The 144,179-nt window shown below is 40.3% G+C and overlaps 1 protein-coding gene across 2 annotated transcripts; it reads right to left on the bottom strand.

Moving 5' to 3' along the window:
* Positions 1-24,139: 24,139 nt before the first annotated feature.
* PRRX1 (paired related homeobox 1) lies at positions 24,140-90,910 on the bottom strand. Of its 2 annotated transcripts, XM_080917362.1 has the most exons (5): positions 89,668-90,910; positions 40,473-40,648; positions 36,533-36,714; positions 32,829-32,900; positions 27,221-27,356 (listed from the first exon to the last, which is right to left on the bottom strand). In XM_080917362.1, the coding sequence occupies exons 1-4, from the start codon at positions 89,906-89,908 to the stop codon at positions 32,846-32,848; spliced, it is 654 nt and encodes a 217-aa protein (XP_080773488.1). In that variant the 5' UTR covers positions 89,909-90,910; the 3' UTR covers positions 27,221-27,356; positions 32,829-32,845. The 2 variants fall into 2 exon arrangements, with proteins under 2 accessions (XP_080773487.1, XP_080773488.1); XM_080917361.1 differs by lacking the exon at positions 32,829-32,900 and having other exon boundaries at positions 24,140-27,356.
* Positions 90,911-144,179: the final 53,269 nt, after the last annotated feature.

Raw genomic sequence — 144,179 nt, 5'->3', positions numbered from 1 at the left:
CCTTAGCCATCAGGGAAATGCAAATCAAAACAACCCTGAGATTCCACCTCACACCAGTCAAATTGGCCAAGATCCTAGATGCTTTAATATAGCACTCTCCTATATCCCTGCCATTGGCTTGCTTGTCCCTGAGCTCGTTGTCTTCCACCTGCTTCCAATTCCGCATCTGCTCTAATGTTGACTTCTCTCTATCTAAACATTTTCCCTTCAAAAATTTATTTTCTAAATATCCTCTCCTTTTATAATTTTACTTTCCATTTAATATATTAATTATTGTCAAAATATTTTTCTCTACTTCTTGATCAAAACAGACACCCAGACTACCCCTGGCACATTTCCATCTTTTATTCCAAAGATGCTTCCAAGCCATTATCTTCCAAACTAAATCCTTAAATTTCTTAAAATTTCAATCCATCTTCTTAAAAATGTCTGACAATGATTTATCACCAACCATTGCATTAGCCAACCTAGAAATCTACTTTCTTGCTCCTGGTTTCCTTATGCTTACCCTACCATGATATCTGATGACAGTATTATCATTATCATTTCCTTAGTTCAAGTCTTATCATTTCACAGTATTCTCTCTTCCTGAGCATCATCACGAAGATCTTTCCTACAGCCCATCAACAATTTCTATAGTAGTCAGGGGAAATATATTAAACTGTAACAATTATTTTTTTCCTAACTTAATTGAATGACTCATCATCTGCTTAGGAGAAAATCTAAATTCTTTGACATGGCTTTCAAAGTCTTAGTCCACGGTTTATCTCCTCTCTACTAACTTGGGTCTTGCCTCACTAGCCTTCTACCTCAGAATCCACATTGGTTCTACTGAGTCTTATACAGAGTTTATAGTCAACCTCAGATCTTTATTCATATTGTTCATCTTTTTCATCATTGAAGTCATCTATGGTTCTTTTCTGTTTAAGAATAAAGGTAGGGGCATGCCTCCTTGGTTCCATGATGCTTGGCACTTATCTCTCACAAGAGGTATAGGTCTATGAAATTGTATTGACATGGGAATTGTAATTTTTGTTTACAAGTATTTATTCTCTGTTATAGTAGATACTTGAGAGAGATGTCTTCATTAACATATCATAAACCTGACATTAAACAAGTACTTACTGAACAACTATCAGACTAAGTCCACAAGTATAAATGGTAATGAATGGCATACATTACATACTTACCCTCAGTAATAAAATTTTTATTAATAATTATTTTGTAGAATTAACATATTTCCAGATGGTATGATTCTAGGGCTCAAAAAGGCTTATCTTTATTATTTTAGGATGTTTTGTAAGACCTCTTAAAGTAACAAACATATTATTTTTTTTAAAATCGCCATTTCTTCCTTTTGTGGGGTAGAATAGTCAGTCATGATTATTGCTCCATCACTTTGTGCCCAACAGTGTGCTGAGAACTTTCTGGGTAATGTTATAGGGTCTTCATAGCAGCAAGGGGGATTGCTGGTATCCATTTGTAATAAGACTTAGTGGCTTCCTTGGAGCCACATGACAGTTGTAGAATCAGCTCTAGTGGTAGAACTTTTCTGACTGCTATGGTCCACTGCCCTTCAGTTGTCTTAACTTGAGAGATCCTTGATCCATACGTGGTTTTGCTATTATTCTTTGATTTAACTCTCATTCTTTATTGCATTTACATGTAAGCATGGAATCAAGTCCATTTGTACTCTACAGAACAAATCAGAGTCAACTGTATCTAATGAAGCAAATCCCCAAAATGCTTGCACCTATTTTGTCATGAAGTATGGGCAGTTTCTTTTCTATAAAATTGAGCAAGAATTCAACTTCTTTCTAAATCTCAGGACTAATTAAGTGATTATCAGGGTCCAGTGGAAAATGGAAAGCCAAAGTGCTTGGTCTCAAAAGTAAGGTAGAGATCAATTTTAAAAGATACCTGAGATTATTTTCTGGTCTCAACATTCATGCAAGTGTATCAAAACACATATATGTACACAAGGAAACACACACATGAGAGAGAGAGAGAGAGAGAGAGAGAGAGAGAGAGAGAGAGAGAGAGAGGACATTTGTGTGTGTTAGGCACTGCAATCACAGTAACTGATTCTATTTTACCAAGGGATAAACAGATGGAGAACTATTAAGTGACTTCCGTAAAACCACCTAGCCAGTAAGTCAAGGCGCTACTTGTAAAGCCCAGAGCCACCTGCTGCCAAACACCATGGTTTTTCCATTACGCCACATCACCCGTTTTATAGAAATGGAAAAAACACAATCAGTCACGGACCGATACATAGAATTGTAAGACATTTAATTTTGGCTTTAAAGAATTTAAAGCTTGCCCTTGCTTCTTCTGTGTCTTCCCTGTGAATCTCTGATTCTCCAACCTGGGCACAGTGTTGGAGATGCAAAGGATGATTCATGATGACTTTTGTAGAAAAGGAATGGAGCATCATCTGAGGCTGGGTGAGCTCCCTACTGGGAATGCTGTCATGGTCATTCTCAAATATCAGGGCAGATGCAATCTATTAGGCATTACAACGCCAGCTGTTGTTTTATATCATTAGACTTGTAACCAACTGGGAAAATCTACTTCTGCCAAGAAGTGAGTCTCCAAGCTCTGCAACAAATATCAGTTCTAATTTGGTTGAAGTGATGCAGGGTCACTTTTTTTCCCTCTCTTTTTCATGGTTTCAGAAGTGATCTTCTGTACACTGGTTGGAGCCCAACCTGAACTATGTCACATTTTCCATTTAGACTTAAGAAGATGTACACTTACATGGACTCCTAAAACAGAGTTGGATACTTATTTTCCACCAGGACTGAAGACTCTGGTCATTGCCCAGAGTCTTCTCTGCCCTCGCCCTCTAATGTGGATCTGAGCATAAAACTTGCCTGAGACAGCTAAGAGTAGAACGTGATTTGCAGAACCAATCATCTTGGCTTGGAAAGGGAAAAGAATTACAATTTGCTGCTCTCTCTGGTGAATAGTTATAGTATCCCGCCAATATTATTACCAAACCAGAAACTCACAAGTGGCTCTCCTTGGCAACTTGATCTTGAGTCTGACAGCCATTTGATGATTTCATAGCATTTTAGAATCATGAGGTGTTAGCCTTGGAAGGGACCTTAGATCATGTCATCTCAATGCTTCGTTTCACATAGATATTCAGGGATGTTTGAGGTGGCATAAGTCATTAAGCCAGCAAACAAGCTGGCCCTGGGTCTGGGTTGCTGCTCACCATCTGCTTCTCTTTCCATCACTCCACACCTGTCTTCTTTGCTTGGTCCATGCCAAATTCCACTTGTTCTTGCCCTGCACACAGTTTCATTTCAACAGGGAAGCTCTCCGAACGGGAAAACTTAAATGAATGCGGTTTTGATTGACATATATTTACCTTTTAAAATATTCAGATAAACATTTAGCATACTTTTGTCTGCATAGGAACCCTTAAGTCCTTGCAACCACAGACTAAGCCAATGAAGGTTTGTTGACTGCTGTTAAAACAATAACAGGTTTTATGAGGATGAGATTCACTGCTTATTTCTACTAGAATATAATCCCTAACCTGAAGGAGTTTAAACTCTGGAGACATAGTTATGAGGTAATAAATGTTCAATTTTATATTTTATCCGTGAATGTATTTGTTCATCCACTTCATATCTGGATGAAAGCTCTCCTCTCCTTCCAGCCCCCCCCCCCCATTGCACAGCATCTCTCTCTTCTCAGAAGGGGGAGGGGGTGTCCCTGGGTACCAACCTACCCTGGTACATCAAGTCACTGCAGGATCATATATATCCCTTCCCACTGTGGTCAGACAGGATAGCAAAGTTAGGGGAACAGGATCCACAGGCAGGCGACAGATCCAAGGACAGCCCCCACTCCAGTTTTTGGGGAACCAATTTGAAGACTGAGTTGCACAACTTCTACATATGTGGGGTAAGGGGTTGGGTCCAGGCCAGTTTGGGCTGATGGTTCAGTCTCTGGGAGCCTCTAATGGTTCAGGTTAATGGACTCTGTTTTCCTATGATTTTTTTTTATCCCCTCCAGGCCCCTCAATTCTTTTCTCAGCTTCAATTTATATTTGTATGTGTATATGATGAAAGTGAATTTTTAGCTTGAGAAGGTCTAGAATGATCTAGGAAAGAAACTTTTGGGCATGTCTGTGACAGAGATTTTAGAATGGACTGAGGTGTGAAGACCTACTTTAAATGTGAGCAACTCCATCCCAGGGCTGGGGTTTCAAACTGCATCAAGATAAAGCAAGCTGGACACCAGCGTCCATTTCTTTCTGCTTCTTGATCATTGATGAAATGTGACCAGTTACCTCTTATTCTTGCTGCCATGCCTTCAATCCCATTTTGCACTGTTTCCTCAAACTGGGAGCCACAGTGAGTCCTCCCATCCTGAGGTTACTTTCTCAAATGTTTATCATATCAGTGAGAAGAGTAACCAGCATCTATAGACAATGTAAACTCTGTACAGGAATCTGAACAGAGTTCGGCAAAATGCTTTATCAAATAAGTTGCATGTACAGTTAAGCAGGTTTTTATGGAGGTATTATTTTTTTACATTGACTCTATTGTGAGAGACAGCATCCCAGACTGCGACAGGAACCAGAGCTCACAAGAACGCAGTGGTTGTGGTCTCTTCTGAATTCTCTGAGGGTGGTTTTCACAGCAGTTAAGGGAGATGTAGAGGTTGCAGGACAAAACAGTATGTCTGGCCACAGAGGTTACCAAGTAGGAAAATGTCATCGTGTAAATAACCAGAATATCTGGGATGAGTCAACCCGTATGCCCTAAGATGCTGTACAAATTATACTGGGGAGTCAAGAGAACAATGACAATGAGTGGGCATAAAGCCAGCTCTGGTAGGAGACTTGGTTCAGACATTAAGAGTACTTCCTGATCTTCCAGAAGACCTGGGATTAATTCCCAGAATCCATGTGCTGGCTCATTCACAACCATCTGTTACTCCAGTCCTGGGGGATCCAGTGCCCTCTTCTGACCTCTGCAGGTACCAGGTACACACATGATACATGCATACATACAGACAGACACAGACAGACAGAAAGAAAGACAGACAGACACAGCATGCAGGCAAAATGCCCATACACATAATAGAATAAAATTTTAATTTAAAATAAATATTTTCACCCATGCCAATGAGGTAATCCTATTTATTTCATTTGATCACTTTCAACTCCAAGCTCAAGCTGTATCAAATTAACTTTTAACTTATTTTTTAATTTTGTAGTGTTGCTTGAATAAGAACTGGCACCATATGCTCATGAATTTCAATGCTTGGAATCTGTTGGGATGCTGTTTGGTGAACCTTTAGGAGATATAGCCTTGTTAGAGAAGTAGGTTGCTGGGGGCGGGTGAGTCTTGAGACTTGATAGCCTCACTCTGTTTCCTGCTTGCTCTCTCTGCTTTCTGTGTGTGGATAAAAATGTGAAGGTCTAGCCTATTATATGTGGTTCCACCCCTGGGCAGGTAGTCTTGGTTGTAAAAGAAAACAAGCAAAGCAAGCCTTGAGGAGCAAATCAGTCACCGGCGTTCTTCTATGCCTCTCCTCAGTTCTTGCCTCCAGGTGCCTGTCCTGAGTTCCATAGATGATAAACTGACAAAAGGCTGTGAGGAGAAGTAACTCCTCTCTTCCTCAAATTATTTTTGGTCATAATATTTGATCTCAGCTGTAGAAACCCAAACTAAGATAACAGCTTTAAAATTTTTTTTCATTGTTTTATGTGCACTACATTTTCCCTCTCTATTCTCTGTGGATGGACATGGAAGCTGATTTCTTGTGTTCGCTACTGTGAACAGCACTATAACAAATTTGAGTACAATTTGATGTCTCCCATATTTACTAGCTATGTCTCTTGCCTCTTATTGGAGTGGGTAGTTCTGTTTATATTAAAATAGCTACATTTTTTGGTTAAGATTTTTCCTTCAATAAACCATCAATATTCAATCAAAATTTTTGTTAAGCCCGTAACTATGTGGACACAGTACTCAGAGAAATCGTTGAACCTCATGTCTGCAATATGTTGACTTGGGGTCCTTTACATATATAATCAAGTGATACAGACAGGCCATAAGGTAGATATATACACTGAAATTTTTAAAAGAAAAAAAAAAAGGAGACAGAGACAGGGGGCTGATACTTGTGAAGTAGAAGCAAAGAAGAGATATTAAGAAGTTGGGGAAAGAAAATAATAGAATATTTGTTACATGGAAGTAGAATCCAGGGATACAGACAAGGGCAGTGGGGGAAGGAAGCATAATAATAAAGTATAATGACACATCTGTATGAAATGTAATGCAATTCACTACCTTCTATGCTAACTTAATGACTGAAAATATTTCATTGCTGCCAGGCAAGGCCATCCTCGGCTACACATGTATCTAAACCATGGATCCCTCCAAGTGCACTCACTCTTTGGTTGGTGGTCAAGGAGGCTTGATGCCCCCGTGTAGGGGGTTGCTGGAGTGGTGTGACAGGAAAGTGTGAGAAGGTTGGGAGCACTCTCATACAGACAAAGGGAAGGGGGGAGGATGGGTGGAGAATGGAGGTTGGTGGAGGGAGTAAGCAGGAAGTGGGACATCACAGGATGGCGGGATGGCGGAAGGGTAACTGGGAAGTGAGATATTATTTGAGATGTGAACAAATGAAATAATAAATAAAAATGTAAAAGGGAAAGAAAGAAAATAGAAAAGACAATTTCAAATGTGAAAAATTACTAATTCTGGACCCAATCCTGTTAGAGCACATCAGAGGTTATCAACTGTCCTCCCACACACTGTATTCCTCACCTCCTTTGCTACTCCTTGCACAAGGTGACTCAGATGTCATTGGAGGACTGTACTCTAATCAGCCACTCAGGATTGGGTGTGCCACCCTCCAATATCCATTCCCTTAAGTTTCTTGACTAATTGCAATCTTGTCTGCTCTTTTTTTACAGAGAATTAGAAATTGTCCAACTATGCTTTTGACTCTCCTTGGTCTGTTTTCTGTCTTCCCAAGTCGTTATTAACTTCTATTACACACGAAAATCCTCTTGATTTGGTAGACTACTTCCCTATCTCTTTCTCCATGAGGCCTGGATGCTACATGGTGACTGTCAATCTGAGTACTGTACCCACATAGGTACAGACTTAACAAGTATTTTCACTGAATAATGATGGCTTATTAAAAGCAAAATCCTTACAGAAAAAAAAATAGATATTTTAATATAAACAGAACTGGCCATTCTAATAAGAAGTAAGTGTATGCTGACCCCTGTTGTCAGATGAAGAATTTAAAGATTCTTATTTAAAGACTGTAGCTGGTAAATATGGAGGCAAAACTAACAGGCAGCAAACATATGGCTAAACAAGGGCAGTAAAATTCTGATCTCAAAGAACATAGACAAGGAGAGTAAAAAGAAATGTCTACCATTTAAAGAAAACCACAAAGCTGCCACTGGTAATGATCAAAAGCTGCTTTTGTCTATCCCAACTCAATCTCTATCTTATTTTTCCTAACAAATTTCCATAGTAATTCTTTCAGTATTCGTCTGTATATATTTGCTGTCTGTTTTCAATCATTCAGACAGAACTTCTTGTAGATCAGCTTGGCCTTGAAGGCAATTCAGAACCAAAGACAGTCTTGAACTCCAGGCAGTCCTATTTCAAGCTTCCCAAGTGCTGGGATAACAAGCCTGTGGTACCATCAGTCTAGTTTTAATTTATCTTGCATAGGTTTTCCTTCAACAGCTGATGGTAAGATCTTTCGGGTCACAATAGGATTCCAGTGAACTTTGTGTCTCAGATAACAGTAATATAAATGGTAAGTCTTAATGTGAGTATAGCACTTCACAGCTTTTGGAAATTTTCTATACTTTATACCTGGCTTTACTCTCACAGTTCTGCAAAGTATGTGTATTTAGAGAGGAAAATCTAAAGTGTTTTTGGAGATATGCATTTGGTACAATAGACCCAATATCCCATGGCTCTGACTGAAAACTTAAAACTCGTTCCTTCCAATGTTTAAAAGAACAAAAAAAAAGCAATATTTTTAAAGTTCCTGAATTTTGATGATTATGAATGTAAGGTGCAGAAGAGCTTCGAAAGATAGACCCTGTAACGAGAATTATAAAGCTCTGTACACATTCTCATAAAAAAGGGATAAGGAAGAAGTAAGTATTTGGGAAGTAAAGCAGAGGAAGACCGAAGAATGACATGATGAAGTGACACATGGGAGAAATCATTTTTGTATTACAATGCTAGGGACCTGGTTATTGATCTATACAGTAATGCAGTAGAGGAGGCTTCAGGGGTAGGCTAGTTTTAATAATGTGAATGCATATAGTTTTAACAATGCTGAAAGCATAGGAATTGATCTATGTAGCAATGCAGTCAGGGAGGTCTAATAGATAGGCTAGAAAAAATGTGCAGTAAAATGCAAGGAGTGTCTCCCTAAAGAGTTACAGAAAATAAATTAAAACAAAGGACATTGTAAGGTATTAAAAGATAAAGTGATTTTAATATTTTTAAAATATACTGCAGATCTAGCAAAATTGAAGTACATAGAAAATTGTTTCCTAAGATCTGTGACCTCAGTAAACTCAGAAGCTGGCTAGGTTCCAAGTTCCAGGCTATTTTTCCTCCTGTTATGTGAGCCTCAAGTCCAATCAGACAGCTGTTGGTAGCCAGTTACATGTGAGTGCCACTTTTATACATATCTTACCATGAAAAGTGTCATAGCTTATGGGTTCTGTAGCTGTGTGGACTGTGGAGGACTGTTTAATTCCTTCTCTCCCTCAGCAGCTTGCATGGTATTTTCTGGAATAATGGAAGCTAGTGAACAGGAAAGAGACTTTCAGGTTAGATGCAGCCTGAGTCATGAGTTATGTGTCCCAAGTGTGTAGTATCTTAGCAATTGAGCCTCATCTCCAGCTTCCAAGAGGCAACCAAGGGCTGAATTGATAATTTATATTGTTTAGGAATAACATGGACTACCCAGGTCAACCCTTGCAAAGTAGGCTTTTGTGTCAAAGCAGGGCTTTTGTTAGCCTATGGTTCTTGTAGGGAGTATTGCTAACTTAAGGGGCTTCACTTCTTTCAATGTCTATACTATGAGGATAGTCCCTCCTGCTTCTGTATGAATCTCCCTCCTCCCCAGCTGGAGTCCTCTTTCTCATTATTTCTTCTGCAAGTTCTGTTTCATTTGTATCCTGCCTTCCCCTTCACTATACCCCCTTTACCCTGTGACACAGGTATGATCCTTTTATACATTCCTGGTTTCTGTATTTAGTTCATGATGTATACTCACAACTGAGGGTGTGGATCTGAGAACCACAGATGGGAGAGAATAGGCAGCATCTGTCCTTCTGTGTCTGGGTTACTCTACTCAAAATAATCTTTCTTGGGTCCATCTACTTCCCTTCAAATTTCATGATTTCATTTTTCTCTACATCAAAATAGGGTCACATTGTGTTTGTGTTCTATACATTCACTATCCACATGGTTGTTGAGGGGCAGTTAAGTTGTTTCCATTTCCTAGTTAGTATTAATAAGGCAGCTATGAATATTGCTGGTCAAGCATCTCTACAGTAGGATGTTTAGTCCTTTGGACATATGTCAAGGAGTGCTATAGCTTGGTATGTTAAATTTGGTTTTAATGTGGTTTTTCTTTTCTTGAGGACTCTGGGTTCCGATTTCCAGAGTTTCTGCACTAGTTTGCATTGCCAACAATAATGAATAAGGGCTTCTTTTTCTCCACAACCTTCCCATCATTTGTTTTAAGTCATTTTGTTAATCATGGCTATTCTTGTCTACTCTTGGCTATACTTGACTGGGGTGAGATGAAACATTGAGCTTGTTTTAATTTGCGTTTCCAAATTGCTAAAGGTAATTAATACTTTGGGGGTATCTCAAAGCTATTTTTTTTTTTATTGAAAACTTTCTGCTTAGCATTATGTCATTTCTTTCCTTGATTATTCATTTTTAATTCCTTATATTCTGGATATTAATTCTTTGTCATTTGTATAACTGGCAAAGATTATCTCACTTTCAGTGTGTTTCTTCCTTACTTAATTGATTGTTTTCTTAGCTATAATCTTTATATTAGTATAGAATTTATATGATACAAATTTACGGTTTTTGTTGGTATAATTTCTTATTGATTTAAAATTGAGATTAATATCTTACTTTTATATAGGCACTGTGGATTTTAAAATATTTATATACAACACATTAAAAAATACAAGTCTTGGACACAGTTCTTTAACTTTTTTATAAACTAATCTGAGATGATTAAACATGTGAATTAAGGGCCAGATTGCAAATTCATGGCTTTGAGTTTACTGCTAGAGTGTTTTCAGGATATTTTCATCAAAAATAACTGAGAGTAGTTAACAGACAACAGTCCATATTACTTTATATAAATATATGGTTTTCAAAATGTCAGAAATCCACGAAAATGTGACATTTAATGTTATTTATTGTTTGTTGAGACATAGCTGCTTCTAACAGCTCCCCTTTGGTAGATTCAAAGAAAAAGATGAATGTCTCTACTTCCAGGAGAGGTAATGCATTGTGCTAGGTAAGCACAGGGCAGAAATTACATATGTCATCCACAAACAAAATACTGGCCAGAAAATAACACATTGTGCAGAATAGTAAACTGATGATTTCTGCTGAGCCGTAGTGATTAGCTCTTCAAAATTCTGCATTTAAAAGTCTGTCAGGTGATCCTGAGCCAGAAGACTATAGACTGATGCTCTCATGTGTTTCTAACAGGAGACTCTGCAGGTAGACAGTTATCTCTACAAAGGGTCTCAGTTCTAGAAGCTGTGTAAGTATGTGTATATATTTACAAATAGTATTGGTCATTACCAGATTTCTGATGGGGTTGAAGACTAATTATAGTCTCATAGCCTATCCAGGTTGTTTAACTTTGAGAGTACTTATTTAATTAGATGGTTTTCAGAGAGTATACAAGCTAGCCAGGACATAACATATAGACTTTAATCTAGATTAAATAAGTCTTTATGTTTTCTTAAGATGAAATAGATAACCTATGTTATTCTGTTTATTTGATAAAATGTTGAACTGGGTATTAGGTTTATTTTATGCTTTATAAATTAAAAAATGGTAATAGCCATGTTCAGCTTATATTTGAGAGAAAAGTACCTTTTTTTAAGTGGACAGAAAAGTTGAAGTGTGGTTGAAATTAAAAGAGGGCAGGCACAAGGCCCTTCATTGGATGAGAAGGAAAGGTAGGCAGAAATAAAGTTTTAGAAATAGTAAGAGGGGACAAGCAAGAAGGAGGATGAAAGATGGAAGAAGAAGAAGATAACCCTCTGCATGTCTCTGCATAGCTACATGTTGTTATGAATACTTTATAAGGGATAGACTTGTATAAGATAATTTGTCTTGTCTAAGTGGGCAAATTATATCGTGTCATTTAGATCAAAGATTATTGTGTGGTGTTTTCCTTCATGTGGTGACTCAATTGAGTTCAAGAGAAGGTACAGTAGCAGCAGGACACACCAAGCCTGCCATGGAATTAAGATGTGTGGGCCTGGTGTGGTAGCAACCAACCAAGGGATGTGTGAGAGAGTAGCCACTGCTGGGAGTATGAGTGGAGTTCCCAGCTAGCAGAGAGGCAACTTGGAGAGAAACTAACCAGAGGGCAGCCACAGATAACTAATGTGGTTGAGACCGCCTGGGTCAGACAGTACCTGGGGACAGTATGGAGTGGTGACATGCTAGAATCAGTCATCTTTGTAATATTTACTGCAACACAGAAGCTTTTTAGTTTTATGAAACCACAGTTTTCAATTGTTGGCCTTAGTTCCTGGGAATCCTGTTCAGAAAGTGTCTTCCTACATCTCTATATTGTAGAGTATTCTACCTATGTTTTCTTCTAGCAGTTTTTAGGTTTTAGGATTCAAATTAAGGTCTTTAATCCATTTGGATCTAATTTTTATGTAGGGTGATGTGTGTGTGTGTGTGTGTGTGTGTGTGTGTGTGTGTGTGTGTAGTCATATTCTTCTGTGGTATGCAGTTTTTCTAGCAACACTTGTTGAAGATACTGTCTTTTCTCTAGTGTTTTTTTTCTTGTGTGTTTCTGCATGCACCCACAACAAATTTTAAAAGAACACTATAGCTCTAAGCTTTAAAATGAAATTTATAAACAAGAGCATGTCATATCTATCTATACAACACTAAGGTGTAAGTGCCTACTGGGCTGTACTTGGTGTTCTTCAACCATGAGCTGCTTTTAGCTTAGGAAAATAAGTCTAAAAAATAAATTCTGAAAAATTATCAATCCTGAATGAGTGAGTGTAGAGAATCAAATCTACATCGACTGGGCAGCTGACCCTGGCTCACTTTTCCAAGAGGGAAATCATATTTCTGACCTCAGGAAATGTAACTTCTCTGATTTGAGGCAAATAGGGAACAAGCATCTGAGAGATTATTAGTGCTCCAACCTCTTGTCTGCTTGAAGAATCATGAGAAATTGTTTTTTCATAAAACATCGTTTCAAACGCTTCTCTGAAACACTTAAGTTGTCTCTAATATTCGGAAAACACTCTGTTGCTAACATTGCCTGCATCTGTGAAATGCACGCACTGCCTCAGTAAAAGGAGCTACAGGAGGAAGCAGTCTCTCCTTAGGAGGTTCAGGTTTCATGCAATTCTTTCCAGATCCACCGTGTGGTATTGTTGTGCAATTAAAATAACTGCTTCCTTTAGCAATCTGGCCTTAACCAGTTCTGATCTAAAGACAGTCTTTTCTGACTCATATTGCGTTGATTCCATAGTTGTTGCTTACCTACCCACCTGCAAGTGGGTCCTTTTCTGCATCTTAAATTTCTATAAAAGCTGAGAGAAATGGCTGGCCAAACACATTTATTTAGAAAAGCCAGTAAAGTACACTTTCCTGTGATTCGTGGAAGAGAAATAATTTTGTATTTGTTGGCTGGCTACCTGCCATCACTGACTACTACATGGGGGGGGGGAACTGAGTCACAGACACACTTCAGGACAGACAAGATGCCCTGCATACAGGATATTACCCAAGCAGTTCTTTCATGCTCCCCAGCTCTTCAACATGAAAGCCACATAACAGCACATAAAAAAATTTTGTCTCGCTTCCTAAGAAAAACCTATGGTAAGGGAGGCCAATTGCCAGAGAAGAAGCACTCAGAATGTTGGAATTTGCATAGGAGTGCTGGAATCTTCTATCATACCTCTGGAAAGTTCCAGCCCTTAGATATTTATTTTGTTTATGCTTTAAACCTTTGTCTTTGCCATCATCCAAAGGAATTATTAAGCTTTTATTGGTTTTTTTTTATACTTTTAAACTTGTATCTGGGCACCCTATATGACAGTCCTCAGATACCATCTATAATTGAGGCAACCACTCAAATCAAATATAAAGACATAATTAGACAAATAGAAGTAACCCTGAGCATTTTTCTGTTCAGGCATTTTCAGAGCACTCTTTTCTACATTATCTGATTCATGCTCGAAATTCTGAAAGTTGTGTGTAATAGGACAAGACAGTGCAGAAGTTCTTCCATCTTGTATTCTTACTGAACCCATTTCAAGTTTGACTATAATTAGATCTTGATGAAGAATTCCGTGGAAATTACCAAACTCTAGTCTAGTCTAGAAACCCAAGGTCAAGATGCCCTAGGTAACTTAGCTTCTGTTATAGTGTTTAATTGTGTGAAGACCTTCCCCCCAAAGCTACCCAGCAAGTTGCCAGGAAGTGGTTTCTGCTCTGGACACTGTGCTACTTGAGGGAAGTCCCAGCCAGCTGGAATAGAGACTTTCAATTGTCTATCAAATGTATCTGAATGGTCATCTCTTGTGGGCTTCCCCTAACACATGTACTGGTAACTATGAATCAAGCTAAGCATTGCTGAGGAAAAATGGTTTTCCCCCTTTTGAATTGTGGGGTTTTGATTCTCAATGTCCTCAGTTTCTACTGTATCTCAGTTAGCCGAGCTGAGTGTCAAAATATCACAACTGAATCCATGCCCAGTAAATGCAGTTTGGGATGAATGGCAATGGTAGAGTAGGGTAATAAGGGAAGAAATGGCTTCCATGAAGTGAGTGGAATTTCCATGATCAGCACGTGGCACTCGCTTTGAACTCTCCTTAGGTAGAATTCTTATAAAGCAGCTTAGCATGTTGCCAGGAAGTTGATTCCATGGCTTAAAATAAAAGCACCTCTCATCAGCTAATGTTTGTCATGGTGTCTTTCACTTGAAAATGTGCTTTGCACATGTGAATGCTTAATAAATTCGAGTTGATAATGACAATGAGGACCAAGGAACTGAAATCGCCTTTGGCATTGAAGTTGTCCGCTTTCCCGTGAGTAGCACATGATGAAGAATTCTGTGTCCCATTAGCAGCTTTCCGAGCACTTAAGTTTATGAAAGTAACTCTTTGAACCGACAGTGATGGGGGTCCAAGGGTTGATAGCACAAGGCCATGCACACACAATGTCAATCATGCCAATGAAAGCTGAAAAATTCAGTCAATCATCTGGGGGATTTATCTGCATGACACCAAACATCTGGATGACTGATGGTTCGCAGTTCTCACTAGAGTAGTGTCATGTAGAGTCATACAGGATCAGCCATATTACAAGGCCCACTTTTACATAGCATGCTGCAAAAGGGAACGCAAGAGCATATTTCATTTATTTCTTCTCTGGGTAGCATTTATGAAAAGAAGCACCTGTGCCCAGTCACAAGAACAAACTTTTTATACACAAGAACAAACATATACAGAGAACTCACAGTGGTAAAATTTAAGAAAGTTATGATGGAAGCCCAATCAAGAGGACAAAGGAATTCGATGCAAAGATGAACTTGGAGAGTTTGCAAAGCTTCAAAAATGGTGTCACATTTGATGAAGATGCCATACTTAAGTGGGGTAAGAGTAGATGTTTTCTGTGGGAAAGAAAGCCTGTGAGTGTGGTTTATTTAAAAACAAAGGGGCTCTCAGTGACACTCCAAAAGAGAAAGGGAATGAAACACAAACACACTGGGGGCATCTCTGTGGCCTGGTGAGTTAGAAAGTTAGACTTCCCACTCTCTTAGCTGCAGACTCTCCAAGGAACAAAAACATCATAAGTAAAAATGATAGCCTGGGCCCAAACCTGCTCCTGCCTTTGCAAACTGCAGCCTGATTTCCCAGGATCCAGCATTTTCTTATCACGATGCCCTACTTTAGTAGTTGTGGAAGCCATTTTCCAAAGTCTCTGCTCCCAAAGCTGATGTACATAGCCTTATACCAAGTGGCAGCTCTTTGTGGGCTGTCAGGATAGGTGCTTGCAGTCCCTCAAACTGCAAACTGAAGGAGAGAAGGGGGCAAGCATATAACAGGACAGGTATTAGGAACCAGACACCTGCACCCCACTCCTGGAACCCATGATTTCTAAACAGGAACCTAGCCTTACAGGTTGTTATAAAGAAAGAATAATCATCACAGAGTGAGATGGTCCGTTTATTTCATATTTCTTTTGAATTTTCCTTGACCATTTCCTTTGTTCAAAATCTATTCCTCCTCAGGAGTCGGCTTGGCCCCCTTCTTGCAGCCTGGGGCAGGGCACAGTGGTACCCGTGCCACTGCCAGTGCGGTGTGCTGTCATCAAGCACAATGCAGTTCTTCACCAGGGTCTTGGTTCCGACCAGCTCATTACTGGATACATTGTAGACAACATCAACGATCCTTGTTTTTGAGTACAACACTCAGAGCCCCAGGCAACGCTCCGCACTTCCAATCTCAGTGCACTGACTCATTGCCTCGAACTCGGATTGTGTTTTTCGGCGAGGACCAATCGTAGCGTTGGCAGCAGGCCGTCCCAACTCATACGTCCACTTCTTTTCTCTTACCCCCGTCTTACAGCGCTTGTGCCAGTTGTCCTGGGAGATATCCATCGCTAGGCGCTGGCTGGAAAGAGGAAGCGCAAAGCTTCAATGGTCCGGTTTCTAAAACGCCTCTGACGGATTTTTAAAGATTCATTGCAAAGGGGCTCTTGAAATAAAGAATTCCTCAGTGTCGCCATTGAACTATCCCAGCTGCCAGCCTTTCATAGTGCTGTACCCCCTCAGGATTGGCTACACAGTTTGCAAACCCTGGTGAAAACGGAAAATATGGAACCACTTGTTTAAAACGTATTCCGAATTTCAAGAAGGTGACAGCTGAGCATTAAAGGCAGCCTGGGGTCCTCGGAGCATGGGGCCACGTTTGGCTGCACAGGTCTGCTTGCCTTACTCATCTAGACAAGATGCTTGCCCTCCAGCCTTAGTTAGAGAATTTGGTGCAACGGCTTTTTACAATTTCCAAAAAGTGTAGTCCAGCAGTTAAAGATGCGAGGTGGCGCGCAGACAGACATTTGTTTAGTGTCGTTCTTGTGTACCAATGTGTTATGATATGTGTAATGGTTATGTAAATGTGCCTTGGGGACATAAAATCTGCACATCAATCAATAATTTCATGTTTATTATTGTTTGGGACAAGGCTAAGTAACAAAATAAGCCAAATTAAAGAAAATATTAAGTAAATAAAAGTCCAGGTGGTCGGCAGATGTTGCACAAAGTTCAAGATGGTACTTGAATGACTTGAGGATTGGAAACACTGAGGGTACCGGGTGTCCTGATGACCTTGACTGTTGGGTAGGATCCTCGGGCACACTGCCCTCTCGTTTTCTGTCCTAGCTGACCCATTTCCATGTTTTCCCCATTTAGTAAGTAGGAGTTTGACTTGAAGGAAGGAAGAAGGCCCAGTTTAAAACAAACCTGGAAAGTCTGTTAAGTCTAAAACTTTACCCTCTCTCCGTAGCATACACTCCTGGTCCTGTTCTGTAGACTAGAGAGACTTGTCGGCCTAGGCAGAGCGCTTGTAATGGGCATAGAGCTGTTCGTAGGCACCTTGGTGGACTTCAACATTCTGTGTGATAATTATCGATGCAGGTATTTAACGTTGCTTGTTTGATAAATACTATTTACCGATTAACCCCAGTTACTATTCTTCCCAAAATTACACATGGGCACATAAAATTTAGTAGATATTATTCATGGTTATTCTTTGCATTGGTATGTTGTATTTATTAAGAGTGTATTGAATGGTGTAAGTAGTATAAAGATGGACCTTTGTCTATCGGCACTTTTGTTAAATATTCGTATTTTCCACTTTGTAATAGTCTCAGGAGCCTCAGTGGCCTAGTCTAACTCCCCTGATTTCTAAGCTCAAAATATTTTCATCCTCCTTTGCTTGTTCACTGAACACGAGGGTTTGGGTGTCTAGAATGGTGATTCTCCCTAAATTCTCCCAGGACTAACTAGTGTGGCTTCATAGAGAAAGATGTTAATCTTAGGGATTTAGACAACAAGACATCAGAACTTCTGGGAACTCTTAAGAATTTTATATCTTAGGTTACCCTTAGTGTACTTTTGACCTTCTGCATACTCTCGGCTCATTATTATAGGTGTCCAAATGGTGTAAGTGTTATAAAATATTTGTTTAATAAATTCATGAATAATAATGTAAGTAGTAAATATGGCTCGGTATCACTAAAAGAACTATAGCCTTTAACTAATGTACAGACACTGGAAAACACCAGAGAACATTATTTAGTTTACTGAAAGACTCCAGTAGTCATATCATCTAATATGGATAGCAACAGAACAGATAATCACATGCTGCTGTGAACGATTTAAGGGTAACTTTTGCTTCCAAACTCTGATATTTCTTGAGACACTACCCAGAGAACATGACACAGTGTCTGATTACGCTTACTAGGATTGAATCTATTTACAAGAATGACTCAGTATGAGCTGCACACAGGGCCATGGACACACATCGGGACCATGGTAGCAGCTACGGGCAGGGCTGGCATTATGATCCTTTCTCGCTGTGTTTCTTCTCATCCTCCTGCCCAGGTAGCTAAAGTGCCAGTCTCAAACTCTTACATAATTATTTCCTGAGAATCCTCTAACTTGGCAATGTCTCTTTGTTAAGTTTAATTTTCTCCGGAGAATTTGTTTGGGATTCAGAAGTGGAAAAAAAATCAGATTCTTTTTTTTTTAAGTGTTGGAAAGAAAAACCCACAGGGATACATTATCTAAAACAGACAGCACTGTGGGCTCATGGGCATTTGGGTGGAGCAGTTAGGTCAAATGATTTGTTTTCCAAGAAAGAGGAAGGCAACAATTAAATAAGGTTTTGAAGAGCACCCTCTTCTTTTAAACTAAAGAGCACTTGAAAGCTCATAGTAGATAATGAGCATTTTACATCGAATTAAAATGCGTCCGGACCCTAGAAGGAATTCTTACCAGGAGATAATTGCAAGTTGCACATTCAGAGTGTCTGTGGCTGTCAGGTTATTGCTGAATGCAGGCCCTCACAAACAAGCAGGAAGCTGCCCGACGTGTCCTCTCCGGACCAAACGGACATGTGTTTCTCATTTAAACATTGCATTGCCCCAACTGAAAACAAATCAGCTGTGTCCTTGGGATCTTAAGGATCCCAAGGTTGGGATTTATTCCTGGACAAGCCTGAGGAAAACATTACCCTAATGGATGAAATATGTTTATACGAAAGACTTCTGAAACGTGTTGAACTAGCTTTGCCTAACTCAAGTTCCCCTACCGTGGAAAGAGTGAAAATACAGAGAAGACTGGCATCTGCCTAGCTTTGTCTTCATGTGAGGGGTGATGTGTAAACCTTACTTTGGTTTAGATAAGCATCAAAAGTAGTCACTGTCTCTAAGATTCACACACAACCCGCATCTACCTTCACCAGAGTGGTCTACCAATGCTAACCTGGGCTATATATAGCAACTGAACACCATTTCCGGTTACCACGGGTCAAAGGCCTCAATCAGTTCAGTATTATTTCCTTAAGATAGCTTTCCTGATTTTTCAATGCTCTCCATGGCCAGCGAGAACATTGGTTCTAGGAAGATTATTGGCCTTTCTATGTTTAAAATAATGGTCTCCTCAGGTCGGTGAGCCTGCTATGGAGGAATTTTGGCTTCTTTTTGACGGTTTTTAACCCTGATAGAGCACAGGAAATAAGGAAAAGAGATTTATTTTCCTTGGCAAAATGGGAGGATGCTTGGTTTAGCAATCTGAAGGCTTTTGAAGAGTTCAAGCTGAGCGGCACACTGTAAAGCCACTGTAAGAGCTCTGTGGGTCAGATGCTCTAGTATAATTAGGGACCAGCATCACTGCTGATATTCTTGGTTCTGTGTGCTAGGACAGCCCAGCGAGCAGAATAGTTAACTTCTCCTTTTCCCTTTTCCTTTCCTTTTTGCTCTTCTGTTTGTTTTTTTTTTTTTTTAATTAAAAAATTTAAAAATTCAAAGAAGTTTGCAAAGGCAAAGTCTATGGTGTACCCACAGGACAGCACTGTTAGGGTGACCAAAAGCTGGTGACTTGTTCATGCTGGTGTGCCGTCTCCCTGGCTGTGAGACTAGTGTGAAGGGGAGATTAGATGGATTTAAATTCAGAACAAAATGTAGACATTATCACATTGTCTGTCACATTTGTGAGATTCCATCTACCCGGAGAGGAGCCAATAAGTGATTCCTATCTTGGGCTTTGTCCCTACTAACAAGCAGCCTTGTATCTGTCAGTAGAGTGATTTTAGTAGAATAACTTGAGAGGTTAATCTGTGGTTTTATCTTCTGGATTTCATATTTCATAGTATGAGGTCTCTCTTTTAACTTTTTAATCTTGTGAGCAAGTTCAGCTTTTCTCATAATCATCATTTTGGAACACAGCACGAGATCTTATTTGACTAGATAAATTCACAGTGGTATGAAATTTAAGCAAATTGTATCATATTGGGTAGTTATTGCTGTTTGCAATTTATACCAGCATTATCGGCCTCCAATAAGAGATTGTGTTTAGCTTTCAAGAAATACCAAAATGAACTTATGAACAAATTCACCAAGATAGACATAAGTACCTATCAATGATCACCATTACCTATATTCAGACCTTAGTCAATATCCTTCAGCCTTGAAGTAAAGTTACTTATATGTTAATCGCTGAAGACAGACAAATTTTACTTTTGGTAAGACTTTCCAGTTGTTTGGATTAACCAATGTATGCCCAGAGCTAATATTTAAAAGATAACTTTCCATTAGCAAAATTTATAAGGATAATATTCTTATTTGTCTAACTTTTTTTAAACAAAAATTAAATTTCTCATTTGGTGCTTCACTTTACCATTAATCGAGTTACTTATGTTATTAACAATTCCTAGCCATTGTGGCTTTTCAAAAGCCTGAAGTGATACCAGACACCAGGCTTTTGGACAGAAAAATTAGCATATTTAATCTTTATTGTCTATTTTATTGCATTTAGAATCACCTAAAAGATGAACATCTGGACACACCTGTCAGTGTATTTTCAGAGAGGTTTAACTGAGGAGAGTAGATACACCTGAATATGGGCTGCACCATTCCATGAGCTAGAGTCCTGACTCGAGTAGTGGTGGGAAGAATAGAGAAGAGAGGAGAGAGGAGAGGAGAGAGAAGGAGAGAGGAGAGGAGAGGGAAGGGGAGGGGAGGGGAAGGGAGGAGAGGAGAGGAGAGGAGAGGAGAGGAGAGGAGAGGAGAGGGAAGGGGAGGGCAGGGGAGGGGAGGGGAGGGGAGGGCAGGGGAGGGGAGGGGAGGGGAAGGGAGGAGAGGAGAGGGGAGGAGAGGAGAGGGGAGGAAAGGAGAGAAAAGAGAAGAGAAGGGGACTCATTTCTCTCTTGTTCATGACTGTGGATACAATGTGTCAAACCTCTTCAGTCCCCCTTCACTGTGCCTTTCTCACTATAATGGGATGTACCTTTTAACTGTGAAACAGAGAAAAATCTTTCTCAGAGTCTTATAGGTTTTTGTTTTAGAAAGACACTCTAATACAGGAAGTGCAAAACTGCATGGTCTGCCTTTCATCTGTGCCCCTGCTTTTACCCAAAGTGAGCCTGGGCATGCATGACTGACATGTGACCTTCCTAGCAACCCATCAATCAAGCAAAACTGGAGAAGCCTATGCTAGTCCTGAAAAGTGGGATCTAGACCTAGGCTCAGACTCCCTGTGAGCAACCTCAGCTAGCCCTGAAAAATATTTGCATGTTCATGTCTCCCCAGGAATAGTGTGATGCAACCACAATATTGTTAAATTTTGGTTCTACATATGAAAGGAGATGCGTAATATTTGTGTTTGTTCTTTCTCCTTACCGACTCTTGTACTCCCTTTCTTTTTCTACTATTCCCCCTTTTATAACATTATGCCATATGTACATATATACACATATAATATATATGTAGATTAAATATACACATCTCTATATAGATATATATGTAGACATATATCTATATACATGCATAATTATGTATATGTATATATACATATATATGTGTACACACATACATATGAGTCTAGACTCCAGATTGCTGGAATATAGACCAGAAAGGGAGACACCTTTGGAGACTTTTAAGTGCTTGTGAAAACACTCCAAGAAAATAAGAGTCCTGTCACCTCAGTTTCTCCAAAATGCAAAATTGTTCTTAGAATGAATCTTTGTGTTACTCCCAGGCATAGCAGATAGAAATGAGTTTACTTCAGATTACCCATTATTGCTTGGTGTTGGTATTCAATTAAATGTTAAATTATCTTTTATGTGCCTTTCTGTAAATACATGATTTTTGCCACAAGAAATTTTCCTTGTGACTGTAGATACCTTAAACTTTACTCATGGGACCTTTCTTAACCCTCAGAGTGTAAATTGCCTGGAATTCTGAATAAAGTTGATTATTGCATGAGACTTGGTCCAGTTCATTCTCCCAAGTCCTATGCCTCTAGAGTGGTGACACATGTTAGAAGAGAAAGCATGCATCTTCCTAAAAATGACATTCATCCTTCATTGAAGTTAGGTAAAACTCCAATCTGTACATTTTGTATCTTTAAAACACGCTCAACTATTGGAGCCCAGGCTGACTCCTTGTCTTGGTTACTGTAAATTCTATGTTACTATAGTTTACAGGGACGTTCTTTTAGTTTTCTTCAGAGCCTCCATATTGATCTCCGTCCTCTCCACCAAGGATTTTCATCAGCAATTGTCACCCTTCTTTTTTTCTTTGTCACTGAGAGAAAATGGTACTTCCATGTGATTTCTATGTGTTTTCCTGATGGTCACGAACTAAGACCTCAGATAATAAGTAGGCTTGATTTTTGGAACAGATTCTTAGAATTAGAGCTCCATAGACCTCTTCCTGAATGTAGCAATTGAAATTCTTCAAAGCACAAAATTCACCCACATGTTGAAACTACTTCCAAAAGTCATTTATTAAAATTAATTATTTGCTCCAGGGCATTTTCTCATCTTGAAGAAAAGCATTCACATTTGTATGCCAAATTGTCATTTTAAACTACCGATTGTGCCCCTGACCTTGATGCTCAGACCTACTTTTGTGTATTTGCTTACTGAGAGCCTCCCTTTGGAATGGCAGGTTCAACTATATAGCAAAAACTGCAGCCATCTTTCCCTGTGACTGGACCTCACTTTTGTCGACTTAGAGGAGTTTTATAAATGATTTTCTCTCTGAATCACCAGGATTCAGTTTATGTTGTCTTCAGCTTCCACCCTAGTGATTGTTTCCTGGAGGATGCTCCCTGGCTACCATTCGTTTTTAAATCCTCATAGGTCTGCTCTACGATCCTGTGTTCACACTGCACTATGTCTGCTCTACTTTCCTGTGTTCACACTGCTCTATGTCTGCTCTACCTTCCTGTGTTCACACTGCTCTATGTCTGCTCTACCTTCCTGTGTTTACACTGCTCTATGTCTGCTCTACCTTCCTGTGTTCACACTGCTCTATGTCTTCTCTACCTTCCTGTTTTTACACTGCTCTAAGTCTTCTCTACCTTCCTGTGTTCACACTGCTCTATGTCTTCTCTACCTTCCTGTGTTCACACTGCTCTATATCTGATCTACCTTCCTGTGCTCACACTGTTCTATGTCTTCTCTACCTTCCTGTGCTCACACTGCTTTATGTCAGTTCTACCTTCCTGTGTTCACACTGCTCTATGTCTGCTCTACCTTCCTGTGTTCACACTGCTCTATGTCTGCTCTACCTTTCTGTGTTCACACTGTTATATATCTGATCTACTTTCCTGAGTTCACACTAATCTATGTCTGCTATATCTTTCTGTGTTCACACTGCTCTATGTCAGTTCTACCTTCCTGTGTTCATACTGCTCTATGTCTTCTCTACCTTCCTGTGTTTATACTGCTCTATGTCTGCTCTACCTTCCTGTGTTCACACTGCTCATGTCAGTTCTAACTTCCTGTGTTCACACTGCTCTATGTCTGCTCTACCTTCCTGTGTTCACACTGTTCTATGTCTGCTCTACTTTCCTGTGTTCACACTGCTCTTTGTCTTCTCTACCTTCCTGTGTTCACACTGCTCTATGTCTACTCTACCTTCCTGTGTTCACACTGCTCTGTCTTCTCTACCTTCCTGTGTTCACACTGCTTTATGTCAGTTCTACCTTCCTGTGTTCACACTGCTCTATATCTGATCTACAATGTGTTTCATGATGTTTTTATTCTCTTTTGTCACCCACCCACACTGTACAATGGTTACTTAAAGTGCCTCCTTTAGATGTCATTAAAACAAAGGGTTGTGTCTTATATACAGACTATTTGTCAACATGAAACTAGAACTGTAGATGCTAAAAGCATTGGTAAATTGTTGAATTTTCATCAGAAGTTCCGTCCTGACCTTCACATTATACAAACAGAAATTCCTTCTTCCTCCCACTATTTTTGATTTTGAAGAAAAAATAGATTATTTTCCTCTTATTAAAAAACTTGTTTCTCACAATGTGGCTTTTCTAATCTTTTTACTCTTACCCACCCATACTGTGCACAATGATTGTTTAAAATGCTTCATTTTTATATTAAAACCAAGAGTTGTATATTGCACTTGGATAAATTACATTGCTTATAAGTCTTCTTACTATCATGTTTCTCAATGTCATCTTCAATTTAAGCAGCTCTGCCTTTTGGAAGTTGAAAGTGAAAATAACTGTCTGAGTCCAACATATCATAACAAAAGACATTGTATTATTAGTCTTTCATTTTATTGAAAAGAAATCATTTCTATTCTAACACAGACAATGTATATTTTACATCATAAAGCAAGATATAATTTACATATTACATTTTTATGAGATCTTTATTACCATTTATCATTCCCTTTCTTTGTAATTGGGTCATTACTTCTGGTTTAATTTAACCTGCCAAATACTCTACTAATTGGCCTCTTGTTCAGGAAGGGGTTGTGGACATTAATAGCCCTAATGCCTTCATCTGGATGTATTGACAGAGAGCAGTCTTGAGTCTGGCACTGAAACATTCCTCTGGTAACAAACTTACAAGGTAGATATCTAATCCTCCTCCAAATTCCTGGTTAAATATATATTCTTTTAAAAGTGTATCATAAGTGAACAAAACTGAGTGTTAGTGTTTCAGGTACATCCCCCGGGTAAGTGCTCAGGTAAAGATGTTGTGCTATGGGTCTACCAGCTGCAGGCATTCTTATGACCAATTAACAAGGATTATTATACAAAATTCCAAGAAACTGCTTGTACAAAGCATCAGATACAACCTCCCACTTCCTCATTTGAGTTTATGGGTTTAGGTTGGGTTGATGTCCACTGGAAATGGATGTCAGGATGAAGGTTTCAAATGACTTCAAACAACTGTCTTCCAAGATTCTGCTTTTCTTATAAAAACCTTTTCATTCATAATTTCTTTTCCTTGCCTATAATCCAAATCTTTTAGCTATTCTCTGCAAACTCTACATTCCCAAAGTTTACCAGTCTCTTGAACCTGTACTCACAAATCAAAGAAAGTTTTTACAATAAGTATGTATTATTCTTTTGCAACTTGATAACACACAGCATCAATGGGACAAATACATGAATAGAGAGACACCTTATAAACAAGTAATGTGCATTAAGCCAGACCACATTAACTATTCTGAAAGAAATGTTTTAATAGTACTTGTTGAGACGGAATAACTTCATGAGATTAAAATACGCAAGATGATCTTTCTTCTTATTATTGAACAAAGTACAATAGAACTTGAAATATATTTTCAGATGAATGTCCATTATACTGAAGAAAAAAATCACCATTAGCTCAACCAGATATGCCAAGAGAAGTACAAGTGTGTGCTAAAAGTGAATATTATATCCCAAATACTTTGCCTGTCATTCATATTGCAAATTTGACATATTTGGCCAAAATCAGTCTGAAGGCTTTTATTCACTGAGAACTATGATTATTAAAACCAAGCTTTTGATGAAAATATAAGTTAAAAAACATCTCTATACTTTGTACCTTAAATTATTCTTTGGTCAAATGATGTGATTGTTGAGATATTTGAAAATATAAACCTATTTATTATTTCCAAATACAAGGTTATATTTATGTACAGCCAGATACCCTTTCCTTACTAGAAAATGAAACTTCCAGATACCTTGTTAGTCCATGAATACTGTATGCTCTTAATGTCCCTTTCCTTCCACGGCTACAAAGTGCTGGACAAAGAACAAGAAAGGAAGGAAGAAAAGAAGAAAGAAAGGAAGGAAGGAAGGAAGGAAGAAGGAGGAGGAAGGAAAGGAGAGAGGGAGGAAGGGGGATAACAAATGAATGTAGCCTCACAAAAATCCTGTGAGGTAGGAATTATTAAACCATTTTTAAACAGGTAAACTAGACACAGCATTGTAACATGGTTTGGTCAAGTCCACCAGGAAAGTTGCCAAAGCATAGCTGGGAACAAAGAGAAACAAAGAAATACCAGCTCTGCCTCCCACCCTATGTACGAAACCTCATTTCAAAACCACTAAAATGTAAAAATATAATTGTACTATTTTTTAAATTTAGACAAAGCTTTAAGTATTTTACTTAAACATATTACTTGTCTTTCCTATTCCTATGGAGAGAAGAAAGGTACTTCCCCCTCCCCCTATCTTCCTGTGATACGTCAGAGGATACAGACTTTCCACTAGAGTTCAGGGTCCAAACTCAAGGTCAATTTTATAACATCAAGTGATTCCTAATTCCATTAAAGCCCTATTCTAAAAATGAAAGTGCTTCTCAAACAGCTTCCTAGCCAATTTCTCTTTGATCTTAATGAGAATTTTGTATGGGACATGAAAAACAGCATGATGCCTCTTTAATGTATCATTACTGTGTAAATAAGGACCATGGTTATGGTGGAGAGTTTGCCTTTATAGTGTTTGAGAAACTGCAAATCCAAGCTTTCAGTATTTTATATATAATATATATAAATATGTACAGCATATATATGTATATTTTAAAGTGTGCATCTGACCACCCCTAAGGCACCAAAGAGATATAGACTATGCCTTTCATAATCCAGGATTTTTTCCCTACAAAATTATTTTGCCATCTTTAAAGCTGGAAGTATTTCTTATATCAAAAAACGAGTGGCAGCAATTGTTCAAAACCACGAGGACCTTTAGCTTAGGATGGTTTATTACTTGGGTTGGGTGAGGAGTGAGGTTGATGGTGACATCATAACCTAAAGCTTAGAGCTTAGAGTTCACCAGGCATGGTCAACCACATTGATCAGACAATTCAGTGACCAGTACATGTGTACATTTATTTTTTCTGTAGCTGATAGAAAAACCTTACCATGACTAACATAGGCACAATAATACAGATTCTTCAGAAAGGCTTTGGATTTTCAGAATCTCCTAGAGAGACTTGAAAGGAGACAAAATAAGGCACTGAAGTCAAACAAGTTACTGAGAAGTGTTCTTTCATATATATATATATATATATGAATCTTTGGCTGCTGCATATTTTTTTATTCTCACAAAATTATAGGAATGGGTGGGATGAGCCTAACAGAAGAAGCCTGGAGTATACTTAGCAAAGCATGAATAGAAGGAAAAAAAATACACACACAAAAGCAAATGGTGATGGTATCCAAGAGGAAGAAGAAACATTTGTTAACTAATTTTCACTTTGTTCCTCTCCTGCTTTCCTCCGCCATGGTCCCAATATTTTAGTTCTGGCTTTGTTTGTTTGCTTTAATTTTTCCGGCGGATGAAGAAATGACAGAACAGGACAGGAGTCTTATGGTATTTGACTTCTTCTTAGGCCTGTTTAATTTTTTTTTCCTCAGTTGACTGTTGGCACCTGGTTCCTCTGTAAACTATATTCCTTGGCCTTCAGTCTCAGGTTGGCAATGCTGTTGGCCATGTTGATGCCCTGTGCAGGGCTATTGTTGGCACATGTGGCAGAATAAGAAGCCATGGCGCTGTAGGGACAAAGGAGAGAGCAGGGAGAACCAGACATTAGTTTCACAAAGCTGCAAGACCATGCCCTGGGTGGATGTAATCTCAGGACAGGGGCAGGCAGGGCAGTGGGTGGAGAGAGGACCTCTGGGGTCGCTTACAGCCCCCCTGTTTTCAATTAGTTTAAGGTCCTTAAAAAGGGTGGTCATCTTTTTGCAGGGCATGGGGAAGCAGAGGAGACTGAGATAGGGTAGGGGAAGGTATTTGCTGTGTCAGATACAGTGAGTAATGATTTCTTTCAGGAGTAAGAGGAGACTGCTTGTGTCAAACAGCAGAAGTATCATCAGCTCAAACACAGTCTAATCTTTCCTACCAATACCAGACAGCGAGTGAAACCAGCGGAGGAGAACAGAAGCATTCAACAGAAGGGAAAAAGAATTCTGCTTCTTCATTTTAGGAAGCTGACCTGGACTCCAATGCATTTTAAACAATCAATAATACTGTAAGAAATGATGTGCTTTTAGAATCGCTTAAACAATCCACCCTATTCCTCTGGCATGGTGATTCATTGGATGATAAGAACAAGCATTGCCAAGTCAAGGTTTTCCTACTAAGGGGTTTCGACTTTTATAAAGTCTCAAAGGTATTTGACTAGCACACATCACCTTTGGGTAGAGCCACTTTGGAAATGTTTAAAATTTCAAAATAGACTTCCCAAGTTACAGTTTTACCATTCTTGATCTGAGATGTAACTGTTTCTCGCTGTTGTGTTGTTGAGAGAAACATGAAGCTAAATTTTATTGTCATAAACTATAATTAAGACATATGCAAGAAAACTCATTACTACTGGGGTTCCATTTATTGTATTCATGAATCTCCTTTAAAGGAAAAATGGTGTGTAGGTGTGGGTTAAATAATCCCTATATATGAAATAGTTAAAAGAAAACTTTTGAAGTATATAGAATGCTTCTAGCTGTTTCTAAGATTAGTAAAATTTCTTTCAACAGAGAGCCAGGATGGGACTTATAAATGGAATGGCATATGTGTTTCTGCTGCCTGCATTCCAATGGGATTCTGTCAGTCACGCTGGTGTTTGTGGTTCTGGGATCAGATGACAAGATCAGAAAGAAGAATAATTAACACTAGAGAGACTAGATTCTTAATATTTATCTGGGACAGCCTAGAGTCAAGGATAGAGTTAAGACCCATGGCAGTCTATTTCCACTCAGAGTCTAGCATTTACCAAAGGGGGAAAATGAGTTAAAGAAATATACTGAATATCAGTTCTCTTAATCCTTCTACAAAACAAATCCATTCAAAGCTTTATTGCATGCATATAAGGGGTTGTGAGGATAAAGTCAACATTACAGCAGCAGAAGAATACAGACTCAGGATTACAAAGACTTATTCACTTAGATTTTATTTTTCTGGCTGTTACCCTTATTTATCATTTCTGGGCAGCTGGTTTTAAGCCTCCCTCCCCCAGACAAGCTTCTCCTGTCATGTCTTCCATTTTACTTTATTCACTTCTTCCACTTTTAATTTATGACTTGTTAAGTAGCTATCACTGTCCTCTACCATCTGCATGGGTCACTACATCTGCTTTTTTTTCCACTATATCTTCGGGTAGTCCTGACACTACATCCAGCACACATTTGGTGTTCAATAAACCATCTACTAAGTAAACAGTCATAGCCAGATATGGGATGATTAAACTGACTTGTGCTCAGTGTCTCTGAGGTCTATAACCCCATTGTAGTGATTTTGAAAAATAATTCATTTATTCTGTGAGAACTAGTGCTTTCTATAAAATGAGTTCTCTTAAGGGAAGAAACAAAGCCAGAAGGATGCAATATACAAGAGCATTGTCACTGCATATTCTTGGATCAAGAAAACATTGTTTCACAATAAAAAAATGCATGAATACATTAAGGCTTAATAAAACAAACATTTTCTTTATCACTGTCCATTCATGAGGCAGAAGAGTCCCCAGTTAAGGCAGGCTTGAATTATGAGTAAATGACAAGAGTAACCCACTAAGATAGGACAACAGCCAGATAGATATCATTTGCTTTCTAGATGAATTACATACTTCTATCTAACATCTTACAGGAACTCAAAGCAAATGTCAAATTTATAGTTCAAATCATTCTAGGATATACTAAACATTCAAAAATTTAGTAGTGAAGAAAAAGAAAGAACCAGATTCGGAGAATGTACCTAAATCATAGATTATTATAAAATAAAATTAGCCTTTCTAAACCAAGTTTCTGTGAGAATATCAAGGTCCACAGCTATTAGCAATTTAAACAAATGGTGTGGAAGTTGGCATTAGGACATGTCTCTGTTATTTGTTAAAGGCTGGGAAAGAATTAAATGTCTTTTGAATATACAAGGCTAAAACTTCACGAGAGAAGAAAAATGGCCAGTGGTAAACTATAGATTGTTATGGAGTAATTTTGTGGTTACTTAGCCCAGGTTTCTAAGAAAGCTATTACTCATTCTTTGAGATTCTGGGCATCAAGTTTCTACTTAATAGACATCCACCTTTTCTTTAATAGCTGTAAGTATTCCATTTCCTCAGTGGAAGGAGGGATTTGAACTTTTGAGAGCATGTGTTAATTTTCTGAAGTTGTTACTATTTTTTCAAATTGTCTACTACAGTATTGATATCAATTCTGTCTATAGTTCATAATTTTGGCTATAGTAGTTTCATAGTCTCCTATCTACCTTGTCAAATGCTGTAGCTAGAGTAGTTACAATGGTAACACATCTCTTAGAAATACTGTGTTTTTATCTAATTAGGTTGACAGAAAATAAGAAGGATTGATTCATCTTTCTCACTCAAAACCAAATGAATAGGAGTTAGAATAGTATTTGCAGAGGAGATTGGAGATTTACCAAGGCATTTGAGTGGTAGCCTGAACATGGGTGACAGAGAATGGTGTCTTTTCCCCTTGTGTATCCCTGCTGAGATGACTGCACCATTCCAGCAGTGGCTCTGGGGCAAAGTTATATGGAGTCCCTAAGAGAGCAGTTTACATTAAGGAATGAAGTCCACACTTCCATCGGAGGTTTGGTAAGTGATGCCCCTTTCGCTTGATAAACACTTAAGAAAGTCATGAACGTTCAATGATTGTGCTACCGTATTGTAGCACTCAGTAGCTGAATATGAAGGTTATAAAGAACAGACACCATCTCTATTCCCTACCTCTTAATAAATATTCAAGATGGTCCCACAAGTCAAACTTTTAATGACATTTTATATACTTCCTTCAGGGTATTTGGCATGGGTCTACTTTGACAGCCCAAGCTAAATGTGAGATATAGGCAAGCCACCAGCAGCTTTCTGACATACCCAGGACAAAAATGACTCATTACCAGTCAGAAAAGAAATAATTAACTACTGGTGTGTTACTGGATAACTAACTGGGTGGCTAAAGAGTTGCTTAGTCATGCTTTAAACATGGCATTGGAAGATGGAAGGCTTGCTTGAGTGACAACAGATGCAGGATAGCCTTGGAAGGCTGCCAACCTGCGAGACTGTTCATGACCACCTGTTTTCCATGTCATGGAAACTTCTGCTTTAGGAAACAAAAGAGCCCTAAGATCTCTTTCTACCGGAGGGACACCGACACAGCTAACTGATTTCAACCAATTCATGGGCCAATTCAGCCAATGTAAAATTACTTGTTGCTACATAGAATGAAGCTTCTTAGAGTTGAGGGAGAAAAAGAGAGAGTGGAAGAGAGAGACAGAGAACCAGGGAGTCAGAAAGAGAGAGAGAGAGAAAGAGAGAGAGAGAGAGAGAGAGAGAGAGAGAGAGAGAGAGAGAGAGAGAACCACCAAGAGCCTGGTGAACAAACAGACATTTTTATGCTTAGTTTCCCACTGATTAAGACTCTTCTTATGCTTGTATGCAGGGAACTCATCTGAGCAGAGTCCTGGGACCAAGGTTTAAAAAGTTAGCTAATGCTCCACTTGTATTGAATTTTTAACAAAGGTCTTTGTAACCGAGAAGCTGCATTGCCAAATAAAGCACATGGAGACATTAGGGATGCAAGGAAACACTTGTCTTCCCTCTGCTGACTCATCAAGTCTGCAGTGGGACTTCACAGAGCTGACACATTTCTGGAAGCATGAAGTTTTCCCTCTTCCTTATTTGGAGATTCCAAGCAGATGCAGCCCAGCAGAATGCTAACCCTACTAGCAGGGTTAGGTGGTTGTTTCCTCAGGAGACAATTCATTTATGACCAATTCAACTCTCTCTGAATGGTGGTTTTTAAAAAAACTGAAGGAAAATAATCGCCAATAGCATGTAACTATAGCAAACACTCTCAATGATTTTCTTTCTAATCACCCACAGAGTCTGTCCTATAAATCACAAAACAATTGAGGAGAAAAACATAGTGTCTGACTCGGTCTTTAATGTTATTTTTCCTTTAGTCTTTTTGAGCCAATGATGACAAGCAGCTTTAAGAATCATCCTAAAGATGATTGTGGTGCCTGAGAAGCATGTGATGGTCCTTAGCATCCAGGTTTCAACCCCCTCTGAATTGTTTCTCACAGGCTCTGCTTTGCAGTTTCCTGGACCCTGAAATACCGAGGTTGGAGGCTGTCTCTTTGGTTTGTTGTCTTGCCAATGCAGGAACAGTGGAGCTATCCTTGTTCAATCTAATTAAATTTCAGTCTTCTTGGGGAAACGTACTTCTAAGAAGAGTTCTTATAAATCCTTTGGAGGTGTGCTTGTGTAACTTAAATCACCATTTCTTGCTTCTAATTGAAACACAGAAGCTGAGTTTTGAAATAAACACTTGGCTTCTCTAAGTGGACATGTGGGACCATGTTTCTTTGGTGAGGCTTTGGTTTTCCTCGCTTGTTTTGTGATCCCTCTATAATGTTTAACTTCTCTTTCTAGAAACATCTTTCTACTGTTGCCAGATCTTTTGTGTTTCTCCCTTCTCAGTACTGGATATATCATATTGTTTATCCCTGGGTTTCAAACTCCCTTTTGAGACATACAATAGGGTGGATATATCTAGATCTACTTTTAAATACTAAGTTGCAAGTTAAATCAACTATAATATTGGCAACAAAAAAAAAAAGTAATAACATAATCAGACCCCTGGCTCATACTCCCACATCTAAAGCCACCCCAGTCAAATTCTGTAAATGTGACCCCCCATGAGAATGACTTCATTGAACAACAGCGAGATGCAGAATCCCAGTCTCACTCTAGACTTTAATGGATCAAAATCTTCATATGTCCAGTCTAGTTATCCCTGAACATAACTGTGTCTGAGGTAGAATGATTTATCCTCTTATACTTTCTTACCTGGCCATGCTTTCTTACATTTCTGACTTCTAATTTCCCATGTGGAGACCCTGCACTGCTTACATTTCTAGGATGCCACGCCTTGTTTTTTTTAAAAAACCCTAATTTCCCTTTATGCCCTACCCCCAAAAGCCACCCTCCTCCCCATCTGACAAGTTACCTTTTCAGTGTCTTCCGTTAGAATCCGTTATGAAGCCCCTCGTGTAAACAACATCTTGGGAGGGACGAAGATCTATTTTTGAAAGTGTGAAAGGGAGAAATGAGCCAAATGCGTTGAGCAGATGTCAGCAGCACCATGACCAAGACCAACCGAGGGGAGGGACACTGTACAAGTGTAATTGGCCTCTCTTGCCCTTGCCACTAGTCAAGTCCAGCCCTCCCTCTACAAATGGCACTCCTGACCAGAACAACAGAGCCAAGCCTTTCACTGTCTACCTCCTGTAGTAACAACAAAGTCTGGGTAAGGTTCTGTTGGCTACTTCATCTCAGAGAATAGTATAGAATGTGGTTGATTGTTGCTACCCATGACGGATAACAGTGTAAGGTTAGTGAGTCTTGATCATTTTACTTTTGTGTGCATTTCCATTTTCCTAAGTCACTTAAAGAAGATTATTCTCACCTAAGAAGTGAATTAATGTCCCCAAAGAAGGCTGCTTCAATAAGTTACAGTTAAATTAATAACAACCTCTGCCAGGAAAGTGAGTCTCATGTTAAGAAGTACATTGCTTCCTCTAGTACCTTGGCTGCCTGTCTGATGTCATCACCTAATGTGCTCAAGAGAATTAAGGATGTCATCATGGTGAGCTATAATTAGAGTGAACCAAATGTCCTAGTTTGCCTGGGACACTCTTGGTTTATACCCTTTGTCCTAATGTAATAATTATTGTCATTCCAAAACCTTTCCCAGTCCAAATGATATAACTGTCATTTGATCTCTACACTCAATAGCAAAGACATCCACCAAGGAGGAGGGTACTTTCCAGCCTATGATTCTGACTATTGGCAAATAGCTGCTTTTATGACTTGGTTTTTTGTTCTTCTGAGACAAACTATGGAAGCCAGAAAACCATTCTCTCTGGCAAAAGTCTACTCTCTGTCCCTGGGCTTCACGATCTAACCACATTTGCCATCACCCTAAGATGCCAAACCCCAAAATGCAGACTTCAGCTCTAGACAGGCTTTGCTGGTCAAGAAAGAGTGCTTGAAGGGAGAAAGAGAATTTAGATAGTTTTCCAATCTTATATGATTTGTTTTTTCCAATGTCAAATTTAAATATACTAGGCTGATCATGCCGCCCAATGTGTTCGGTAGAAACCTGACCCAGTAGTACTGTTTTAACTCTGCTTGCTGAAGACTTAAACCAGGGGAAGTGACCAGTCTCCTCTTGTTTTGAACCAGGGCAAGGGTATCACACAGGAGGGTCTAAAGGTTGACCAAGGGAAAAGCCTTGCAATGAATATCTCATGTGAGGTACTAGCCTGACATAATGGTACCGACAGAAATAGCCAGGCCTGTTATCTCCTTTGCTTGTCATCATTTCTTGAGGTTTGTTTTATATTTCCTCAACAACAGTTATGTGTCCTAGCAAGTTTCAAAATGTAAAATCATACAGAAATATCGCCAAGTAACAGATTAGCTTTTGACACTTTCGGAAAATAATGAAATTATAAACACTTCAGTTAACAATAGGTCAAAGAAACATATCAATGATTAAAGTGTTGCCTTAAACTTTTGCTTCCTTACTTATATTGGATGTTAATTTATTCTTCATACAACTATAAAAAATTAGCTTCTATATTGCTTCAATTGACTTTTTTACAAGCCTTGTATGTAAGAGAAATGAACGCATTCCACGAAATGAGTATAAAGTACTAAGTTAGACAGTCTTAAACAACAAAAGAGCATAATACAAACTAAAATGTACACTAAGACTATTCCTATATAAAATAATGAACTCTGATCATAAAATGAACTAACTAGGTACATCAAGATGGTGAGATTATGAGTGGATTTTCAAAATATATGTAGAAAATCTTTTTTTTTTAATTAAAATAGAATATTTCCCAAAAAGGCACACCAAATCCCCATGTTACTAGCTTCTGTTAGAAGTCCACACTTGGGCATGTCTCTTTGGTTCAGATTGCCTAACTTGATGCTAGTTTAGGAAGGATTTCATCTCCATTTGTGTAGTATGCTATGTTAAGCTCCATGGGTAAGGACCACATGGCAGCCATCTGAATTGTTAATAGCTGGGGTAAAAATCCCAAAGAAGACATAAACAGAAAAAGGAGCAATACTTCCTGGTTGGAACCAGATTTAAACCAGAGATCTTAATGCACCAGACTTTGACCTACACCCATATTCCAAGTTGATCACTGAATCCATGGACTACCAATAGTTGTAGGGGAAACAGCCTTCCACTTATTTAAAATATTATAGGCTATGCTATTCCACAATAGTCTCCAAATGTGTTTTTAGTAGGTTCTACAGAAGAAGCATCTACATTCTAAATAGGTAATATAGACATGATGGCAAAGGTTGACCAGTGGAGACCCAGAACACACACAGGCCCCTCCCATTCCTCTAGATACGGATACCTATCATTGAGATCAGCACTGCTTCAGGTTAAGTTCACGAGGGATGTATATAGAACTTCCAAATGCATTTATGACATTTTTCCAAAGAGCTCACTTGAACCTGAATGAGCATTTAGATGAGGCATTGGAATGTAATGGTACCTATCAAGTGTGGCAAAGTACTGGTGTTTCACAAATGTGGCATTTCACATCTTTATCTGGGTCCAAGTCCCTGTAACCAGTTTTAAATTCTTCCTTGGGTCAAGAATTAACTTTAAAAAGATAAACAAAATGTCATTCAATAGAAAAGTGAACACCTGTATAGTTCTCCCAGGAAGAATATATAGCCTTGACTTGGGTTTTTCCAAGGTTTAAAGAAAGGCATACTAGCCTGATTCTAGGTCAAGGAACCCTAGATGCGCTTACATCAACTTGTGCTTTCTGAAAAGCATACTGAATAGAAAGATTCCAAATAGGGATTGAAATGGTTCTCTATTGTTTCCTGCTTCAGTCGCTTCCTTTTTAATACACAAGTTTGGTCTATCCCTTTTTCCCCCCTATTTAAAGCATACCACAGCACCTGGGAGGGATGGGGAGAGAGGGAGGGAGGGAGGGAGAGAGAGAGAGAGAGAGAGAGAGAGAGAGATGAGAAGTACAAATGGAGGAGGAGTTTCCGGGGATCTTAAGAAAGCCTCAGCCACTAACAAAGTCATGAAAATGGCTAAAGTGAGCCTCTCTGCTGCTGAACATTCCTCCTTCTTTCCTGTCTCACTCCTCTCTCTGTCTCTCTCTCTCCCTCCATCCCTGCCTCACTTCTTCTCCCTCCCACCCTTTCTCCTTTCCTCTTCATTCACAATCAGATTTATTGTGAGGAGTGCCTTTAGTCCTACACTTGGAACATTACACATTGATTCCCTCCTTGGCTGTAACACAGCAAATGTGTCTTAAACGGGATACTTTTGTTCCGGAATGGTTCCAAGAAGGCCATCGGGCACAGTTTACAAAGGATCTGTTCGTTTATATTCTTTCCCAGTTTTTCAACCGTGGCAAGAATTCCTGAGTCCGGGAGGAGATTGCTGATGGCTGCCCCTCTCTCTTCTGCCCCAAACCCTGCTCCTGGGGCAACTAGCAATCTCCTGGGGAAATGTGGAAATACCAGCAAGTTGAATGTCTCTGAAGAGGTTAACCGAGTAAGGAATGTCAGCCAGCTGCAAAAGCAGCCGTGAGAGTGGTGGATGGCTGAGAAGCATGTGGAAGTGGAGCAAGAGAGAGTGGGCCAGTCATTCACCTGTACGGAGAGGCCGTCCCCCAGGAGAGATAGTCGGTGGGTCTGGGAGCAGGACGAGGTACGATGGGTTGTTCCACGGCAGCCACGTCTCCTGAGTAGGACTTGAGGAGAGACGCGTTTTTATTGGCCAGCATGGCTCGCTCATTCCTGCGGAACTTGGCTCTTCGGTTCTGAAACCACACCTGAAATATTGTTGGGAAGGAAGAAAGATGTCAAGAGGAAGAGGAAGAACAAGCAAAAATAGGTTACAAGAAGGAAATTTTGGTTGATTTTACTATATAATGCCTCCCCAAGAAAGAAACAGGATGGGTCTAGATATCTTCCTAAAAGAAAAGAGAAAAAAAACCCTGCAGTGTTAATCCTTTCCTCATGGGCAGTGAGTTTTAGAGTTAAACCTCTGTATCTGTGTAATACTTCAGGAGTTGTGCTTAGCACATGCCAGGCCAAGCAAAAGAAGATCATGAGATGCTTGTAATTAAGAATCCAGAGATGGGAATCTATGCACATTCCACGTGGCAACAAAATGTCGGTTATAAGCCCCGTTGTAATTAAGTCCAATAAAATTAGAATTTCCTTAGATGTGGGCAATGGATACAATGGGATTTCTAAGAGCATTTTAAAGATTCATCAAATATTTCATCTGCTTTCATCGCATTTATTATTTAAAGAAACCCCTCTATCTCTCCCACACCTTCTGGCAAGGATTAAGAAGAAACTTATTCATAGAAAAGGTGCAAGAAAAACCACGGAGGAAGAGGAGATGCAACAAAAGCAAAGGAACCACAAAGAGTGCTCCAGTGAACTGGCAACCCCGTGGGAACCCAAGACTCGGGGAGGAGAGCTGTTCAGAGGCGTCCCTCTTCCCTCAAGGGTGCGTCTGTACACCAGCTCCTGCCTATGAGATCCCAGCACTTCTACCCTACTGAACCAGGCAGGGAAACGTATTTACATTCAATGAAAGAACTCTCAGGCAGGAAGGAAAAGACAAACAAACAAACCAGGCATTAACCCTGAGAATTCAATTGGAGGACTTTTATTTGTACATCTCAAGGAATGCACGTAGCCTGGCAGAATTGATCCCAGGACTATAACCCACATTTGGACTATTCCTAGTTAGCATGATAATTCTGTATGTTAGGTTTTATCATTTCTACATTAAAGTTGAGGATATATGTCCAGTGAGATACAATCCTGATATTCAAGTAAATAGTAACAGCATTTAGTTTTACTTAAGGATATTCAACCCATGACCATACAATCGAATCAGACTGCAATATAATTTTATTCATTCATTATATTCATTAAAGAATGCTCTATGGAGCACTCGCTAGAGTGTGGGCCTTGGAGGAAGAGATGAAGAGGATTTACTGACTGCAGTTCAAAGTTTGTTAAAACCTGATGTGCACGTACATCTGAGTAATGGAAACTAAATAGTTTGGTTAAGTTGTAGAAAGGATGACAGTGTGTGGGAATAAATTGCTCTAGGGGACAACATTTACCTAAAATGCCTTGTGAATGTTGCCCCCCCAATAGAGTTATGTAGCGTGCAGGATGTGAATGGAAATCAATAAAGGTAGTTTCTCACATCTCCTCCCTTCCTGCCCAGTCCCCAGCTCTTTCATACGTGATAATATGTTGCTGTTAGAGTACCACTTTAAATGTAAATTTAACCAGTGCCTTACTTGGTGCCCTCTGCCGCCTTTCTACTGAAAAAATGAAAATTTCTTAACACAGAAAAACAAAAGCACTGTTCAAGAATTAGCTCTCTGCTGATCATAAAGCCCACACTACTTTTTAGTGTATTTTAGGCTCAGAGGACTCCCCCAAAACAGTAGATGAGCGTCCACCACATACAGTGACGCCAGACATTCACTCTATCTGTAGTAAACCTTCTCTCTGTCCCGGTTTCAAACCCAAGATTTCATTGTAACCCCACTTCCTCTGTGAAGTGTTGTAGTGAAAGGTATATGACACTAAGGTCTAAAAGAATTGGATAAAAATGCCAACTGTACATGATACCCTTAATAAGTGGGCCAGTGCCTTATTTATCTCCAACAAATCAAATTAAGTCAAAAAGTCCCCAGTAGCTCAATAGGCATTTGAGGAAAGGAGGAGAAATGTATTTTTCCAAGATGAATAAAAAGTTTTTCCACACAGTACTTTAGCATACAGTGAGGGGACTTGACCCCACAGGTTACTAGTACATGCCATGCTAAGACAAATGCCCTGAATATAGAGTCCCAGAGCTCAGCAATGGGTTTGGTCTGGGAAAGCCTACGAGCTTAAGGAGAAATAACAACACCACAGAGGAGCAATTCCGTGTCACTCAAGCAGAAAACATTCATAGCAATAGAGGCGTTGGTTAGCAGTGTAGTGGGAAAGGAAGAGATGTATGATAGGCCTAGGTGATGCATAGATGGCAATTTCCTGTGTCTCCCACCAAGTGTGTATGCATGTATGTGTGTGCATATGGATGTAACATGTATGCACATGCATGACATTCAAGTACTGAAATCGGACAAGATTTATCTCCCAACTCAAAAAGCTACCCTTCTGCATTTTTAAAACAACTTTCACCATTGCGATGTTTCCTTTTTAAAATTCAGAGCACTACAGCAAAATGCTGCTGTAGGATGCCAGGGGATACTGGTTTATTTGATTTAATATTTTATATACAATTTATTTGACCATATTTTCCCTTCCTCCAGTTCCTCCCAGATCCTCTCTACCTTCTTACTTATTTAAGTTTATAAGTTTATATTCTCTCTCTCTCTCTCCCTCTCTCTCTAAAAGTTAAAAACAAAAACAAAATATCAAAAGAAAAAAGAAACACTCAGACTAAGAGCATGTTTTGTGCTTTTCTTCTTCATTTCATTGTTTCTTTTGTGTGGTTGAGATAGGGAAATAGGAGACATAACAGGTTAGGAAGGAGGAAAGTGCTCATCGCTGTGTGTGAAAAGCAGCCTGGGGTGGTGTCTATGCTGAGGATACAGTCCTATGGGGGTGGTGTGTATGCTGAGAACACAGCCCTATGGGGGTGGTGTGTATGCTGTGTATACAGTCCTATGAGGGTGGTGTGTATGCTGAGGATACAGTCCTATGGGAGTGGTGTGTATGCTGAGGATACAGTCCTATGGGGTGGTGTGTATGCTGAAGATACAATCCTATGAGGATAGTGGGTTGGCACCACAGATGTTATGTTGCTACTGGGCATTATCTGAGCCCTGACAGCTGACACCAAGGTGTATCCTCAACATTCTGTTTCCATTTCCCTGGGGCCACAGAAGGGGTCTAAATGGCTTTCCTTGCATCTTCTCTTTTCCTTTTCCTTGTCTCTTGGGGTAGAACTTGGAGGAGATGCCCATGTCCCAGGTGGAGAATCTTTATACTCTTTGACTGAAAGAACCACCATGACTCTACCCTCCCCTTCTCTGTCTTATTTCCTAAAGATATTGGAGACTATAAGATATTATCTTGTTTATGTGTGCTCTTAGCTTTTCAATATCCATCCCCAGCCCTTACCACCATTCATAATCATGAGTACTGAGAACAAAGTACTAGGAGGTTTGTACATTCTCCCAAGCTGTCGAGGAAAGCTCAGGTGAGGAAGGGGCCATATCTACAGCCACTCTAGGATTTAAATTGAAAGCTGGGAGTGCAGAGGCTAGTTTATAGAATACTATATAGAGAGTTTACAACAGCCTTTCCTTCCCTACAGCACATCCCATCCTTCCTAAAGGCATTCCACTTGGCTTTCCAAAATACCATTCTACCCAAAGAAGCACAGTAAAGATACGAAGGCTGCTCTTACACTTTGTTTTCATAACCCTTATCAATATCAGCTCCAACCCCAAACCTATATTTGTATCCATAAACAATGTTCAGAGATGTGTCACTGTGGTGGGGAGGCTTGGTGCCTGCCACTCAAAGTGTGAGTTACCTGCACTCTGGCCTCAGTGAGGTTCACCCGACGGGCAAGATCTTCTCGTACAAAAGCATCCGGGTAATGTGTCCTCTCGAAGACACGCTCCAAGGCCTGCAGCTGGCTGCTATTGAAGGTTGTTCTGTTTCTCCGTTGCTTTCTCTTCTTCTTCTCCTCAGAGTTCAACTGATCATCTGGAATGAAGTTGGTGATAAGGAAAGAAGGTCACTCTCGAGGTCGCAGGTGGCCCGTATTTACTGCCATCTACAGTGAGAGATTACTTCTTTTGTTCTCATTTTTAGCAAAGTTCTGCAGTCACATGCCATTTTTCTCATACAGTGTCAGCAAGGGCCAGGACTCCTCCCCAGTTCTGGGCCCTTATTATTGATTACACTAAATGATGTTTACTTACACAGTTTCATCACAAAATATACCAGCCCCTCTCTCCATCACGGACACATGGTCACAAGTGCACATTATACAGACAAGAGAGAGTCTAAACCAAATCAGAGAGGTTTCTATTTTAAGATGCATTCTCCTTAAGTGCAGTGATAAAGTCATTAAAAACTTCATTCCTTGCTGTTGCCCAAATAGGAGTCAGCTTAAATCCAGATTAGGGCCAGAGACAGTATCAGGAACCAAGCAAACCTACTAAGAAAACACAAGGATGAGGAGCTGTTCCCTGAAACAGTTGCACCCCACACTGAGATGTAGGGTCCTGAGGACTGAGGGACCTCTGGGGAAAATAGCACATCACGGAATTTTTACCTGCAGAGGTCCTCCCTGAGTTAGTTCTGAATTTTCCTACAGCCACCTTGGTGTGCCAATCATCCCATCAGAGAGTAACATGGGCCCGTCCTGAAACCCCTACCAGCCCAAGCACGACTGGAACAAAGTGGTTGACTAGCTGTGCTAATGCCATGATCAGTTATCCCAGATGCTTGAACTCCCAGAGCTCATAGGGTTATGCACAATTCTTTATGGAACATGGTTGTGCAGAGAGGCTCAGTCCCAAGGAAATTACAAAGAGTAAAGACGAGAATAAAGGAGAAATTGTTTATTTACTCCATTTTTAACCAAAAAGGGAGCACTTGGCTCCTTGTTTCTGGCACATCTAATCATGGCTTTCTGTGACTAAAAACACACAGCACTCTCAACAAAGCTGCTAGCAAGAATCAAGTTGTCTTACACCTCAGCTGTAATATCATTGTTACCACGAAGTAACAAATTAGAGCCTGTTCCACATTTATGTTCGGGTTCAAAGTGCAGGTTAGACTGGAGGCTCCTGCAGAGCAGATCTCTGGATGCCTGATGAATGAGACTGCTCATCTTTGCACTCCAAGATTCCTTCCCTCTTAGGCTCCTCTAGGACTTAGAACAGACACTGTATATTATCCTTGGTAATTAAAGTCCCAGATACAATAAACATTGGCTAATTTTTTTCTCCTATGGGAAACATGAAACTTCTCTTGTCCTCGGAAAATTGTTTGTATAGGAAAAAAAGTGTAAGATCTTACCCAATTTCTCAAAGAAAGAAGTTGCTGGACTGGGAAGACCAGTAGTCTCTAGTAACCTGGACCCCCAAGATCTCTCAGACACTGAACCAGGCAGCAAATGTGAGCTGATCTGAGGTCCCCAACACTTATACAGCTGAGGACTGCTGGGTCTGGCCTCACTGAGAGATACTTAACCCTCACACCTAATCCTTGGGAGCCTTAAAGAGGTCTGGTGGGGCAGGGGTTGGGGGTGGGGACATCCTCTTATAGATGGGGAGGAGGAATGGAATGGGATGAGAAACAGTCACAGGTTGGACCAGGAGGAGGATGATGACTGGTCCGTAAAAAAAAAAAAAAAAAAAAAAAAAAAAAAAAAAAAAGATTAAAGAATTATAATAATGAGAGAGAGAGAGAGAGAGAGAGAGAGAGAGAGAGAGAGAGAGAGAGAGAGAGAGAGAAGTTGCTGACTATCATTCCTGACTGATGGATGCAGGAGCTTCATTAATTCTTTCTTCATGATGCTATGGTACTCTGATGGAGCTTCTGTCCTGCTCTGCTGAGACTCTCAGATCAGCCTCATTTTGATGATGGAGCCATTTAAATCATAATTTTTTTAAAGATCTCCCCAGGCCTAGAACATCCCAGCTAACATGACTTACATCATTTACCTATTAGAAAAATTAGTTGACAAAACATCAACACTGTAATTCAAACATGTAGAACCAAACACCGTTTAGCATGTACAGTTTCCTCCCTGTTCAATTGTTTGGAAGCATTTGCAGTGTTCTTTTTTCTTCTTCATATTATATCTCTTGAACATAGTTCCCTATGCCTAGCTCTTCTGGTATCTCTTTGTCTTCAAGGACTTTGAGACAATACCTTATTATGAGTTTTATGTTTCCATTCAATGTGAATCTGCAAAAAGTCTTTAGCTTCTATACTTTTCTAAATTTGAGACCAATCATACTAAAAGTTACTATTTTTTGTCAAAAACCCAAGATTAAGTAAATACTCCAATTTTTCTGCACTCAAAATTCCTTTTCTTGCATAACCACAAGTTCTATGTCCTTTTCTTCTGTCTTGTAATCCTGTTTCTTCTTGTACTGCCAAGTTCTGATCAAGATCAAGAACAACTTGATGTCTTGTTCTTAGTACTACAACCTTCCCCATCATCTCTCCGTAGTTCTTTGAGATCTTTCACTGCTGACTGAAATTTCCCTGACTGTCCACTATAAAACCACCAGGGAAATGAAGGATTACAGTTTATGACACAGAATAAATACCAGTGATGATCTGAAGTGATTCCAGCCAGAGTTTCCCAGTGTATGTTCTTGGTTTTCTTTTAACAAATGAAAACATCAGTTCAGATCATGTTGAAAGTGAAAATAGACATGCAAGTCACAGGGGTCCCAGGAGCCCGGCTCTGGCAAATGTCCTTCAGAACCCAAGTCAAATGGAAAGAGACAACGAGTAGGCAGCAAGGTGACTGGAGCAGCAGCCCATTGACTCCTCTGTCTTTGCTCACTGCTCACAGCCTGAGAGTTTTCCCTACCATTGAACAGGGCCCAGTACAGTGTCTTCCACAGCAGGAGAGGATAAATAAATGCTGCTGAAGTTTACAAATTCAGGGCACTTAAAAAACGTGTGATAAACACATCTACCAGAGTTGAAGCTCTGGGTAAGAGCAAGGGGAAATGCAGTGAGGGTTTATCATAGCAGGAGAGTCATCTTTCTGCTAGGCCAGCTACAGTGAAGACTAATTTCAAATTGCGTGGTTCAGAGGCACTGATATGCAACTGGCTGATGGGACAGACACAGTTCTTAGGCATCCTGAAGGGATTGGGTTTTATCAAGCTTTGGAATAACAAGGAGTTGTGAATACATCTTTAGAAAAAGAGATCGACTGTAAATCCAAGGTAGCTTTGTATGTTATAGGTTTGGTATTTGAATGTATTGCAAGTGTACAGTTATTACTACTTTCTGGATAAAATGACTAAACTGACTCACTGGACAGATGCAATTTCATTTGGAATCTTAAGATTCCACACCAAATGCAATGCAAGAAACTCCCTAATCTATTCCCCCTCATTCTGCAGATGAGGTAAGGACTGAGCAGAACAAAGTGATTTGCCCAAAAGAACAATGACATTTTGAGATTTCTAGACAGAAGTGGGGGCCAGGACACCCAATTCTACTCTGTTCTTAAGAGCAAAGGCATGCTGTGCAAGAGAAGAAGCCGTCAGCAAGGAAAGTGGACCTAGCCGTGCAAATGACTCACGGGAAATGATTTCTCATGCTAGCTGTTATAAAAATATTATAAGGCTGGTCCGTGAACAAGAATCAATGTGTAATGTACCATTCCTGCCAGAAGGCCCATATGTGCATCTTTAGTAGCTGTTAAGGTCAGATGTTCTCTGCTTTCTTCCTCTGATGCCTCCCTAAATACCTGTGGTTATTTGTGCACAACAAAACACCTCTGCCTTCTATCTCTTCTTAAGGAACACATGAACACACTTCTCTTTCCTTTTAAAGAACACATTAAAACTGATGTGTCCTAGGAAGCACATCTCACGTTTTGCTTCCAATGTGAAGCCTCGGCCAATAGTTTCAGTCCATATCGATCTATCCCTTTCTAAATTGCCATACATATGTTTCTATTTTATCAAATGCTATATGAAAATTATAGTTCAGTCTAGACCCTCTGAATGTATGTAGCAAGAGATGAGCAGCTTGGTCTTGATGCGAGTCACCCCAATAACTAGAGCCAGGCTGTCCCTGAATTTATTGTCTGCCTGTAGATCATATTCCCCTAACTGGGCTACCTTGTTTGGCCTCAGTGAGAGAGGATGCCCCTAGTCCTACAGTATGGAGGAGCGGGGGCGGGGACTGATACTGGGATGTAAAGTGATGAATAAGTTAATTAATTTAATTTAAAACTTTCTATCCAATTCCTCCTGGGTGGACATTTTCTTCTCTGAGAATACAACCATTGTTATGAAAGGGAGATGGGCAGCCTAGAGCTGGTGACAATTGCTGGAAGAATGGCTCTATACTGTCACATAAAAGGAGAACCAAGACTTAGAACCCCCGCCCCCTGCCCAAATGCTCAGTGAGTCCTGAATTCTGGTGATTCTTTTTAATAGTGAAAATCAACTAGTTAGGTCAGGACTACCTTTGCTTCTGGGTAATTTTAAGTACAAAAGGAAAATTAAACCTTTTACAGCGAATCTTCCTCAGATCAAGGCACAGGCAATGACTTGGGGTCTTGTTTCTTTGTAAATGCAGAGCTCAATCCTTTGGTTTCATCTCTTATGTGAAAAGCATCTTTGAGATGAATGTGCAGTTTAAATAATCAGAAACACATATGAGACAGAAATGCTAAAAAGCATAGTGTTTTCAGAGGGTCAGCGTGTTAGTGGCATTGGAATAGGGACCAGAAACAATTGCAAGATAAACTGTATATAATACATGGGTTGGAAAGAAACCACTAACACTCACCCTGACTGTAGCATAAAGTTCACTCTATTCTGTATGAGGCTGCTGACATTTCACTAGAGGTAGAGTGAAGAAAGCAGAAAGCACCAAGACCAAGCAGCTATGGTAACCCCTACTTACTAAGACCTTGCACGCTTCCCATGCAGTCTCTGACTTTATCTGGTGTCTGAGGTCCAAGATCAAGGGTCATCCCAGTGTAATTTAAAGGTACAGTAAACACACACACACACACACACACACACACACACACACACACACACACACACACACATATATATATCTATATATATATATATTTAGGAAGAAAATCGCAGTAAAAAATGTGTTCCCTGTGCCTGAGTCACATCAATTTGGGAAGAAATCTGATGCAAGAAGATAAAATGCCAACTTCGGTAGCAGAAACCAACCACCACATCAAACCCTGCCGTCTGTCTCCAGGCTGAAATCATGGCAGGCGAGCAAATCTGAAGTGCAGACCGCTGATCACTTTATGGGCATTGAAGAATGTTTTCAAAGCAATTCACATTGCACAACAGCTACTTATTTTAATGGGATTTGTGTGGTTCAAGCCCTGTAACCTTTAGAAAATTGAAAGGAAGCATAATTGCAAAAGCCACTAAGAACTGTTTTTGCTTAGATTGCTGGGCCCATGAAAACCATGAAGACAACTGTGGTGCTCATTAGCATTTCTTTGAGTACACTTAGCTTTTACTGAAATGGGCACGTTATTATTATGCACATCCTTCTAATACATGCCCCGATAAGTGGCTCGGGTACCACGTAAGTGGAGACACTGTTGCAATGTAAATGGAGCTTAGAAATAGATGCATAGCAATGACCAAAGCCGGGTTTAGCATCATGCCTTCTTCTTCTCCACAGCATGGCACTTGCATGGTCTTCCATCACTGAATCTCATCCACTCTGACAAATTATGCAGCTATTCAGTCATTATAGGTATTTACCTATAGTGCATAACATATGTAATGTATAATGATGACCTCAGAGCTTCCAGGCCCACGCTGTGTGTGTAAAATGAGACATGTGCTCTTGCCTTTGCCTTCAAGTTGGCATGTATTTTTTGGCTTATTTTTGTTAGGTACTGATCTAAATCTTACAAAATAATATTAAAACATGTAAAATGTGATTGTTAGGGAAAAAGAATGTTCTAGAGACATGAAAAGGGGTTGGGGTGGCATGGGGCTGGAGAGATGGTTCCATGGTTAACCATGCGGATTATTCTTGCACAAGACCAGAATTCTCAGAACCCACAACAGGTGGCTGATAACCACCATAACTTGAGCTCCATGGAATTTGATGCCCTCTTCTGGCTTCCACATGTCCACAGGCAATTGCACTCACAAGCACAAACACACACACACACACACACACACACACACACACACACACTCAAGCTTTTAAGAAATTTATTTTTAATGGCTCTTTAAAGGTGAGTCTATAGTACTGTGTATAGTCTCAAAGTTACCTTTCTCATTAAAGCCAATCATTCTTCAAAATAGAAAACACTAAAAACTGTGAAGTGGCTTAACATGGTTGGTATTACTTTAAATCTCTCATCTTCTCTAAATTTTTTGGATCTGTAAGGCAAATGTATTTCCATAGTACTAAAAATGTTAATATAATCCATATCACATTTCTGTGCTTTAACTCCTAAGATGTGTCTTAAGGCATTTCAGATCAGAACTCCTCAGGGAATCCAGTACAAACAAACCTTCCTATGCAGTCCTACATGAGAACTCTAACTTTCTTCTGGAACTGTGTAGACTGTTTATAAAGCTCTAGGTTTCATCTTCAGCACCACCAACTAATAGTGATAATAATAACAATAATTATAATAAAGTATTGAATTATTGGAGAGAGTATCTTCTCTTTGCTAGAGACATGAAGATCTGGCTTTAGATATATATGCTACTCTGTTTTTCTATGGGAAATATTAAAAGAAAAGAAAGAATAAGAAGGTAGAAATAAGAACCCTTGATTAGATCTACCTAACTGTAATGGAGGGGGGTATAGTGGGACAGAGGAAAAAGCTTAGCAGCTTAGAGACTAAGATAACCATGTTTTCCTGCAGGCCTCCCTATTATTAACTGTGACTGTGAACAAAGTGCTTCACTTTTCTGAGCCTGTTTTCAGAAGAACAGAATAGAGGACAGGACTTAGGTCTCCAGGTTGCCTGGGGCATTCAGGAATGCATCCTAGGCAGCCAGTGGGGCATGGAGAAGGCGTTTGAGTGTGACTGTCCTGCTCTCACTACTGATGTGATTGCTCCTTGAAAATGGACTAATGAAAGCCATTTTACTGTTCTTTCTCATTGTCCTCTGCTTCCTGTTTGTAATGACCCATCCTATCACAAAGTAACTGCAGGAGAAGTTCCCCTACCTACAGTCACTACTGCTTGATCAAGTTTGATGAGTGTGTAGATGAGGTTGAGTGAAAAAAAAATTGACTCATAAAATCTGTAAAAGTCAGTAGGAACTAAGACATGGTGGTAGACCCAATAAATCATAAGGAAGTCCACAATTTTTCCCAGACACGCAACTAGGGGGATACTCTTCTGCTGTTAATTCCTGACTTTCCACCTAGCCAAATTTTACCTCTAAAATTTACTTCTGAAAAGAAATTCAAACATCAAACAGATGCATGCACTCAAATAGGTAAGGAATTCATAGCTTTTGTAAAGGGTCTCAGCAGAAATTAGTATATTAGAAAACACTGGAAAAAGAAGGCCAAAGGCTAAACACAGGCTGTGAAAATTCAAATTATTCTCAGTTCATTTGCTTTGTGTTAACTAATTTGGTTGCCACATGGGTAAACTAAAAGTCACATTACTCAGTATTTTCACAGTGACTTTTCTTTCTTCCTCTTCTTTTTTTTATTTAATTTGCGTGTGTGTGTGTGTGTGTGTGTGTGTGTGTGTGTGTGTGTGTGTTTCTAAGCATTTGGAAAAATTTCAAACAGGTTTCTGAGGGAAAAAAAGAGAGAAAACAAACAAGGAAAGAAATGACAAAGGAAGGCAAAATTTTAGGAAAAGGGTAATTTTGAATCAGATTTTAAAAGCTTTCCAAACTTTTTAGTATTCCAGGTATATGGTCCCCTAGATGATGGCTGCCTACACAGACAGCTCGGGGACATTCTTCCTTTGTAAAGAGGTTTTCCAACTTTAAGGAAGGCTTAACTTCAATCATGACATTTCCAGTAGGAACTGGCAATATTGTGTGGATCAACCTGCCCCAGGTCATTTTTAAAGACATTCTTTTATTTTTGTTACATTTTAAAATATTACTCTAAGATCTGGGAGGAAAAAAAAACAGGCTCTAGGAGCCAAATGCAAGGAGAGAAATGTTCATGCTTAATGAATGAGCTCAGCCTTTGGAAGGATAGGAAGAATGGAACAGAAAGGGCTCTTCTCCTTGGATAAAAAAATTAGTAATAATTACAAGGCATTTAAAGTCTTAGAGCATGACTTATACTGCCCTGCATGCTGTTATTCCAGAGTGAAAAGACAAGATGCTTCTAGGAGAAAAGCCATAGGGAACAGAGAGCTAGTTGTCCATCACAATAAACTGCGGGAGCGAAGGGCTCGCAATAATCTGCCTGTAAACGAGGAAGTCTGAAGGGGAGATTACCTCTGGATGGTTACTGTGGTCTTGGATACCAAAAGGATTGGAAGGCAGAAAGATGCAAATGTGCTCAACATAAAACATATGAGATTGAAGGGTGATTTTTAAGTAAAGAAATGAAAATTCTCCCCAAAGATCAAGAAAAGGAAAAACATACGTAGTGGCTCAAGCTTAGAACCTTCTTGTATGGTTGGGAAGTGGACACTTCTCAATCACGTCTCTTGGTTTTAATGCTTTCATATGGAAAATCTGTCAGCATCTCAGTGAGGTTAGGTTGCCATGAAAAAGTCCCACAGGCTGGGAGTTACATAGCAGAAATTTATATCTCACAGCCTGGAAACTGGGGAGCTTTAGCACCTGAGTGAGGGCCTATTTCGTTCCTTAAAAGTAACAATGTGTGAGTTGGGGAGGTCAGTGGCTGTGTTTTCTTGAGACAACATCTTTGTTATCATATTCTTTGTTTCATATTCTGTCTTGAGGGCTCCACCCATTACTTCCCCTAGACCTGACCTTCAAACTTGTCTGTCTCACTGAATGCTACAGCTATTAACACATGAAGTTGACTGGAGATGACAGTGGGGTAGGGAGAAGAAGGAGCATTTACTGGACGAGAACTGCTCTAATCCAAAGAATTCTCTCACATACTTTTAGAGGATTCCAGTTATAAGGACTATTATACATGATTGCATCTTGCTTTAAGATGCATTGGGTCTTACTAATTATTACTAGCAATTCTGGAAGTTGAATACAGACTGGAAAACAAGAGGATTGGGTTCTAATTCAAGGAGTTGTTGGCCAAGTCTGTCATGTCAACCTGAAGTGCCACCAACGTCTCACTGTGGGGTTCCAGGGTTAGCTTTTTTTCTTTCTTTTTTTTTTTTTTATTTCCAGTATGTATGTAGCCAAATAGAAAGGTTTCAATAATTATTTGTTTTTGATGACAACTAAATTATGCTCTGTTTGATGGTAGTGTGCTTTTTTCTTTCTTTTTTAAAGGAAATCATTGCCTGAATTATAAATCATATTTGCACTATAATTAGCATGCTTGGGAAAATCCTGGGAGATTGATAAATGCCTGGAGGCCAAAAGGATCCCACTGGGATAAATCTCTAGATTGAAAATCATATGAATTTTATTTTATAAGAAATAGTTCATGTATAATTATTGTCTAGACAAGAAAGAGCTCTACTGGTCAGTTGTCCTGTCCTCTAGCTGACCTGAAAGGAAACAGTAACAACTACAAACCATTTCCATTTCTTCTCCCGTCTTTGACCTTCTTCCCATGAGTTGGAGGGCATCCACCTTACTGCAAACCCTGTTTCTATCAAACACTGGAGACCAGTTCTAAAATTACTGACACTAACTATGCTCAAAACCAACCGATCATAACTTTCACATCCTTTCATCACCAGCCCAAATATCTACCAATTTCATGTTGCCAACCAGGAAAACCAGGTTTTCTGGATGCAGAAAGGTATAACGTACAGTCTGTCCTCAGAGGATTTTGTGTTGACTTGAGAAGCAAAGTGGCAAGCACATCAACAGAAAAGTAACAGCAGAGAAAACATGTCTATTTAACTTAATGGCCACCAGAGCCAACGGTAGGCAAGGGAGGAGGACTGAGCTATCACGTGCTAGGGTAGAGAAGCAAACTTCACCAGTTTCCTTCTCTCAGGCTGGAAGCTCAGCATCCTTCCTCAGTTTCAGCATTGCTTCCTCTCCACTCTTTACACTCTAGTAGTAAGTAGCACCAGTGATGACTATTGTCTTCATTTTCATACTTCAACTGTGTCTCTTGTGGCCTAACAAAGCATCCTTGGCCTTACCCTTATCCATACACTTTGCATCAGTGGTGCCTTCTTCTCTTGGAAGTCTCAGCTTCCTGCTAGCTCTTTGCATGAACCTTGTCTACCAAGCAGCAGACCTCTCTTTATTATTTACCACACTCCCAGCACTTTATCCCATATCATAACCTTATGAATTCTTATGGTAATCTGTAATGTCTTATATTCAGGGTTGGTGTAGTCGACCATTATGTCTGGAAGGCAAGGACTTTGTCTGACTTGTTAAGTATGAAGTTATAGCGTCCAGCAATAGTACCCAGCATTGTTTAGGAACTTTTCTTAGAATAAATAAAGGGATACGTTAAATTGGTTAGCGAAAAATGTTCTCTATGACCTACCCAGTTCACACTTAGCTACCAAGCATCCAAGTCTTTCAGGCATCAGTTTCTACTTGAAAATAAATTGGACACATAAATTTTCAAATGACCAAGTTTCACTGTAGTGAACCTTATATTCATCTTCAGATCTCTGATGTACCTTCTCTCTCCGTAGTTTTACGTCAGAAATGGAACCCTTGAAGGCAGATGAAGGAAGTGTAACACCACAGTCCTAGTAGCCTTCAATAAATGTTAGATTCTGACAATGGGGACCGCTACAAAATTACTGACCAGTTTGGTCTTGTGAAGAAGGCAAAGGAAATTTTGAACGATGGCTCAGTATGACTCTTTCTGTGTTCTAAAGAACATGTGTACTTCAGATTTTTTTTAAGTCAGTCATCTCCAGGGACTGTATTTGTGAGACCTGGCAAGGAAAATTCTGGTGAATTCTTGGCTAATTCTCTCTCTCTAAGATACAGGAACATGACTGCCCACCAACCACTCTTAGAACTCTTCCCCAGGGATTTGCCAGTGTCTTCACTAGAAAGGAAGTTCATGTACTGGGGGCATAAGAGAAAAAGAAAGTTAAATTTGGGCAAAACTCCCCTAAATTCCATGTGAGATGATCTTATTCCACTGAGTCATGTGCCCCGATTTTAAGCATCCTAAGGAAGTCCTTGTTAATAGATGCTCCTGTCAGCCTGGGTTGGAGACTGTGAGAGACCTGTGTGTCACTGTGACTCACATCATGACCACTCATCCACACCCTAGCATCTGAAAGCTGGTGGGAGGAAGTCATGCTGTCCCAAGAAGCCAGGGTAGAGGATGGCCATTAAAAGAAGGCTTTATTGATTGAGAAGAAATTGGTAGTTAGAAGAGGATGTCACCGTTTCAGTGGCCCTTGGGGTATTCCCACTGCCTCTGTTTTCAGTATGCCTCCCCCTGCTGCTCACTTTTCTTTCCAGATCCTTGGGCTTTGTCTCTGCTTCAGTATCTTGTTAAAACTTTCTGACTATTCATTTTTTTTTTTTTTAGCGTAAAGAATGTTTATGACTGGGAACAGAAAACACACAGCTACCACAGTAGAAGGATCAGATAGCAGCTCCTACATTTTAACAATCTAGCAAGAAAAAAAGGTAAATTTGGAATTGCAAAAATTTCATTATCTTAAGAAATGGTGTCTTGTAGTGAAATGAACATTAATCTGCTCCAGTAGTGATGATTGAGAAAGATTAACCATTCCATTTGAAGTGCTACTGATTCCTTTTAAGGCAAACTTTTTAAAAATTATGTTTTATTTTGAGACAAGGTCTCTCAATGTGGCTCTGTCTGTCCTGAAACTCACTCTGTAGACCAGGCCAGACTCTAAACTGAACCCAGAGATCTGCCTTCCAAATGCTGGGGTTAAAGGAATGCACCACTGCCACCCAACTAAGGACTGATTTTTTAAAAATATTTTTAAAAGTATGTGTTATGTGTGTGAGTAGGTATGCGCATGAGTCCAGGAACCTGCAAAGTTCAGGAGTGCCTTAGAAGATCCCCCTTGAAGCTAGAATTGCAGACGGCGGGCAGTAAGGTCTTCAGTGTGGGTATTGGAGAATTAATTTGAGTTCCTTGCAAAAGCATTATGAGATCTTAACCCCTGAAAGCCCCAACGGGTGATTCAAGCACAAATGGCAGACATAGGATTGACAGTAAAGGGACTCATAAATGTGTGCTGTGTGCATGCACACACACGCATACACACACGCACACACTCACACACACACACACACATACACACACACACACACACACACACACTCACACACACACACACACACATACACACACACACACACACACACACACACACACACACGCACAGGAACACGCACTCACACATCCAGAACATCCACAACTGAACTAATAACAACAGTGCTATAAATATAAGAACTCGGTTTTCCATGGTGGGAAGGCCCAGGCTCCTGGGCGGTGAAAGATTTACTTATTTGGAATGTCTGCACAGCCCACTAAAGCTGCTGAGAGCTATCCTCATTACCTGGTGGGATACTAACTATATCTGGTAACTCACTTTGACATATTAGTTGCTGGTGGGAGTTCCCAGATAATGGCTCCTATGACACTGCCAGCTGGACTTAGCTTCAAAACAAAGGAACATTAAATAGATATTTCAGACGTTTGAAATTTAAATAAGGCGAAGCAAAGGATGTAGGGTTCCAAGTGAAGCCAACTGGCACACTGCACTGGTTGGCATGGCCCAGCACCACATCAGTGGGATCTTAAGTCATTGTACAATTCAAGCATGGGGGGGGATTTGAAGTTAATGAAGACATTGAGGACAAATCCCAAAAAGAAAAAAAAAAACTTCTTCCATTAAAATTTGAGTGTTTATACATTGACGTTGAGACTGCCCAATTCCACTAGAACCCAAATGATACATGCACCTTTGGGGCCATTTGTGGTGTGTATTTCAAAGTTCTGAGCTAAGCCACTACGCATGTTTTATGTGTCCCTCTAGAAAAAGAGGGGTTGTGGTCAGAACTAGAAAAATAATGGCATAGAGCATCCGGTCACAAGAGAAGAGAAGTCTGCTAGATTCCAAACTCAAGCCTCTTCCAAGAAAAGACTGAGAAAAACAATTTATTCTCCAAATTTGATTTGAAAGCCTAATACTCAGCATTAGAAAACTTTCTGTTTATAAAATATACCACATGTTCAGACCACTGAGGAAAACCTGGTTATCATTTAACCTGCTTCAATTGTGACTATCTAGACAGTGAGTTACTCCCCAACCATCATATGCTGGGGTGGAGAACATGAGTTACATGTATGTTACTGGCTTTCTGATGGCTATCCTGTGTCTCAAGGTTCCTTGAAGAAAATAGTACCACTAAGAAGGCAGCTTGCAGATGGCCCCAGACTATCCCTACAGTGACCCACAGCCAATAAATCATCTCCATTTTAGGCACCCAGCTACACCTATGGTTGCTATAGCTATTTTGAGTGTGTTTTTTATGGTCTCCAGCCAAAAGCCAACCACAGCCTCAAGATTTTTCAGTCTCAGAAAAACAAGTTCGGATCTCCATCCCCCACTCTATTATTACATGGTTGGAGCAAAGTTCCATCAGCAAATCATAATGAAATGGTGTGCTCAGCTTCTGAACATTTGACAGGTTAAGTTTCTATAGGTCTTTTCTTCCAAAGATCATAAAACATCCCTCATATGCTATTTCATTTATATTCTAATTTTTTGGGGAACAGCAAAGGAGCACTTAATACAACTTCAACCAAAAAGGATCATTTAATATATTTTAAGTCAACTTAGCAAAGTCCCATTTATCTAATTAATTGCAGGGAACAATAACACCTAGCAATATTTTGGCAAAAAAAAATAGCCAATGAGTAGGTTTATTATTTTTACCTTTTGTCTGTGAGGTGTGGTTGCAACTAGAGAGATAGTTCAGTGGTTAGGAGCTCTGGCTACTCTTCCAGATAATCCAGGTTCAATTCCCAGCACCCACATACAGGTTCACAACTGCCTGAAACTCTAGTCCCAGGGGATCCGATGGCCTGCTCTGGTCTCTGAGCTCACAGACATACATGCAGGTATTAACAACAACAATAAATAATTTCTTTTTTCATATTCACAACCTATAGGCCACATTAATTATATTTTTCTCCCTTTAGTTGATATTTGAGTCCAACAATTTACTACATTGCAGTAGATTTTTATATTAGTTGGAAGACTGAGTTTTCTGTCATTTACTTCAGCAAATGCAGCCAGTCCAAATCCATTAATTGGCAAATGAAGAAAACAAACCCTAAACATTTTCAAGGGCAATGTTTCATGGTTTAGGCAAGTTTTCTGGTTGAGGGCTCGCAGCTGACATCTAGCAGTCTGGCTTCAGAACCCAGGTTCTGAAATGCTTTTCTCCACTCGACATTCAAGGACTCAGTGATCTTGAAAGAACTCAGAGGCTATAAAATGTTGTTCCTAAGAGCTAATGGGAAATGGAAGAAGTTGGGTGTGGCTGCGTCTGCTTCTCATGCCAACACTAGAGGGGTGGGAAGAGGAGGAGAACATTCTAGAGTGCACAGTGAAACCGGTCTCAAAACACCAGAAAAAGCAGAAGAAAAGGAAAGAGGAAGGAAATGTAGGATTTCTTTCAGAAGATAAGTGTTTTTCCCCAAATCTTTTGGATGTGATTTGAACCCAGAAACTGAGATCAATATATGAACACATGAACATATGAGCCTTTACCTCCATCTCATCTGGGTGTGGTCATGTGACTTTCATAAGACATGTTCTTCTAGAAGATGGTTGTGCACCTTAGGATTTTTGTTGCCTTTGAGAAAATGAACTTCTGGCTCATATCTTATTCCTCTCTCAATTCTCACTACAAACCTTTCTTGGAATAATGGGAGCATAGATTTGATCATGGTGACAAGATAGTTGCTCCGAGCTATTACCTACCCATAGATCACAAGCTACAGCTTCCGTGTTCTGAAATCCCCAGTGTTGGAAACACTCTCCTAGCATAGTGGATGGGAGAGACATGTTCGGCTGCCTTCAACTCCATTATAAAAGAAAAGGGAAAAAATAAGAGTGTCCATGTTCACAGAGGGATTAGTTACTAAACATCAGAAAGCACAGGAAAACAAATCACAATAGTATATCTATCCACATGTCATAGATAATAGCCTTGACCCTAGGCCTCCGGCCTAGTTACCTTATGCTTATGAAATTATATTAGGTAGTTCCATGTTTGGTCCTTTTGTTTAAAAAAAATACTTTTATTTAACAAAATTGCACATCTGCCCCCTTCTCAAGCCTCCACTACACAGTACCCACTCCATACAGAAAAGTCTAAAAAAATCTACTTCTTAGGTGGTTCTTGAAAGTTCATCTACTCCTTAGAAGTTTTAGGAAGAAAACTGTATGATCTCTGGAGCCTGGAATGGTGATGCCTGAGAAATGCAAGGGAAGTGCTGGCCTTGTGCAGAGAGGAGAGAAGCCAATGCCCACAGATTAAACAATTCACCCCGAAGCCTTACCTGAGCTTACAACTTCTGGGATTCAAATTAAGTAGCAATTAAAAAAAATCACAATTCAGATTTCTAATCTTGTGTTTTCTTCCTGGCTATTAGTACGTATGTTTAATGAACAACAATTGGTTGGTAATTATGAAAGATGAGTTCCTTCCTAAAAGGAGTTTCTGGTTTAGTGGGGGGGGGGGGGTGAATATATTTCAGCAAGTAAGTTTAACAAATGGGTGAAGTGAACTATCTGAGGGTGTGTACTACATAATTGACCAACTGCATCTTGATAGATGAAGCTATTTGATAGATGAAACTAAATGTTAGAAGAGTCCTTGAGTAAGAGGAACTAAATGAGTTGCCTTTTCAAAGAAAAAAAGGAGATATTTAGCTACTTGGGAGGGGACTATTTGTAATGAGCAGTGCAGAGTGATAAAAGGCTGTGTGACTCATTGCTAAAACATATTTTTCCTCATTTATATCCTAAGACCATATCACTGTCTAATTTTAGGTTCAGGGAAGAAAGTCTGTCAAGAGCCCAGTGTCAGCCATGTGATGGTGGCTTTTCAGTGTTGGTGGGCACAGAGCATTTGGGAGCTTTGAGAAGAAGAAAACCAAAGCTGATCTAGAGAAGGCAGAGGTGGATAGCCATGGGCTCTTTACGGCACTCCCGGGTATTTAGAGCCACCTTTTGGTGCAAAGTCAGTTAGGGTTTCCAGTGGGAGACAGTCACATGAGCACATTAGCCCTTCACAGCAGATCATGGCACCTGCGCAGAGGTCATCTTTGGGCATGAGACAAGAGCCTCTGTTCAAAGACTAGGAAGTGTTTAGCACTAGCCATGTGCATTGTCCTGCTAGGCATGTGCACACCTCTCTGATTCCCAAATATCTTTCCCTGCCCATCACCCCCATATTCTCTAGTATCCTGTTCTGTTTTTAGATCTCCAAAGTCATGCTGTATTCCAATCTGTGGAATGTATCTAAGTCACGAAGAAGAAGAAGAAGAAGAAGAAGAAGAAGAAGAAGAAGAAGAAGAAGAAGAAGAAGAAGAAGAAGAAGAAGAAGAAGAAGAAGAAGAAGAAGAAGAAGAAAAGAACTCAAGATTCAAAGGACATGTAGAGATGTAACAGTTTTGTTTGTTTGTTTGTTTGTTTGTTTGTTTTCAATGCTAAGGAGATTTGGAATATTTTTCTAGGATCCAGGTAAAGGCCCTGTGTTCCCTTCTATAAGCAACAAATGATCACACAAGTCATAAATGGCTCTAACCCAACTGGATGTGTCTTACCCTCTAATATTTCACCTGAAACCTAGTGAACTTCCTGGACTCCTGGAGTGCCTCACTGTAAGCAATCTGATTCATAAAAAATAATTCCTCACACCATAAAATCAGATACTTCAGTTCACTTCCTTTTTGCAAAAGAAAATGACCACAGGATGTTTCTAAGCTGCCAGCTTCACTGACATTCAAATGTCATTACAAGCATGTGTGCTAGGGCCTTGAAATCCTTCTGTTTGTACTGTGAGGCATGCTGGGCACTTCTTGGCATATGGGGGAGTAAAAATAACAATTTAATTATAAACCAGACGAAGAAAGCCTGCCCCTACCATTTATAAACTAGGCACCATGCCTTGTCACCTTCTATTCCATTAGAGATGGGCAGACCCTTGGGGAAATCATTACCTGGTTCTATATCTCATAACCTCCAGCATTCTGTAAGCTGACTTCAAAGTGTCCTCTTGGCCCTTACGTGGAGGTGCTTTGTGCAAATCAGAACCTCTCAACAGAATAGGGAATGGGGAGAAGTGTGTGCAGACTCAGCCTATCATCATCTAGAGGTACTAAGGCATTTGCTTTTGAAATGGTTTTGTTAACAGTTAAAAACAGAGGTGGGAGGGAACTTTATTAATGTCTTTAAAAAAACAAAAGTGTCTTTTCCTTTCATAAGAGAAGTCTTCTCTGTGCTGACGTTGGCAGTCAGTCTGCCTGGCATTTATCTCCTGTGTAGAAAGCGCTCTGTCAGGCGATCTGTGACTAACAATAAGCTGAGAAACGCACCACAGACGTCCACTGTATTTTATTTGGCACAGAGGAATTATTTCTCAGCACAAAGTATTTGCAACTGGCATTGGTTAAACAAGAAATTACAACCTTTAAAAAGCCCTATTTATCATTAGCTGCAAAAGTGCAGACTTCACTGTCAATTAACCTGACGAAGGATTAAAGACCATCACCCAAGAATCACAGGCTTGGCAGCCTGGGCCTCACAGAAGGGGGGACTAGAAGGGGCTTGGCCAGGGGCCCTTCTCTAGAGACCCTTTGGCCTTATTCCACTCTTCCCTTACAGCTGCGGATGACTCCTCCATTTTCTCTCACTTTAGCTTGGCTAGCTGAGGCTGGGGTGGGGGGGGGGCTGCAAAGGGGCAAACACCGTACACCAAGCACATTTCATGGCCCACTGGCTGGATCCGGTCCACAGCAACGTTCCTCTGGTTCTGCTCTAAATGTATTCCAATAGTGTAAATAAAAAATTTAGGATTAATTTCTGGAAGTTACTGAAATAATAAGGCGCTATTTCTTAGCTGCTCTAAAAGGCTAAATAAAAACAAAAAATCAAAACAATAACATCAAACCCAACAGTATGAAAAAAGCTGATTTTGCAGAAACAAAATGTCTTCGCTGTAATCAGTTCTAATTTGCCTCCAATCCCTGTGTGGTATCTATCGATGACTACACAGTAACATTAACCTACCTTAAAATGATTCAATGCCTCCAGAACAGAAACAGAAGTATTTTGCTTCCTAGTCTGTCAGCTTTTTAAACGTTGCCTATTTTTAGAAAATTGGTTATATAGTGGAAATAGGGTTTTTTTTTTTTTTTGAAGAAACATACACAAACAGACAGACAGACAGACAGCTGGATATCCCTATTTCGCTTCAGCTTTCTAAAGAAGCTCATGATCAGAGTTCCTGACATACTGCTGGAAGCATGTTAGTTTAAATGATCCTGAAATATCTCTCACACGAATGAGGTTTACATCTTAACTATGATTCTTTTTAATGCCTTTGCTCATCTTGAACACGTTTATCTAACTATACCAACATTAATAATGCCTAAGGATGAAATTAAGAATCACATGTATGTAAGCCACTTTTGCACAGTCTAACACATAGTGTTTAAGGGATGTAGAGTCATGATAATCCAGATATTAGATACAAAGGTAAAGGGCAGCATGACATGAAGTGGAGGACTGGATATTACTGGCAGAAATGCCTTTACTACCATGAAGGGACACATACATACATACACACACACACACACACACACACACACACACACACACACCTTCCAAGTTACATGTATATTTTTAACTATATAAAGCAGTATCCAACAGGAAACCTGTAAGAAGACATGTATGTATTAAAAGTGTTCATCTCTCAGTGATAAAGAATAGATATTTTCTCTAGCCTTTTCTAATTTTTCATGGTATGCTTGTCTCACACAGTTAATATCAGAAGACAGAAACTGCCGATGCTGGCAAGAAAAAGGATCCAGGCACCATATTAGCCATGTACTCTGGTCTTCAGGAAGCTTTGACACAAGCTAATATGGCTCAGACTCAGTTACAACCCTTCAGGGAAGAGGGTTGGTTCCCATTGCAGCAAAGTGACTGGGGCTAAGGAGGTGACAAGGCTAAACTAATAGAAATCAGCTCTGCACAGCCAAAGCTAAGGCACAGTCATTCCATACTGGGGTCTACGTCGTTCCTTCTGCTCTTTCCATATCTTCCAGCTTCATGTGGGTTCTCTTGTGGCTACTGGCTCCTTTGCTTTCCTAGCTTTTCCAGTTGTTGTATGTTTAAGAAGTGGGTCTATTCGTGGGCGTGGTCCCTCATCTGCTTCTTTCGTGTTTACTCTGCTGTGTTCATAACAACTATCACAGGGATATCCTGTGTGGATGACCTTCTCCAAAAATCATCCGAGTTTGGATAGCTTTATTTAGCTCTATTAAGTTCAAAGAATGTGCCAGGCAGATTCGCAGTCCAAAAATAATCTCCTTTTATTGGCACTCTAAATTACCTCATGGAGCAGTGAACTGAGCTAAATTAAAGCTTTCATAAGCAGGGCCCAGGGATTTTCACTGAGTGGTAAACGTTTTTCTCTCTGTGTGAGAACTTTACTGTTTCCTTCCTCTGAGAGAGACTGTGCTTAGAGGCAAAGTGGCTCAAAGCAGATCTGTGAGAACTCATTTTATTTGACAAAGACTCTTAGTGTAAGCCCCTGGTGTGGAATATTTAATTTTTTATAGGTTTTCCTAGCTTTTTGACTAATTTGCATATAAATGAAGGAACACTAACCTCTATTACAAATGGCTGAATACGTTCATTGCTTTCTCTTAGGCAGAAAGTTATGTTTCTAAGAGTCACTGAGTGTGGGATTTCTCCTTATAAATGACTTTAAATAGCTTGACAAGTCTTAACCACATCCCTTCTGGATCTCCGGCTGCACTTAATGTTATCTTTTCATAACCACTGGAATACGGGATACATTCTTCTTTGCCATCCACATACTAGGGAAGCCGCCAATATAAAACAGAAAGAAAAGATTCCCAGCTATGTCTTATTTTTCTCTCTCTCTCAAATTCAGAATGTCCTTTCTGGTCTCAGCTAACAGTAGGTTCACCACTGTTCTTGCAGTTTCTGGGTGCTAACCACTGGGATTTTGGACAGCCAAGACTGGCATGCCTGGTTCTCCTTGCCACCATGTCATTCTGGCTCTTCTTAGTGTCACTGTCTGTTAAATGAGTGATCTGTGCAAGAGTGAGGCCTGTATGTGTCCCCTGAGTCCCTGTTTTTCTGAGTTTTGGACATACCCCCTGCCATACTCAAAAGAAACTAAAGAAACACAATCTCCATGTAGATTAAAGAAAAGTTTGCTTGTATTTTATTCCTCCATGCTTAGCATCTAGATTCTAGGTTCTGAATTATCTATGTAGATTCCAGAATATCCATTGGAAAAGTTTCTACTGTTTCTCTGAACACATACTTTGACTCCAACAAAGAGCAAAAGAATTCACCCAGGAAAAAGGTGGGAAGGGAAGGCAGAGGTCAAGGCATATGGAAGATAGATTCAAAGTTAAGTTTTGCATACGAGAGACTACATGTGAGAAAATGCATTCATTGCTCATGGGATTCTTATTGATTGGAACGATGTCGAAAATGTAACAAGCTGGGTGTTATGTCCAAGTGTAAAGATCCTGACACTAGCAGTGTGAATGGTGTTAGTCCTGACTCAAAAGCAGAAAACACTTTTCTCCACTATTGTGGAGAATCTCATTAAAAACCCAACTTAAAAAATAAACAGTTCAACTCAGAACCCTCATAACTTTGACCAGGCCTACGTGAGGTCCATTGTGATTTTCGCAGAAGAAAAAATCATCTGTGATCACACTGAACATTAGATATGTAGTATTAAGTATAGAACATCTAATAGGACCAAAAATGCTGAATGCTAGAACATCACACAGCTATAGCAGAGCCATTGGTGGAATGTAAATGAGTAGTAAACAAGGACTCAGGCTTTGCAAAGGATCAAACTGTGTGAAACTCACTTTCTTTTGCTCCGTTTGCACGGAAGTGACTTGGAGGGATAGGCTTTCTGGTTCCATCGCCACAGTTGCTGGTTTCGGTCATGCTAACATCCAAAGTCTCACTTCTCGTGCCTCAAAGACATTTAGTTCCGCCACAAGTTCCCAGATAACAATCAAGTCAGAGAACCTTGGCTTTCTCTTCAATAACAAATTACATGGAGAAGCTAAGTGACAAATTAGAAGAATTGATGCCTCTAGCTTTCTCCTGGTTCCTTGGTCTGCTCCTATTACAACAACAACAACAACAACAACAATCCTAAGATGCTAACATGCTTTTGATTTTTATCTGTAGGACCCTTTCAAGCACAGCTGTTACCCATTAGACTTCAGTGACTAAAAGCATTTGGTTGCTCTCGATGTAAAATGGTAGATATTCTAAATCAGTAACAATATACACTTGGTACTAACAGCAGAAGTATGTCCCCTTAACACTGCAGTGGCGTCCTTGGGCACACTTGTCAGGTTTAAGCACTATTCCACTTTGGTCCTAATTTACCCATGTGTACAGTGGTGATTCTCGGCACCAGGGCCAGCCTTTAAAAAAGAAAACACTGCTTTGTAGGACTGGGCCTTTCCTGGGTGGATATACAGATTGTGCATATGCATACCTATAATTCTCATATAATTTTGTAACAACAACGGGCTCCCTCTGAAGGAAACAAGCGCAGAGCTGGTGCACTCTGAAAGTCTTTAAGCAGGGTTGGCTCATGTCTGCCAGGAATACAAGAGAGGGAACTGCAGTTTCCAGGATAGGTTTTGTTTGGTTGCTTAAACGTTCTCCTTCAGTTTTGAAGTTCACAGTTCCGTAGGTCACAAGTGGCTCCTAATTTCATTTTGAGAACGGATCCTGCCTTTTGTGAGGTGGCAGGTACTGCATAAAGCTCTGTCCGAGTGAGAAAATGAAAACCTGTGGCGTTGAAATGTGGATACCCTTGAACCTGGGGTCTGTCCCCTCTCGCACCTGGAAAGCAGAGCACGTGGTAATAAAGTCCCCATGGGCAGCAGCTTTCGTCCAGGAGCTACAGAGCCTTCCCAAAATTCAAATTCTATCTGTTTCTAGGAATCTCTGTGTGCTAGAAAATAGTATTCTCACTTCCTATGGGCAGGAAGCATAAAACGCAGGACTCAGACAGGGATAATAAGATGAAAGTATTGTCCCCAACCATTGTTGCATCGAGAGCATGGAACCCACCTGAGCCTCACAGCCTGCAGATGCTTTGTGTCTGACGACTTCTTCCTGTTCTCCCCAGATCAGATTTCCCAGAGAATATGTTTCCTTTATCTTTTATCCCATCTCGTAAACCTAGGCTAACACAAGGCCTAACTAAGTCTTTCATCTTTTTTGGTTAAATCTCCGAAGATACTGTAAGTAATAAATTGCCATAATAAACGACTTAGCCACTGCCCATAATCCTCTCCGTCCTGGAGAATCCGTATTTGCTAAATGTTTCCTTTTAGGAGGCTGGCTGGGCAGCCTTTGCTTAACACACGTATTTTGACATTTTTCATGATGGTGAGAGTTGAATTCAGTGGCAGTCAGCGACAGGGAGACTGGGATCCCAGCGCAGCAAGAAAGCAAACTGTTGCTGTTCTCTTTAACCCTCCATACGTATGGCTGCACTGCCAAGTCGAGTAGCCTGTCTTCCAAAGCCTGCTTCTGAGATTGGTATGTGCAAGAATTACATCATAGTGGAATTCGGTCACCCTGACCCTAAGTGCACCGTATTCCAGCAGTCATCCTCTGACCCTGTCTCCCAAGTCACATGCTGTCTCCACTCTTTAGAGTAGATTTAGGGCCTTTTTAAAAAAACAGCATATTCTATTTTGCAAGTCATTTATCAATGCTTATTCATCCCCTCTTACCTTCATTCCTTCGAGGTAGGGCCCGGTGATTAGTAATAATAATAAGGCCATATTATGTAGCTTTCCTGGAGTTCTGTCCCCTGAGAACTCTACAAATATTAACAGCACACACAGAGGTCTCCTGGAATGGCTTAGGTCACAGACAGAGTAAGGAAAAATGCAGTGACTATCTGAAATGGAATAAATTGAAGGTCGGGTTGGAACTGGATCAAGACGTTAGTGTTAACATGCCTGACTATTTAGGAAAAGTTCCAGGATCACTTAATGATGAAAAGCAATAAGCCTGTCAAAATTTGCCTGGAATATATATAGGATTAGGCCAGCTCCTAAAATTTCCCAAGGTACCTCTGGTTCAAGGACTTTCTGCAGAAGGTAAGCATTCTTGATGTTATAAAAATTCCAAAAGTCGTAGTTGCAGAAAAATGTACTAGTTGGGGGGCAGGAGTGAAAGGAGAGGGGCAAGAGTGGAAGGAGGGGGGAGAGAGAAAATGAAACAGGGTTTCTTTCTCTTGTTTCCATGGGCATTCTTCAGTGAGCCTGTATTTGTCCCCAATATTAGTCACAGATTATCACTTCTAGGGAAAAACAAGATTCTCTAGCTAGGATCAGCCCAATTGTTAAATGGTAGGAGAACTATAGTAGTCTGAAATTAAATACAGCTTCCACTGGTCTTCGAGCGTGCCTGGTAATCTAATAATATTAAGTAAAAAGATGAGCCTCTGTAAGGGAAAGGTGGATACATTCTAAAGCAAAATAGAAGAATGTGTCAGTGAAGCTTACCCCTAATGACTGAGGAAAAAGGAGAGGGAGGGAAAGTGTAGAAGACATTTTTCTCAGTGATGTCAAAATTCATATAAGGAGCAATTCTATCAAAGCAAGCTCATTCCCATTATTTATGTTTCTCTATCAGTGATCCCTAAAAGTCAATACTTTATATTTAACCCCTAGATTCCTAATAAATACTTTTCAACTAATTCATGCTTGGTTGCTGGCATCTAACACATCATTCCATGAACAGCCCTAGAAGAACAGTGGTGAATGAGGTTGGAGCCTCACTTGAAAGCTTTGTTCTGCTCTCTCCACTGTCCCTAAACTTGCAAATACTACATACACCTGAATGTTACCCAGAATTTTCTCCCTGCAATCACACCATTGCTAATGGACAACTGAAAAACAAGTCATCGTTACCTTATTCTGTCTGATCCCTGGCAACGCCTGAATCAACCTGCCTTTCCCTTTTTAGCCTCTTACTTTACAAAACAACCATCCCTCTGAATAGCTTCAAAATTCCTTTTTTTTTTTTTTTCCGTTTTATCCCACAGTCACGCTTGCAACTTCTTCCTGGCACATAGTCTAGATTTCCATATTTAATCTATCTGACCCAATAAAAATATTTGAATATCAAAGCCCCATTTTATATTATAATTGGAACTGTCACACAAACTCCCATATGTGAAGATACATGAGAAAATTAGGTTTCATCAAATCTATGTTTGCTCAAGTTTTCACATGCAAAGCCTACACTGCTGCTGGCCCTGGCAATGCAAGCCTGTGTAATTCTTGCATTTGGGAGGCTGAGGAGGGAGTTTGAGGTCAGCCTGGACTACATAGTAAATTCAAGGCTAGCCTAAGCTACCACAGAGTGACACTCTGTTTCAAACAAAACAAACCCCAGAAAAGTACCAATGCAAGAAGCCAACAGATAACTATGCTGCTAGTGTTCGGTCCCCAGGTTGTTCTTCTAAGATTGACTATAAGTAAATGCTTAGACCCAGCCAACTTGTCTTCTACTACTACATATGCTGGAACAGCTCGGTCAGCAGAACCGTGCATTGCAATAATTTTCTTAAAGTACATCTCATCATCCAGGTTCAGCTGAAGGTCCATATTCATCCTGGTATTTCTTTCTTTACCCATCAGATTGACAGCTCTCCTTAGTACGTCTTGCCTTGATCCTATCTTCGTTTTGACTCAGTGGGCTTCTTTTTAAGTTTAGGACATAATCGAAGCTGCCCACCCCCAATCCCCCCACCATGCACCTCACAGTTCACCTCATATCGACACCTGGTGCTCAAAAGCAAGAAAAATACCTAAAAAATGAAACATAAAAATAATTTTATCTCTCTAGTTTTGACATTATTTCTCATGTAGCCTATGTTGGCCTCAAACTTGTGATGTGACGAAGGATGACTTGAACTCTTGAACCGTTTGCCTCCACCTCCCAAGCACAGGGATTATGTAACATGTGCTACCATGTGTGGCTGAAAGTGATTTTTCAAGGTGATAAATATCCAGTCCTTGGAATCATGTGCTGAAAGTGTTTCTGACAGGCCATGTGTTTCCTCATATAGACATATGATCACAAACATGATTTAAATACAAATCTGCTTCAGAACCCAGTCTTGTTTCCATCCACATCTTTTATAGCAATGTGAACACTTTCCAGCCCTGAGTTTCCTTCCTCCAATACTGCATATGCCAAAGCCTTCTTATCAAGCAAACAGTTTCCATAATTAGTATCACATAACCACAGGCCATGTAGCCTGTGATAGCCAGGCATAATATTCACTTGTTGATTCCTTTCTTGACCATCCATATTCTCAGAACAATGAAATGCTCCACAGAGAGTCAGCTGATATCAATCCAATTTTAAAATAATAGATTTTATTTTTAGGTAATACAAAAAAAGTAAAGAATGGCCATCTTTGTATCAATGTAATTAGCTACTGTATAGTAAAATATAGTAGCCAAACACATTTCCATCAGTGATTTCCAGAACACACATCTCAGGACAATGACAGTTTCCACCTGTCCCAATAGAATTGGGACAATAAGTACAAATGGAAATTAGTTTTTTAAAGTCAAGCATGCTTATTTTATTTTGAAAATGGACTCCCTATTATTTTAGTGTTGCAAAGAGATTTGTTCTATGAAACAGCAAATTGTAGGTTAATTTAAATATTCTCACTAATATATATATAAACATTTCTCCAGTTTAAAAAACAAAATTTTACTGCTACATAGATTTCTAAATTCTGGGTACATTTAAGCATGAATCTAAAATTAGTTTTCAAGGAAAATTAGAAGTCGGAAAGCATTGGAAATACCTGACTTTAAAAAACTATCTTTAGAAGCAAGTATAAAGCATCCAAGTACTTTTTTTTCAAGGAGGTTGGTGAAGTAAAAGCATTGTTTTTAAAGAAAACTGGGAGTGAAGAACCAGAGTTTAGTTTTCAGCCCAGCCAGGGCAGTCCAGGTTCAGAATGAATACTCACATTCTATAAATCACTCTTTTCTAACCTGCTCTCTGCTTCGAGTGCTCTGAGGTTCCCCCACATTCTTTCTTTACTCTGTGGGTTCAAAGTCCTTCAACAATCTCTAAGTTAATTAATAATAATAATAATAATAATAATAATAATAATAATTGTTGGGATGCATAACAATGAATTAAAGGTCACACAAGTGAATGGGCATACTGCCTACATGTCTGAACTATTAACAGGAGAGCTGCATGTTCTCATCAAACTGTTCTTATAGCTTAACTTTATGCCAAATCTATTTCCCAAAATCCCCCTTTTTCTCCTTCCCTTTTGCCTTTTCTCTCACCCTAAAGGTTTTCAGATTGTGGCGAAGTATTTGGTCACTTGCTCTTTGACCTCTGAGTCTTCTGAGACTATATATTCATTTTGAGAATGAGTCCCTTTAGTTACCTAAACTGTCCGCGCACTAAATTGTTTCCAGATGTTTACAAATATTCCAGGAAACATCCACATAGTTTTTATGGCTGGGTGATAAAGGACTCCACAGTGTCTGTTCATTGTAAAATGAGTTCTAAGCACTTATTATAAAATAACTTTGAATTGACCAGGACTCACTACATGACAGGCCTGGTACTCACCCCTTTCAATAATCACCTCATTCAGTGTTCATGAAGACGTCATGGGGGTCTGGGAGTGCTTTAGTCTTCCTTTTAGGGGGAAAGGGGGCTCAGAAAATCCTTTCAGAACAAACAAGACAGAAAAAAAAGATACTGTTCCAGGCCCACATTCTGCATCTGTGTGCTGTAACCTATTCAATCACGCCACTGCTGGTGTAAGATAAAGAAGATGGGAAAGTATTTGCAAAAGTCCTGGGCATCCCTACATATCTAAAGAGACTGTCATCAGAGAGCAGGGAAGGAGACTTGTAGATCAAAAATCTACAGTTTCAACTAGTAACGTCAATACACTGTTCGCAAAGACATAAGGCCAACATGTTTGGATTGTTTGGAAAACAGCTGTTGCATGTGAGGGCCTGAAAATTTCCTATTGAATGTTTACATTGTGTTTCATTTATAATATTCTTGCTTATTAAGAAAAAAAGAAATCAAGGGGTCAAGAAGATCTTTTATTAAGTTATTTTTGTAGAAACTATGCTTTTTATTTAACATTTCGATACTGAAAAAAAGCAATTATTAGCAAAAAAAAAAACCTCAAATGATTTGTATTTGAAATGAGGTAGGGTGGTGTCCAATTGATATTTCATTGTTCTACCTAAGCAAAGAAGCAAAGCATAATGATTTTGCAGGAACCCAGTGAGCGCTGGCTTTTTTATTCAAAATAAACAATAGTCCAAAATGCTCTGTATTTGTGCTTGGAAAGCATCCTAGCTTCTTCACTTTCCTTTACTGTATTTATCTAGGATGTTTACTCTCCTGATGAGTCTTGCCTTGGTGCATTTCCATGTGACTTTGCGTAGGTTGTCAATGAGACAAAGAAACTAGGAATGTGCACATGAGGAGAAGTGTCTACTGTAGATTAGTCAAAGAATTCATGAGGTGAGAAAATGCATATGCAGGTAATTAAGAGGTGAGTGCTTGTTCTGGAATGTCTCTCAAGGAGTCCACTGGACAAGCTGCTGCGGCCTGTTTGTCTTGTAACCATGTTAAATGTCATCCGTCCCTGCCACCTCTTTCCCTGACCTCATCAAATTGCTCCCCCAACCCCAAAAGGCTAGAATTCAAGTAAGTGTCAGAAGTGGCCGGCTTTAGCCAGCCGCCCCTCCTAGCCCATTCCCTAAGGCACTGTAGGACTCTGAGACTTTTGACCTTACTGAAACCACAAGAGAAATCTTTTTTTCTCGTGATTCTTTCTTCCTTCCTGGTCCTGCTTCCTTCTAGTCACCTCAGCTCATTTAAAGAAAGGGTGAACTATAAAACAGAGAGGCCTACGTTCTTGGTCTCTCAGGCCAAAATTTTTTTTTCTAAGCTGCCATTGCCTAGTCACTAAATTACACTAAAAAACAAAACAAAACAACAGAAATAGAATGTAAGAAATAGGCTGTGATTTTTTTTTTTTTTTTTGCGTTTTGAACTAAAACCTTGCCAATGTTTTCCAATGATTTCTTTCGATCTTCTAAAAAGATTTTTGTTTTTAAATTGTGTGTGTGTGTGTGTGTGTGAGAGAGAGAGAGAGAGAGAGAGAGAGACAGAGACAGAGACAGAGACAGAGACAGAGAGAGACACAGAGAGAGACACAGAGAGAAACACAGAGAGAGACACACAGAGAGAGAGTGTGCGTGCAGATACTCATGGTGGCCAGAAGCACTGGAGCCTTCTGGAGCTGGAATTCTAGTCAGTGGCAGGCTGCCCCTTGTAGATGCTGGGAACAGAACTGAATCCTATATAGAGTTATGTGAAACCCCAATTGCTAAGTCATCTCTCCGGGCTCACTGAAAACCATTTTTAAATGATTTTAACAGCAGTGAAGAGAGCCAAAGTGGAAACTTAGTAGGCAAAGGCTCTACATTTTTAATTTGGCTGAAAACAGCACAATGTCAACTACTACCAAGGAAAGCCACGAGACTTTACTCGGTCCTGGAAGAGTCTGTGTAGGATTCAACAGGCACCTCGCTAAACTGAATTTGTTGTTTGGTGCTTACATTAGTCTTAACTCAAAATATTCAGACTTGTAAAAAAAAATGTTGAACTACACTCCAAGTCCCAATCAAATATCACCTCCTCCCAAAAACCTTCCTTCTGACTTTCTGGTAGGTATCAAAGAGTTACCCTCCAGGCATAAAAGGGTTTATTACTTATATGGAAATTTCCAACAGACCTTAAACCATACATAGACCTCTTGGCTTAAACAAAGTCCATCAAGTATTAACATTTTTCTTTTTCTTTCTATGCAGAGGCCAGCAGGGGCACACTTAGGCAGAAAGGAAAGTGAAACCGAAGTTTGAATGTTCTGACTCCAAAGGCCAAACTCTTTAGTCTCTATTTATTCAAATGAACACTTTTCAAACTCACAAGACAAGATCAAGGTGCTTTCTTCTGTAACTCATAGCCTCTGAGTCTTACAGAAGGGCTAGCTTCAGTCAACCTGTTGGCCCTAGCCAGCTGCTAATCCAGGCTGGAGTTACCCTTTGACAGTGCATCCCAACCTCAGGCTGCGGGCTTGACTCATTTCACATCATCCCTTTTCCTCCCGTGTCAAAGAATGAACCTGGTTGGTTGGTCCTGCCTTATACGTGTAAGCTAGCTTATCCAGACCCAATTTCCCCTTTTATTTTTTCATTGATGAAGACATCTGGGAAGGCTCAGAGTTTGAAGACATGCACCTCAAATAAGCAAGACCTGATGAAAAAGCTGATCTTTCAGCCTTAGGCAAAATGTAGATTAAATTTCCTGTGCTGAGCAGTGAATACATTTTAAAGGTCGGGGAGCAAGTGAGACAATTCAGAAAGCTGGGACAGAACGGGAGAGTGAGATAGTCTTGCTTCCCTTTCTAGATGTTCTAAGAGGCTGAGTGTTTAAGAAATCCAGGGTAGAACACATTCTGCAAAAGCTACACAGTTTCTTCTGGTGATTCCAACTTAATGGCTTCTTACAGGTTTGAAATTGACATGGTTTGGAATTATATCAGGCTCATAGAAAGGACTATAGAAAATTTTGAGTAAGCCTTCTGTGGGACAGCATGCCTGCCCTGGAAAAAAATTGGATGCCCCACAGACGTTCAGAAAGAAGACAAGAAGAAGATGCAGGTAGTGTGGAAACTTTCTGCTGTATCTAGCTCTGTAGTAATCAACCTTACGAATGTTGCAACCCTTTAACACGGTTCTTCCTGCTGTGGTGATCCCCAGCCATAAAATTATTTTGTAGCTACTTCATAACTGTAATTTTGTTACTATTATTAATCATAACAAAATATTATTTGATATGCAAGATAATCGATATGTGATCCCCATAGGAATTACAACTTACAGACAGAACTTCTGGTCTGGCAAAAGTCTTGACATGCCATTGAGCGGTAGGGAAAAGAACAGGATAGAGCATCAGTGGTACTGGGATTGGACATATTAAAGTCAGGCTCCTTAAGGTGTTGTACTCAGTTTGTCCCCTGGGCAAGAGGATGTGTCAGATATTTCTTCACTGTTGTCCAAGCTGCTTCAAGTGGTGCTTACCACAATGAACATTTGCAAATGAAATGATGAGTGGTAGGCAGACTTTTCTGGTCTCAGCCCTTCTGAAGTATGATTTCCATTTCGTTGTTGGGAGAAATGATCTGACTGATTGATGACCTTCAGTCACACTAACACATTACCCTTAAAAGGAGGGACTCAGACCCAGGAAGTAAGTAACTTCTTGGGAAATTTTAGTTACAGAGGTCATCATGTATCAGAATTATAGCACTTAGCAATGCTATCTGTTAGTATTTTGATAAACATCAAAGGTGTTGCTTTTACCAGAATTTAAAGCAGGCTTTAATCATTCAAATAATGAACACCAGAAAGGAACTGTTCACATTTCACACCCAACTGCACACAGTCACTTTTTCGTCTTCCAACTGCTCACAGGGAACCTGCAAGTTGAATAGAACATCAGGGTAGAGATACATAGAACAGATGGAGCTAAGAAAATGATGCTCTAGACCAGGTGGCACAGTCTTCCTAACGATGCCTGATTTAGTCCTTCTTCATCCATGACTCTTAGCCAGCTCCCCTCATCTTGTGTGCTTCTACAGTGTCATAGCTTAGCTGTCCAGCACAATTTCATCCTCGGGCTTGCTTCAAGGTGCCACCACCTCCTCCTTTACCTTTCTTGTTGTTCCTTCTCTAACATCTATTCTCATAGAATGGTCCAGTTGTTCTTTCAAAGATCAAAATCACACTATAAAATTCCACAAACTGGCCAATGGCTTCCCATTGCCACCACACTGAAGAAAGAGACCACACTACCTTCACACATCCAACACATAAGTCTCTGAGGTCTTGCTACCATAACCTTATCTTGTCTTCTCCGTATTCCCATCACATACTGACTTCTGGCCACGTTGTCCTTCCTCTGTGCTCTGGATGCTCAAGTTTGGTCTCACTTCAGAACTATTACACCTATTCTTTCTTCTTATGATTAATTTTTCATTCATATTTTTATTCAAATAAGTCTGTTTCATTTTTTATGGAATTTACCTGTAGTCATAACTAAATTATTTATCTAGGTGCTTGTTCATTTACTATTAACTGACTTCCTTCACAGGAAAATGTCAAGTTTATGAGACAAAGCAGTGTTTCTATTTTCTGTTGTAGCCTTAACACCTTGGAAAAGGAACAGAATGTCTGGTACTCAGTGCATAGTTGCCAACAGTGGGAAAGCATTAGTGACAGAAAGAAATACTGGAATGGGAGTTTGCATTTATTACTGAGTTGATTACAGACCTCCTATTGTATATTCCTTGTATAAGCAACTCTTGTAAGTCTGAATGATGGTCATTTGGTACATTATTTGTTGCTTAATTACTCTTCTACGTGTTTATTTTTCTTACAGAGAACTCTAAAGGAATCAGTTGGAAGACTGAGGCCCTAAAAATCTATTGCATGCTTCAAGAGACCATGCATCGAGGCAGTTCTGAAAAGGAAACTATGAGGGTGCACAGGAGATATGCAAGACAGACTGTTGAATTAGACAATCCAGAGATTAAATTCACTAAATTATAAGTTTGGCCTAACATAGGTCCTACACCAAAGAAGAGACAATATTTACCCATTTCTAACTGGAGAGTTACAAAATCACACACTTCTAGGATGTAGCACTCTGGCTGCCCCCACCAAGACCACAGCTCAACTATACCATACAAGACCACAGTTCAGCCGCACCAAACATTCACTAATCACTTTAGGTTTCCTAAGAAACAAATCACTACTTAGAACATCACATTTGAACAAATGGATTTCTACATCTAAACAGTCAAGTTAGAGGTACTGTAAGAATCTCTCAAAAAAAAAAAAAAAAATCCAGTCCACAACTTTCAAATCCCTGTGGTTACCTTAAAAGTCATAACCAGAAACTTTGAGTGGAATATTTCCTTCATAATATTCTACAATTGAACATTAGACTTGACACAAATCAAAAGCTGAGCTACATCCATCTGTGATAGATCCATGAGCATCTTGTTTAGACTCAAATAGACTTGTCAAGAAGATGTTTCTGTCACTCCTGCCTTATAGACCTAGAACCCAAAGGTGTCAGAGTCATGCAGTGGGCAAGTGTCTCTAGTTCACCTCGGCTTCTTCTCTAGAACTTAATGCCTTAAAGCCAGTTATTTTCAGATATCAGAACCAGTCGGGACCCCTCCAGAATATCATATCTCATCATCTTCCATTGGTCTCTCCCTTATCTTCTAGTATCTGCAAAAGTAGACGTAGTAGAGTTGGATCTATAAATTGGCGACAACAATATCTACCATTCAGCATTGCTATGAACATTTAAGCAACTTAATTAGTAAAACTCACCCAGCACATTGTCTGCTCCATGATGGGTGCTCAGTAAGTATTAGTTTCTTTCTTTTAGTACTCTTAACCCTGTGAGAAATCTTAAGGTACTAGTTCAGTAGAATCATTTCTTACTTTAGAGACAAACACAAAGAAATACAGAGAAAAGTCCAGAGTCTCCTTGCTTACCTAGAAGCCCTTTTTGCTGTCTCATTGATAGCAACAGTACCTCCTTGGATTAATAGAAATAGTATCTTGTTTCTCAGTTTGTGTTGTAGAAGTGCACATCACATTATTTGTCAATAGAAACATACTTAGGACTCATAAAACTGCCTTTAAGCTAGGATCTGTCTTTAATAACTACCAAACCCAAGTAGAAAGACTCATTGGAAAGGTGAGTCAACCAAGATGCCTTCAAGACAGTCATAAACAAGACAAAATGAGCTAGGCCTGAGACCTGGGATGCCATAGCACTTGATGAATGGCTTCTGATGTATTTGATTATGTAACAAGGAGATTTGCAGAAGCATAACCACATAGCTCCCCTAGGTAGGCAGCCAGGGTGCTCACAATAATTAAATGTAAAACAAACAAGATTGAGCTGTGAATTATGATGCTGTAATTCCAGCAAGGGGTTTTCAGTGACATCATGGACCACCAGAGCAAAGTTTGTGTCACCAAAGGATCTCAGATGGGATTAGAGGCCTATAACTCTGTAGTAAACTCTGTTACATGCCTGAATCCAGGAAATTGTTGCCCCTGGTTTTGGCTAGTCCCAACAGTGCAAGGGTCTGCTTTTCCTGGGCTTACTGAAGTGAAACTCACTCTACTTTTCTAAGAGTTTTTCTTTCTTTCTAATTAGTCCAAGATTCTATAAGTTAAAATAGGCCAACAAATAGACAATTTGGAGACCAATCAGCTGTGACATATCCTCCATTAGAAAGCATGCCTTGGAGTTATAGAACATTCATTTGGGACAAGAATCTTGGAGCATACTTAGATGGAGACATTGAAGATCTAGCCCTAATATATGCTGGTCAACGTATGTTACTATGGAATAAGTTAAGTTGCCATTAAAAAAGATACATTTGGGAAAGTTATAGTGAAATCTTATATATAGCCTTCTCATAAATATGCAGGCAATGGTGGATAATTTAAAACTTAGTCGACCAAACCAAATTAAATATCAAAGCATTTCGAAGTCTGTGCTTTATCGACTATCTGCAAGTAAAGAAATACTTAACTTTAAAAGAAGAACGAAGAGAATGAACAATGGACAATGGATAGCATCTTCCCAAAGGCAGCACACTTTTCTCTGAGAATTGCTTAGATGTAAAACTAGACAGCAAATGCAACTCTCTGTGTGACAGGGAGCCACTTTTCCAATGTATGCATCTTCGACACTAAGAGCTGAACCAACATTCACCGAGGCATATACTCAGGGGTTGTATATTTCTTCACAGTGTATTTCTTGTGTTTTTAGAACAGCACCATGTGTCTACAATATTTCTTGTTGGTTTGTTCAGATGTCCCTTTGTTCAACAACTGCTTTAAAGTAACCTGTAATAGGAAAAGCGCCATTGCAGGTACTCCAAGGAATAAAACATCCATCTCCTTGTCTTTAAACTGCATGTACCTGGCTAAAGACATAAAACTAGCACACATATAGTTTATGTGATACAGGAACAAAATATTTACCCATTCTTGTGAAGAAACATATTCTTTCATTCCTCGATCCCAATTACTGTGGATCAAAATGGTCTAAGCTAGTGCTTTCAAGTGCCACATAAAAATTCATCTCTGATATTTAAAACGTGTGCGTGTTGGGAGTGTTCCATTCACGGGATATGATGGAGTCTGAAATGTGTTCCGTGGGAAGTTCAGATGCTATTGAATCCAGTTTGTACAGGAAGGGGTATGAATGTGTTAGAGAAACAGTCATATGACCCAATATTTCTGTTTCTTTTTCTGCAAATTGATAGAAATCACCAGCCTCGCAATAGCATACGTAGCACATAGATTATGAAAACAAGTCCTCAAGAAAAGTATTTCTTTCCGTGGAAAGGACTTTATGAGTTTTGAAAGAAAATGGTGGCTTGGGATTAGCTAGGCACCCTAGTATAGACTGCATGGGCCATAAAATGAAGACTATGTAAAACACACACACACACACACACACACACACAGAGAGAGAGAGAGAGAGAGAGAGAGAGAGAGAGAGAGAGAGAGAGAGAGAGAGAGAGTTTCTCAGCAAATAAGATTACCATTTATTCTCAAAAAACTCATCTAATCTTTGCCTCATATTTACTGAGACTGTTTGGGGCATGATCTGCGTCACTCCAGAGGAGAGGAAATGGTAAGCCGCTTCCCTGGACCACACCGGGGAAGGCACATCCGAATTGCAGTAAACTGTTATCCAAATGCCTCACCCATAAAGACTGCTTTTCTCCACATGTGTCACAGCTGTGAACAATACAGATCCACTGCTTGAAAATGCCAAGGATATTTGATTGTTAATGGCTTGGCTAAAACAAAACAAAAAGGATGAAGTCTTAGATACTTCGTGATGTAGAAGTGCAGTCTTTACATAGTCTGGGCTTATTCAATTTCAAAGAGGGGCATAAGAAAATGGGACACATCAGATGGAGGGCGGAATGTTTATATTATGCAACTTATTAGAAAATTGAAGTTGAAGAGCAGAAGGGCAAATTCATGTGTAGTCATTAGTTAACATGGTATTATGTCTGTACAAAAACTTCATGGGCCCCACAGAGATCTCAGCGGAGTAGTCAGTCAGTGCTACATTGGAAATGTGACAACCCAGGGAGAATGTTACACGGTAGTTCCCTGGGAACTTACTAAATCAGGTCTTAGTTTAGCAGTCGTGATACTTTATGTCCTGATTGTGTATCATATGATATACATAGCATTCAGAAACTCGGTTTAAAAAAGGATGGGGGTGGGGGGAGGTTCGTCTTCCATCCTGTGAAGCTCATGACTGTGGCTACAGTGTGGATAAAGATTGCTAACACCCCCTGAAGCACTACAGGGTCACCATGACTAGTGATCACGAACAGAGGAAACATGACCTGAAAGGGGGGATCTCATCCAGAAAGTTCTACAGTAGACGCATGCCCAGCATTCATGGTGGCATTTGTGGTGGAGCCGTAGGAGCGTCACAAAAAGTCATGAGGCATCAGTTTCTAACTGCAGATTAAAAACGGATGTCTACTTAGTCACTCTGTAAATGACACACTGCAAGTGTTTGACTCTCAGAGTATGGGAATATTCTAATTTCAGTAGTCCTAAACGGCCTCCAGCATCGACTGGGAAACCACAGTGAATATATAACCAAGCTGGGCACAAATGATACTCATCAGAGATGCTTGGGCTAAGTGCAGAATAAGAACGGGGGGGGGGGGGGGGGGACATCTCTTTGTGCCTACAATAGGAAGCATCCTGGAGGACTGAGCACTGAGTACTTGGTGTTCATTGGCCAGTGCTTCTGGACCTTCTCAATGCTGTGACCCTTTAATACAGTTCCTCGTGTCGTAGAGACCCCAGCCATTCATTTAGTTTTGTTACTATTTCATAACTGTAATTTTGCTTTTGCTCTGAATCGTAATGTAAATATCCGTGTTTTCCTATGGTCTTAAGTGACCCCTGTGAAAGAGTCATTCACTGCTTAGGCTAAGCAGTGAGCCCCAGTCAGTCACATTAATGTGGCACTTTTATAGACACAGACACGGTGACACAGAGATTTGTACAAACCACAATTGAAGAGAGAATTCTCTGATTCCACAGTAAATTCACAGAAATTCCTAATACCCCTAAAATCCAGATGAGACGTTTCTCACTTTTGTGTGTATACATTATGGGAATTGTTCTCACGCTCACCCAGATTCCCGGCCCCAATCATCCCTCACATTTCGAGCTTAGCATGAGTCTAATAAAGTGCATTTAAAATTTTTGATCTCTTCTTGATAAATTAATCTTGAAAAAGTCTATCTTTTATTGTCCACTGATGCACATACATTTAGTCCTTAGTTCTACTTCCTTTTTATCTGTTTGTTTTTTTTCAAGGCAGGGTCTCCCTATAAAATCTGGCTCTCCTGGAGCTCACAGAGATCTGCCTGCCTCTGCCTCCTGAGTGCTGGGATCAAAGGCCTGAGCCACCAAGTCCAACTTGTCTTTCGTTTATTTTTACAAGTTCAATTTCTCCTTGGCTTACTGAATTCCCATGAAAAATGGAGGCAGGGCAACTGCTTAATAGCAAAGAATGTGATTACTTTTCAAATATTTGCACAGCTTGGGGACGTGTCGTAAAGTAGCTCCTTGGCTCATCCTTAATTCATATTGTCCTCTAAGAGAAATGCACCCAAAATAATCTGATTGACATCAAGGATCACAGTATAGTACAAGGGAAAAAGTTAAAATGGGATCAGGAGAATAAGTCACTTCAGAATAGTAGATTCTACACACAAGAAAACCCCTATCCATAAACTGAAAACAGTTCCAGGGTCCCATCACCTCAGAATTAGCTTTATGGGATAAAGCAGCAAGTGTGTGGTTTTGATCTTTGTGAAAGAGTTATATATTTTATACCACTTTGTTTTTCATGTATCAATACCTCATGACAAAGTAAGTCATCCAAGTAATAAAGGATTTGCCTGAGGTAAGCTAGCAGCGTGAGTGAATTAGGTGTTACATGTCTCCCTCACGGAAGTGCTGTTCTTTTGAAAAAAAATAAATAAACAAACAAACCTCAACCACAGAAAACAAATGTGTGTGCCACCTCAAGAAAGCAGGATACTGGAGGTAAAGAAAGCAGAAAAGACGAAAGACAAACACTTAAATAAAAGCCCTAAAAATCATCAGGCTCAGGAAAAATTGCCTCTTCTTCCCCAGAGGGTGGTTGAGAACAGATTGTAACAGTCAAGTGTGCGGAGATATTATTTTCTGTTTCTCTTGTCAGAAGGGATTCAGTCTTTGAAATATGTCTAGCTAAACTGCAGAATTTGGTTCCATGATTAATGAACTAAATTACGTTTTATTTCTTAAATGTGTTGGGGATTCATCCTGTGGTCTTCCCCCAGTCTTGGGGATTAGAGCAGCTGGAAGGCACATCTGGTTACAGGCAGGCAGCTCTCTGGGTGTTCTTTCTCCCCTTCTTCAGAAGGAGGTGTGGGGAACTGCAGAAACTTTTATTGGGTAAGTGTGCTTTTTTTTTTTAATTCTCAAAAATCATGCTTACTCTATTCCATCAAATGAGAATGAGAAAGAGTACTTATTGAGCTATATAAAATATATCTAACTCATAAGCTAAACTTTTATTTGGCCTGGTGTTAGAGTTATTATTCATTCCTCCCTCCAATAAAATGTTTGAAATCATAGGGCAAATATTTTAATGATAATCTTCCTTGGAATGGCTTATAAATAGATTTCATAATAACAACTTCATATTTTACTTATATTTATCACTTTAAAAGTTCTTGTCTGGATAAATTTCATTATGTTTGATTTAAAAAAAATGTTTCTTCCTTTGCTGAAACACTTCAATGGATAGTGAATCTGCCACTATAGCTACCATCCTACAAAGGAGAAAGAAGTGTACAAATCTTCCAGCATTTGATAAAAGGAAATGTTAAGACCCAGGAACCTAAAATAAAAGAACCCATGTTAGTCTCCACTTCATACCCACTTGGCTGACATTCTCCCTGCCAGTCCTGTCAAAAGCTAATCCTGTGGAACGTTCTCTAAGTGTGCTGTGGAGCACACTTACACACAGGCAGCTTTTCCCAATCTCAGAAAACGTGAGTTCATGTCTGGGGAAGCTTCCCAGTTAGAACAGGCAGAAAAGGAAAGGAAAGCATTGACTCTGAAAGTGTGGGGCAGGAGAAAGTCAGTGGAAGCTGAGAAAGCTGAGAGACTGAGAGATGGGACATCGATGGGCGGGGCCTGCGTAACCCTCCAGAGACCTTCCTTGTTGTCTGCATGTGCATTTGCTCACTGATGAGGACAAGAGAGATACGTGCTCATGTGTTCTCTTGTTTAAAAAGAAACAGGATATTTGGAAATGTGCTTACAAACTCCTTTACTGATTAAAGAACAATCAGTCATCAAAGATGTTAATGCCGTATAATCAAAAATCATATAAACAAAACTGAAAAGAAAACACAACACTGTCAGAATATTAACTGTATTTGCCTCAGGGTAGTAACATAATGGCAACTCTACATTTTCATTTTAAATGTTCATATAAATAAATATAGCTTCCTAGAATGTACACATGCACTACTTCATTTTTATTTTATTAAAAAAACATAAAAACAAACAAACAAAAAACAAAAACAAAAAAAAAAAAAAAAACCACTTGCAGCTAGAAAGACAGGGTCAGTGGAATGAAGCCTCCATGCAGAGGTGTCTATGCAGTGTCTGAGGAAATATGGCCCAGCCCAGTCCCTAGTCTTAAGAAAATTTTCAAGGTAGATTCTCGCTCCTAAAATATTTAGAAAATAAGTAAACAATGAGTAGGGAAGCATCAAGTGTCTCCTGAACGGGCACTGGGAGCATCTCCAGGAAGAGATTTGCAGGGGCTGCAATTAAACAGAGGTGTCCCAAAGAAGTGTCATGGGACTAAAACCTTGCAAGGTAGCATGTACAGAGCCAGCTCCTTCCACATAAAAAGCTGAGACACAGAAATGAGGCTTCTACATAGGAATACACCTTTCCAGCTAGCATAGGAGGGCAGAGAGCAAGCCAGCTTCTCTCCTGATTTAGGCTTATGAGCACAGCAAGCTGCTGGAGGAGGATGGAGATGAAGACCATAGAGAATGAGAAGACAAGAAAGAGGAAGGAGGAGGAGGAAAGGGGCAGGGAAGGGAGGGGAAGGGAAGGGGAGGGAGAGGAGAGGAGAGACAAGAGAAGAGAAGAGAAGAGAAGAGAAGAGAAGAAAAGAGAAGAGAAGAGAAGGAGGAAGAGAAGAAGGGAAAAGGGCCAAGATTTATTTATCCTTGTTGTTGGAAAGTTTGGAAAGCAATTGTGCGTTCTAATGTGAAATGAACTATCAGGGAAGGGAGAAGAGGTGCAGATGGATGTGTTAGGAATTTAAAAGAGGAGGAGTTTATGCACATTTTTAAAAAGTAAATTCAAATGCAGTTAGAGACTGCAAAGCCTGCAAAGGCATAAAGCAAGGAGAGCTGTGGATGTGAACGGCTTCACTTCTGCCACGTGTTGCCACCCAGGAAGACAGGAAAGTCTGAGGATAAAAGGAAGGGAGTTCCACACTTTGTTATCTCTGTGGCCAAATCCCCTTTGTGACACTGGAGCAGAAATATCAAGTAGGTGGCTGCATACCTAGGTCTATGACTTCAATAGGGTTGTCTAGCTGTGAACAGGGAACAATTATATACAAATGGCTATTGACAATATCAACCTGGGCAAAAAGCCGGAGTGGGAAGAGGAGACTAGAGTGCTTAGTACTGCCACTAGATAATAAAAAGATAATAAAAGCCTTTGACAGAAAGTACTGATTGCTTAGTACTACCACTAGATAATAAAAAGATAATAAAAGCCTTTGACAGAAAGTGCTGAGTGCTTAGTACTGCCACTAGATAATAAAACGATAATAAAAGCCTTTGACAGAAAGTGCTGAGTGCTTAGTACTGCCACTAGATAATAAAACGATAATAAAAGCCTTTGACAGAAAGTGCTGAGTGCTTAGTACTGCCACTAGATAATGAAAGCTTTTGACAGAAAGTACTGAATGCTTAGTACTGCCACTAGATAATGAAAGCCTTTGATAGAAAGTACTGAGTGCTTAGTACTGCCACTAGATAATAAAAAGATAATAAAAGCCTTTGATGGAAAGTGCTGAGTGCTTAGTACTGCCACTAGATAATGAAAGCCTTTGACAGAAAGAGCTTACTAAGCACAGCTGACAACTGCCTCTGTGCTGCTATGAGCTATGGTAGTACTTGGAGAAGAAACACTAATAGAAAGTGGTCCAGAGAGCTGGGATGCCAATAATTATTTAGTGCCACTTCCGTCTCTAGATTAATTGCGGAGCACAAGAAGGACAACGAGCAAAGACTTAGAATCGGTACAATTTTTTTCATTAGAGCCTTCAGTTCTGTGAAGTCATCAATTACCCTGAAAGGGAACAGGACACAATAACCAACAGGTTTCTCAAGGGGAGCTGGAGTACACAGCTATCGCTTTAACATACAGGAGTCGGAGGCAGGAGCGCCACTGTGACGTTCAAAGCCATTCTGGTCTGTGCAATGTGTTTCCAAAGACTCGGGGCTACATGGTGAGACCCTGTCTCAAGAAGCCTCAGATTAAAAATAAACCGAATTAGCGAGAAAGAAATATACAGGTAAAATTGGTCATGGTGTGCATACCTGAGCTTAACATTCACCCCTCCCAGAAGATTCCGGAACATAATGCTTGAGGGACATTTTCAATTCTAGCACTGAGTTTGTTGAGGCAAAGACATAAAGTATAAAAAGTGAAAAGGGCAGGGTGCTGGAAAATAAGCCTCTCACCACTCACCAGGCCCAAGCCAATCTGACCAAGCCCTCGGCCGTGTGGCACAGGAGTAGTAAGAAATGGTTGCCTATAAACATGAGAGGAAAAGTGGTTCTCTGAGTATACCTACTGCTGGCCAGCCGGACCCATGGTTCGCAGAATTTAAGCGATTGGCACAAGTTTTGATTGAATTGGGCCCTTTGGCCTTGAAGCTGTCTTTCTGAGTCTCCTTTGTAAAGACTTGGCTTCCCTGTATGAATATAACTGAGAACAGCCATCTGTATTTCTGCTTGTTTATAACTACACCTCTCTCCAGTACTGTGAGGTCCTTTCACATATAAGGCCATGAGCGGTGAGGAGGGAATAGCTGGCTGGGATGAATGTTCGCACTCTCTGACACGGGACTGTGGGAAATAATCTCCCTCACACTCCTGGCCTCCTGCCTCTACTGCTACTGGGTGTCTTGGGTCAGATTATCTGGAAATGTTTGTATCTGCTGTCATCTATACTACAACAACAGTCTTCTCACTCAGCCATTGCGGTGTCCCCAGGATTGCCTTGTCTTCTTCCAGCCACCATTGAGTAATAAGAGAATTCAAAGAACTGAGATCTACAGAGGGCATCCAGGATTTATCTTCAAGTCCTTGAAGCTTGACCATAAAGGGTCAGGCATGGGGATCAGAAGCGATTTCAAGTGTTTGAAATTGAGAGTTTCCAGTGTATTAGGGCAGTTAATTGCCTTCCTTTGGGGAAAAAGGGTTTACCCTCATTCCAGGGTGCCAGACTTCCGGTCCTATTTAAAGACTCACAGGTACCCTAAGGGGTTCTATTGCAGTTTGAAATATCGTACTAATACCAGCCAGATGCTCGCACACTCGCGAGTGCGCACGCGCGCGCGCGCGCGCGCGCGCGCACACACACACACACACACACACAGAGAGAGAGAGAGAGAGAGAGAGAGAGAGAGAGAGAGAGAGAGAATCATGCTCACATCCATATGCTTTCTCCACAGAACCCAGGCACCAGCTCCAGCAGCTGAAGAGCCAGTCTTCTGGCTGTGTCTGTGCTGTGGAGATGTCCTATGTTTTGCAGAAGACTCTTACAGCTTGTGTCTCTTGGCTGCGGAATGTATGTACATATATATATGGGTATGTATGTATGTAGGTATGTATGTATGTATTTAAAGGCAGACTACTTCCCAGCCTCAGCCCCGGAGAAAACTGCAGCCCCTGTTGGAAAGAAAAGTCAAGGAGGAGCCTTTAGGCTGGTGATCCTACCCTGCATAAGGCCTGGGGGTAGGGGGTGGATTAGCAGGAAGTGGGTAGAGGTGGAGGAGGTTAGTTTGTATCTTTGCCTACGCACAGACAAAAGCAGTTAAAATTAGAGACAGTAAAGGCTATGTTTAAAATTTTTTGTTCAATTAGTTTCTCTTTACCTAACATACGTGCACACGCGCACGTGCACACACACACATCAGAATACCACACACCAGTGTACTTCTCATGCACATTCCAAGTTTATTCCTCCTTTGAAGCTGAGCCTGTTGGAAGCAATAATCATAAAAAGGAGTCCGGGATTCTCAGGACTTGAGCCTTCCTTATTCTGCAGCAGAGCCAAGGGTTTTAGGCACTCAGGACCCAAGAATATATGCGGTCACAACCCAGTCCTTTGTTCCTGCATTCGAGGACCCCATAATGTAATTATAAGTTTCGACTGTCTTTGGACTCCTCTAAAAGGCCACTGTAAGTTTTATTTCTTGACATGATTTCTGTTTCTTTCGTAAGAAGCCTTTAAGTCATCACAATACAGTTATTCCATTCCACTAAACAACCAAGGTTGTCACCCTCCGGAGTCAGCTTCTGATTTTCTTAATTAAGTGATTCCAAGCCAATGAAATCCTACTATTCTTAAAGCCAATGTGTCTTAGAGGTCTGCATGAACTCCAGTCTATTGATGTGAAGAACCTGCTAATACTCACTCAGTCACCAGTGAAGACATCGTTCTGTGAAAATAACCTTGCCAACTCCGAAACATCCATGACTGCCTTGCTGTCCTTTCTCTGATGTCCTTACCTATACTAGCTTAACCAGAAGCTGCATTTTGAAAGAAAGGAGAGCATGCCACTTTGCTGATGCTTTTCACTACTGTTTGAGAATATTGATCGCTTGCTTGAAAGCTCCAAGGTTTTGTGGGTTTTTTTTTCTCCCCAAGAATCCAAATTCTGGTAGATCAATTCCATTATCAAAGACACACAGATCTTTTTCTTGATAAAGTGGGAGAAAAAAAAAAAAAAACAGGAAACCCATGGAAGGTGGTACCTCAGAGCATCAGAGTTAGTCACGGAAATAGACGAGGTGTGACTCATGATATCCATGCTCTGCCTATAACTCTCTAATTGTTGGCTCACAAATGGCCACAGAAAATTGAGCATTTAACAACAAAAATAATCCGTTTTTTAAAAATAAATGTTTCTCTATCCAATACTTGGATAGAGCCTGCCGAGATTCATTTTACTATTTATTTGGGAGGAAGAATACTGTTGCCTAGAACTGCCCCTTTGCCCACCCGCAATGCAGCGCAAACCCGTCTCCTTTTCTATAAATACCCTTTTCCAGTTTCAAAGTGGTTCCTCATGTGGCTCTTCCACAGAGTTAATAAAATGAACATTCCACAGCATACAAAGAGGATGGAGCCTTAAGCTGAAGGCTCCCTGGGGTCATAGTGCAAGGTCCCTGCAGGCACAGACTTTTGCCACTTCTGGGTACAGGCATTCCCAGTGGTTTTGCCTGCTTTGTCTTGGTGGAGGTTCCCCTCACTACTTCAGTGAATACGATAACACCGCATAGGAAGAGAATTGTAAATTCTTTAAAAGAAAGCATCCAATTGGCGTAGGGACTGTAATAGTTGAGAATCTACAGTCTTTAGCACATAGGGCGCCTGAAATAGTGGTCGAAACTCTTTAAAAACCTTGAAATAGAAAAGTACTGGCTAGCTTTCGCAGGGGGCATGAGGGGTGGCATTTGTTGGTTTAGGAATGATTTATTTACTCCTGCTGTTAAATCAAGAATGGTGGCCCTGGGAAGAGGCTACTGGCATTGGTGTGATCGGGCCAGCTTTGCTACCTAGCGCTGTGACCTATGACCATTGTGACAGACCAACCAGAGGATCTCTTTAGTTCATCAACACAGAGCAAGATCTCAGGCTAGGAAGCTACATATCTTAGAAGAGTTTTACAGAAATACGAGGACAGTGAAGCCCTCAGTTATATGGAACCTCAAGGAGGCTGGTCAGCCTGAGTCCTTAGCTCCTCTGGGCCCAATTCCCTGACTCTTCAAACCCCAAGAAGTCTTTGCTCCCCAAACTTCAAAGTTACTAAATTATCTTTTTCTATGACATTTTTAAGAGGAGGCAACCATGATGCTCTCTGCCCCTGTATGTAAAATAAACAATTCACCATCAGCCTTTGAGTTACACTTCGGGCTTTGGGGACTCCTTTGCGCCTGTATTTTAATTCCCTGCTCGGGTGAAGGGAGAAATTCCCAGGCCACCCTTAAGAGGACTTGTTTTCATTGTTTCCATCTTGAATTAAGGCCTGAATTCAAATTCAGAGTACCAGCATGAGGCACAAATCCCAGGGTGGCGCCAAGAAAGACACTTGTGGCACCATAACTATTGTGAAGCCAGACGCTGCGGGAAAGAGAGGGAATTGATATTATTTTGATGCAGATTCCAACTGGGAAGCGCCCTAGAGAAGGTTTTCTCCTTGGCGTTCCAATGGCTTAGGAGAAACTGAAGAGCTGGGCCAGAGAGTAGAGGGCTGGTGGTTCCGAGGGCGATACTTGGCCGGTGTTTACACCTCTGCCTTTGTGACAAATCGATTTCCCTCGCCGCTGTTGTTCCCCATTTACATCCACCACCGCCCGGGGCCCAGCTGTGCCCGGGTGCACACTTAGCGCCGGCTGGTGAATGTGTGCGTGTGCGTGCGCGCGTGTCTAATTGACTTTCCGTCTACCTTTTTATGACTACATGTGTTTCCAACAAAAGGTCTTATTAGGACAATCTGGTTTCACTAATTTAGAGGTTGGGAATGTGGAAGGCAGGCGTGTTTTTTTTTTTTTTAAGAGTTTGCAGAAGTTGAAATTAAGAAGTTGACAGCCGGATGAACTGTTCCCCCCAAGAATAGGTCTGCCTCTTTTTATGACTTCTTCCTCCCTCCCTACTTATCCCCTCTCTGCTATCACCGGAGTTCACACAACCACACACCTCACACACACCACACATTCGTTCCTCCTCTACATTAGCCGTAGAATTTTAACAGTGTTAAATGAACCAAAAATTTCCAGAGAAATATACCGGGTTGAAAGAATCAGTAATAAATGCAGTCCTTTCACAGAGAAGAAACCAGAGTGGGGGTCGTCCCCAACCCAGGAAGAGGAGTCGGAGCACCGGATTACAGATTTCCATTGGGAGAGGCCAATCAGGACTCTTAACTCTTTATAGCTGACCAGTTTGAAATGCAAAGTTTTGCAAAATTAAGACACTCGTTGAGGGTGTGTGTTAGGACCAAATGCTCATTTCCTCCAGATAGATCGGGAGGCCAGTTCTCCGTACAGCTGGGAGCCTAAAGCTTCTGTTCAGTGTTTCCATCTCTTTGAAAGGTATTTTCTTTTCTCACTCTGAGCACCTGACTGGCTGTGAACTTCTCAGTCCCCCTGTGACCCCCACTGTGACCCCTAAATTCCTTACAGCCAGATCTCCTGCAGCAGCCCTCCTCTATTGCAGACTCCCTATAATATAATCCGCAGCTTCTCCGTCTATACTAAGCTCTGCTGTCCCCTACAAGCCAGAAAATGAGAGAGTGACACCCAGTCACAGGTCCCAGCTACCTCTGCCTTCTACCTGCTGCTCAAGAGTGAGAATGGGCACCACGGAGCTGCTTGATTCAGAGTTAAGTTTCCCCTGTTACCACCTCCTATGGAGAAGGGGAAGGTTGAGAAATATCTGCTTCCAAAAGCAATAGCTTCTTAGTATAACTCCGAAGTCTGTCTCCCTGAAAGGCAAAGACCGTCAGCCCTGTGCATGTGTGTATGTCTTTCTGACTTCTTTCTAAGTCCTGAGTGCTACTCGCTGATACCTCTTACCTCGCCCTGCATTTATGCTGACTGGTGACTGCCCTATTTGGTGTGTATCCTTTACCTAGGAAAACTTTAAAAGGCCTGCTTTCCTCCCTGGGTCCTCTCTCCATTCTCTCTCCATTCATTACAAGTATGAGATGGGGCTGAATTCCCTGCAAGCGTGCTCATGAGGTCTTGTCCCGTTTTTGTGTGGGCATAAGGTCCTCCAACTCCTGTGGAAATCCGTTAAGATTGACCAGGGGATATGCATGATGTGACCTTGGTGGCTCTAGGCCTGAGTCTCACAAAAACCATTAGATTCAGTACAGCCCTCCAAGTCAGCTCCCCCATGGCTTCCTTAACCTAGCTTTTCTATATGCTCACTGTAAAACCATGACAATCCCCACATTCCCTTCTGTGGTTTCCTTAAAGAACAAACAGACAAACAAAAGCCAAATGAACAAATAAACACAGTGTGTTCTGTCCCCTTCAAGCCCCATACAGACTCTAAAGCTGACTGCCACCCTGGAGTTCTAGCTTGCTGAGGACAGTCTTGGTTCCGCTTTCCCTACACATCAGTCTTTTGGGGAGCAAAGGGCCGTATTATCATCTCTCTCTCCTGCCCACCCTGATCTTCAACACAGCAATTTCTGTAACACTTGTTTTCTGTTGGGATAGTGTATGGGTCCTGGTGATAGTGGTGGTGGTGTGAGGTTCTAACATTAGTTCTTCAAATACTGATAACTTTTGAGATCTACGATGAGCTGTACAGAAACTGTCTTGATAGAATCACACAGTTCCAGGTACCATCTTGCTAGATTTTGTTTTAGATTTTTCCCCAGTCGAAGGTTTTGAATAAAGTTTGTAGTCCATTTTACTAGAGCTTCAGATACTTTATCCACATGATGCTGGCAGGTATACCAGGATCAGACTCCCTCAAATTCTATACAGAATGGCTATAGTTTCCAACCTAGCCCTTTGGGGACCCTGATTCTTCCTGGGTGTGATTTAGACTGGTTTCTATAATTCAAATGGCTAGTCCAAATTTCTTCATCCAGATCGTGTGGTACTCAGTGGGCCCAATCCAGAGTTGATTGTTCCCAAGTTACTGTCATTTGAACTAATTCACTCCTAACCACCTGCAGAAGTAGGAGCCAGTGCCCTGGCCAAATAGGGCTCTCCTGTGGCCTGCCTCTGTGAGCTGGGTTCCCCTCACTGTGCCCAGGAACCCTTTCCAGCTGTTTCTGATGCCAGTTTGTTTTGAATGTCTTTTAAAAATTGTTCAAAAAATTGTTATTTGAAAGTCTAACAGCGACAGTGCCTTGAGAGAGTCAGAAAGGCAGAGGGCCCGTCAGGCTCCAACAGAGCGACCAGCACATACTGACAAGGAAAGAGGTCATTTTAGAGAGTTCTGCCTGCTGGGTCCAGACTGTTGCAACTTCTGTGTGCATCTGACTGTAGAATGAGCTAGGTGACAAGCGTGTGATATACTAAGGGACCATGATATATAGACACTTTCAGTCAGTCTTTTTGTAAAGGTGAAGTTAATAACTCTAAGATGGAACATTTTGGGGGGGATGATGTCGTCAGTAACTAAGGCTGGGGAAGGCAGCTTCTACATACACTTTTCTGGACATCCAGGGACCAGCAGACCATGCTGTGCTGAAGGACCTGGGCCTGCAACCTGTGATTTCCTGGTGCAAATATGGTGCTAAATCGAGCCAGGCAGTCTCCTGTTTTGCTTCTAAAGAACATTCTCCTAGCTTCATCCAGGATTGCCTTAACAGGTGGGCTTTAGACACTGGTAGAGATGACAGCAGGGGTCAGAGAGCAAGCCCGGGCGATAAGGACCTGGCGGTCCAGTGCTGCTCTCGCCTTTCCCAGGTTTGGGTCAAGCGTGCGCGCGCAAGCACAGACACACACACACACACACACACACACACACACACACACACAGCACAGCTTACGCGACCTTAGTCCTGTCTTCCAGGTTCCAGAGCACAATGCTTTCCCCTCAACCCCAGCGAAGAAGCGCTCTCAAGCCTGCCCTGCATCTTTGTTCTCTGTCCTCTCTAACCGAGGTGGCTGTGTAGCCTGTGCTCTAGCCAGACAGTTCCTACCCGGGCGTGGACGCCCCGCCTGCGGAATTTCTGCCCGCTGCTCTCGCACCAACCCGAGATGCAGCCCCGGCTAAAGACAGTGGCCCCGTAGAGTTTCTGCGTGGGATCGCCTGGCCTCCCAGCGTCCCTGGACCATCCGGCCTCTCTCCAGCGTCCACTAGGCTTACACCCTTAGGGGAGCCCCCTCTTTTTCTCATCGGTCTTTCTGCGATCAGCGATCAGCCACTTTCCCCAAGACTCTTAACTTCTTAAAGCCTCGTCTCCCCGAAAACGAATCCTGGAACACGCTCCCGCCGCCCTTCACGGGCCTCCACCCGGTGTCCCCAGAACACAGTCCCCGGAGCATGCGCCCCTCACTCACTGTCCTGCTGAGGGGTGTCGCTGCCACTGGTCAGTCCCGGTGACTCCAGCAGGCTCCGGCCCGCCTCGCCCACACTTTCGTCCGCCTGTGCCGCTACCATGTCCCCGGCCTCCTCCAGGTCTAACAGGTGACTGACGGAGAAGTTCTTTTTCGCCTGCAGGGTGTCGAGGTTGCCCGGGCTGTCCAAGCGGCCGCCCAGCGCCGGTTGCCGCTCCAGAACGTGCCCGTAGCTGGAGGTCATGGTCTCCCCTCCAATCCCACCCACCCCCCTCTTCCCGCTCGAATCAACACCAAACGCTGTGGGCGTGAGGGGGGAGAGGAGCCGAGTGGGGAAGAAAGAGGGGGGAGTAGAGGAGAGAGAGAGAGAGAGAGAGAGAGAGAGAGAGCGAGAGAGAGAGAGAGAGAGAGAGAGAGAGAGAGAGAGAGAGAGAGAGAGAGAGAGAGAGAGAGAGAGAGAGAGAAAGAGAGAGAGAGAGAGAGAGAGAACCCCCTTCTGAAGTGCAGAACTTTCGGCCCAAGTAACTTTCCCCGCAGCCTCGGTTGCTATGCTGAAGCCTGAAGCCAAGTCCGGCGCGGTCCAGAGAGATAGATAGTCCACACCAAAAAGTTTAAAAACCAAATCAAACAAACAAACACTCTATGCTTAAATCAGAAAGAAAATATATATATATATCCCTTCCAACTCTCAAAAAGCGTCCACACGTAGACACTAAAAATAATAATAAGGGAGAGAGAGGAAAGGGGAGGCCAACAGGGCGGGGGAGTTAGGCAAACAGAAGACAGAAGAAGGGGTGGAGAGAAGAATCAAAGTGGATTAAAAAAAAAGTAGAGAAAGAGGTTAAAAAAGTTATTCCCCCGGCAAGAGTTCAAGCACCAACAGAAGAAGGCTTGTTCCAACTTTAAAATGTCTTCAAGAAAACGCGTTCCCTCTCTCTGCGCTCTTGTGGATTCTCGGGAGTGACTAGAATTTCAGGAGAGTGATGTCTTGCAGATGTATTAGAGAGCAGGATTCTCACTTTACTCTTCGTAAGGAGGGGGAAAAATAAGAAATAAAGAAGTGGGGCTTCAAGAGTCTGCAGAAGGATGGCGGGTCCCCCTTCCCTCCGCTCTCTCCCCCTTCTCCGTGCGGAGCTCCTTTTCCCTTCGCAGTAGGATCAAGAGGCTCTCTGGCACTTCAAAAGGCACAGACTGGCATGGAGAGGAGGCTTTGTAGGGAATACAAGAAAATTGGAGACCCCTGGGAGGGCAGATCTCCACTTAATAGGAGCCTGTAATTACGTGGCAAAGCCTTTGTGCGGCGCCTGACGTTTTACAGACCCCCTTTCTCCATCACAATCTCCTACCTCCTTTTCCTCGGACCGAAAAAACAGTCTGATTAAGAAAACCCCTTTGCCAACATCAGAGCCAGAGAGAAAGGGAGAGGGAGGGAGCAAGAGAGGAGAAGGGAGGGAGGAAGGAGGGAGGGAAAGGGGAGGGAAGCTAAGGAGAGAGCCCTTTGGATTTTTAAAATAAAGGTCTAATTATCATTCCCTTGCAGTAGTATCACGGACAGAAAAGAGCCCGAAACCCGCAGTCACTTTAAAACGGGGCTGACTATTTTTGTTTCAGCATTAACTCCTTCGGATTTGTTTGAGGTCTTGTTGGAAAATCTCATTTGCATGTTTTGATAAAGACTGAGAGCAAACTGGTTACGAGGGAAAAAAGAACGAGACGCACATCTATAACAGTCAAATCTGCTGCGCCGCCCCCAGCGACTTTTCCTGCCGTTTTGTTTTGGCGGAGAGCGCAGGGAGAGCATGAGACGGAAAGGCAAAAAAGAGCAAGCCTATTAAAGCTCCGCTGGCTGGGTAGACACAGCCTATTAAATAATGCAATAAAATAACAAGAGCGATAATAACGGAGGCTCTCTGCGATCTAAAGACGTCTTGGGGAGATCCAGAAGTCTTCAGCTTCGGATGGATTCGAGGCTTTCGCTGCCACCAGAAATCTCCAGCCTTCAGACAGTAGAAAATTTACATATTTATTAAACCCGAGAAAAGTTCGTCCTGATCATTCCCCTCCCCTTGCCAATGTTCTAATTTCTTACGTGTAGCCGAGGCTGTTCCAAATCGGAGCAGACAGGGCTGAAGGAGCTAGGGGAGAGCAGGAGGAGCTGGGGGCGCCTGGGGAGAGGGGGTGCGGTTAAGCTCTGTGCTAATCTAGATCCAGCCGGTTGAGGTCCTGGCAGACACAGAGACTGAGGAAGCCCAGGTTGAAGTCTGTGACCGGTCTCTACAGAGGACAGAGAGGTGCTGAACGGTGTTTTCATGACCTGTTGGAATCTGGTAACAACTTTAATAGTCTCATTAGGAATGAGTTACTATAAGGCCAGTAAGTAAAATAGTAAGTGCTTATTTGTGCCGTTTTATGTTCTTTAAACACATACACATACATACGTTTCCCCCCACTGCCTGATTGCTAGATTTCCCCTCCTACAGCCATGAGACTGAATTGAAAAGGAGGAAGGGTCCCAGTGTGTATAAACGGTTTCTGGGCTCCAAACGGCCATAGTTAGCCCAGAACTTCCAGCCCTGATCTGGGAAAAGAACATTTGATGCCATCAAAGGGTTGTAGATTGAAACCAGATGTGCGCGCCTTGGTTCTTTCCATGCATTTAATTAAGGAGCCAGGATGGAGGAGACTTTTTCATCATTAGTCCACCCGCTGCCCCCTCCTTTTTCCACCCCTCGCCTCCACTCGTGCTGTGCCCCCCGACCAGCAGCCCCCAGCCCAGTCAGTGCACTCTGGTCGGTCCTGCTTTGCAGTCCAGACTCAGAGTCTCCGGAAGGTCTGTCTGCCAGTGCCTGAGCCAGGAGAGTTCGTTCTTGCACTGGGGACTTGCCCGTGGGTGGCCGAACAGAGTGGGAATTTGGGTATCCGAGGTGTTTTGGGAGATGCCAAGCTTGAGACTCTTAGAGCCTAAAGCGCCTGGAGTGCAAGCTACTCAATGGGCTGGCTAAATTGGTGTCTCCAGAGCGCTCTCTGTTCTTTCTCACTTCCTAAGACCAGGTTAGGTTCCCAGAGCATCAGTCTCTCCCTTATCTTCACAGACTGGAGGCTCACACTCTCCAACTTTACTTATACAGTTGGATTTTTTTTTTTCTTTCCGTCTCAAGAACTGCCATCTGTGACCAAACCTTGAGTAAAAGATCAGGACTTGGAGCACCCTGGATATCACCTCTGAGAAGTAACCTTGTTTCTGTGTGCAGTCAGTGTGGTTGAAGGCTCTAAAGAAGACTGATCATAGACCATCCCCAGAAATACTATCACGTGCCTTTCCTTGTGTTTGGCCTTTTCTCCAGGAAGTGGGCACATTTTGAAAATTGCCCTGCTGGTTACCCATGTTTTATCAACCACTTGCAACAGTATCAACTAGGGTACTAATGGTTTCTATGGGAACTTTGAATACATTTCTAAACATCTGTGTAGCAAATTTGTTTAGGTTGTAACAAAGATAGCATCTAGCATATAGCAAATTCAAATGTGTGATATTTCCCTAAAAGTCGGATGCAGATCAACTGCACCACTAGCTGACCTCCCCCCCCCCCTCCTACCTCTGCTCTCAGACCTGTGACAAGAAGAGGTATACTAGAAGGGTATCCTTTTGAAGTCTGTGGGCACAAAATGTGCTCTGGTCTTCTAAACTGGAACTGGAACAGAGGACCACAGAAACCTGTATCATTTGTGCCTGGGGAGGGCAAAGGAGACAGCTAAGCCACCTCACAACCATGTTTAGGATTCTTAGAGGGTGTGCTAGCTCAAAAAAGTCCTAGAACCTTCTATTCTTCCCAGAATGTCTCCCGGGCTTCAGCTGCATGCAACAAGCCCCTTTGTCTGGCCAGGAAACTTAGAACAGGACCCCGTGCAGTCAGGGAGAAAGATTGTTGGACTAGGAGAAGCCCCTCTGAAGCAAGTCCCTGCTAGGTAACTAGCACCCTATAGAGCTATTACTCTAGGCCTTTTCAGGTGTTTCTGTGTCTGGTCTTTTCTTTCCCTTCCCCTCCTTTCTCTTTTTCTTTTTCCTCCCTCCCTTCCTTTCCTCCCTCCCTTCCTTTCTTCCTTCCTAACTTCATTCCCCCCTCTCTTTTTCTCTATTAGCAATTTTAACTGGATTGGATCTACATCCTGATTGTGTTTACATATGACATTTGTAATTTGTTGAGATTCTGGATTGCAATAAAAAACCATAAAATAGCCCTAGGAGGAAATGTAAGAAGTGTGGAAGAGCATTTACATCAGAGCTAACAGAAAGTGTGCTTGGGCAGGAGAAGGTGTGCCCAGACCACATGGAGTCAGCACTGTTACTGCTCCACCAAGCACACTCAGCTCAGGGCCAGGGAGGGCTTTGTTTGTTTGGTTTTGCCTCTTATCTCTTCTCTGTCCAGGCTCTAAGATGGCTTGTTGGCTGCAGGGGTAGAGCAAGGAGGAAAATGTTGAACCACTTCTCTGAGCACAGGGCTCAGGGCTCAGGGCTCAGGGTTCAGGGCTCAGGTTACATTTACCAGGAGAGCCAAGAACTTTCAGAATTCCAGAGCAGAATAACCATCTGACAGAAATATGTCAGGAGAGGATATCAGAGAAGCTGTGGCTACCAGTATATACCAGTGGCTTCCTCATCCTCCAGGAAGGCTGCTAGGCTGAGCACGCAGAAGGTCCTAGTGGAAAATGGTCTGGGTTTGCCTTTGTCTTTCTTTAATCGCTTTTTTGTCTTTCAAAGTGACTTCCTTAGAGGAAGGTGGGAACGGGTGTAGGCTTTCCCTAGCATTTGGCTTTTACTGCTACCCATCAGTCATTATTTATAAAAGTCTGTAACCTTGGATGATGTAACAGCTCTTTTCCAGTATCAGACAGACAGTGGCTTTCCAACCACCCTTTTCTGGTCTAGCCCCTCGAGAAGAATTCATTCCAGTTTTCAGACTTTCGGCCCTGGCCTCAGTGGGAGCAAAGGTGGAGCTAGGAGGGAGAGTTGCCAAAAAACTAGACCAGAGTAAGAAGGACTTTTGGTTGGCAGCCTTGGAGCATTGGGTGGTCCTGCTTACAAGCTTGGTAATGATTATTGTCCATGGTTTCCCTGGCACAAGAAGCTTCCACAACATTGCCTCATCTGGCTAACAGGATGTCCCCCACCCTGAGCAGCCCCCTCTGAGCTAGAAGACAGAAGTTGTACTCTCTGACATCTTAATTTGCTGACATAATAATTGCACATGACAAATCACAGGTTCCATGACACATAAAGAACACAGTATTACCCTCATGCAAACAACATGCCATGCCAGGGATGGAACTGTTTTCGTAATCTGACTGACAGTCTAGCACATATTCATTAATAGAGAAACGGGGCAAAACAGAAAGTGATCTCTGGGTTCTGCAGGTTGTCCATATCTTAATATATCTATGAAGCTTTTATGCCAGAACCTATTGTGTATCTCCAATTCTATTTCCTGTAATCCTAAATTGCCAATGAGGAAAAGTCCTCCTATCCATGAAGAGTAGATGTTTCCTACTTGCCTCCGATTCTGTCCAATATTCCTTTTGAAAGATTTTGAAACTTTGCAGTAATAAAAAACCCTAAAAGACTAAAAGCACACTTCCTAGCAATGAATGAATAATGGTCTGTTCTGCCATAGGATGTGAGGTCAGTATATTTAAGGACCTGATATAGTTTTCCTCTCTCTATCTGCTTCTGAAGCCATCAACGAGCTGCTTTTACCATCGGGATAGCTTTACTCAAAGGCACATGAGAAATGTAAGTGAGGGCTTCTCAGGCCTTAATCTACTAGAAACTGCTGTATACTGACATATCCTGATACTGACATTTCCCTGAGCTGTGCCCACTGTCTTTACTGCACCTCATAATAAACAGGTTGTTCTTTGATTTCATACACACTCATTAGCTAACTACTACTTGTTTGCCCAAACTACCCTTACTATCCTGTCCCTCCCGCCTTTGCCTCTGCAGTACATCTTACTACTGAGCACTATCCCAAACAGCACTTGTTTAATGATGTGAGTCCATCATTTTCTTTTTATTCTTCTCCCACACAATACATTCATATCGCAGTTTCACCTCCTTTCACTCCCCCTAGTCCCTTCCTCCTCCCCTCTCCCCTGTATCCACTTCTCTGTTTCCTTTTAGACAAGAAGGCCTCCCGGGAATACCAACCAGACAAGGTATAAACAAGTTACAATGAGACTAGATGTGGTAGCCCAGGCTTGCCTCACACTGGGAGTCTTTCTGCAGCAGCCTCCTGAGTGATTTGGTTATGAGGGTGTGCCACCAAGACCAAGATCAAACGTTGGTAAAATAAGGCTAACCATGGCTGCTACCACACACTTCCTTAAAAGTTAAACTACAGTACTAAGCGCACGATAAGCCTTGAGAATAAAAGGACAGCCATCTCCCTTGCTGTCATCATGCATACTCATTGAGGAATATGAAATTTAATACTTTAAAACTGTTTGTTTGTTTGTTTGAGACAGGTTGTTTGTGTAGCCCTGACTGTCCTAGAACTCACTGTGTAGACCAGGCTAGGCTTGAACTCAGATCTTTCTGCCTCTGCCTCCTGAGTGTTGGAGCTAAAGGTGAGCAATACCTTGGTCTGGCTCACATGCCCAAAACGTAACTCATTACCTCCTCCCCATATGCATGCTTTTCTCCCAATAGAAGATGAATTATTTCAGTTCTTCATTCTCAAACAACACCCCTAGCTTCTCCAGGTAATCAACAATATCTATAAACTTTTGGGCAGGAGAGATGATGTCTCAGTGGTTAAGTACACTTGCTGTTGTTCTGAAAGACCTGGGTTCTATTCCCAGCACCCATATGATGGCTCACAGATGTCTGAAACTCCATTTTCAGGGATCTGATGCTGCTTTCTGGCCTTCACAGCACAACGTGTATATATATGAAGGCAAATAAAGTAAAAATAAAAACATTTTAAAGGGTCTACCAGTTGCTTATAGAAATCCATGATCTTGACACAAAATAATCACTGCATACTGGTGGAATTGAAATGTACAAAGATTAAGTAATAATAGAGTGGAATAATAAGAGAAACTCCTTGAAAGTATGTAGGGGTGATATTTAGGTGTGTTTATATTACATGATATAGTCTGTAGTCAGGATTCCTGGCCATATATCCTCAGTGAAGTAAGTGTGTAGATGCCTCTGGGGAAAAACCCAAACCTTAATCATTAGGTCATTTTAGATGGAGCACATTTGACTCTTTGGAAGATTAAGATAGAAAACAAAGAGGGAGCATTTTCTCATGGTCTTATCCAACAATCACTAGTTCTCCGTTTTTCTGTCTCTTCCCTAATATCCAAATGTCCCAGGCTACAAGTTCTCTGGGGCTTGCTGCAGTAAATAGTAAGTGGCCAATTCTTGCTAGCTCTCTGATTTTTAAAAGTGTTGTTTAAAGATGGCAAAACACATGTAACTACGATGCTTATATTAAGACAAATAGGCATGTGATAGCACATAGAACTACTGAGATTGTCATTACTGACCCTGCCATCTTTTGCAGGAAGAGAGCTAATGCTTGGTGGGGATGAAGAGTGTGTCTCATTTTAAGAATTCAAGAATCTGCATATGCATTGGATTCTTGGCTTTGTACAAGATATGTGTACCAAGATTCAAACTGGCTTGGAGCCTCTCTAAGATCCCTAACTTTGATCATGTGCCTAATAACAAAGACCTTTATTGGAGAAATACAATATGCGTTGCTCCTGGGTGAAGTTGGTTGATCAGTGTCTTTGCTGACTTTAGTGTTGATTTACAAAATTTATCCTTTGGATAACCTTCCTTGTCTTGTCCCCAGAAACCTGAAGCTGACCCAAGCCACTTCTCTATCTGCTTTCTTTCCCTGAATGTTCCCACACACTTCTAATTATTTTAGCCTCCATCTTCTCCTTTTTCCCAGTTCTCTGCTTTTCCCATAGTGCCAGATGCTTGCAATTTCATCTCTAATTTCATATGCTAGGTTAAGTATATATTTTTACCCTCGTTTCTTTATGTTTTTCTCTTTTTAAACACACGTGGATCTGTCTTACTTCAAGCTCTGCCACAGATTAAATAGTGGTGACAAATAGTCGGAGATTTTTTCCCCCTTTCTTAGCTCCAACAGATGCTGTAGGCAATGTATATGTAACTTTGGGTAGAAGTCACAACTGTGTATAAGACCAGTTGAGTTAACATCACCATCAGTTGTCTTTTCCTAACATCCCTGCCTCACCCCTTACACCACAAAGAAGAAAGCTTTAAAGAGTAGAATCAAGGAGCTTGACTTTTAAAAATTTGAATAGGTATTACTTTAATATTTAGAGCTACCGGGGAAAACCATTGCTTTTCCAGATCCCATACCCATACATTGCTGCACTGGGAAACCATGCTTTTAACATAAAAGTGCTTGGAGGCATTCCAGACCCATATTAGGTATGAGGTGGATTCCACCATTTAAAATCTCAAGAGACTGAGGCTAAAAGATTCTGAATTTCAGGCCACCCTGACCTATAAAGACATATTTTCTCAAATACCAAAACAAAAACACAACCAAAATCCCCAAGCACAAAATCTGAAGGTGAGATTTAGTGATCTCTAGTATTCACTGTTATTTGGGTGTCTTGGTCTCCACTGAATTATTATCTAAGTCTTTAGATGTTAAAATTTATGCCCATTTTGTAATAGATGTTTTAAAGTAGAAGATAGCCATTAAGTTTTATAACCAGTACTAGACATCTTGTTCTGGCTCATTTAGAACCCAGAATAGATGAGGGAAAGAAGCTTTAGTTTTGTTCTTTCAAAGCACTCTTAAACAAGTTAGTTGGGCCTCTCTCATTCTCCTACTCTGAGCTTTGGCATCTCAAGTTCCTTCTGAAAAAGCAATATAACAGGTGGAACCTCTAAAATAGTGTCCAGAAACCAGTAAATAGTCAATAAAGTTTAGTTCAGTCTCTACATTTGGCTATGATGTAGTTGTTTGGACCAGTCAGCAATGCTTTCTCCAAGAGCAAATAAAATAGCTGAAATATTTGTGTCCCTGTCATCTCCTCAAATACCAAAAGAAAGCCAAGACTTGAGCAACAGTACTCCAAAAAAAGAACACTCTGAGGTTAACTAAATTTTCTTCCTTCTTTTTTATCCTTTGTTTATCGTCAACACTTCAGGATATAAGCAGAGATTGCAAAAGAAGTAAGCATCCATTATGAGAAGGAAAATACAGTACTAGTGCATACAACCGTATGCTTGGAAAAAGACAAGAGTCTGTGATTATGATTGCAAAGACAACGGAAGCTGAGAAAAGGAAGTATAACTCTCACATCAGTTTCCCCTGAAGGTATTTCCCAATATAGAAGTACAGGTAATAGGCCAGAGATCATTAAGTAGATAAGAACCAGAGCAGAGATTTTGGTAACTCAATAGTTCTGAGAGGGTCAAAATTTATGTTTGCAATTTTATGAGGATAAAATTCTGCAAAACATATTCTAGTATATCTGGCAGTAGTTCTAGAAAGCTGAGCTTTTAATTATCTCAAAATTATTGAGAACATTGAGGCAAGTCAATTAAATCTTCAAGCTAGATAGAGTTCAAATGAAATTAATCTGTTTTTCACTAAAACAGATAACCAAACCATCTCTGGATACTCAGAAATTAAGCTATTAATTTCCACAGACTGATCATCAAGAAATTAAACTGCAAATCATAAATAATTTGGGTCATATATCCCACATATTCAACTTATAATTTGAAATATGATTAATGAAGATTTTTATGCTCTTAATTAACAGTTTTAGAAAGAGCTAAAACCTGTTTGTCAAATAAAGGTAAATGTTGAAATTTTAATAAAATTAAAGCCAGAAGTAAAGACACACCCCTTTAATCCACTGCAGAGGCAAAGGTAGGTGGAGCTCTATGAATGTGAAAATCTCCCCACAAAGAGATCTTCAGACTCAACTGTAATTAAATTGAATTTTTCCAATAATTGAAAAACAACAGTAACATCATAAAACTTAGTAAGAAGAAAGAGGAAATACTTAACATTATATGCGAACACTGTAATCCTAACACTACAACCAAAATTGGAGAAGAAAAAATAATCACAAAAACAAAAGTTACATGCTAATCTTTGTAAATGGACAAGACTTCTACACAAAATTTTAGAAAAACAATTGAGATACAAGAAACCAAATGCTTCACAATCAAGCTGCCTTGACGATGGGAATGCAAGGTTGGTTTAACCTCATAAAGTGAACCAATGTGAGTTTAAACATAAGAACTTGCTGGTAAAATGTCAAAGTATTTCTCTTAAAGTTTTGATGATGGACCTACAACTAATACTTCTGTGTAACCTACTTGAAGGTAGAGGGTGTGCAACAAAAATGAGACCATGTTGGACAGGAAAATAGCTCTTTTTATAGAGCAGAGTGACACACCTGTTCTGAAGTAACGGTCATATACCATAATGCTTCACCAAAAATGGTTAGCTAAACTGATCTGTTTAGGGATTCAGAACAATAATAATTTCATTTTCATGTCCTGGAACGTGCATACCCTGCCAGTAAATTAGTAAACCTAACTATAACTCTCATGTACTGCTGTGAGATATATGCACAGATACAAGTTTGGAAAACTGGTAATATCTACAAGCACCAAATCTATACTATGATCCTAATATTCAATTTCTTTTTTTATTTTATAGAACTTTATATATGCCTGCTGTGATTACATTAGTCTACCTGAGTTGAAATTATGAAGATGGCTATTTTGGTCATATCAATATAATATTTTTGGTCATTATATATATATATTCAATTTCTAAGTTAATATATAACAGAAAGGCATGTACTTATAGACAACAGTATGTACCTGTAATCTTAAGCCTTGGAAAGACTGAGACAGAAAGATGTTGAATTCAGTACTAACATGGGCTACAGAATGAGACCCTATCTTAAAGCAAAAACTAAACAAACAAACAACTTGAAAACTAGAACCATTTAGAGCAAAGCCAAACTACCCCCAAATACTCCAAATCAGTTTTATAGATAAAATATGCAAATTAAATTGAATACTAGCAAAAATATGGATAATCAATCTTTGTAAAACAGTGGCAGACACCAACAGCAAAACATTTATATTTCATTTAGTTGGAAGAAAAAGTTGTTCTTCACATATTACTTTTTTCAAACTGAAATATCTCATAGAAATGATAATTCAAATAAGAAATCAACATTTCCTTTGCTATCAAGATAGAAATCTTGATAGAAGATTTCTATATGAGTGAGTCAGAATGTGAATAAAATGTTTGTAACATATTTGAAATTTTTTTAAGTTACAGTCGAACACTGAGTAGAATTTCAGCCATGCTTTTCCATGTTCAATTAAATGAGATATTGTGCTGGTTAATCTTTGTCAACTTTACACAAAATTTAGACATATCTGAAAAAAGCAAACACTAACTTAGAAAACACATCCGTAAGACTGGCCTGTAGGGCTGGAGAGATGGCTCAGCAGTTAAGAGCACTGACTGCTCTTCCAAAGGTCCTGAGTTCAATTCTCAGCAACCACACAGTGGTTCGTAACCATCTGTAGTGGGACCTGATGCCCTCTTCTGGTGTGTCTGAAAATACCAATGGTGTACTCACATACGTTAAATAAACAAATCTTTAAATAAAGAAGACTGACCTGTAGGAAAGTTTGTGGGAGATATTTTCTTGATTAATGATTGATCAGTGATGACAACTAATGATTGATATAGGAAGGCCCACCCCACCATGGGCAGTAGTTCACTCATGGTATATGATTCTGGGTTGGATAAGAAAGCAGGCAGAGCAAACTCCAGGGAGCAAGCAAATAAGCAGCACTCCTCCGTGGCATTTACTTCAGTTCCTGCTGCCAGGTTCCTTCCTGGAGCTCCTGTTCTGACTTCCATCAGTGATGATGTGTGCAGTTGTTCATACCACTCTTGATTTTGTAACTAAAGAGCTGCGTTTTGTCCTCTTTAGACGAGTGAGAGCAGTGTGCCAGACACCACATTAGATGCTTTTCTCCACTCTTTTCAATGGTCTTCACAATAGCCACATACAAGAGACTTTATGCCCTTTACAAATTAAAGAAAAAATTAGGCAGAGTCATCATCCCATTATTAAAACCTGTTTCTCACTAATGATCAGTCCTTTATAAAGTACTAACTCAGGGACATGAAACTCTAAGTATAAGATCTGAATAAGTATATTCTTGGAGTAGTGATTTCCCTTGTTCAGCTCATGCCTCTTGAGTGCCATTGCTCTAGAAAAAGAAAAACAATGAAAAACAGAAATAACAAAAATAAAAGAACACCAATACCCGTGTTTATTTCATCAAAGAACCCATCACCCAAAATAACCTTAGCAACAAATGCCTAAGAACTTGTCCACTTTGGTTCTGTGGTCAAAGGAGGAGTGGTCAGCCAGCATTCAGCATCCAGAAGGCAGCTGCTTGTGCGTACACAGAGAGTCCTCTTTTCATGACTGCCGCTGTGCTGGCCTGGTGCAACACCTTCTTTTGGAGATAATAGTTATAATTGAGAAATAAATCTGTACTTTCACAAGCTGAAGAAGAATATAAGCCACTGCTCCCTGCCGCAGCACAGGGACTAATAAAAACCTTGAACCCATTACTCGTGCATCAGAACAAGGAGGGCTTTGTTGAAGATCAAATGAAAAAGTATAGCAACCGAGCCAGGCAGTACCTGATGTGAGGATTCCCGAGTCCTTTATTGCCCATCTTGCTTCTAATGATAGAGGAGATTCAAGCTCAGAAAGAATCAGCTCCCACAAACATGACAATCCTGATGTCTCAGTATGTGCTGATTCAGGATATTCACAGCTTTCATCCCACCGAGATACTTGTCTTCAGCATACTTCGCAGGTTGCTTTATCTAAAACTGTAACCGTCAAAATGTGTAGTTTAAAAACAACCCCTCAGACTTTTCTGAGCTCAGCATGCATACCCACTATGTTAAGGAAGAAAAACAAACTGGTGTAAAATGATTTGTGTTGCAGTCTCTACATCTTAAGTCTTAAGAGAGAGAGAGAGAGAGAGAGAGAGAGAGAGAGAGAGAGAGAGAGAGAGAGAGAGAGAGAAGCATTTTCTACAGTTTCTTTAATTGAGTATTCTGTCTGGCTTTTCTGTCTGCCTGCGGGACCAAAGGAAAAGTCTAAATTGCTCTTTCATGATACCTCAGACTCCTAAACATTGAAGTTCTTTGAAGGTAACTGAACTTCTCGCCTGCTGTTTCCTGGCATTTCTTCCTTGCTTCCTTCCTTCTGGCTTCCTCTAAGATGGGGGTCACAAGTCTCCGAGGGGCTGGGAGAAGCAATCTAAGATTAATTTATGAAAGTTTTGCCTTGACTTTAGGGTCCTCTGTAACAAAATTCTTTGAGGGAGGGGCTCAATTCCTGGGCTTCTCTTTGAGAATCTCACTGGTAAAGATGTTTCTTTTCTCTCTTAATATTTAGGCTTGTCTTTGAAACTCATCCAGTACTGCTCAGCTGATTGGATTCTGGTTTCCAGATCCCAGACCACTGCAGATCTCCGGTCTCATTCAGCAAACATTCCCTGCAGGTCTAAGAGCTCAGCCCAGCTGTCTTCCACATCCCTAGCCAGCCACATTCTTCAAAATGGAGGATGCAAACTTCTGGGTTTTCCACAGTCTAGAGGAGAAGTGGAAGCCATTAAAGGAACAACTTAGCTCTTTCCATTTAATTTAGATTCAGGATAGAGTTTCACAAGGTCACTACTTTCCAAATGTCTGGATGAAAAGTGGGTTTTTGTAAAGACCATGAAATTGGCAGGACACCCTCCCTGTACAGAGTGTCTAAGGCTAGGAGGCTCTTCTTTACCCCCCCCCCCTTATTTCCATCATGTTGGCTGACAGGAGAATCTCACCTCCATCTATACAAACAGGACTGATGTTTTATGAAGTTTCTGCACCATTGGAAATCTGATGTTGAAGTAATATGTCCTAATTCTTGTGATTTATGGGAGTTTTAAAAAAAAATAGAAATGTGTTTTTTTCCCCAGTGTTTACCCTCTAAGAACATTGTTGTGATTCAAAGGTCCATGCCATGTATAATCAGTTTTTGAATTATCAGCTACTTTTTTTTTTCAGTTTGTACTTTACACCTTGCAGATGTCTATTTCTGAATAACTAAAGTTACATGTTGTCTTAAACAGGGTTTCTATTCCTGCACAAACATCATGACCAAGAAGCAAGTTGAGGAGGAAAGGGTTTATTCAGCTTACACTTCCACATGCTGTTTATCATCAAAGGAAGTCAGAACTGGAACCCAAGCAGGTCAGGAAGCAGGAGCTGATGCAGAGGCCATGGAGGGATGTTATTTACTGGCTTGCTTCCCTGGCTTGCTCAACCTTCTTTCTTATAGAACCCAGGTCTACCAGCCCAGGGATGGCACCATCCCCAATGAGCTAGGCCCTCCCTCCTTGATCAGTAGTTGAGAAAATGCCTTACAGCTGGATCTCATGGAGGCATTACCTCAAATGAGGCTCTCTTCTCTGTGATAACTTCACCTTATGTCAAGTTGACACAAAACCAGCCAGTATACATGTACTGCTAGGTTTTAAAAGTATGTAAGATTTACCATAAGTATGTAAGATTTACCTGCTTACTCTATCTTGTACTTAAAAATGAATATACAGGTTTATATTTCAGATGATAATGTTTTATGTTTATTTATGTGCATGCATGTGTTGTATGTATGTCGATGCATGTGTATGTGGAGTCCAGAGGACAGCCTTGGCTGTTTCCCTTAGGAATGCCATTTACTTCCTTTGCAACAGGGTCTATAATTAGCTCAGTGCTCACCAAGTAGGCTAGACTGGCTGATCAGCTGGTCCCAGGATTCCTCAGGAATTCTCTAATCTTCAGTCTCTGCCACCCCAGGATGCCACTGTGTCCAATAATTTTACATGAGTTCTGGTGCTCAATTTTAGACTCTCATGTTTGCAAGACAAGGACTTTGCAGACTCACCTATTCTCCCTGTTTCTACTACATTTTAAAAATATGTTATCTTACTGTAAATGTATAAGCTACTATGGAAACACCAAAAGGGATCATATAATGCTGTGCAGACAACCAGATATAATTAATTAAATTGCTAGAATTGTCTTTCTTTTGATAATCTGTTGCAAAAGACACAAATAAGTTCCTTTGTTAGGATTTCTTAGTGTTTTCTGTGATAGACACAGGATTTTTATGGAAATGTATAATATGTGAACTCTGTTTAGAAGTTTAAGCTAGGCATAGTGGCACAGCTACCAAGTGTCTGAGGGAAGGGAATCACAAATTTGAAGACTGTCTGGGTTGCATAGTGAATTATAGGTCAGATTGGGCAACTTAGTGAGCCTTTGTCACAAACTAAAAAGTTAAAGATTATTGAATATATATTTTAATGATAAATATATAAAATGCTCATCTAATATTATTCATGAGGCCCTGAATTCATTCCCTAGCAACATACACACATACATATTCATATATACATATACACACATACACACATATACACACATATATACACACATACATACACACATGCACATTCATGTACACATATACACACATACACACATATACACACATACACACACATGTAAATTGAAGTGATAAACTAAACTAAAACTCATTAATGAACCTTTAGCTATTACAGAAAAAAAAAAAAAACAGTTGCCCTTTCATCCTAACATTAATAGAAATCAAATAATGTAGGCTTAGATTTTTCAAAAACATATTTTAATAAGGATTCTTAAATGCTTCAACCTCCCTTTTAGCCCACCTATCAGAGGTGGGGGAAAGAAAGGTTAATGGAAAATAGATTGTGGACCTCTTAGAAGTAGTTTTGGGGGGCAATTTCAATCTTTGCTGTCAGGATATCAGCAGTCCAGTCTAAATTATCAAACAAGAATCAGTAGCAGCTGCTCTACCCGGAAGAAACCATGAGGCTTTGCCGAATAGGCACAAGTTCAGTGAAGCAGCTAGAAGCAGCTAGAATACCTCGAGACGATCTTAGGTGCTCTTCTCTCTATAAAGTCATGACACCTGAAGGTCCACAAAGACTGCAAAGTGTTGAAAGGTAAACCAGTTCAAGAGTGTTATCAGCAAAGGCCAGTGAGGCACTGCAGGGTGAGCCAAAGCAGGAGTGTCCTTTCACTGTCTGGGAGATTTTGTTTATATTCTTCCCAAACATCATGAGCCCCTCAAGTGTCTGCTCCAACAAAGCATCATTAATCCTCTCACAAGTCAGCTTCCAGAAAAGCACCACGTGTACATTTCCAGCAACAAATCCTCTAATAAGACAACTTCCAGGAAAACATCATGTGACACAAGCAGGTCTCCAAAGAAACCAGAAGTTTTCACTTCAAAATACTGTTGCTATGGTTGGGTGCTTTAGAATATATGCGGGAGTAGAGAGAACAGGCTAGGAACAGAGAGAGGCCCAAGCACTGACGATCCAGGCCACAAATCCCACGCGTCATAACCCACACACACAGCTGACTATGCCCAGAAAACACTACTTTACTCGTTTTCATAGGAGCATCATGACAACTCAATTTGTCTACAGTTTTCTGAAAATAAAAAGTAATTCACAAAATTTAAAAGTGAAATATTGTTGCCTTAATGAAAGCTACAACCTTAAAATCTCTTTGACGCTAATGGTAGCATTTGAGTATAGAAAAGTCAATTGATATTGCCAAAACCTTTAAAATGTAGAAAGAGAATACATTGGTTTGGGTTTGGCTGCTTTGTATTTCAGGCAAGTGTGGACTGCCTTATTAGTACAAGGGTAGCTTTCTCTTAACAGATAATACACACACTGTCAAAACTATTCTGCTTGCTTCTGTGGTTGGGTGATTACAGGCTGACTACACTTTGCATTTCTGAAATTAACTATCAAAAATGCTCTATTCTTAAAACTCTCTTTTTGTTGCATTTTAAATGACATTCTGAGATCATTCTCTAACTTATTACTTATCTCCTTAACAGAACCTAACTTTTTTTTTTTTAAAACAGACTTAGTTCATTTATTTTGTTGTCTTTTATAAAAACCCCTATGTGGTACTCACAGCTGGAGCCTGGGTCCTCTGAACAGAGACTCTGGTGTGGGTTTTTACAAGTGAGTTCCTGATAAGGAGACTTGGTGAACACAGTTTCTTTCCAGAAGTGAGGGGTCAGATAGCTGTAGGTCTTGGAGATGGCATCAAAGGTGGCCTTGGCAAAGGTGCCCGGGGTGGCAGTGCAGCCCCTGGCTGAAGTGTAGCAGTCCTCTATACCAGCCATCATCAGAAGCTTCTTGGGCACAGGAGCAGAGACAATGCCAGTGCCTCTGGGGGGCAGGAATGAGATGCACCAGCACAGAGCGGCCAGGCACTTTGCATGGGACAGTGTGGGGCTTGCCAATCTTGTTCCCCCAGTAGCTTCTCAACACAGAGACGATGGAAAGTTTTGCCAGGATGATAGCCCCTTGGATGACAGTGGCAACCTCATTGGAGCACTTAACACCAACACCAATATGACCATTGTAGTCCCCGATAGCGACGAAAGCCTTGAACCTGGTCCGCTGGCCAGCCCGAGTCTGCTTCTGCACTGGCATGATTTTCAGAACCTCATCCTTTAGAGATGCAATAATATCAGACTCCTTAATGGACAGGGAGAACAGGTAGATCTCCAAGGACTTGATCTTCACGTCCTTAACCAGGCGCCCCAGCTTCATGTCTGGGATCCACTCCTTGTCTTCAGTTTTACCTCCACGAGCTCCGCAGCCTGGACTATGACCATGGGCCCCTTAGACCTCTGCCAAATCCTCCGAATCTTCCTGGGCCTCCTAATCCTGGGCCTAGGAGTCCCCCGGGCCCTCCCGCTGCACTGGCCTCAGCCATTTAGTGTTTATCCGAAGAAGCCTAATTTTGTTTTTAAAATCCACCCAGTTAATTGTTTTATTTCAGTGACCATCAGCATTGATTCTTTTAAACTCTTTTTCTACGTTTTTTAGTGATTTATAATGCACATTTCATTTTTAATACTTTGAATGTATTTATTTAATATCTTTAAGACTAATTATATTTCTTAATGTACATGTTTTACTATCTGCATACTTATTATTTTCTCTTCAGATAGTTTAATTGTAATATTTGTAATTTTTGATACTTAACTGTAAAAATACTCATAAAAGTTTAAAATTAAAAAAATAAAGGTTAAAGTTTAGAGAAAATGATGTAGAAAATAGAGTGTGGATTTAAATAATTCTAAGACTTTTTTGGGTAATTTTTTTGGGAGAAAGATAGCAAAGTGCTTAATCTTAAACTTAAGTGACACATTCTAGGAAGCATGAGCATGAAGTGAAAGTTTCTGGTTGTGTCATGTGATACAGACTCCCATGATGCTTTGCTGAGGCAAGACCCAGTAGAAGACACATGATGTATGAACAGAGTATAAAGAGGACTCAGCAGGCAGTGATGGGGTGCTTGCATAGCTAGCTCTGCAGTGCTTTGTTGGTCTCCCATCGTCTTTGCCCCCTTGAGAGAGGCATTGTAGAGAGCTTCTCCTGGAGTCTCTACTGGCCCTGGCTGCTCCCACTGACATGTGCTGACTAGGTGGAGGCCTGGCTGTTTCTGCTGGATGGATGCCACCACTGCTGATTTGTGTTTGGTAGCCTAGGGAACTGATTGCTAGTATTCTGAAAATGGAGATTAGAATTGCCCCTCTCCAAGAACTACTTCTAAACAGGCCCATATCCCTTTGTCCTACTTGCCATCTTTTCTCCCCTGCCTTTGGACAGTGGGCTAGAAAGAGGATGAAAGTGTTTAAAACCCATTATTAAAATTAGATTGTAAAAAATCTAAGACAACAAATGGATTTATCTAGAGATGCCAGGAAAGGCTCATTAGAGAACATAGTAGTCGATACATAAAATATAAGAGGAATTCACAATAGATGTCCACAGTGTGTCCAAATGTATGGCAAGGTGTGTACTGAGGATGCAACTTGACTTGGTATGAGTAGAACTTGGTGTGATGTGGCATGGGAATGGGGCCAGCGTGGCGATATCAGATAGACGTCTTGAATGCTTGGCAGTGTGATCGTTCTGGGTTGGTTTGCTTTTGCTTTTCTAAAAGCAAAGAGGGTTAATCAACTCTATTTACAGATAGTAAAATCTTAGATAATCTTTACTGACTGTCACCTCACCTCTGCTCCTTATCTCAATGGTCCTCATACAGTGATTCAGCGGAGCCAGCAAAGTCACCGTATGATGAAGTTCCTTGGCTAAGGCCATGAAGCTTGGTGATGAAGCTGGGCAGGATAGGGCATAATAGAACTCGTGGTTAGAATTGTACTCTGCTGGCCATGCAGAGCGAAGGGGCTGGTGATAGATGAAGGCAATGGTGTTGGAAGAATGGAGGGCACGCTCAGAAAATACAGTTGACAAAACTGAAGGGAGGTTGGCTATTTGAGAGCTGGGAAGGCAAAATATAGAATGACTCTAAGATTAGAGCCTGGGGAAAAGGGAAGAATATGATTGACTGCATTCCAAAAATAGGAAGCATTGGAAGAGAAATTGTTCTAAGATGTTTTTGCCCATTCATTCATCCGTTCACTTTAATTATTAGTCTGTATTGACCACCTGCTAGGATTTAAGTAATCTGTTAAGTATTGGCAATCCAGCACACAACCAATTAGAATAAACTCTCAATTCAAAACATAAAGGCAAATTCAGTTTTGAAAACCTTAAGGAATATGTTGTTCATCAAGGTAGATATTGCATGATTTAATCATGGTGAAATGTACATGCCATTGGCATTTTCATTATTACAACTTTTCATCATTACATTTTCATTGGCAGACCTAATGTATTTTGGCCCTAATCACACAATGGCCTTCTGGAAGACCTCTTTTTCTTCCCGGCCATTCTTCCTTCTTTTATGTCTTTCTTGTGCATGGTGCAGTGACTTACACTAGAATTGGTTGAAAGGCATGAGAGTCCATTAAGGAGCCTGGGTACCTTAACAGTGGCTATTCCACTGAAGAAAAGGTCTTCCTTCAGCAAGGGTGTACTGAAGCCTGTAAGCTCTCCCCCTTCACTACCTTTAACTGTGCAGAGACATTTCTAAGAGAAATTTAAACATCTCTTCCCAGCATCATAGATTACTTAACATTTATTGTATATTGCCCTAATGAGCTACTGGAGGATGCACAAATCAGGTAGCAACACAAGTCTCCGAGGCATATATAAGCAGTGCATTTCCCTTCCACAGGGGATCCCCTGCTCAGAGTATTGTACAATAAAGGTTGTTCACAGAAGAATCCTGTTGTTGCACACCTTTTCCTGCCAGCGGGACGACAGAGAATGGCAGGGTAACCCCCCAACTCTAATTGGTAAGCCGCCCTTGGAAAGAAAGAAAATTCCAGTCCCCAAATGAAGGCTATGTATCTAGCTTGAAAAGAAGTATGAATTAGAGATAGACACAGAAATGGTATTAGCATATAGGAGATAGAATAACCCACTCCCATGAAGGATGCTCAGAAGAACAGAAAGCTGGGAATGGTATACAGAGTACCACCAAGTAAGGGGCATCCTCTAGAGACAGAGAGAAAACCTGACAGTTGTCAGGCAAAGCACTAAAGAGCAATACCACAGTTTTCCTAGAGAAGTCATATATACAGAAAGTTAATGATAATTAAACCTGGACTAGCAATGCCCCACTAGTAAGACTAATTTCTAAAAGAGATGGCAACACAATGTCCAGAGTATTGGCTCATTTGTGTTGACTCTCATGCATTTGTAAATTGAGGGTATTTGCTAGGGATTCTGGTTTCAATAGACAACAGATCCTATGATTATAATAGGGTGTTTGTTATACAGTGCTTTAGGGCTAATGGGTATCATTATGCTGGGTCATTTGATAAAGTGTTATTCTGTGATGAATTGTTAAACTCTGAAACCTTAGAAGCACATCTACTGAAATCTTCTGTCTGTAAACTTTTCTTCTATCTCTCTTGAGCTGTGTGAGTAGCTGAAAAAGTACAAGAAGTTCTTCTTCTTTGGATGCTCCAAATGTTGGTGTGGAGTTTATCGTATGGTAAATCTACTTAATCATCAGCCTGGTATTACCTTAAAGCTGTGGTTTATCCAGTCTTTTAATTGTCATGCCTCTGGTCCAGGTGTCTTTTGACATTTAGCAGAAATGTCTCTGTTTTACTGTCTGGAGCTCGAGATGGGATGTCCTGGGATGACTTTAGCAGCTGAGAGACGCAGTCATTTGTAGGCTTGTTACATGTCAACAAACCTGGAATAAAGGGAAGGCTGGAATCCAGGATCTGTCTGCTAGAAGCCCATGTGACCCACATGCAGCCATGGCACTTTTCCATACAATTTGACTTTCTTTAGATCAAGTGGATGCAGGGTAGCTGGGGTTTTAAATCTGATGATCTGGGACAGCACATAAGTGCTCCAAGGAAAGAAAGTGGATATTGTATTAATAACTGAATCATAGGTTACCTCTCTTAGGGTTTTTTATGCTCTGATAATTATCATGACCAAAAGTAACTCAGGGAAGAAAAGAATTATTTCACTTTACAGCCAAAAAGTCCAACACTTAAGGAAGCTGCAGCAAGAACTTAGTTTCATGAAGCAATTATGAAAGAATACTGCTTTCTGTCTTGCCATATCTACTTTCTTACACTACCCAAGGTCATCTGCCTATGGGTAGCCCCACTCACAATGGATTGGGCCCTCCCATACCAATCATCAACTTTGCCCACAGGCCAATCTAAAGGGGCCATCTTCTGAATTGAGGCTACTTACTATTTTGCAAATGAATTTGACTAGTATAAAGTTGAAATAAAGCTAGCCAGCATCCTACCCAAACCAAGGACTGAACTACTTATGAGAGGATCAGCAAAGCAATTGCAGCCATGTTTTAAAAGAACCACACTTGTCACTGCCTAATAAAACTAACATGACAAAAGTTCGCTCCAATTGGCTAGCTGCATATTTCTATTAAAAGGGTTATAAACTTATAAACCTTTATAAAACACACTAGAACTAAATCGTGCTTGAGTTAGATTTCCCCAAATCATGGGTTTTACAAAGAGTATTATCTGGATCCATTCATTGATTGAAAATGTAGTAACTAGGTTTGTGTTTTTTTATAAAGATTAAATTTTGGCAGGGTGATAGAAGCTAGAGGTAAGCAATAGAGAAGTGATAAAAAATGTGAATAAACAGATTAAGGACAGACAGACACACAAAGAAAGCAGCTCAGGCTCCTGAGATTTGGCACTTGATAGGAACTGCCACAGCAGAGCAAAATATAGGTTTCTCCAGCCTTGGGAGAACATGGGAAGGAAGTCATATGCTGTCTACAAGCAATATGCAGACAAAAGAGAAAAAGCTACTAAGTTTCCTGGCCAGATAACAGTTTTAGGAGTCAGAGGATATCAAAACTGCAATATCCTAGTTCAAGTGTCATGCAAATGATTGAAACTGAGGATAGAAAAGGGGACAGGAGAGTGCCACATGTCGCACACAATGTACAACTGGTAGAACAGGACAGAGTCACATGTCACATGCAGTGCGTAACTGGTGGGACAGGGTAGTGACACATATCTCACGCATTGTATAACTGGAATGGAGAGACTGAGAGATGACTCAGTTTGTAGCACTAGCTGGTTTTCCAGAGGCCCTTGGTTTGATTCCCAGCACCCAGAAAACTGCTTATAGCTGCCCATAACTTCAGTTCCAGGAGATCTGATGCCCTTTTCTTCAGATAAATAGCTGTTGTGATGATTGAATGAGATGTACATATACTAACGAGCTGTAAGTGTTGACAATTCTGTGGAGAGGCAAACACAGCAAAATAACAAAATACCACACAGGCAAAGTTTTAAGTTGGGCAACTAATACTACAGCATAATGGTTCTGACAGTCTTAGGCGGTGATATCTGAAAGTAGCATGAACGAAATTGGTACTGATTTCTGCTTACAGTTGTGCAAAAACAGGCAGAGATAGAGGGGGGCACAGTAGGTCGTCAGTTCTGGCTTCATTTTTACAGAGAATTACAACAAAAGGAGCTCCATGCTAAGCTGGGGAAACACAGCTAGTGACAGCATACTATCTTGTGCATGCTAAACTACTTCATAACCAATTCTGTCCTAATAGAAATGAAAACAATCCGGTATAATGATGTTTAATTCCTCTCTGTAGAACAACTAGGTTAAGTTCCTTGTTCAAATGTGACCATGGGGCCCATGTCTCTCCTTACCCAGTGCTACTCTCTCCACGGAGCTTTTCTGCGCATTGTGAAGTTATCCCACACCCTGTGATATCAACACTAATTTTTATACTTTAGAATTTTAGTCCTAATTACAGAGAATTTTTGCTGAATATTTCAAAGTTTGTACACAGAAAAAACCTATAAAAGGCAATTCTGGAAAATGAGCTTGTATCCAGGTGTAGTGGCACAAGCCTTTAATCCCAGCACTTGGGAAGTGAAAACAGGTGGGTTAGTGTGAGTTTAAGGCCAGCCAGTCTCCGTAGCGAGTTCCAGGACAGCCAGAGGTACATAGGGAGACCCTGTTTCAAAAATACAAAGGGAAAAAATAAGAAAAAAATATATTTGCAGTTTCTTCTTCTGACTTTTCATATTGCCCTCTTCTATGTTGTGTTGACATATGGTTTATTATTATTTCATCATTGTGATCATCATCATCATCATTAAGTTGTTTGTTAGAGGAATAATAGTTTGAGTAAGATCAGAGAAAATGTCTCAGTTGTACAGAACACAGACATCAAAAGCTTGTAATTCTAATCCATACTACTCAGAAGTTCACTAGAATATAAGCTATAAGTTCATCACATAGTTGTGTGTCGCACGCCCCACATCCTGCTGGGAGGAATAGGTGTGCAACAACAGGATTCTTCTGCGAACAACCTTTATTGTACAATACTCTGAGCAGGGGATCTCCCTGAGCAGGGGACTTCTCCATGTGGGAGAGAAAAGCATTGCTTATATATGCCCAGGAGACTCGTGTCACTATCTGATTGGTGCACTCTCCAGTAGCTCATTAGTATGCCCCGAGAGTGGGCTATGACATATGTGGCGCATGCGCTCTAAGTCTCTTGGCTGGGCAACAGCTCTGTTTGCTGAGTCCTTGGCGGGAAGCCGGCGCCATGTTTGGGTGCGACACAAACGGCTCTCTACATTTCCCCCTTCTTTCTTAAATAAAAACATGGCCGATCAACCATCAGGCTCTTGTTGGACCTTTAGGGTTCAAGACCATGATCAGCAATAATTTTGGGTAAGGCACCTTCCTGCGTGCAATGGGAACAAGCCCTGCAGGGTGCAAAGGCTGCCTTAGTGTAGGACACCCGATCCTGGTGCAATGCCTCGAAGGCTCAGGGTGCAGGGGTTGTTCATACACAGACCCAACATTTTTCTAAAGCATACTAAGCCAAACAGAGGGAGAGGTGCCCATTTTGAGTACAGCCAGAGCTTGTGCTATGACCACTTTGTCACGTTATTGTTGAGTACGGAGTTTTCACACCATCCAGAGCAGAAACACAGTCTCTCCGCACAAAGGCATGCCAAAAATTACTTGATAAGGCAAGAGTTCTATAATCCCCTAACCCTGCTATCTCTGTGTCTAAGGGCAAGTACGGTACATCAAAGGTTTTAATGGTGACAAACAAAGGAGGAAAAAGTTTTGCATTAAGGCAAATGGGCATTGGTTTTGGAAACACCGACAGAATCTCCCAACTTGGTTCCTCTTGAATCGTCATGCAGAACAGGCTCATCAGAAGCAGGTGGAACAGCTTCTTGTTCTGGTAGCACTTGGCGTGTTAGATGTTCTGGGATCCAAATCGGGCTTTTTTCTTCCTGTGGAAAAACACAAATAGCTCCCCTGGATCGTATTAAGATAGGATCCGGGCCTTTCCAATTATCAGTGAGGACATCTTTCCATTTTACTAACTCTTTAGGTGGCACAGGCCATTGTTCATGGTGCTCAGCAGCTGAATGGCCATGAGCATCCAAATTTAAAAAATTTAAGGTAAGAAGTATAGTAGAAATGGCCATTTTGGGTGTAGGGGGCACCTCTTCAATTCCCCCTTTTTGTTTGTTTAAATAAACCTTTAGGGTACAATGAGCACGTTCAATGATACCTTGACCCTGAGGATTATAAGGCAATCCTGTCAGGAGTGAAACTCCCATGTGATGGCAAAATTGCTTGAATTTTGCTGAGGTATATGCAGGACCATTATCTGTTTTTAACACTTTGGAATGCCCCATGCACTCCACGCTTCAAGACAATGAGTAATAACATGAGAAGCCTTTTCTCCTGATAAAGGAGAAGCAAAGATAACTCCTGAGCAAGTATCAATGGACACATGTACATATTTTAATTTTTCAAAGGAGGGAACATGGGTGACATCCATTTGCCAAACTTGGAGAGGCTGAATGCCTCCTGGGTTTACCCCTATAAGTGGGGTGGTGACAAAGACACTGCAGCTTCCACAGCGGAGAACTCTGTCTCTGATGTCTTTTCTGGTGTTGGAGAAACGCCTACATAAGGTTTCAGCTGTCACATGAAACAGAGAATGGAACCGGGTGGCGGCCTCCACAGGGGTCAGGAATGCAAATGCAGTAGCTCGGGTGGCAAGATCTGCTAAATTATTACCTTGTGACATTGGGCCGGGTAGGCCTGAGTGGGCACGAATGTGCGTGATGTAGCAAGGAGAATGTCTGGATAACAGCTCTTGCTGAATTTGCATAAATATGGAAGCAACTGGGCTCCCAGTTTTAATTAGGCCAGCTACCTCTAGAGAATTAACTGCATTAACTACATAAGAAGAGTCTGAGACTATATTAACAGGACCAGGGAAAGCATGTAAAACTTCTAGAACAATTTGACATTCAACCAACTGAGGGGAATTTTGGGCAAACTGTTTGGTTACTACTTTGCCCTCATGCACATATGCACCTAGCCCTGTTTTAGAGCCATCAGTATATACTATATCACCTTCAGTAAGAGGGACTGTGCTTGTCACATGGGGAAACACGAGAGGCTGACAGCGCACAAAGGTCAAAATTGGGTTTTTAGGGTAATGATTGTCAAATGTCCCAGAAAAGGCACATACAAGTATGGCCCAATCATCATCAACAGCAGCCAAAGTCTGTAACTGTTTTGTAGTATAAGGAATAACTATTTTTTCTGGATAGGTACCAAAATGAGTAACAGCAGCCTTTAATCCTCGCAAGGCAAGTTTGGCTACAGCTGAGGGATACCATTCAATAGTTTTGGCTGGAGAAGCCTGTGGATGAATCCACAGCAAAGGACCTTCTTGCCGTAACACTGCAGTAGGCAACTTCTCAGTCTGTAAGAGACATAGCTGAAAGGTTCACCTAGGTGTATTCTGACTAGCTGAGCTTCAGCCAAGGCTTTTTCTACCTTTTGTAAGGCTGCCACAGCCTCTGGGGTCAGAGACCGTGGGGATGTTAACTGTGGATCTCCTTCAAGAATATCAAACAAGGGTTTTAGTTCAGCAGTAGAAATCTTTAGGAAAGGCCTTAGCCAATTAATGTCTCCTAGGAGCTTTTGGAAATCATTTAATGTCTGTAAATGATCTCTCCTGATTTCTATTTTTTGAGGTACAACAAATTCTGGCTGAATGACAGCTCCTAAGAATTTTCCCACCTGTGATCGCTGAACTTTCTCTGAAGCTATCGTTAACCCAAAGTGCTGTAAGGACTTAACTAAATCATCAAAGGCTATTTCTAAGTCTTGAACATTAGGGCCACATAAAACAACATCATCCATAAAATGAAAAATGGATAATGACGAGTATTGCCTTCTAATAGGGGTTAAAGCTTGTTGTACATATAGCTGGCACATGGTAGGACTGTTTGCCATTCCTTGTGGGAGAACTTTCCATTGGTACCTATTATCAGGTTCCACATGGTTTATGGCAGGCAGAGTAAAGGCAAACCTCTCTTTATCTCTGGGATGTAATGGTACAGAGAAAAAAAAAACAGTCTTTAATATCTATAATAATTATCTCCCACAGCTTGGGTAAAGCTGACAGAAGCAGGAGACCACATTGAACAGACCCAAACAGTTGCATCTGTGCATTAATAGCTCTGAGGTCATGTAAGAGTCTCCATTTGCCTGATTTCTTTTTTATGACAAAAATTGGAGTATTCCAAGGGGAGATAGAAGGCTCCAAATGTCCTAACTGTAATTGCTCTCTTACCAATTGATGGGCAGCCTCTAATTTTTCAGAGGAAAGAGGCCATTGAGGAACCCACACTGCCTCCTCTGTTAGCCATTGTATGGGCATAGTCCCCTCAATGGCCCCTAAGAAAAACCCAAACCACTTCGATCAGATTTTATGGTGGGCTGTATGGGTTCTGTAGGACCTTAATGATGTTTGCCAATGCCTCTTCTGGGGATATACCCCATATCAGTCATCATCCCCTGTGCAGGCAGGGAATAATTATTCATAAGTTTAAGACCTAGTTCTGTTGAAATGTCTCTTCCCCATAGATTAACTGGTAGTGGAAGAACATACGGTGTAAAAGTTCCTTTTTGTCCCTCAGGGGCTTTCCATTTTAATAATTTAGAACTAATAGCAGGACTGGCTTCATAGCCAAGGCCTTGCAAAGAATGTGAAGATTGATTAACTGGCCACTTAGCAGGCCACCACTTAGTAGATATGATACTTCTATCTGCCCCTGTGTCCAAAAGTCCTTCAAAATATTTTCCTTCCACCTCCAAATTCAAGGTTGGTCGAGTATTCAAATCTACTAATAGATATGCTAAGTCAGTTCCAGAAGAACTGAAGCCTTTGTTCTCTCTTCTCCCTTTGTTCTCCCTTCTTGCCCTGTTTGATGCAAATTGGGCAGGACAATTGGGGAGGATGAGCAATTGAGCAATCTGATCTCCAGCAGAGATGGGAAACAAACCCCTCAGGGAGGAGCACATGATCTTTAGTTGGCCTTTATAATTTTGATCAATTACCCCAGGGTGTACTACCAAACCTTTAAGGGTGGCAGATGACTGTCCCAAAAGCAGCCCTATTGTATTAGCCGGTAATGGCCCATTAAAGTCACAAGGGATAGGCTGAACTCCCATTTGTGGGGTCAGGACAATTCTGGTGGTGGCATGGAGGTCCAATCCCACGGAACCTGGAGTGGCTCTCGGCGGGGGTTCTCCTGCTCCCAGACTACTGGGGAGCTGGTTGCCCCATATATTTGAGGGCCCTTAACTGCCCAACGTATACCCCGAGATTGACAGCCAGTCTAAGGATGCAGGGCTGAATCTCTTCTTCCTGTACAGAAAGGTGACCACTTAGGTTGGGCTGGAATAAACAAATTACCCTTTGGCTGGAAAATAGGCCAGCGACCGGCAATCAAGGTAGCATTAGCCTATCCAGGTTTTTGTATAATTAGCAGTGATTTAATAAGTTCGGACTGACTCTGCCAACTCTTTAACTTGCTTGTGTTCGGGGTGATCATCCTCGAACATGGGAAACATTTGCCTGACGGTATGGCGTGTCTCCGGTGAACTAAAGGAGAACTCACACTTCCTCTCTGAACGAGGTAGAGGAACAGAGGTGGTGGCTGCTTTAAGAGCTTCCGGTTGTGTTACAGGAGTCCTCCATCCAGGCTGAAACCGCTCCGCCTCACATTCTGCTGCCTCCTCCTCTAAATCTTCCTCCACAGATTCAAATAATTCATCCTCTAATTTTTCTTCTGCCAGCTCTAAAGCTTTTTGCTCTTTTAGCGGATACAAAGTATCCTCTCTGGGAAACTTGTACTTCGTTTCCGGGGCACAATCCTCTCTTCTCCCGGCGGTCTTTCTGCCTTTAAATTCGCTCCATTTCTGACTTGTTTTGAACATGCCTCTTGGAGCCTACTTCTTTTACTTTTTCCTTTCTCGCTCCCTCTTTTATTATGCTCCGTTTCTGACCCGCCCTCTTGGTGCTGCGTGATAACTTTCTGTCTAGATAACTTCCACATCAGTAATGTTACAACAGTTACCACAAATGCAAGCAATAACCCTTCTACTTCCGGAGAAAATCCAAGAAGAGACATGCCTAAGTTTTTGGCACGCTCTTTTGGCACCCTGTAAAGTCCAAAGAGGGACATGTCTCTTGGAGCTTACCATTTATCTTTTCGCAGTTCTGAATCCACTTCAGCGAACTGAAGGGTCCCCTTGGTGCTCCCAGGATTTTCGGCACCACTTGTCGTGCGCCCCACATCCCGCTGGCAGGAAAAGGCGTGCAACAACAGGATTCTTCTGCGAACAACCTTTATTGTACAATACCCTGGGCAGGGGACTTCTCCACGTGGGAGAGAAAAGCATTGCTTATATATGCCCAGGAGACTCGTGTCACTACCTGATTGGTGCACTCTCCAGTAGCTCATTAGTATGCCCGAGAGTGGGCTATGACGTATGTGGCGCATGCGCTCTAAGTCTCTTGGCTGGGCAACAGCTCTGTTTGCTGAGTCCTTGGCGGGAAGCCGGCGCCATGTTTGGGTGTGGCACAAACGGCTCTCTACAGTTGTGTAGATTTAAACATAGAGATGCTGGGACGAAACTCTCTGGAGAGTCTGAGAAATGAATTAGCATTTTACCTGGATCATTATAACACCTTGGCAAACAGTAGATTGTGCAGACATTTAAACTCTGAACCAACTTTCACCATATGACAGAGCAACTCATCCTGTCCTTGTCATATTCCCCACACTTACAAGACCAGTGGGCCTATCTTACAAAAAGGTTGTAATCAAAGTATTACTATCCAAGTTTGTTTTCTTCTTGGCAACAGTATAAACTAAGCATACCTCTGCATGAGCTCCATGCTTTGTCTGAATACCTTGAGCCCTGTTTCTGCCATGCATACTGAAATTTACAACTGGTAATAGTTTTCATCCATATGTCCATCTGTCTGTCTATCTGTCTGTATATCTGTCCATCCATCCAACTTATCTATCTATCTATCTATCTATCTATCTATCTATCATCTATCTATCTATCTATTTACACATATACATATACTGATATATAGATAGATATATAAATGATATATATAGAGAGAAATAGAGTAAGATAGATAGAGATAGAGATATATACAGAGAACGATCCTGTCTTGAACGATGCATTGCCACATGACCTATGCCAGTCACCCCCTTCTACTTCACTATAACATAAGGTTGCAATTACAATGATTTTCCTCTCAGAAATGTGATGAGAAGCTATTCATAACAAAGATTGTCAAAATTGCAAACATCACTAGAAGTAGATATTAAATATATAAAAATGTTCTAAATTGAATATTCATTTCCTCTTTGGCTCCACGAATCCTTAAAATTTATATGTAAAGACAAGAGTAGAAAGAACGCCTGATTAGACCCTTCTGCTAATGTCACTCATGAATTAAACATGTATATGGTCCCAAATATGACCTTGATATTCAGATAAATAAATTTCGCACAGGGGAACACTATCTTTTCACTGCTTTCTCACCAGGCACATGTCTTTCTTCTTTCCCAAGAAGACTGAGGTCACTTACTTGCTTTTAAACTAGGAGTGCAAGCTTGCTCAGTGCCAGACATGTGACATGTCCTAGTAGCCGTCTGGACTTGGATCTGGGATCATATTCCCTTCAGCCCCCAGTCTGTGTTCCAAATGCTTGCGTGCAGGAGGGCAAAATGCTTGACGAGGTGAGCTCGGGCCAGGCTGGCATCGACTCTGTAGGATTCAGTGGGAGTCATACTTCAAAGTGGAACGAGGGAGTGATTGACAGTCCACTAGAATTGCTCATGGTAGGTGGAAGGACAAGAGGAGAGAAATAAATTGGAACTTTCTTGTTTCAAGTCTGTTTCTCTTCCATCTGCAGCCTCTTTAAACCGCCTTCATATTTGGATGTGGACATTGAAGTATTGCTGACCAATGCCAGAGTCACAGGAATATCCTGCTGTGCTTTTGATCTTCCCATATGACTGGATTTCCTGAATCATCGTGTTACTCTCTGTATGTGCACATATGCACACGTGAATCTTCTGGCACATCTCCCAGAAGTGTTAGTTCTGGGACAAAGGGCTCATTGGTGCTCTCAGAGTGTAATATTGATCACTTTGGCTTTGCTTGGCTCAGAGCCAGGCACTTCGTCTTTCAGTGCACAAGATGGCTGCCAAGTCCCTTGGTTTGTCTCATTGTGACAGCCTTCGACACTGTTTCCTGACGAGTGGAGTAATTCTTTAGGAATCTTGTTTAAAATTGGAACTCCCTATTTTACCAACTATGGGCAGGAATTTGTTTCTTTAACCCTTACAGGCTGTGGTACATTCTCTCAGTGTTTATACATGCAGGGATGTCAATGATAGAGAGTAATTCACAGAGATGTCTCCCTTCATTCCATGCACTATCTGCCTAGCATCGGCCTTAGTCATAGTCTTAATTTATACATCAAACTTTATGTTATCCGAAAGATAAATATATAAGAATAAGAACAAATCTCCAAATTTTTTATGCATCGTATTATCAAAGTGAAAGTATTCAGAAGTGACCTTAATACCAAAGCTTGATCTTTTAAGTGGTTTAAAATGAACGAACAAATAAGTGTACACTAACATAGGTCATAGGTCAACAGTGCCATGATTATCTTCAGGCAGATATCAAGAACAGGGCTATAAACTTCAGACCTGTTACAAGGGGAAGTGGTTCCTAGAATTGCCATTTCTTTTTCCCCCCCAAATACTATGTCCAGGTCCTGACCTGGACAGAATGGGAAATGGAGGATTCTCTCATCTCTTCTACAGGAGCTCCTTTCTGTCTGTAAGAGCTATCACCTGCTGCACAATAAAGACACGGCTGCCTTTCTTCTCAGAAGAAAGAATATTCAAGTAGTCGCTAAACACTCGAGTGTGCATTTATATCACATGCAAATTTCTCATCTTCTAGACAGTAGTTTTTTATTGACACTTTAAAAGAAGGGCCTTGGTATAGGCACATATAGTGACTTGGAGATGCTGTCATCTAAGAGATGGGATGGTGGAAGAAAGAACTTTCAGTACTTCCAGGATAAGTACTGCAACAGTGAGACCGGATCCCTTGCTACTAAGACCAGGTCCCTTGCTACTAAGACAAGACAAATCAATTGCTTTCATTATCTTCTATTTTATTTGTCTTCTGACAGATGTCCAGAGCAGACTTTAATGCAGGACTAAAAAGAAACTTAATCTGAGTTCCAAACATTCCAAAAGTGATGGAAGGGACACATGCTTCCGAATCAGAGTCCTGGGTGAGGCTCCTTCTCTGTCATTACCAGGGAAGGTCTTGAACATCTCCAAGCCCCGGGACTAGTTTACAGAATAAAGAAACTATTGGGGGGGATGATGGGAATGTGATCAGTCTATATTGAATGAAAAATATTTTAAATAAAAGAGAAATTGTTATTTCTGTTTTACAAGGCTGAGCACAGTGTGTGACAACGACTCTCTATTAATGTAAATTCCCTCCACTGTGTGCCCTGATGCGAGAGTAGTCTGAGGCAGACCCTGTGGAGTACCTTTCTTAAGGACAACTTATACAGCCTAAAACTTTTTTGTGATATTTTTTAAAATGTTATATTCCATGGTTATGATATCACTAGTGTCAAATTGAACTTAAGATGACAGAACAGCTGAGAGCCCTTTGGGTGTTAGATATGTTGGAAACAGAGCTAGATAGCAGTCCTGGGCAAAATGGTCATGGTTGGCATTCTATGGGCATGCTTGTTAGAGCCTTGAATTTTCAGACAAAACCAGCTGATTTAATCCTGCTCACTCCCCTTGAGTGGCATATTTCAAATGCTTTTTTTTTGAAAGCATGTAATATATTAATAAATGTGTAGGGTTTCTATATTCTCATATAACTATTTTTAGAAGACACCCCATTAATACAATAATTCATAATAATCTACCTTAGAACCCATTTTTCAAATTAAACATTTAAACGAGTAAATTGTTTTAATTATGGAGTAAAATAGCTTCTGTTCAATAATAGGTCCATGGCTTAATAAAATAAGTAGTTATTGTTATTTTCAGAAGAATAACAATAGCAATCTTGGAAATCCAGACACTAATATTTTGACCCAGGAAATTAGTCTCTCTCCTACTTGAGGAAGCAGTGTTTGCCACAATTGTTAAGCAGTGTACCCTGGCACTGTCTGCTTTAATCCCACACATCTTGATGTCATCTTGGAAAACTAGAAGCAAGTTGTAATTAAGAACCCTGCTCAGACAGCAGTAGGGTGAAGAATACATCAGAGTCCAATTAACCACTAAGTAGGTTTGCAATTCAAAAACTGATCTGGGCCCTTGTTGCTCTGACTTTGAAATTATATTTTAGCTCTTGTTGTAGGCAATTATTTTTTCAGTATTGTAATATTCAGACTGCATTTGTAAAGAATAGGACAATGGATTCATTGCTTTCCCTTCTTTGCAAGACTTGCTTAGAGAGGCATTGAAAATAAGGGGGAAATGAAAAATCATTGTTTTTAATTCATCTTAGGGCAATGCGTCACATTAGCAAAATGTTCACATCTACATGCTTGGGACAAAGCCTTCTGCTTTTGCATTAAGCAGGATCCAGGGTCTGGGCACTCTATAGAAAACTGCATAGCCGGGGTTTCAAAAGTCTCTGGTCTCCTAGAAAGCAAACAAATGCACATTTTACTTCCACTTAACTCAATCTGAGATTTAATTGATTTAAGAATTAATATTTTTGAAGAGACCATGACTTGTCCTTCATTCTTTTCTTAGTATGGAAAATGGACTTTCCTCAAATGATATATTGTAATTAGGGAGGTCACCTCCCTCTGCTCTTCCCAGTTCCTTCCCAGCTCCCCACCTCCTCTCCCATCCTGATCTACTCAGTTTCAATGGCTACTTCATCACTTTCTGCTGAAAAACTGTATATCTCCACAAAGACCAGTTGACTCATTAGTCTCTGGCAGTACCACCAAAGGTTGTGTTTCTTCTTCTCATAAAATACACATTTAACGCCCTGTGGGATTTCGGACGCCACAAAACTACATAGAGGGCATACTTGCACCTCCCTGAAGCTTGTTCAGTGAGAAAGATGAGGGCTGCTACCATGATACAGTCTAAGTCAGAGATGGCCATTCATCATCCAAACTACCATCCACCCTACATTCTAAACTTAGGACCCTTGCAGCTACATTCCTCCCTCAGACGTATTTGATTTGGTTCATTCAGTACTGTCAAACATAATTTGGAAACTCATCAATATTCTGAAGTGGAAATGTATTTCTTATAGGTGTGGAATTAAGATTTGTTTTTTTTTTAAGTATAGAAAAGTGGCAACAAAAATGCTGGAGGAAGCTGAGGAGGAGGGCGACCCTGTAGGACGACCAGCAGTCTCCATTAACCTGGATCCCCAAAATCTCTCAGACACTGGATCATCAACCAGGCAGCATACACCAGCTGATATGAGGCCCCCAACACATATACAGCAGAGGACTGCTGGGTCAGTCAGAGAAGATGCACCTAACCCACAAGAGACTGGAGGCCCCAGGGAATTTAGAGATCTGGCAGGATGGTTGGGGTGGAGACATCCTCATGGAGATGGGGGCAGGGAGGGGGGAGGAAGAGGATGTATGGGATGTGAAACCTTTTGAAGACTGGGAGGGGAATAAAATCTGGAGTGTAAAAATAAAAAAAATATTTAAAAAAGTAAGTGATTTGTTTAAAATAAGCATCTATTGTTTATCATAGTGAGATATTAATAAGAATAATGAAGCAAAGAGTAAAAATAACACAGGATTTTAAAAAGTGGGGACATTTGGAGTACTCTGCTTCTTCCTGATCCCAGCCACTCTCCTATGTAATCTCCCAGTGAGAATTCCTTTAAAATATACTTGGAATTTTGCAGAAAAAAGGTAACATAAACATAGCTTGTCTTCTTTCCTTTTAATTTGTCTCTCTTCTGCTTTACCAAAATTCACTGATGCACAGTTGCGTGAGAATTACCAAAGCTTGCTGATGTACACTTGGGTATGATGTTCACCGAAGAAAGCTCACTGATGCACACTCATGTGTGACATTTACCAAGGATCGCACTGGTGGTTTGCACACGATTGGTCCAGGGATTGACACTATTAGGAGGTATGGTCTTGTTTGAGTAGGTGTGACCTTGTAGGAGGAAGTGTGTCACTGTGGGAGTGGGCTTTAAGACCCTTGTCCTAGCTGCCTGGAAGCCAGTCTTCTAGAGGTCTTAAGATGAAGACAGAGAACTCTCAGCTCCTCCAGCTGCACCATGCCTGCCTGGACGCCGCCATGCTTCTGCCTTGATGATAATGGATGAACCTCTGAACCTGTAAGCCAGGCCCAATTAACTGATGTCCCTATAAGAGTTGCCTTGGTCATGGTCTCTTCACAGCAATGGAAACCCTAACTAAGACACTGATGCACATTTGTGAATGAGGCTTTACTTAAACTCATAGATGCAAACTCGTGTGTGACGTTCAGCTGCATGCCCCCCGGAGGAGAAGCTGTGTAGAGATGTGTTCTGTGTGGTCTGGGGAGCCTGAAAACAGTAGATATTCAAGGTGAAGACAGAAAAAAAAGGATCCTTAAAGGTAAATTCCCTCTTTCTATTTTTTTTTAAGATTTATTTATTTAATATATAAGTGCACTGTCCCTGTCTTCAGACACACTAGAAGAGGACATCGGATCTCATTACAGATGGTTGTGAGCCACCATGTGGTTGCTGGGAATTGAACTCAGGACCTCTGGAAGAGCAGTCAGTGCTCTTAACTGTGGAGCCAGCCATCTCTCCAGCCCAATCCCTGTTCTAAAACATCATGGATCCTCAGAATAAGATCAGTATTATCACTGCTGTCGACACCTGCTTTCTTAGTCTTCAGCACCAAAGAAGGAGCAAAGCAGTCTGGGTTTTCACTAGCCCTGGTATCAAAAAAGGGCCCAGACTTGAGAGAATGGGAGAATTCCACCCATTTCCTCGGAAGTAAAGGCCTAGTGTCATCTCTTCTATTCTAACACCTATTCCATTGACTATGATAACAAACAAATATACCCAAGAGAATAAAACATAGAACACTTTACAATGCTGCTGGAGACAGATGAAACTTTATAAGAGACCAAAAAATGCAGTCCCAAAGTACTTATCTTGTCTAAAACTGTAATTCCCAAAGAGAACAGTTCAGTAAATAAATAGGTGGGTCAGAATGTTACCATCGAGGTTCAAACCAATGGTCTACAGTATCAAGTAAAGGTAATGTCCCCAATCATAGCACAATGTCTCACACATAGAAGCCGCATACAGGGCATTATAAAGCATACACACATTCACACACACATACACTCATGCATGCACACATACATGATGCACCCACATAACACATGGCACTTGAAAGGTAAAGCAGGTGTCATTTAAGAGAACATGTGCTGTACTTCTTTACTTTGCTCTCACCTGTGAGTGTGTCAAAGCCTTTGTTCTGTTCTGACTCTTCCCACCAACCATCCTAGGCTTGTCCAGTGACATCATAGTGGTTGTTCCTTTCTGTTTCCTTCCTATGGGAACCTGGAGGCAACCCTCTTGCCAGAAGTCACTCTTTTTTTTTTTTTTTTTTTTGCTATTGGTAATTTGTGTTTGTTGATTAGTTTGTCTGTAGGGGTTTTATTAGTTCTATGGATCTTCTTGATGAATCAGTCTTGAGTTTCATCCATCTGTTTCCTGTCTTGTAGATTCTGCTCTAATTTTTATTGTCCCCTTTGTTCTATTTTAAGTTTCTTTGGATCTCCATGATCTAACATACTAAGGTAGGCCAGGGTCATGGTGTTGAGAACTTTCTCTCCTGCTTTGAAAGGAGACTGTAAACAAGTACATTCCCTCCTTGGGCACTGATTTAGTTATACTACACAAATATTCATTAAACTACATGAATATTCATATGTTAGATGTCTTAACCTGCAGAATGGTTGCAGGGATTAGAGCACATGCCCTCACAGCTGGGTAGAAATTGATAGTTTTAAAGACTGAGTAAACATTTTTCATTCTTATAAAAAGTACAAAACTTACCGATATTCAAGTGCTTGGTAGTACCAATTACATTTATGTTCTCGTATAACCATCTCTACTCTCCTTCATAACAGTCTTATGTTGTCATTGTCATTGAGGCGGTCTCTAGTCCAGCCTGATCTCAACTTCCCTAAGTAGCTGAGGTTGGTCTTTAAACTTCTGGTCCCCTACCTCTACTTCCCTAGTGCCAAGAGCTGGGATTGTGGGCACACGCCACTGTACCAGTGCGTACAAGCTGGACAAGTGGTTCTGCCAGCCCATGAACTCTAGTCTTGTAACTGTCTGTACCCATTTAACTACAACCCACCATTCTTTTTCCCCTCAAATTCTACCCGCTACTATTTCACTCTTGTGATTTTAATGATCATAAATATCTCCTATAGGGGAAATCTTACTATTTGTGTGTCTGATTTACTTAGCAAAATGTCCTTGCCATTCTTGTCAGATGTTTTTTCTTTTTAAGTCTGAAAAGTTTGTCTGTGTCTGTTTAACAATGTGCATGCCACATTTTGCTCATCCACAAATGTACTGATAGCACCTGGGTTGTGTCTATAATTTTGTCTATACTGAATGTTTCCATGAGTGTGGCTATAAAAATATCTTCATGACTCTTGTTTTGGTTTCTAAAATTTATTTGTCTACTTTGTTTGTAGACAAGTTCTCACTATCTTGTCCAAGCCGGACTAGAATTTGAGAGTCTCCTCCTCAGCCTCTCAAATGCTAGGATTACAGGCATGCGATACCACACCTGGCAAGACACTGACCTTAGTTCTTTGAGGAGATATCCTGTATTTATTTATAGACACACTCTTGCTAGGATGTTCAAGAAGAACTAGCACTTGAAAGCCTCCTTGCTTGTCCCCTCAAATGCTGTAATTACAGGCATGCACTACCACACTTGGCAAGATACTGATCTTAATTCTTTGGGGACATACCCCAGAAAAAGAATTCTCGGATCATGTGGTAATGCTATTTTTATTTGTTCTTTTTAAGAACCATATTGTTTTCTTTAGTGCTATACCATTTTACTTTTTTATGAGTAGTGCACTAGGTTTCCAGTTTCTCTGTATCCCTCTAACATTTGTTCTTTTCTATCTGCTGTGCTGTATAGTACATTAGCCACTCTGGTGAGAGAGGTGGTGTTCTTTGTAGTTTGTGATTAGATTTGGGACATCTTTTTATGTGCTTACTGAATATTTAAATACACACACATATCATATGTATGTATACATCTCTCTCTCTCTCTCTCTCTCTCTCTCTCTCTCTCTCTCTATATATATATATATATATATATATATATATATATATATATATACATATATTATGTACACACACACACATCCCACAAAGATTTTTTTCCAGATTCAAACTGAGAGCTTTGTTTTGTTATTGAGTTTTAAAAGTTCACTGTGGGCTGCTGCCTATATGATCTATATGTATGTTCTCTTATTTGTAGTTTTAGTTCGATTTATCTACCTTTGTTGTCTGTGTCTTGGTGTCATATGCAGGAAGCCATTAGCATATTCAACATAGGGATGTCCTCATCCTGTGATTTCTTCTAAAACTCTGTTTTACATTTTATATTTAGGTTATAGAACCAGTTTGAGTTAATTTCACCATATGGAGTTAGGTGGGGGTCCAATTATTTCATATGTGGATATCCAGTTATCCTGGCACTCTTTCCTGAGAAGGTTTGTTTGTTTGTTTGTTTGTTTGGGTTTTTTGTTTGTTTTGTTTGTTCCTTTGCTTCTGGAATGATCATGGTAATTTAATTGAAAAATCCCATGTGTAATTTTTTTTTTTGGTGATATTTAAAACTTTCTCTGTTATGAGATCTCAACAATTTAGGAAACTAAACAAGACCTGAATGATGGCAACACCAGTTGGCATGTCAGTGTGGATATGGGAAATCTCATAAGGCCCCACCCCTAAAAGAAGAGCTGTAGGCAATTAAAGACTTCTGAGAGAGGGAGAACCAATATCACCCTAGGAATGAGCTTCCTAGTTGGTTATTCAGTACTAAATAGTCAGCTCAAAAAAACATACGTACAAACAGTAAAAGCAATCATTTATGTTTATGTACATGCATATACTACAGTTAATATATTTATATGAATAATATATATACAACAGATATATAGTATATATAAATACAACATACATATAAAATTACGCATGCAATTATAATGCACAAAATTAATTTTAAAAAAGCCATGAATTTGAAAGGGAATAGGGCAAGGGATGCAGCAGCCATTGGAAAATGGAGAGAGGGGTAGAAAAATGATACTAGTACAGTACTCAAGAAATTCTCAAAAAATGTATAAATAAAATTATTACAAGCCTCTAATCTATGCTTGTGTCAAAGCAATGTTGAAAGATTCTATGCATCACCTTTTGTATTTGTTTACTTGAATATATATTTCTTTTTTTAAAAAAATATTTATTTATTTATCATATATGAGTACACTGTAGTTGTTTTCAGAAACACCAGAAGAGGACATCAGATCTCATTACAGATGGTTGTGAGCCACCATGTGGTTGCTGGGATTTGAACTCAGGACCTCTGGAAGAGAGAACAGTCAGTGCTCTTAACTGCTGAGCCATCTCTCCATCCCTGAATATATATTTCATATAACTTAATTAATAGTGTAAAGACATTGTTAACATTTATTCACTTGACATTTGGTTAAAAGTTGAATGTCTTAGGAAGCCACCGAAGAGAGTGCTCTTTAAAAGTGTGATAGGAGGCTGAGGTGAGCTCTCCCCAACTGATGGCTTCTGGAAGGAGTGGGAGAGGGGAAGAGAAGATTCAGTTCTATTTAAGCAGCAGGCCACTGAGAGTTTGGCCTTGCTGCAGGGAGTGTGCAGATGCCACAAGTTGGATGTGTTTCTGTTTTATTCTTTTCATTTTTACTGCTTTTGTGTGTGGAGGGTAATTACAAGATCAGGGGAGCAGACATAGACAGGGAAGTGCATGTGATTCGAATGGAAGATGCAAAACTCCCAGAGGACCAATCACATTGTTGGAAAAAAATTGAAAAAAATAAGTTGAATGTCTTTGATTGGAAATACTTGGGAAAAAACTTAGCAGTTTTTTCAGTTTAGAAGATTTTTTTTTTAAAGATGGAAACAGAATTTTATTCTTTGAACAATAATAGGAATAAGAAAAGATTCCACGTTAAGTTATGTATTCCTGAAATAGATTCATTTTATAGTGAGCTATCTATTTTTTAATTGAACAACTTTATTTTAAAAATCAAAGATAAATGTACAGATTTTAAGCATTTTTTGCATAAAAGTATATGAGTACATTTTTGCCAGTACTTGATTTTTTAAAAGGTTTGATAGTGTGCATTAAAATCTTACTAGTTACAATGATCATAAAGTACATGTAAAACAAGTTGTAACCTGGAATTAGTCAAAGTTTTCTTGGTGTCTTGGTGTATAAAGATTAAGTAAAATGGTTTTTCATTTTCTTTCTTTCTTTCTTTCTTTTGGCCTTTGTTTTTTCTTGAACTTCATATAGTCTGTGAGTTGTTTCTGATGTGTTCAGAGCTTTCTGGGGTGAGAATCCAATTATCAGCGACTGCATATTATGTCTGTTTTTTGTGACTGGGTTACCTCACTCAGGATGACATTCTCTAGATGCATCTATTTTCTTAAGAATTTCATAAGGTCTTTGTTTCTGATAACTGAGTAGTACTCCATTGTGTAAATATACCACAATTTTTGTATCCATTCATCTACTGAAGGACATCTGGGTTCTTTCCAGCTTCTGGCTATTATAAATATGGCTGCTATGCACATTGCGGTGCATGTGTCTTTGTTATATGTTGGAGCTTCTCTGGGGTATATGCCCAGTAGTGGAGTAACTGGGTCTTCAGGTAGTACTATGTCCATTTTTCTGAGGAATCATCAGACTGATTTCCAGAGTGGTTGTACCAGTTTACAACCCCTCCAACAGTGGAGAAGTGTTCCTCTTTCTCCGCAGAAGATGATTTAATTGTGAACTATCTGTGAAGATTGTAGAGTAGCCAGCAACCCAAACCTGAAAATTCAAGATCTAAAATTTAAAGAATTTTCTTTCAAATTCTGAAAAGATTTAAATATTATATTAGATTTTAGATCTTTGGACTAAGGACACTCAACTCACCCCACTTTAGCCATCATGGGCACAGTTTTCATTGTGTAAGGGTCATTATTTACTTATTCATTTTCCTAATTTTGGACATATCTAATGTTTCTAAATCTTTGTTGTCATAAATAGCTTCCTCCCAATAACTGTCTACTCACTATTTTTCCAGACAATATTAATAATGTCTTTATTGGGTTAGTTTCTCTTTGAACAACCCTTGCTATGTCATAACAGCTTTTCTAGTTATTATTTAATAAAATGCATACAAAACTAATTCTGGATTTTAATTTATGAACTGTCTCTGTTTCCCTGCTACAACTAGAATCCCAGGACATCCAATGGGCCAGGCATTTACCATAGCTTACAACCTGCCTAAAGACAGGGGACACATTTACTTAGAGGAACAAATATATCCTACCTCTAACAAGCTTACCAGGGAAGAGCTCAGAATAATTTAAGATCTAGAAAAAGATATCACTGCTCTTAGCACACTCATTCAGATTAACACTAGAAGTGCTGTCCAGAGCATCAAGCAAGAGAAAGAAGCAGCTGACAGAGGAGATGTCAAGTGGACACTGTGCATAGCTGGTGCGTTTGCCTAAGAAATGGATTGGGCAGAATCATAGAATATAAAATTAAAAATTATGTAGCATTGTTTTATGTCAAGAATGACTTTCCTGAAAAATAAAGCAATTCTGTTTATTAAAATAAAAATATTTGAAATAAATTAACCAAAGACAACCCCCCCCCCAAAGTATGGTGAAAACTAGAAAACTTTGATGAAAATAACTAAATGCGATTCTGTTCAGTTATCCATACTATGCAAGTGATGTGCAGTGCCTATCAATACTTCACAGAGCTAGGAAAAAAGTTTTAAAATTCATATTGTATCACAAATCTCTAAACAGCCAATTTTCAACAAAGCAGGAAATATTAAGTTTCCCGTGTTATGTGCTACAAAACTCTAGCACAGTACTGGAATAAAAAGATTGGTTGCAAGACAGAAAAAAAAAAGCTATAACATGTATTTGAATACAAGTGTTCTTAAGTTGCTACAAACATTAATTAAAAAAGTATAGTCTTTGAGGAATGGTGTAAAAGAATGAATTTAGATCTCTTTCCCTGGTTACAAACCTGGCCTAAAAGAATGAAAGACCTGTACCTGTGAAACTACAAACAAAAATATGTGGGGATGATTGAGCACACGGGACTGTATGGGGATTTATTTTTTAGATAAGACCCTCAAAACACAAGAAACAGAATCCAAGATGTATACACAGGACATTATGGAAAGCTAAAATCTTCTGTTGAAGTGAGGAAAATGTTTCAAACATACATCAAACAAAAGGTTAATATTCAGAATACATAGAAACACAATAAATCCAACAACAAAATATAGTACTATAATTTTAAGCAATGGGTAATGAGCCTAAATAGAAATTTCTGAAGAAGACACACAAAAGGCCATTAGACAAATGCAAAACATGTTCAATATCACTAGTCATTGGGAAATGCAACCCCAATCTGCACGTGCGATGCTGCTTTGAAAGTTTAAGTGGCTGTTATAAAAAGGACAAAAGGTAGCAAGTGCTGGCTGAGGAGAGAGAGTTTTTGCACACTGCTGGTGAGGATGTGAACTGTGTGTCATCATTACAGAAAACCATAATAGAGAGTCTTCAAGAATTAAAACTCAAACTGCCACATGAGCCAGCAATTAACTCCTGGGAATTTATCCAAAAAAAATTAAGCCAATATGTTACAGAGATATCTGTACTTTGATGTTTATTATAATACCAGTCACAACAGCCAAGAACTGAAAACAACCAAACCATACCTCAGCCAATGAGTGAATTAAAAACTAGCGTATTTACATGCAGTAGACTGTTACTGGGCTATGAAAAGGAAGAAAAGGAAGGAAGGGAAGGAAGGAACAAATATATCCTACCTCTAACAAGCTTACCAGGGAAGAGCTCAGAATAATTTAAGATCTAGAAAAAGATATCACTGCTCTTAGCACACTCATTCAGATTAACACTAGAAGTGCTGTCCAGAGCATCAAGCAAGAGAAAGAAGCAGCTGACAGAGGAGATGTCAAGTGGACACTGTGCATAGCTGGTGCGTTTGCCTAAGAAATGGATTGGGCAGAATCATAGAATATAAAATTAAAAATTATGTAGCATTGTTTTATGTCAAGAATGACTTTCCTGAAAAATAAAGCAATTCTGTTTATTAAAATAAAAATATTTGAAATAAATTAACCAAAGACAACCCCCCCCCAAAGTATGGTGAAAACTAGAAAACTTTGATGAAAATAACTAAATGCGATTCTGTTCAGTTATCCATACTATGCAAGTGATGTGCAGTGCCTATCAATACTTCACAGAGCTAGGAAAAAAGTTTTAAAATTCATATTGTATCACAAATCTCTAAACAGCCAATTTTCAACAAAGCAGGAAATATTAAGTTTCCCGTGTTATGTGCTACAAAACTCTAGCACAGTACTGGAATAAAAAGATTGGTTGCAAGACAGAAAAAAAAAAGCTATAACATGTATTTGAATACAAGTGTTCTTAAGTTGCTACAAACATTAATTAAAAAAGTATAGTCTTTGAGGAATGGTGTAAAAGAATGAATTTAGATCTCTTTCCCTGGTTACAAACCTGGCCTAAAAGAATGAAAGACCTGTACCTGTGAAACTACAAACAAAAATATGTGGGGATGATTGAGCACACGGGACTGTATGGGGATTTATTTTTTAGATAAGACCCTCAAAACACAAGAAACAGAATCCAAGATGTATACACAGGACATTATGGAAAGCTAAAATCTTCTGTTGAAGTGAGGAAAATGTTTCAAACATACATCAAACAAAAGGTTAATATTCAGAATACATAGAAACACAATAAATCCAACAACAAAATATAGTACTATAATTTTAAGCAATGGGTAATGAGCCTAAATAGAAATTTCTGAAGAAGACACACAAAAGGCCATTAGACAAATGCAAAACATGTTCAATATCACTAGTCATTGGGAAATGCAACCCCAATCTGCACGTGCGATGCTGCTTTGAAAGTTTAAGTGGCTGTTATAAAAAGGACAAAAGGTAGCAAGTGCTGGCTGAGGAGAGAGAGTTTTTGCACACTGCTGGTGAGGATGTGAACTGTGTGTCATCATTACAGAAAACCATAATAGAGAGTCTTCAAGAATTAAAACTCAAACTGCCACATGAGCCAGCAATTAACTCCTGGGAATTTATCCAAAGGAAATTAAGCCAATATGTTACAGAGATATCTGTACTTTGATGTTTATTATAATACCAGTCACAACAGCCAAGAACTGAAAACAACCAAACCATACCTCAGCCAATGAGTGAATTAAAAACTAGCGTATTTACATGCAGTAGACTGTTACTGGGCTATGAAAAGGAAGAAAAGGAAGGAAGGGAAGGAAGGAGAGGAAGCAGAGAAAGGAAAAGGAAGGGAAGGAAGGAAATATTTTCATCTGTGACATTACAGATGAAGCTGAGCAGATCGCAGGTGAAATGAGCCAGCTCCTAGATGAGGACCACTCAATTCACTTGTGTGAAGCGTGTATTTTGAAAACAATCAAATGGAAATTGAGAGTAGGTGTGGTTTTAGGTGCTAGGAAGAGTAGGTGAATGCAAATGCAGGAAAAGTCAATCAAGGACTCCGAAGTTGACACAGCAGACTCAGTCTCTGCTTGTCCACTGCATACTAACATGACTGTAAATAATGTCAGAGTATCATGTACTTCAGAAAGCTGGAGGAAAGGATTTCATTTATCTTTGCCACAAAAAATATTAAAAATTTAAGGGCATGGGTATCTTTGATAAAAACGTGTGTGTGTGTGTGTGTGTGTGTGTGTGTGTGTGTGTGTGTGTGTGTGTGTGTGTGATGTGTGTGTATCAAGTCAGCATGTATGTGTTACCTCATGAAAATGTATAAATATTTGTGTAGAATAAAAAATAAGGCGAACTTTATAACATGTATCACTTTAAGAAGATGTTATTAGCTAAGTGTGTGTATATAATCTATAAAAATTCAAAACTTAAAAATAAAAAATATGAAAAAATTTAAAAAGATAGAAGTAGATGCAGCAGAGAACTGTTTTCTAGCCCCTGGCATTATTGTGAGAAGGAGGAGCAGTTGGAAACATGATTCTGAAAAGGTACTGGAACCAAGAGCCTCTCTGACTTTTGAACTCTGTAAGGTGAATGGGGCTTTTTCTCCTCCCATGATATGCTGTATTGTCACAGAGCCAAAGTAGCATGGCCAGGTGACCATGGTCTCAAACAATAGACTAAATAAATCTTTATTAAGGTGTTGCAACTGTTGTTGTTAATATAAGGCTAACTAGCTAACATAGTCAGAAACTCTTTGTGGAGGAAATTATCGTGTGCAGTAGCTTAACAGTCATCCTGAACTCAGTGTCCAAAAATACAAGACAGCAACCAAGTCTGCATTTGTTTATTGCCTACTATTTTCTTTACTTATGAGTGTTCTCACTGGGATTTTGCAAGACTGAGTAAGAAATGTTGACTACAGAGTATCGTAGACTCAAAGTACTAACTTTGATTAGATTATCCAGGATGGAATTCTCAACTTTAACACTTTAGAGCCCTGTGAATGTGGGAATGTGAGTTTAGATTTAACCTCTTTAAGCCCTAATATCCTTATCTATAAAAATGGATAGCCGTGTGCTCCATGTGGCTAAGAAATGACCTATTTACATTGATTAAACTCCCTAATTCATTAGTTACTCCATCAATAGAAAAAAAGCTGTCAAAGTCCTGCTGCTAATGAGATGTGTCTTCTTCAGTCTCCAGGTATTGCATGGTTTTTCCTGCATCTCCATTGGATACTATGTTCTTGACTTCAGGGAATAACTGTACATAGGTTAGCCATTGGGTACAATCACTGGTCATCATTTTTCATCCCACATTGAAGAGTCTCTGAATGAATTCAGTTACTTAGACCAAAATAAATAAAACCCACCTTGACAGCTCATTTTGGGAATGCACAAAGACAGCAGCTTTCCCCAACAGTGTCTTTGAGAGAATCCTTGACACTGTGTAGTGGAAAAAAAAAAATGAAAGAAAAAAAATCCACATCCATTTTTTAGTCTAATGGTTCTATTCATCTATCTCATTTAAAGAGTTTCAGAAACAAACTTAAAAGTAATTCTTCTAAGAGTAACCTAAGCCATGGCTCATGCCCTTGAATTACTTTATTCAGATTTTCAGTATATAAAAATGATCTCCCTAGCTCAGTAGATAGGCCATCAACAGCAAAAGTTGTCAAAGCCCTAATGCTATATAAAACATCCAACATATAAAAACAATCAAGGTTGTGAGCCATGGAAGTAAGAAAGCTTGCTGAACTCTCCACGACTCTTATTGTGGAGACGAGGATCCCCAAAGATCCTACCTGGTCAGGTAAGCTGCTGAAAGTGACTCCTCATGTCTGTGGATCTGAGCTGGGGCTGGCCAGATGCAGTCCAGACTGTAATTCAGTGCCCCAGATATTTACCTGTGTCCTGTGAGACAACAGAGCACACCTTCCTATCAGAACCCAGCAGTTGAACATCATTCAGACAATGTTCAATCTATATTAGTATACTCTAGCTTGGGGATCAAAATCTACCTGGTTGAGTTAGTTTTATATGTGAAGAGTTAAAATGGAATTTTAACTCTTATCTTTTTTCTCAGGTGTTACACTAGATTTAACACACATAAATTTAACAAACACTCAGTCTCAGTCCCCAGGAAAACCCAGGACTGAATACTTTTGGTCACCAGTAGCATTCTTTTCCTTCCTTCCCATCTACCATCTATGTATCTATGTATCTATCTATGTATCTATGTATCTATTTATGTATCTCTGTATCTATCTATCTATCTATCTATCTATCTATCTATCTATCTATCTATCTATCTATCTATTCCTTAATCCTTTTTTTGCAGTCCAGACTCCATCTCCCTCCCACCCCAAGGACTGCTCCACATCTTACACCCCCACTCCACCCCACCCCTGTCTCCAAGAGGATACCCCCACCCCCACCTCACCAGACCTTCCCACTTCCTTCAACCTCAAGTCTCTTGAGGGTTAGGTCCTCTCTGACTGAGTCCAGACCCAGCCCTCCTCTGCTGTATATGTGTTGGGGGTCTCATATCAGCTGGAGTATGCTGCCTGGTTGGTGGCTCAGTTTCTGAGCGATCCAGGGGTCCAGTTTAGTTGAGACTGATGCTTTTTCCATAGGGTAGCTCTTCTCCTCAGCCTCTTCCAGTTTCTCCCCAACCCAAACACATGGGTCACCAGCTTCTGCCCATTGGCTGGGTGTAAATATCTGCATCTGACTCTTTCAGCTGCTTGTTGGGCAGTTAGGATAGGCCCCTGCCTGTAAGCACACCACAGCATCAGTGCTAGTGTCAGCCTTTGGGGTCTCCCCTTGAGCTGGATCTCACTTTGGGTCTGTCACTGGACCTCCTTTACCGCAGGCTCTTCTCCATTTTTGTTCCTGCAGTTCCCCCAGATGGGAACACTCCTGGGTCAGAGTCTCTGACTATGGAATGACAACCTCATCCCTCCACTTGACGCCTTATCTTTCTCCTAGAGGTGAACTCTACATGTTCCCTCTCCCCACTGTTGGCATTTAGTCCAAGGTCCCTTCCTTTGAGTCCTGAGATTCTCCCACCTCCCAGATTTCTGGTACATTCCAGAGGGTCCCCCACCTCCTGCCCTCTGAGGTCGCCTGTTTTGATTCTTTCTGCTGGTCCTCAGGACTTCAGTCCTGTCCCCAGTTCATATTTCCCTCTTCACCTCCCTGTCACCTTTCCCACCGAGGTCCCTCCCTTTGATTGCTTTGGTTCCCCCTGTGAGCGTTACCATCCCTTATGCTGACTTAGAAAGTCCATCCACAAACTACTGTGAACATAATGGATTTTTGTCTCCTTCAACAATTAGTGGTCTAAATAAATAAAATCGATGATAACTGCACACTGACTTGGTTTTCTGAGTCATGTAAATAAATTGGCACACACACACATACGTGTGTGTGTGTGTGTGTGTGTGTGTGTGTGTGTGTGTGTGTGTGTTTTTCTGGTAATGTCTCGTTGTTCCTAGAAACTAAGTAAATGTTCTCCTGGGGTTCATCTTGGGAGCATGTTATTTAAAGAGATGTTAGCCTGGATTCCTTTAAGTTGGCTTCCCTCACTTTTACCTTGAGTCTCAGTCAGCTGTCCACCACTGTAGCAAAACACCCAAGGAGATGAAAAGAAAAGCTTCTTTTGTTTCAGAGTTTTGTAAATTTCAGCAATCGCCAGTTAGTCCAGTTGCTTTGGGCCACAGGGGACACTGCACCCTGTGGCAGGAAACAAAGATAGAGCAAAACAATTCACCTCGTGGTCAGGAAGCAAAAATGGTTGTTGGAGGAGTCACTGAGAACCCCCTTGGGTGAAGATGCCTGCTGTATGTTTTGGGGGCCTGAGTTCAATCCCTGGGACCTCTGAAAGGGTGGGAAGTAAGAATCAACTCCCCAAATCTCTTGTCGGATCTCTGTACACTGTGCACACATCTGCACACACATGTGCATCATGCACACTCAGTAATAGCTATTTTTAAAATACATGAGAGTGAGTATAGGACTGGGTACTTAACAACACCGTCAAAAGCAAACATCCAGTGACCTAATGACCTCCCTCGAGGATCTACCTCCCAGTAACACCACCTTGAGGATGAAGTCTTCTTTAAGCATCCAGCCTTTGGGAAAGATACTTTGTAGCCTATATCAATATTGTGTCATCCTTTTTAGAAAACTTGGAGCACAAGGAAGAGGCTCATTTTTCCTTATTTTTTCTGTTTCCACTTCCGTCCTTTTCTCAGCTACAATGTTTAAAACCTGATGGGCTCCTTAACACTTACAAGAGTTTGCCTTCAGTCTACATTGTCATTCCTCCCATGTGCCTAGAAGCTTTTTGGAATCCCGACAAGACTTTTTCAGACTGCTCTGCCCTTCTTTGGTTTGCTTGTTTGTATTTTTCCTGTCTGAGGTTAGACTGACTGTGGACTTTCCATAGGGGAAGCAGGAGTTTGGATAAGCCAGTAGTTTAAGCGGGTTTTATGAGCAGCCATGTAATAAAATGCATTCAGGGGTCACAAGAGAAACTTTAATCAGCACCAGGGGTCACTGGATAGCACTTCTAACCAGGAGAGGAAGAAAAGGGGGAACAGAGGTTCAAAGGGAAGGAAGAAGAAATGGGGGAGGGGGCAGGTTTTTTTGAAGGTTCTCAAGTTATCAGAAATAACTTAAAAAAGAAAAACCAAAGTGTTTTGCAATCAGAAATGGTAAAAGGAGCCTTAATTGGCCAGCGGAAACTGGTAGAGATCTGCTGTAAATTAGATGAGAATTTTACCCAAAGACTTAACATTCCCCCACCCCCTCCCGCCCCCATGTGCACAGTTTTGCTTGAAAGTATGGCCTTATGACTAGTCTCAGGATGGATATCAGATATCTCACCCTGAAGGGAGAAACATTCCCACCAAATCCTTCTCTGGAAAAAAAAAGAACCTCCATCCAAAAATCAGAATCTGGGCAGACAAATTGGCACCAGTTTTTTTCTCTCTCCCTAGTCTTTCTTTTATATTTGGTGAGAAATAAGACTGTAGACTTGAGTCACAATTCACAAATATTTAGTAGTATTATGTTGCAAAAAAATACTGGGAGGGAAAACCAAAGGAAGGTAATTCTTAAAAGCTTTGCCTTCACTCATGCAAACAAACTTTATGCCTCTCAATAAATCTCCTGTTTTGTAAGTGGCCATTAAAATAACGGATCATTTGATTAAAATTCTGTTTTCTTTCCACAACATTCATTTGGAGTTTTGGAGACCTCCAAATGTGGTCTTGGCTATGATGTCATTAGCATTTTATTAATGTATCCAAAAGGTTAAAAGCTCTTAGGTTTTATAGGGCTTTTAAAAGCAAACATGATTGTCTCTTGCATAAACTGAGACTGAACCCATTAAAATGTGACAACAACTTCAATACTGACCCTGTTTAAAGGTTAAAAAAAATTGATCAAGGATTTGCCACATTTTTAATTGCCTTGAATCTGAACAGAGGCCAATATTTGTGAATGGAAAGAATTAAATCCAGTCCAACACCTTTCAGTATATATATATATATATATATATATATATATATATATATATATATATAAAATTAGATTTCCACTTTTTTCAGTTCAATTATGCTTTATGGCATGAAATAGTTCATAGTTTAAAAGTTTACTTTTCTTTCTCTGGTTCAGTCACAATGCAGCTAAATGAGAATATATATATATATATATATATATATATATATATATATATATATATATATATATATATATATATATATATTCCAGCATTTAAGTAGGCATTTTAAAAAGTGCCCAAAGCAGCAATAGTCATTTCCTCTGTGCTGTTTATTTGGATGGAAAAAGAAATCAAGTACAGCCCTGGGATGATCCTATTAAACTTTTAGGATTCAAATTATTTTTCTGGAGATAGCCTGCAATTCGCTATGTAGCCCAGGCTGAGAGCAAACTTAGGCAGTCCTCCTGTCTCAGCCTCCCGAGTGCTGAGATTACAAGCACAGGCCACCACACTTAGGTTTGGAAACTCTTAAATGGCCGTTTATGAGTTATAAACGTAAACCCACGATAAAGCAAGGAAACCAGAAAGGCCCCAACATACGTAGCTCTGTACTGTGTCCTTTTCTCTGTTTTGTCTCCTCTTCATACACATTTTCAGGTCGGATCGTGCTGCCTTGTTGCGTGATCTTGTATACACCAAGAAGACAAATTCCTCCTCTCCTAGTCGCTGACTGTGCCTACTAAAATGAAACTGCTTGAGCTGGGGTAGATTTTCTCTTTTTTTACATTACTGACCAGGGAATGTTCTATTCACCTTCACTGCTTTGTTAGTTAACTTTTAGCAAACTAATTTCTCATTCTAGTACATTCTGTGCTTTCAGGGCACATTAGCACTTTTAATTTAATTTAATTTTTAGCCCTCACGAATGAACTACTGAAAAGCCGTCTCCCCGAGTCTCCTTGTTTAATTGCTTCTGTGTTCTGAGGGAGCTATAACTTGCAGAAGCCGATGGGCAGATAAGCTTGCCCAACATGCGCTTAATTATACAAACAAGTCTTTCTGGAGAAAGTCTTCAGACAATTACCTCCCGAAATAAATATACCCCAGCGACTGTCAATAGCAATAAAACCCACACGATCATTTCTTAAAGCTTTTATTGTTTGCCTGTAATTAGCATGTTGATGTGATTAAAGCTACATTTGACTTCTGATAAACCCCAGACTCCTAGAGATAACATTTCCAGTGGTTCAAAGCTGCTTTCTTTAGAAGCGATATTTATCTGATTTGTAACCAATCAATTGGAAATAAAACTTTCCTGTGGCATGCCGTGAAAACAGCCAGCAGCAGCCCCTAGTCTCCCCCCAAACCCCTCCAGCAGGCTAGGTCCTTGAGTGAGATGGATTCCATATGGTTTAAGAGGAGGAACCAGCGGGTCCTGAGAAGGTAGAGAGCACAACTCTTGGGAGAATCACTCAGACCTGCGCCCTCTCTGCACGCTGCAACTACAATGTGGAAGGCGCAACTGCTGCAACCAATTTTCTTGAAAAATATGCTTCGTGTAGCAGCTAAAAGCCTGCCGAAATGGGGTTTGCTGAGGCCGTCGTTGTGATGTTTACTATCCTTCCATATTTTACGTTTATATTCGATTGTTCTATCAGATTCTTTAAGCTCGCTTTTTTTGCTTTTATATATTTTTCTGCCTTGCTCCTCTCCTTTTACCCCTCCTCTCCTTTCCCCCAACTCTCTCTCTCTCTCTCTCTCTCTCTCTCTCTCTCTCTCTCTCTCTCTTTCTCTCTCTCTCTCTCTCTCTCTCTCTCTCCCCACCCCCTTTCTTTCTGACTTTTTACTGTATATATATTTTTTTCCTATAAAATATTTTGTTTGCAATCACTTTAATTTGCCTCTTTCAAAATCGCAAAGCTCTAAATGTTGAGGTTTTGATAACCCGGTTTTCAAAAGCTGATTTTGTCCAGCAAATACTCGGAGAATGTCCTAGTGGAGGAAGACTGAGCACATAGCATCTCTATGCTATAAAAACACCCCGTCCTACAGCTTGGCTTTTTGTGTAGTTTAACCACTACACCAATGTATTTATTTTTGTTATTAATGGAAAAATAGGAAAAGAAAGAAAGCCAATTGCCTTCAATATCTGTACACAGTATTCAAGGCATTTCTTTTTGATGCTCCACCCTCTCCAAACATTCCGTATTTTTAGAAATGAAGTGGAGAAGGAAAATATTTTCTATAATGGAATAGTGTTGACATGCAAACCTTGATGTATTTCTAGCCATGCCTCATTAGAATCTGTCTTTAAATATGTGGTAAACATGTACGTAAATACAGTGTGCGTCATGCTTTCTAAATCTAGTTTTAAAGTGAACGTACATAAACAAAATAGCTTATTGCTATTAAAATGAAAACATGAAACTCAGGTCTGAGAACCTTACACTAATCTGGGCAAGTTCAAAGGTTTGCCATTTTTATTTGACTGTGTGGTTTCTCAGTGCCCGTTTCAAGTGTTTTCTGCAAACGTTGTGATTTATAACTTGATAGTTCCATATTGTATCAATTTTATTTAAACATGCATAGCTCTTTATACAGAAATTTTAAGAGCTCTGTCTTCAAATATTGATAGTTTCCAACCCAAAATGGCCATAATTATGACATTTAATATCTTAGAAATGAATGTTACCTCACATATGTATGATCTACAAAGTATTTGCACACACACACACACACACACACACACACACACACACACACACACGTGTATGTGCACACCAAGAGACCAAGAGGAATTGTGTCAGCAAAATGAACTTCTGCAACAAGACTACTGGGTCTGATAAGCCTGTCTCTGTGGGTCTGCAGTTCTATCTCATAGCAGGGGCATTTCTGAGGGTGTTAGGCTGAAAGAAAAGGTCTGTGTGAAGTATTCTATGTACCTTTAAAAATCAACTTTCATCAAACAGTTTAAACATTTCTTTCCCACAATTTAGAAAACATTTCAGAAGTCATTAAAAGTCCATTTTAAAACATCAACCATGTGTTGCTCTTCTTGTAAATGTATTTCCTCAATCCTCCATTTCTTAATTAATATAAATCAAGATAACTCCCTTGCCAGATAGATTAAACTCCTAAAACACAAAATATTTATTCTCATCACTTGATTTTAGATTCATTCACTTAAGATTTTTAATAACATATTTTTGATAAAATGTTTGTTTCTGCTAAAATATTAATTATAATTTGTACATTAAGGGTGGACTCTTTTGTGAATCCATTAACGATTCTGTAGTATCTTTATGGTTACCAAGACAACAGAGAGAACATTCTGGACCAGAACAATGCCTTCACCCTGCACATAACTAAAGCCACAGTTGCAATATTTCAACTAACAGAAGGAAAATTATTTAGAGCCACAAAGAGAAATTGTATATTTTTATAGTTTTATTCTTGAAGGAGATATTTGCCTTACTGATGATTGAGTATGAAATAATGAATCAAATATCTCTAGTCAGAAGAGGAAATCTGGCCCAAATTGTGTTTTTGTTGGTGGTTTTTAATTATGTATACATACATGTATTACTATATTACACTGAGGAAACATTACTACAACATGATTTAACTATACATTTTGTGTATTTTTATAAACATTATTATTTTAAAACTTGCAAATGAAAGTTAAAAGAAAAATTCAGCTTAGAGTAATAAAGAAAGAAAGAAAGGAAGAAAGGAAGAAAGAAAGAAAAGAAAAAGGAAAACCTAATGCCCACCAGCAGCTATTGTGTGCCAAATGTTTGTTTCTGAGAGAACAGGAATTAGAAAGCCGTCACAAAATGACAAATATTCTAATTAAATGGATAAATACACCAGTACTCTAAACTGTTGCTCTTCTCAGTCTTTAAATGTTTGAGTACTGAAACAGGCCCGAAAGCATTCACCTTTTATCCAGTGTTAGATACCTTGTAGACACAGCCACAGGCTCTGTTCGGGTCTGCTAACCCTGCCTGCCTGTCAATGGT

The sequence above is a fragment of the Micromys minutus genome, assembly GCF_963924665.1.
Source record: "Micromys minutus genome assembly, chromosome: 1".
NCBI lineage: Eukaryota > Metazoa > Chordata > Mammalia > Rodentia > Muridae > Micromys > Micromys minutus.
This window is presented reverse-complemented; position numbering and strand designations above follow the sequence as displayed.

Bases quoted from the DNA above. Each gene is read 5' to 3' on its own strand.
- PRRX1 (XM_080917361.1), bottom strand. From the start codon at position 89,908: ATGACCTCCAGCTACGGGCACGTTCTGGAGCGGCAACCGGCGCTGGGC. The intron at 40,649-89,667 runs GTGAGTGAGGGG...ACTTCATTCCAG, and splicing joins CGACACCCCTCAGCAGGACA to ATGATCAGTTGAACTCTGAG. The intron at 36,715-40,472 runs GTAACTCACACT...ACAATATTTCAG, and splicing joins TCACTGAGGCCAGAGTGCAG to GTGTGGTTTCAGAACCGAAG.